The following is a 121,479-nucleotide window of genomic DNA, read 5'->3' on the forward strand; positions in this document are numbered from 1 at the left end:
GCCTGTTCGAACCATTTCATTAAGTCTATGAGTGACTCATTTTCCTACATCTTGATGTTCTATAGAGTGTTTATTTTTTTCTTATGATGAGTTGAATATAAGTAGTGGCCCATAAAGGCCTCTGATAAATCCCGAAAGTTGTTCACGAAATTATTTCGAAGACGGTGGAACCAAGAGAGAGTCTGGTCGTGTAGGCTGGCTGGAAAGACTTTGCACAACAATGCATCATTCCTTATGTCCAAATTCATGAGCTGCCTGAAGTGCATGATGTAATTGAACAGATCACTTATTCTGTTGTATGTCGTGAATTTTGGCACTATGAACCCCCTTAAGGGCTCATAGTTAATAATGTGAGGGTCGAATAGCATAGAGATCATGTCATCTAACTGCCGACTGCCGAAGTCAGGTGTGGCTCAATTTGCGGGGGGTCCTAATTATTACTACCTAGGTAGATGAGAAGGCCACTCTAACATAATTGTTGCTACTGAGGGACTTAGACTGGCCTCCAGGGTTTCTACCATGTCTGGTTTTCCCTCTATGCCTGGCTTCTGAGGTCCCAATCGGGCTCGCATTACATCTGATAAACGTGACTGTTTGTCGCACCTCTTCTTTACTGATACCTAGTTGAGTAGGTGTTTTCGTCCAACTACACCTGGCGAGCTAATGAAAACTCCTCCTCAAACCGTGTCATATGATGCCAAATGGGAACTCTACATTCCCGGGAAAAAATGTCTCATCAGTATGTCTTGAGGCTGTTCACTAGCTTTATAGTTTGTTGACTTTGAGAGGGGCCCGCTAATGACATTGGGACACGCAACTCTTCACTCTCTTCTTTGAGTCGCCTTGTTTGGTGAAGCAGAGACTGTATCTACTGATCACTCTCTCGTTGGCGTATTTCCATACTTTCACGCCAGGCAAAGTAGCTTTCGCTATCCATAGTTGATGATCGGCTTCTAGAGGGTGTTGACATCCTTAGTCGTTCCCAAAAACTGTGCCAATGTTGATGCTAAGCCAACTAGAGTTAGGTTCATCTAGCTTCGCTGAAGTTAGACAAACTTCTTCCTTACTTTGTGCCTCTTGAAGAATCTGTCTAGCTATACTGGAGCCAGACGGGTTTGCTTTCTACACAAAATGATGTCCAGATGGGTAGTCCAAGCACGCCCCTCCGAAGCTTAAGTTAGACAAGAGTAGCTCTAACTATTTTGTGGGAAAGAGTGAGCGTATGTACGCGTGTACCTTGTTCGTGCTTTTTGGAGGGTTTATATAGAGCTAATGACATTAACCTTATAGTGTTGACTAGACACTCTGACATTCTTCTGTAATGATGATTGTCCTGCGAGCGGCTGGGCAACCATCACAATTAAAGGTGGCTGGTGATTCATGCCCAGCTGGTGTACTCTTGATTCAGTCCTCAGATGGGAGTTATCAACAAAATTTATAAGCCTATTTCACCATATACTAGGGTAGCATAGCATAATGGTTCTAGGATCGTTCACTGGGATGAGTTTTCATTTCACACCTGATATTAGTTTAAAGAATTGGATTGGTGCTTTTTCTTTTCTAAGTTAGCTTTAAAAGAAAACATAATCTTTGGTTTGGAAAATGTTGGTTTTAAGCTAACCAAAAAAAATAGTAATTGATTTTAATTACAAAGAAAAGGGTCTTTTGGAGTTTCAGGTCACTAGATTCAGGCCCCTTATACAAAAGTGGAGATTCCGGATCTTTCCTCACATTGGGATTTAACCTATAGTTATCCTCCCAACCGGTGTGTTACAGTTGCTTTCCATTGATGGTTTCAACGCTAAATCCCTCTCACCTAGCATTTTCCATTCAAGGTGATCCTTAACCTTGGATTACCCTTCAAAAGCTCGCAAGAGATAATTAATAGATGTCTCCTTAGAGTCCAAAAGCTTACCAAGTGTTGGCTATTCTAGAAAATCCTACCTTTAAACCACCTACTAGAGGCTCACAAGAGATAAACTAGTGTAACTCAATGGACGGAGTCCACTTGTCTTACCAAGTGTTGGCCCAGGTGATTTTAAGGCATTTTAAGTTAACTAAAAATATAAAAACCATTAACGGGTCACAACTTCCTCTTCATTAAAAATTGAAACAAGGAAAACTCCCACTTTTGTAGTCGGGTCCCTTACCTAGCTCCCTTCCATCCAAGAGACAAAAAGTCTAGCCTCTCATCCTTTGAGAAAACATCTTCAGAGGTTGTTTGGCTAGAAAGAAAAATAAAATCAAAACAAGTAGGTAAGGCAGAGCAACGCTCTGTATATTTCTTACTAAAACATGTTAAGTGATTCCCCTCTCCAATGTCTTCCCCTCTTCAGAGAAACGAGAGATATCAAAGATATATGAGAGATATATTACAAGGAGATATCTTAGGATATATATAAAGAGATATTTTCAACCTCTTGATTAGATATCCTAAATATCTTAAAAGATCTTCAACTGATTACAAGGAGAGAATTGATAATTACACCAAATATCTTAAGGTAAAAATCTAACGGAGTCGGTGTAAAATATCTAAATATTACATTTTCGCATCGGAGAAAGGTGATGTGAAAATTTTTGAATTGGAGAAAGGCAGTGTGAAAATTTTCACATTAAAGAAAGTTAGTGCGAAAATTTTCGCATCGGGGAAAGTCAGTGCGAAAATTTTCGCATCAGGGAATGTCAGTGCGAAATTCCTTTTCAGCTTTGTGCAATTGCCTTCAAATGGCCATAACTTCTTCGTTTTAGCTCCGATTTGCACACCATTTGAAGCATTGGACTCCTGAATTCCCAAGCTTCAAAATGATATATAGTATGTAGACAATAAACTCCATAAAGTGCTCCAAATTTTCCTTGAAACTATTGCTCTTTTGAATTTTGCATAGCATGTGAAGATTTCGCATTACCATGTGAAATTGCTTCATGATGGATCTCTTTCTCTAATCTTCTTCCTTGCATCTCTTGATTTTCTTGGAAGCTCATTCCCAAGGGTTGCACAAAATTCTCTGTCATTCTTGGCTTGCTTCAATGATAAAAAAGCTACCAAAAACACCAAAACTAGCCAAAAATTGATTAAAAACATTTGCAAGGTTCCTTAACGTGCCAATTGATTTAAAAGGTATTAATTACTACTCAAACGTGTTTAAAATAGTTTATAACAAGCTATAAAAAATGCACTTTTTGAGTAGTAATCAGCTAGCAAGTGTCATCTACTGACGTGCCAAGATCTTGGATCGTGTAGTTGTATGTCCCCTCAACCAGTCGACGTTTGGGATTATGTGCAGCAATTAATTAACATGGACTTGTGGGCTAAATGGAGTCTCGTAGGCCACTCAAATGTCAGGCGTGAATGATCACGCATGCCATAGATCTTTAAGACTTGATGGGACAGTTCTTCCCTTTTGGGAGTCCGAACTCCCAATGTCGTTTGGCCCTGTGGGGGAAAAGAACCCTCTCACTTCTGGTGCCAGACGGAACTTGTCTTGGTCTGGATGGAACGATCCAGATGGATTACACACTTGTCCTAGACGGCCAGAGTGTCTAAGCTGGAAAGGGACACGTGAAGCAGGACCCCCCATAGGCATTTCTTCATCACAAAGGAGCTTCAGCATGTACCGTTTCATGGGAACACCCATAGGTGAGTTTTTATTTTTTATTTTTTAGGAAACTTTGGTATTTGGATCCATGAGGGTCATATATGTAGTGGAAGATTGACAATTGTTATTTTTTTTAATATAATATAGAGTCATGAATGTTTGGAAGCTAGTGCCTTGGCTTTTTTTAGAGAAAAAATAAAATAAAATAAGATTGATGTATATACACATGGCCATCCATGCGATGTTTCAAGTATGTTAGTAGTTTGTTTCATTGAATTAAAAATTAAAGTGAATGTGGTGGGTCATGTTGTTATTGGTTTACATTCTTATAAATTTAAAATGAAACAAATGAAAACTAATATCCATGTAGCTTTATAATATTCATAAAAATTTATTTATTTATTTATTTATTTATTCATTTTTATAAAGTTATTTGTTTCAAATTTTGAATATCCATGTTAGTTTATACTTTTCATAAAATCATTTTTTGTTAATTTTAAATATCTATGTTAATTTATATTGCTCCTTGAACTTTTAGTTTGTAATTTTGGTCAATCCATGTTAATTTGTGTTCTCCTTAAAATTATTAATCATTATTTTCATTGATCCATGTTAATTTTTTGTGGTCCTTTGAATTTTTAGTTTTTAATTTGATGGCCTATGTTAATTTTTATATACCACTGAGCTTTTAGTTGATGATTTTAATAACCTATGTTAGTATATATTGCTTCTTGAATTTTTAGTTTTTGGTTTTGGTTGATCCATGTTGATTTATATTGCTCTTTGAATTATTAATTAATATTTTGGTTGATCCATGTTGTTCAATAGTTTTCTTTAAATCTTAGGGTTTTAGTTTTTATTTACCTCTTATTAGTTTGTGATTTAAATATCCTTAGATGTTAGTTTTTATTATTTTCCAATTATTCATTCTTATTGAACCTAAATTAGTTCATGTTTTTATTATCTCTAGCATTAGTTTGGTTGTTCCTCATTAATTTAGGTTTTAATATCCCTAGTTGTTGACTTTTTTTTAATATTTCATGTTAGTATATATTCTTAATAATTTTAGGGTTGGTTTCCATTAATTTATTTTCTCATGTTTTGATATTCTAGTTGTCATTTTTCAATATTTCATGTTAGTACATGTTCTTAGTATTTTAAGGAGTAGTTTTCACTTATTTAATATCTCGTGTTTCAATATTTCCTACTTTCTAGTTTTTGATATTTGATTGTTAGTGCATGTTCTTAACATCTCTAGGCTTAGATGCCATTGATCTTGTTATTCCATTATTCTTAAAATTTATTGTTGGTAGTTTGATGTTAGTTTTATAAACTAGATGTTAGTATATATTTTTATTTTTTATTATGTTCAGTTTCCTTGACCCTTGATGCAATTAATTTATGTTAGTTTAAAATTGTTTTTATCATTGTTATTATTATTGTTGTTATTGTTGTTGTTGTTGTTGTTATTATTATTATTATTATTATTATTATTATTATTATTTGTATTTGTTAACCCATATTGATTTTTTTGTTGTCCTTTGATCTTTTAATCTTAGGTATTGATAATCCATGTCATTTGAGTATTATTAGATCATTTTCATGCTATGAGAGTTCTCATCTTTAAAATTTTGGTAGTTCTAAGGTGTTAAATCTTCTTAGTATTATTCATGATAATTTTATGTTAAATAATTTTTCTTAAATGGTAGTAAATTAGTTTCAGGATGATTTTTGGTTATTTGTTTGATATTAGTTAGATTCATGTTATTTAGATTATTTGCATGCCATTAAAAGTCTTATCCCTTATAGTTTATTAATTCTTAGGTTTTAATCTTCTTGTTTTAGTTTCATGTCATTCGATAATTTTCCATGATATTGAAAGTTTTCATCTTTAGAAATTTAGTAGTTTTTAGGTTTTAGATCCTCTTGTTATTATTCATGTATTTTGATTGTGTTATTGTATTAAAAGTTGTCTTTTTTTGCAACTCGGTAGTCTTAGGATTTCGATCCTCCAATTATTATTCATGCAATTTGTTTGTGTTATGAATAAAAAAATTTATCTTGGAAAGTTTAGAAGTTCTTAGGACTTAGCCTCATTCTTATTTTAGATTCATGTTATTTATTTATATTCATGCTATTTATAAATATAGTTGCTCATCTTTTAAAGCTCGTTTTTCTTTTAAGACGTAGTTTCTTGTTACCACTCATGGTGTTTAATTATTTATTTATTTTGCAAGCATATTGGCTTGTTTGGGACTCGAATCTCCTTATTAAAATTCTTGTTTGATCTTTTATATTTGAAAGCATGTTATTTGTTTGTGATTTAGTTAAAATTCATGATGTTAATTGTTTATCTTTCAAAGATTGATTTTTAGAAAAAGATTTTTAAAAATTGACATTTTGAATTAAGTCAAAATCACTTCTTTTCTTTCAAAAAATTAATTTTTCTCCATAAATGATGTGGCTCCTTGATCCCAAATGAAAGGTAGTCAATAAGTCAATGCATGTTGATAATTCTTTTGTTTTCAAATCCCTTTTAAATTAGAAATAAAATAAAGTAAAATAAAAACTCCATTTTTGTGTCCAGTGTTTTGGATTCATCAAATCACATGGTTTCTTTTGCTTTCCTAAAATCATTCTCAAAAGAATTTAAATCTTTTTTAAAAAAAAAAATCTATTCCGGGTTTTTAAGGCCAAGATCTCACTTTGTTTTAAACAAAAAAAAATATATGTAACTTAGTTTTATCCAGATTACATTCCTTTTTCTTAGTTTTCTAAAACTTTATTTTCTTAACATAGATTTGAACTTGTGCTCCCAAGCTAATAGGAATACACAGGTGAATCTTATGAATATTAATTGGGGATTCGATGGGACCCCAACATAAAAGAATCTTTTCAAAACTTATTTTTGTTGCCACTTTTTCTACTTGTTATAATCATAGCCGTCAATTTTTTAGGAATAATATGCAAGATGTATGTGAAAATTGATGACTTTGTATACTTTGATCATTTTTTTATGCTATTTAGATACCAAGCATCCTAGGATTTCTTTCTTTTATTATTTATTACTAGAATTTTGATCTAACCTTCCATGTCCTATGAAAGCGCATTATAAGTTATCTATGTTATTCAGGTACTCATCTTACATTCGCATTTTAATTCCATAAATTATGTATTGCTTTGTATATGATCATTACGTATTGCTTCGTATGTGATTGTCATGTTTAGCTTATCTTTTTTTATTGTTTGTTTGGTTTGTCATGTTTGATTAAGAGACTAGGGTAAAATGCATGATGTGTGTTTTATTTTCTAAACTGACCATTGATGTCTTGTGATAGTGCTTAAGTTGCGATTTAGGTATGCAATACAATCCTTTCTTTATGATTGTGTTTTGAATTCTTGTTTGGCTTGTAAGTGTTGATAGATTTTAAAAATCACCTTAATCCATCTAAGTATCCATAATCAATTGACTAATTGTCATATTTCCATCAACTTAGCTAGTAGAGACCTCTTTAGGGCTTAAAGGGATGCTACCTCTTTGGAGGTACCTTCCCAATAGGTAACCTAATCCCCAAACCCAGACTTGAGTTTTTCGTAGATAACTTTTTCAAAAGCTAGGAGTCATTTTAAGGGTTTTGTTCTTACTTGATTTCCCCTTTTAAAAATAAATAAATAAAAGTAAGTTGTGACTTTAGTTTTTTTTTTTTTTTTTAGTAAAATGCAATTTTTCCTTAAACAAAAGTGAGTCTCACCAATCGAGTGGGAATGTATTGTGAAAAATGTGGGTCCACAACAACCCTTCAAAGGATGTGTCTAGTATTTTAAAGACATTTCTTCTAAAGGTCACCTTCAAATCTATAAACAAACATCTCTTCTGAATGAATATTCATCCATTATCTCCAATCTTTCTCTTTTATTGTCATTCAAGTCCTCCTTAGCTTCAAGTCTAGTCATTTCTCTTTTTTTTACCAAATATTTGGTATACAAGTGAGTACAAATCACCAAGTGATTCACCATTTTTTTGTGATTTGAAGTGTTACTATCGCAAAAAAAGTGATCATTGTATCCTGGGAGACAATTGTCAATAAACCATAAGCACCTGAATGAGACAAATTTATCTTAAGGACATAGAGTCAAACTTTAGCCTCGATTAACCTTATTTGTGAGTTTCAATTTCCTACTTATTTTATTTATTTGTATATCTACTATACACACTTATTATCCATATATTTTCAGTGATTTGGACTACAAATTTTAATTGTAAATAGAGATTTCTTCTCCAAATAGGATTTTAGGAGAAGAAATTATGTTTATGGAAAAGTTTTTAGTATAGAAAATCAAATTTAATGTAGTAGATCTTGACTTGTCATGTTTGAAAGTCTATGATTATTGATAAAAAAAAAAATTAATGTTATTTTTCTTTTAATTACAAGTCTTTTATATATAAAAAAGTTAATATTTAAGTATAAAACCTTTTAGAAATGTAACTCAACTCTATTTATGGAATAATTTTAAATTTTCCTTTTAGCGAAAGTTGAAATAAACGTAAAATAACTACTTTTATTATAAGTTGATTTTATGTTTGGAATAGAATGCTTTTATTATAAATAAAGAATAATTAAGATATTTTAAAATTTTAGTTAAATAAAACTTGTTGAATACACAAATATTTTCTCTCTTTACACCCATCTTATTTTTAATTTTTTTTTTTTTTAGTAAAAATGTGAATGTCTTTTTTTTCATCATCCTTTTGACGCTCATGTCTCAAATCTTAATTAGCTTTCTTATTCACTTTTCTTCCCCTTTCCTTTATTTTATTTCAATTTTCTTTTAACTAAAATAGAAAAACAACTAAATAATAATAATAGTTGGCGTGCAACCATGACTATTGTCGGTATAGATAGAAAAGAATTGGTGGATTAAATAACCATTAAATTAATCATCAAAACTTTAACTTTTTAACTCAATAAAATTTAGACTTGACAAACAATGGGTCATACACATTGAACAAATGTTATGCAATTCAAAAAGTGATATATGGCAAAATTTGAAAGGCTACAAAATCAAATCTTGTAAAATAAAATGATTAAAGTAAAAAAGAGAATTAGAAAAAGATATTCTCTTGTTAGTAAATTTATGAAATGAAAGAAACAAATTGCTTAATTGAAGTCAAAAGAGAATTGTAAAGAAATATTCTCTCATTGATAAATGTTTTAAATGAGGGGACACAAATTGCTAAATCAATCAATCAAATTCCTTAAATTGAGTAATCAACTATTGGGGATTCCAAATTTAATATCTTAACTTCACCTATAAATAAATATCAACTCCTTCAATATAGGGGATTAAAATAATAAATAAATAAATAAATAAATTTTAAAAGAAGACAGAGAAAAAAGGATCTCAAGGAGAAAAATGTTTCACAATATGCCCCCTACAAGTCCAAAAAAAGCACATGAAAAACTACATACATACTTTTCACCATTCTCAAAGTTCAATAAAGTCATTTAGAAACAAACTATGTAAGACTCTCAATTGAACTTTAATTTCAAAGAAATACTTAAATCGTCATTCACTAGATTGTAATTAAAACAATCAAATCAAAGGAAAATTTTCTTTACAAAGAATATTATAATGGAGAATTATACCTCATAATTTTTCTAATTAGGAAAATTTAGGTAGGTATATTTAACAACTCATTCAAAAATAAATTTTATCCCTAAAAAATTAATATACATTTATTGGAGCACTAAGTGACAAAATTCGAAACTAATGGAGATTTAATGCAATTTTATGAAGATTAGACTGAACGAGGACTGGATTGGTCTAGTTCACCACATCAAGCCAAAAATGAGTTGAATCGACATTAAATCGGTCCAACCACTAGGTGAGTTAACTTAGCCAATTCAAGAACTACACTAGATAAGACCATTTGGAATTAGAGAATTAGTCGATGTTCAATTAATAATGCAGCAATGATGAAATTCAGTGGAATTAATTTAGATACTACTGAATGGATGTCTCACAAAGTGGACTAAATTTTATCAATTTGATTGATTCGAAAAATTCATATGTTTAATGGAATTAATATTTGTGACTAATTATATCAATTCGAGAAATTACATACTTCTTACAATCATTCAACATTTTGAGAATAATTCCTTTTTCTATTAAAAATTGTGTGCTCCACTTGGTTTGGTCTACTTCCAAAGTAGAAATGATTCCATAAATATTGAATTATATTGTTTATTAGGGAGGATTGAAGAGATCAAAGAATGCCCAGGAAAAAAAAAAACAATGAGACACGCCCACAGGCTAAGACTTCAACATTAACTAATTAAATTCTATATTCTATATTCTATGTCAGCCATGACATCACCTCCATTCTTCTTCTCCAAGCCAAAACCACACGGTGAAGATCTATATATATATCTGAATCATCCGGTGTTTAATTCCACTGAAAGTAAGAAAATTTCTTAGAATTCTCTCTGTTAGCCGTAGTATTAGCTAGTGATGATGAAGAAAATAGAGCTTATTTTTGTCTCTGTCTCAGCTATAGGACATATTGTATCAACTGTGGAGTTTGCTAAGCTTCTTGTTGGTAGAGATGACCGCTTCTCAGTCACTCTGCTCATCATGAAGCTACCTTTTAAGGACTCTGCGGCAACCAACTACATCCATTCAGTTTCTGCTTCCGTTTCCGGGTCCATTCGATTTGTCCACCTTCCTGAACTCGACTCAGATTCATCATCGTCATCCACTACTATCTTATTCTCTAATATCATTGAAAGGCAGAAGCCTCTGGTGAGGGATGCAATCCACCAGCTCACTCGGTCTGACTCGGGTCGACTCGCTGGGATTGTGGTCGATTTGCTTTGCACTTCCATGATGGATGTAGCTAATGAATTGGGTGCTCCTTCCTATGTGTACTTCGCCGGCAGTGCGGCCTGCCTTGCTCTCATGTTTCATCTTCAAACCCTCAAGGACCACCAGGGCTTGGATGTTACTGAGTTTGCTAACTCGGATGCTGAGTTGGTGGTCCCGGGTTTTGTCAACCCGGTTCCTGCTCGAGTCTTGCCTGCTGTGGCGGTGGACAAGGAGGGTGGCGGATCCATGGATTTCCTCGACCGGGCAAGGGGCTTTAGAGACGCCAAGGGTATTTTGGTAAATACGTTTGTGGAGCTAGAATCTCATGTGATTAACTCCTTTGTCGATGGTACAACTCCTCCCATTTACACAGTAGGGCCTTTATTGAACTTACAACATGCCAACAACCAAAAACAAGATAGTGACTTGGATGTCATCCGATGGCTTGATGATCAGCCCACATCATCTGTGGTGTTTTTATGTTTTGGCAGCGCTGGAGCATTCCACATGGATCAAATCAAGGAGATTGCAATTGGGCTTGAGAATAGTGGGCATCGTTTCTTGTGGACACTCCGAAGACCTCCACCAAAAGATGAGATGACACTATCTAGTGATTATGTGAATTTCAATGAAGTATTACCTGAAGGGTTCTTAGATCGCACATCTAAAATTGGAAAGATAATTGGATGGGCACCACAAGCGGCTGTTTTAGCTCACTCTGCAGTAGGAGGGTTTATATCTCATTGTGGGTGGAATTCTACATTAGAAAGCATATGGTACGGTGTCCCAGTAGCTACATGGCCTATGTATGCAGAACAACAGTTGAATGCGTTTCAAATAGTAAGAGAGTTAGAAATGGGGGTGGAGATTAGATTGGATTATAACATGGATACTAGTAATCTTGTAAGTGCTCAAGAAATTGAGAGTAGAATAAGAAGTTTAATGGATGATAGCAGCAACATTAGAATGAAAAGGGCAAAAATGAAAGAAAAGTGCATGAGGGCCTTGACAGAAGGTGGATCTTCGGACTCTAGCATACAACGTCTAATTGGAGACATGATAACTAATATCTCATGAAGCGAAAGTTATAGCGATGTATTATCAAAAAAAGGTTCTAAGTCCTTAAAAATGTTTGTTTCAATTGCTTTTAATAATGTGTTGGTTGAGTGTCATAGAAAAGTTGATTAAAAAATTAAGTTGAAAAAAATGTATTGTCTACTTATTTTAAATAAAAATAAAAGTAGCATATGTTACATCTTATGTGACATCTTTATTTTAATATTAGATGATGTATCAAATCCAAATTGTACGTGAATATAAATAGATTTTAGGCTTTCTCATCTTATATGTCTTGTTCTTGTAAACCCCCATATGAAATGATCACGTCCCATTGCCATTTTCATTCAATTTGGTGTTTAATTTTGTTATTATTAATCGTAAGAGGTTAGTTTTACCAATCTTCCTCACATTTAATTACAAATATTTGAATTTTCAATACCTAACCTTGTCCCATGTCATTTGGGAGTGGTTATTAAAGGATTAAAGTAACTTTGTCAAAGTAGTGGTTGTGAAATGACAAAATTTTGGTTTTAGTAATATAATTTTGTAGATTTAGAGGGTATTTGGTAAATTAACTTAATAACTTAAAGTAACTTGATAACTTAATTTAAGTTATTAAGTAAATTAAGTATGTTTGGTAACTTAATTTAATGATACGGTTTAAAGTAAAAAACAACTTTAAGTAATAAGTAAAATAATTAATTTATTTTAAGTTTATATCCCCATTTACCCTAATTATCTCCACAATCTCTTTTGTTACTTCACGATCTCCATTGTTCCTTGACCCATTTTTCCTAATTATAATTTATGAGAATTATTATGTTAATTTAATTATTTGAAATAAATTTTAAGTTAATTTTATTAAACAATCTTAATACTTAAAGTAATAATTAAGTAATAAATTTTTAAAGTCAACTTAAACTATTAAACAATAAATATTGATAAGTTTTACCAATTATAAATAGAATTGTGGACCCCGTATTTCTGCTCATGCGCTTCCACTCGATGGCAAACTCGTTTTTTATTTGAAAATGATTTATTGATTAAGAAAAAGACTTGAAGTCACCACTTATTTTTGTTTTATTTTTAAATGGCAAACAAAATAAGAAAGAAAACCTTAAATGTGACTCCTTATTTTGGAAAATGTGGTCTGCAAAAAAAAATCAGATCAGGACTCGAGAGTCATATTACTTATTGGGAAAGTACGGTAAAGACCGTAATACCCCTCTAAGTCCCTAAAGACAGGTATCTACTAATAAAATGAAGCAATCATGTCAATTGGTAAGGAAATCAATAGATACCCAGAACGATCATACACATGCAAAAATCAAAACACTCAATAAAGAATGACCAGAATGAAAGCGGGTGCATACCTTGGCAACGAGGTATAATGCGCTATCAAGAAATGGAGTTAGTGCACAATTAATGAATATAAAATATGGCTCACATATCACTAAATCAAATACGAAATCACCAATGACATACCTAACACTTCACTCAAGTTCATTTTTATTTTAAATAAAACTTCTTTGATATTGGGCCCCCACCAAAACCCATTTTATTTTGCATGAATCAATTCCAATAACTCTATTATTCGGAATTACAGGATCAAATTCACGCTTATTTTAAAACATTTTAAAAAATCATGGAAGATGTGAAAATGAGGCTTGCTGAGAAGAAAATGACAACAAATTTTATTGGGAAATAGGTTTTTGGAACCTAAACAAAAAAATAAATAAATAAAAAATAAATAAAATAAATAAATAATAATAAAAATAAAATATTCCAAGGATGAAAAAGTTGAAGAGTAGAAAAACTAAAATCTAGAAGAATGTTTGAAGAAAAGGATTTGGAAAATTATTTATAAAAAAAACTAGGATGATGGTTTGGAAGATTATTTTAAAATCAAAGCTGATGAAAATGAAAATGACACATGGCCCCAAAGATGCCATGCAAACCATGCAGAAGAGGGTCTGGGCCTTTTAGGGCAATTTCAAGAGGATGCACCGCAGCTAATCTCATAGGCGTTTGATCCATAAACTCTTTGGGATGAATAGTAGATTGACTCATCAAGGCGGCAAATGGAGGTTGTCTCACCATCAACAAGGACCTCACCACGTAGAACAGAAACTTCTCTTTAGGACCATTTTCATGCCTATTGCCACCCACCACCAATTGCATTTCCAGGAGCTTAAACCTTTAGCATCCGAAGCTTAATCGAGAAGGCAACTGTTGTTATCATCACCCATGTCGTCTCCACGTTCACCACCATGAAGGGGTGATTCTAAAGTGGTCACACCCACATCCTCCACCATAATCGCATTTTTTTCCGCTGCGTTAAAGAAGGGTGTGACAAATTTGCAGAGACGTGGTATTATGGGAAGCCACGCATATATATTTCACATATGGTCCCGAACTTGTGATCTACCTTTTTTCTTTCTTCAGTAATACACCATCCATAGGAGATCATCAGGGTTTGGAAACCAATTACAGCAACTTGAATCAATGGCTGGAGGTAAGTAGACTATGCCTAGTCTTTTATAGATTCAGTTCATCTTGCAAGTGTTAATTTTGAATTGAATGTATCATATGAATATCTAGCATTTGGTATCAGAGCTTGAAAATCTTGCCTCTGCCTTGGTATCTATTTTGCTAGAGAATTGTTTTTTTTTTTTAATGGTTTCTTTTCTCTGTAAGATACTATCTATAAGTTGATCATGCTTTAAAAAGAGCAAATAGCTTCAGCCTTGCCACCACATATCACAGGCCTTCATGGCGCTGATCATTGCCGCCATTTAGGCGCCATTTTAAGGCGTTTTGAAAGTGCATTTTCGGTGCTGTTTTGGGTTGTATTTTCAGCCACTACAGGCACCATATTTAAGCGCCATTAAAGCACTGCTGCTAGTGCTAGTTTCAAGGGTTGCAGGCACCATTTAGGTGCTATTTTTAGCCCATTTCAAGCGCAATTCAAGCACTATTTAAACGCCGTTGCTAGTGCTAGTTTCAACAACTGAAGGTGCCATATTCATGCGCTATTCACAGTGGTTGTCAGTGCTGGTTTCAAGCGCTTAAGGCGCCCATTCCGAGCACCATTCAACAACATTCAAAGCACCATTCAGCCCCCATTCCAAGCCTGTGAATGAAGGAATCGAGCTACACTCCGGTGGATGCAGCCCATCCCGTTGGCCGTGGCATGCATGGCATTGTTGGGGATGAAGTAGTCCACAGGTGGCTGAAAATTAGGAAGATGGGTTTTGTGTGGAAAAACTAGAGAGAGATTGGATTTCCAATGAAGCCCACTAACGAAATTGGGCTCATTAGTTAAATGAATGGGCAGTGGCCCATTTTTACAAAATCAAGGGCTTTGTGTATTGGGCCATGAATTAAATAAGAAATTTGGGCCTATTTAGGTTCTAATGGCCCGGTCATGAATTACTTTTTATTGGGTTTTGAATTGATTAAGTTTTATATGGATTTAGGCACCCTTTCATAATCTGAAATCCTTTAATATTAATTCTGAATTATATGTGATCCTTTATACATGCATATTAAATCATTAATTTTAATGTTTGTATGTATAAAATGTAGCTTAATCTTGTGTTACATATATTAAATGTTGTAGCTATTGATGCATGCAAATTTTATCTAAATTGTATAAGATATATTAAAATATATATATCATATAATCTTAATGTCTAGTGAACCATATAATTTTTTAATAATTAAGGAATAGCCACAGCAACCTTAATTATATAAAAATTATATATTAAGTAAATCTGGATCACAATATGGACATTAATTGTAATTAATTATATGAATATGATGATTTTACCCTATAGGGATTTCATTATATTTATATAATTAATTAGGATAAAATATTAATATTAATTTTCCTAATTTACCCACATGAGTTGGGAATAATTAATTTAATAGGTTTATCATAAAGCTTATAGATAGAAAAATATCAAACTATATTCATAATAAATTTCATAATTAAATAAAATAGTTTGATAAAGTCTATCATAAAGATAAAGAATTTTATTGAATTAAAGATTTAGCCCACAAGCAATTTTTAATAAAATTAGATTCAATTTTTTAGCATGTTCCACATTGGTAAAACATGAATTTAAATTAAAGCCTCAGTTTTTAATAAGTTTGTAATATTTTTTTATGTAGTTTTACCTAGCATATCTGATATTCGTTGTGAGGTTCCCGAACTTAGGGGAGATAACTTTAAGATATGGAAGGAGAGAATTCTTCTTCAATTAGGGTGCATGTTCATAGATTATGCTATAAGGAAAGATGAACCACATAAGATCACTGATACTAGCACACCTGAACAAATTTTATTGTATGAACGCTGGGAGAAATCTAATCGCCTTAGCGTGATGTACATTAAGACAAAAATCAGTGCTGGTATGCGTGGTTCAATCGAGCAACATGAGAATGTCTGTGAATTGCTAAAGGCTATTGACGAGCAATTCATCACTTCAGATAAAGCCTTGGCAAGCACCCTAATAATGAAGTTCACATCCCTGAAGCTCACCGATATAAGAGGTGTGCGTGAACATATCATGGAGATGAGGGACATTGTGGCTCAATTGAAGAAACTCGAGGTAGAAATGTCTGAATCTTTCTTGGTGCACTTTATCCTTAACACTCTTCCACCTCAGTATGGACCTTTCAAAATCTCTTACAACACACATAAGGATAAGTGGTCAATCAATGAATTGATGACCATGTGTGTTCAAGAGGAAGGAAGGTTAATGATGGAACAAGGAGAAAGTATCATGCTGGTGACGCAAAGGAAAGGAAAGAAAGGAAAATCTCAAGCCAGTCAGAAAGGGAAGCAGCAAATTTCTCCTAAATCTGATATTAAGAAAGACGAAAAGTGTTTTTTCTGTAAAAAGAAAGGACACGTGAAGAAGAAATGTCTGAAATTTCAGAATTGGCTTGAGAAGAAAGGTAACCCTACCTCATTTGTTTGCTATGAATCTAATATGGTTAATGTAAACACCAACACATGGTGGATTGATTCTGGATCTACAATCCACATTTCAAATTCCTTGTAGGGTATGCAAAACCTAAGGAAGCCAGTGAAAAATGAGCAATTCATCTTATCCGAAAACAAGATGGGCTCGCATGTGGAAGCAATAGGGACATGTTATTTAACTTTATATGGTGGTTTTATTTTGGAATTGCAAAGGACCTTTTATGTACCAAGTTTCTCACGAAACTTGATTTTAGTTTCTAGACTTGTACCGTTTGGATATTCCTTTCATTTTTCAGAAACATCTTTCAGTTTGATTTATAAATCTGATTGTGTTGGGAATGGTATCTTGTCTGATGGTCTTTATTGTATATTATTACAAAATGATACCGCTCATAATTCATTACATGTCCAAACTAGCATTAAGAGATGTGTTGTAAAAGAGGATTCCTCTACATTGTGGCACCGGAGATTAGGTCATATCTCCATAGATAGAATCAAAAGATTAGTGAATGATGGGGTACTTAGTACTCTAGATTTTACTGACTTTGAGACTTGTGTGGACTGCATTAAGGGTAAACAGACCAATAAGTCAAAGAGAGGTGCTACTAAGAGTTCCACCATACTAGAGATCATACATACCGATATATGTAGTCTTGACATGGACTCTCATGGTAAAAAATACTTCATCTCTTTCATAGATGATTTCTCACGATACATGTATCTCTACATACTTCATAATAAACATGAAGCTTTAGATGCCTTTAAAGTCTTCAAGGCAGAAGTAGAGAAACAATATCACTACTACAAAAATAGTTTATGGTGTCACTATTTATGGTGTCACTTTTAAAATAATGACATCGTAGGGTTTATAATTAATAAAGGTGATACATCGTATAAAAAATCTTCAATTGAGGTAGTTAGATGATATTAGTTTTATATTTATAGTGTCATTTTTTGGGAAGTGACATCATATAAAATAATTTTTTTTAAGTATTATAACTTAATGAGCCCACTTTTAGAAGTAATAATGATGAATAATATATAAAAATCCAATTGTTTCCATATTGCACCCACAATTAGAAGTAATAATGATGGATAATATATAAAAATCCCATTGTTTCCATATTTCACCCACAATCTAAAAAATATCAATATATAAACCCTATACATAAAATCATGACCTTCTTCAACCTTTTCTCTCACCCATAGTCAACACGTTCACAACCGACATTCTTTACTTTGTGGACTCCAAGGTAACCCAAAATCTCTTAGATGTATAATTTTTTTTCTTTTATTAATGTCATTATATTAATTGTTTTAACATCTTTGTATTATGGTTTTTGTGAATTGTGTTTTCTTGAGTTGTAGGGAAGAAAAACTTAGGTTTAATCTTCTAGCATATAAGAAAAAACTGTAGATTAATTGATTTTGTAATCTAAACCAAACACATGATCAAGTCATTAAAAAAAAAGTGAAAAACAGGAAAAAAAGGAATGATTTTTAATAAGTAATTGTGAGAATCATAGGTACAGAATGCCCCGTACAGAATAAGTAATTGAATGGATCTTGATTTCTTGATTTTGTGATTTCGTGATTTTGGGAAAACTTCTCTGGGATATGCTCTATCTTGATTTCGTGATTTTGTAATTTTGTGATTTCGCTCAGAAAGTGTTTTGTAGGACCCCGAATCCAAGTTTGTTTTGTTGGAATAGTATGATTTATGGTTATTCAAAATATGGCAGCGTTAAAAAGGCTATTGAGTTGTTTGCTAAAATGCCTGAGCGCAACACTGTTTCTTGAATTTCTGGGTCTTTGAGTCAAAAGGGAATGTTGTTATGGATGTCGCGTCAAAAAAAAGAAAAACCCACAAAAATGCAAAACGATCCCATTCTGTAGTTTTGGCACGGTAACGGAAAAACTAAAACGATGGCATTTCAACGGGGAAACTCTGATGACTCCATGTCATTGAACAGAGGAACGAGACCCACCCTGTTATTAAGAAGCATGAAAACAGAATGAATTTTCTTTGAATTTGAGATGAGTAGAGGGACCATGGGGTTATTTGATAAACTGATAAGGACGCATATAGATGTATCATCAATTTCCAACCAAAAGCTACTACTATTAGTATATATGGTCTTTTTCCTAAGAGTTGAAACAATTGATGGCTACTTTGTTTATGTGGTGTGTCTGAAACCTCAATCCCTGATCTGAGTCAATCCTAAGGATATAATGTCATCTATTTGAGTAGACAAGTTTGAAGAATCACTATAGCTGATCATCTTCCTTAGAGTAGTACGTAGCTCTCTGATAGAGAGACTTTGGACCATATGAAGCGTATTGGAAATTGTGTATGACCTTGAAGATAAGACAACAAGCTGGAAGTCTGCAGTTCACATGTTTAAAGAAAAAATGGTACCACTTGTGGTTGTGTATATGGCATAGGATGTTTAGGAAGAAAGGTAAGATAAAGAAAGGATCAAGTCAAAACAAAGTCTTCCAAAGTAAATTCCACCACCCACCCTTTCACTTGTCCAAATGGGCGCAGAATGCCCTACCCTAGGCTTCACTCTTATGGATGAACTAGACAGTTGAAGGACCTCAACAAGGACAAATCAATAATTTAAATATATGTATTTTATATTTATTGCCAACCGAAAGCAACTTGGAGTAATAAACTTCAACCAAAACAAAGGGGCTTTTATTTATTTTTTTTAAGTAGGTTTGTAAAGTATTGATTAATTACTATTTGTGATCATTTGAGCGCCCGTAAAGAAACAAAAGGGAAGGGAAGTGAGAACGAAAGTAGAAACTAATAGAATAAAGAGAGTAGGAATAGGGGCGTAGTGCTTTAATATGTTTATTTTAATAAATTAAGGAATGAAAAAATTAGGACCAGATTTCCTGAAGCTTACATGGTTCATCTCCTCCTCCCGGCCACATGGTTCATCTTGATCAAATACCAGACGAGCCCCACACTTTTTCACCACTTAGCCGGCACGATTGGATCCAGCAAAGGAAACCTTCAGGTGATCGATGCTCGGGCTGAAAACCTCTCCATAAAGGGGTCGATACCCAAACCAGATGTGGTCAGCTTTTGAAAAATGCATGGAAGCCGTGTTGTGGAGAGAGAAGCCTCCAGATTCGTTCATACTAAAATATGCAGAACGGCCGAACTTACCCATGCCGATGTTTGGGTGGAAAACAACACAAACAGCCAATCCCATCAACCTGGTATTACACCAATGTGGAGGCAGCTCTACAGTTACTGAACACCCCAGGCTCTGATCGGTGAACCACTCCGGAATGCTACTCCCAGGAACAACAGCGTCATAGACAATAGATAGAGTCCACTGAATCATGAAAAAGTTGGAGGCATGCATGTAGAGAAATAATATTCTAGGATTAGTATTCCAAGATTATTTGTGGGATTGTGTCAATTATTTAACACGACATTAAATTATGTTTTAAGAATTCTTAGCATACGCAAACAAATAATAACATACCCGAATATCACTTGGAGCCACAAAGTTCGGTATTGATTCAACAAGCCGAATTCCCCGTAAGATAGCTTCCACATTGTCACTCTGCTCATTCTCCACTAGTCGTAAGCAATTACAAAATTCAGAGTTTAAATGTCCGGAGTTCCACCATGCAGTGAAGAATATCTCTGCTTGCCGGATCCATGGCAATACAAAATTAGCAGAACTTGCAGTGAAGAATTTGCTTGAGTTGGATGCAGAAGGACCTGGAAGTTATTGTCTTCTAGCCAATATATATTCGGAGTCTGGAAAGATACAAGGTGTTACAAATGTGAGAAAACTGATGAGAGACAAAGGAGTCCGGAAGAATCCTGGTTGTAGCTAGATTGAGGTTGATAATAGGGTACATGTCTTTACTGTAGATGACACAAATCATCCACAAATCAAGGATGTCCATAGAATGTTAGAGGAGATTATAGAGAAGATAGAAGAAATTAAAAACTATGCCAATGTGATGAATTCTGGCAGATCTCATAATTACCATAGTGAGAAGCTTGCTGTGCCACTTCGATTGATTTGAGTTTTCCTGGAATCTACTGTACAGTAAGTTTAATCCAAAGTTGATGGTCAAATACTGTACTGTATCTTCTACCTTGCCTATGCTGTTGTAAGATCAAACCCCATCTTCAATTAATTTCTTTTCAACCCTTCTGATGAAATTCTTGGCCAAATAATTAACTTTGCTGTTGAATTATGAGTGTGTTGGTGTAGATGGTTAATAAACTGATTTGTTGGATGATACTGCTAAAATTACATTATAATGCTGACTGTTTATGCTTTAATTTTCAGGATAGTGTATCAGAAGCAGTGAAGATCCTGAAGAAAGAGATTACTTGTAAAAATCCTATAAACTCTTACCGCTTTTGGCCTTTTGATCTTCATTTCATATTAAGCTATTGACTATTTGTGAACCCCATGAATATTCATAAAACTTTCTGTTATAAATTATAAATAAGAATTGTATGAAATCTTATAAAACTTAGGTGAAAGAAAAATCAGTAAGAAATTGATGTAACTTCAGAGAAAATAGCTTGTCATCTATGTTTCTTATGCCTGCAATTGTTTTTATGTGTTTTGGCACTATAGTGAGGTGTTTTATTAGTTCATATGTTTAATACGAAAGAGACCAAGTGGAGTATATTCCATTAATATTTAAGTTATGGCATTAGTCTGCTTTCATTTTTTTGGGCATGCATATATGGGCATCCCACCCGTATCATATTGGCTTTGCAGTATGTAATCTATTGTTATGCTAACACAAATGAAATCCCAAAAATACCCATTAAAATAACATGGCAAGTAGAGGTCTTAGATGACCATGTTCATCAACCTTTTACTTTATCCTAACATGATTATGATGTCAACTAATTACATACTGTGGACCCCGCATTTCGGCTCAATGCGTTTCCCACTCGATGGCGAAACTCGATTTTTATTTTATTTGAAAATTGATTTTTTATTGATTAAGAAAATGACTTGGAGTCGCCACTTATTTTTGTTTTATTTTTAAAGGGTAAACAAAATAAGAAAGAAAAACTCTAAGTGTGACTCCTTATTTTGGAAAAGGTGGTCTGTGAAAAACTGGATCGGGTTCGGGGGTCAGGTTACTTATCGGGAAGGTACGGTAAAGACCGTAGCACCCCTCTAAGTCCCTAAAGTCGGGTCTCTACTAATAAAATGAAGCTGGCATGACAATCAATGTGAAAATCAATGAATACTCGAATCAATCATGCACATATGAGTATCAGAATATGCAATAGAGGATAATCGAAGTGGTAGTGGATGCGTACCTGATCAGCGAACGGCAACGCGCTATCACAAAATGGGGTTAGTGCATAGTAATGAACATAAAGTATATCACTCATATCACCTAACCAGATAAAGAAGCACCAATATCATGTATGGTATTATTTCAAATTTACTTTTATTTGATGAAAATTTATTTGATGTGGGGCCCCCACCAAAGCCCGTTTATTTTTGTGTGAATTAATTTCGTAAATTCTATCACCAAGAATTACGAAAAATAAATTCACACTTATTTTAAAACATTTTGAAAATCAAAGAAAATTCGAAAGTGGCTTACCAAAAAGAAAATGGCGACCAAATTTTATTTAAAAATGAGATTTTGGTACCTAAAACTCTAAAGATGAGAGATTTGATGATTTGAAGTCGTTTTAAAAATAAATAAATAAATAAAATAAAATAATGATAATAATAATAATAATAATAATAATAATAATAATAATAATAATAATAATGACATAAACTATATATAAAAAAAACATTTGAAAACGGAGTTAGGAAATTATTTTTGAAAACCAAGGGAAAGGATTTTGGGGGACACGTGGCTTAGAAAAATGGCCATGCTAAGGTGGCCATGCAAGCTAAAGTCATGAAAGTGGGTCCGGAATATAAGTGCTAAGGATGGGAATAGATTTATGCACTTCCCCTGCTTTAGATCCAAGTAGTCAGTACACAGCAGTCAAGGAAATTCAAACTCCACAACCTTGACCGAACATAAAGTTTGGTATGGCTGCGTCGCACATCAGGAGCTTTCTCAAAGTGTTTCACTGCTTCGCGAGAATTCTCAGGACCTCAGAGAATAATCGTGTTCTGCCCTAGTGGAGCCCTGTTATCTGACCTTCATCTGGTGATGCCGAGGTGTCCACATATTCTAAAATCCAAACTCAAATATAGCAAGACTGGATCCCATTTTCCTTTGAGCCTAAACATACAGTTCGACTCATGAGAGGAGAAAACGCTGCTTGGATGGGAGGAGAAGACGCTGCTTTCTCAGTGGAAACGCAGACTTGGAGTTGATTCTTCATTCGATTTACATCTCGGAGCATTATGCTTGAGAGTGGTGAAGTCGTTTAGGTACACTGCCACAGCCGCTATTTCCACCCATCATGGTATTCAGGACAAGAAACTGTGAAAATGACTGTGACGAGGAGTTTCAACACTGTCGAAGCGGTGAGTTGACGGCTTGCTTTGTCGGATGTACTATTTTCTGATGCAGCAGGGGCGTCTGACGAAGAGCCTTACGGCGACTCCACCAGTGAAGCTGGAGGGAAGGAGACGGGAGTAGGTGCCTCGGCAGCTAGTGAACGGCTTGGAGAGGCTGCCGGAGTCGGAGATGGGGATGACACTGGTTCCGGTGCAGGTCGCGTTGTCCGCACTTCCCCGGAATAAAACAGTCTTCGTCAATTTCCGGGCCCCTGCTTTAGATTGTTCTCAATGGTCCTGATCTGTTAAAGAATGGTAGCAACTCGGGCCCATAGTACCAACATAAACGTTTAACTCATGGCAAAACAGGGACTGCAGGTCCATTGATAGCAGAAATATTATTTTCATGAGGGGAACCAAGTTGTCTGCAATTGACTAAAGCTCCGGATACACTGACGCTTGCACCAGATGGAAGAGGAGGCTGCTGCATCACTTTCTTCTCATGTAAAGACTCGGCACCTTTGGCAATGCCATCGCACCAGAGCCACTATACAGACCTCTGAAAATGAATGGTGATCTAGCCATACACCATGAACGAGCTTCTCACCAAACTGCTACTTGTTGAAACTGTTCTTTGTCATGTTATGGCCATGTCTAGCACCTTCCATTCCATGCATGACCTGATTAAGTCCTTCAAGTAAGTATTCAGACCATAGCTTAGCAAAAAGAGAGTCCCCTGAAATCCCTTTAAGACTGGGTATGCTGAAGTGATTTGAGTTCCATGAAGGAGAGGTGAAGGACGGACATTACACAATTGGGATCGCAGTACCTTCTCAGCCATGGTAACACGAAGTCTACACATAGTTCATCAGTTGTAGCGTGCTCATGCACAAGACCTGGGCACCACAGATCCTGTATTATCAGCATTTTGGTGACTGCTAAGAACCTAAACTTTATATCATCATCTATGACTTCCATTTCTGGAGACTTTTAGGGTTAGGTTTCTTCATTGGCTACTCCAGAAAGGACCACCTAAAGCCTCTCTGGAAATGGTTTTAGTTCTCCATCTGAAAATTCACTCTGGTTTGTTAGCATCAAGGTAGGGACCTGTGCAAGGCTCCATATTCTTGTACCAAGCATCTCTGCTTCCCCAAGCTGGCAAAATGGAGCTCGAACATCATCTTGTTTGCCATTTCATGCATCGACGTTAATTCTCCCCTACCAAGTTGCGATTTCACTTTACTCATACTTCTTTCCCCAACAAAGATATCTCAGACCCTGCTAGGATCAAAGCTTGAAGCAGTGCCGTGAAATAGAGGTCTAGTTTGTCCACACCTTCTCTCGGCAATCTCAGTTTCCCTGGAAATCTGGTGTGTGCCTTCCAGCAACTGCATGAGCACCAGTGTACCGAACAAGCTTCAAAAACTGCTCCCTGACCAGCAGCAACAATCTCCGTCTTACTATCCACCATTGTCTTAGGAAAATTCTCCACATTTATGGCATCCTTCAAAAGTCAAAACTTTATTTGAAGCCTGAAGAAATACCCTTTGTGATCTGATTCTTAGTGCAGGCTCTGGGGGTTCTGGAGATATCTCCTCTGCAGGCAAATTAACTTCCCATGCAACCGCAACTTGATTTTGATCCTGCTAGTTCCATTCTCAGATTTTATCGGAAACACAGAGCCACGAACTGATCCTTTCCTACAAACACTTGTGAGAAAATTCTAGTGTAGAAATGACCCCATGCTCTTTCCATGGCACGAAGCCCAAAAATTGTAGATTCATCTATCAATCATGCAAAGAAACACAAACACCAGAGAAACATCTTCATAGTGTGAGCCCACAAACATCCAACCCAGAATGCCACAAACTGAGAACTCTCTTAAATGAAGACCACCTCTGCATCTGACTAACCATAAGCAGCCCCCATTGTACCCAATCTTCACAAAGTTTCCACCTCTCTCGAAAATATTCTTGTCATTATGATCTCCATAGCCAGGGCACCAAAGAAGGGAAGGAGAAGAAACATAGATGCAGAAGCATAGAAATGAAAACCAAGAAACACGGAGAAAAGGTAGACCATGGGTGAGTAATCAAACAAGCCACATGTCATTATTTGTCAATGGGCTTGGGCTGGTAGGAAGGACACTTTCATTGTGGGATACAATCTCAGACTGTAAATGCTCAGCAAATTGACCCAATGCAAACGATGCAACCCCTCTTACCATTCCAGATATTGGATAGAACCAATCTTTGAATTCTTGATGAGATGGAAAGATATGAGGCTTCAAAAAAATGCATTAGAGACCAGGGTTCCATGAGATCATTCTGGTTTGTTGCTGCTTCATTAAACCTCTGCTGATGGTAGCTCCTCAACTTGCTCTCATGGGTATGGCCCTCATGCTGAATGAGTGCACCTTCACTATTGAAGTCACTGAACTTCTCTTGCTCAGAAAGATAAACCCGTATGCCAAGAGGCTTGTCTTTTAGGAGAGATTGGAAATCTGAATAGCTGGGTCAGAAGGAGTGGGCATTATCTGTGAAATGGGTATGGAAATAGAGAACATGTGGTGTAGAGAGAGAGAGCGTGATGGCAAGCATACATGGGTATGAAGTGAAATAGACATGAGTGGTAATAGGTGTATGGGATTAGTGAGCATGAAGGGTGTACAAAAGTTGAAGGGATAGGTATGGGCTGGACAATGAGTATGCAGGAAAGGTGAATACATACAGATAGGGGTGTGGGTAAGTTAATGGAAAATGGGGATGACCATGCATGCATGAAGCTCTACGTACAGGAGGGGACTGGAGGCACACGGGTAATGAAAAAATGGCACAAATGGTAACGGGGGATAAGGAAAGTGGGTTGAGTGAAATGGATATGAAAGGGTAGAGAGGGAAAAGATGATAGGAAATGGGTGTACAGGAAAATGGGTACGGAGGTGTGGAGCCATGCATGACTGAACGGGTTGCCTATTCCCAGTTTTTCTTTTCCACAGATTCACATCATTTCTCTGAGTAAGTTTCCTCTGTAACATCTCATAACCTTTTCCCATTCATTATAAAGCATGCACGGGACCCATCGAGAGAAACGCCCATTCATCATTGTGGTTTCATTATGGTTCCTCACTGTATACAACTAGAACCTTCTGTAGCTATTATGGAATTATCATCACTATTACAAGAGGATGAAACCCAAGCAACGTCACCTGAGGAATGCTCCACACTTTCTGTAATCACTTCAATAAGGTTTCAGTCAACAGTCAACTTATTCAAGGTCCATATTCCTGTCTCGCGTCTCAGAAGATTCTTGAGAACAAACACTGGTGTCTGGATTTTCTCAAAGCACCCCAACCCAGATTGCCAATCCGAATGCAATATCCAACATCTCAAAAAAAAATACTAAAACAAGAAAGATGAGGAGAAAACATAACATGCATGTAGACTCTTAAGTCTGTCTCATTCCGTAAAATATCAAGGGGAAAGAGCTTAAGTGGGATCAGAAAGAGACATAGGTATAAAATCCAAAATCAAAGTCTGTGAGGAATATACTCTCAAAAATTTTCCAGAACCGAGGAAATGCACAAGTATGCTTCAGGCATCAAAAGTAACCCACAAACAACAAGAATAGCAAAGGATAGTTCACAATATCAAGTGTAAAATAGGTGGAAAACCAAACCAGAAGTCAAGCGTAATATGGAGGCAGATGAAACTCAGATTCCATAAGAATTCAGCCAAACCTCTAATGCTCACCTTTGAACACCCAGATGGAAACTCAATGATATTCAAAGACAAAATGGAGAAGATGATGATCAGAGTCTATACCTCAAAAGTTTCTTCACCAGCAAAAAGGAAAAAGAATGACCCCAGAAAATTCCTCCGTCTCTGAACTTGTCTCCTAGCCTGAGAGCTCTCTCCAGAATCTTTTCAGTAGACCTCCCAACGAATTCCTTCCCTTTTCTCCTTTTCTTTTCCTCCTTCCTCTCAAACCTCTCTAATGGCAGCCCCCTCTCTAAAAGCTCTCTCCGCCCAAAATAACCAAACCAAAACCTCCTTCTCTAGAAAGCTCCCTGTCGTCCCACAAAACCCAGGATACCTCCCCCCCCCCCCCCCCCCCCCGGAAAAACTCTCCTCTCTTGCAGCTTTTCTTTTCTTTCTTTTTCCTCTCTCCCGGATTTGCCCTCCTAACAGCCTCTGCAGAAAACCACCCAAAAAAAAACACCACTACCTTTAGCCTCTCTCTCCTCCGCTCCTGCTAACGGCATGCAGGAATCTTCTAGAATTTCATTGCCACGTGTCGACCTCTCATTGGTCCTCCAAACCACCAATCTGATTCCTCAACAACCAATCCGAGAGTGACACGTGGCTCGCTAGGGCTCTTCCACGTGGTAAAATCAGCTGCATGGAGAATGAGGCCCAAGTGGGGGTCTACACATACTTATTAATGAAAGGACAAGCTAGAAATATTTATTTCAAAGTGGGGTCGTTCCTCTCACCATGAGGTGCATAACCCAACTACCCAAATCCCATGTATGGTGGTTTTCACAGTAAAAAAATAACTCAAAAGCTGTCAATTCAATATATAGTTTGATATAATATTTTTATAAATATTTTAGACTAAACTATGAATTTATGGTCCCATGCGGCTTCAACTACGGATAGGTCTATTAATGCAAACAAAAAGACTAGTACTTTTGATAAATTTTAATATTTATCAAATTTATGGTCGTAACTAGCTGACATTTAGTATTTATAAATTAAAATTTTAGTACTTAAATTTAATATTTGTGAATTATATGAATGCCTTCCAGCATGTAATATATATAAATACACATGTTCATACTTGAAATATTGCATTTTTTTGAATTATTAGTTTTATTTAATGGAGATGAATATTTAGTTGAAAAGTTACAATATTTAGGCTTAAGTTATTGTACTTTGTTGCACATACTAAAGCAAAAGAAAAGTTTTTACTAATGAAAAGTTACACATGTGTATTTTTAACACACATGGCCAACAATTGTATACATTACATGGTATACATGCACTTTCATACCAGATGATGTGCACATCCAACAATAAATTAATTTAACAATACCAGATGAAGCATAATACTGATGTATATTATTTCACAAACTTTTGACAACTATTTTGTGTACTAATGCATATTAAGTTTTGTTCTTGCCTATTTAAGTTTATACATTTAGTTATTTAAATATATCCAATATTATGTTGAAAAAAGATGTACTTACTTAAATTTTTTTGTTCTTAATATTAACAAGTTTTGCAATTCTCTTGTATAGGATATATATTCCATTATTTTAATTGAAATGGAAAATCGAGATTGGATGTCAAAAGATAGAAGGTCAGTTGAGTATGATGAAGGAGTTGAAAACTTTACATGAGACAACAACTTGTTTTACAACCAGTTGTAGCAGAAAAACCAATGTTTAAAATGATAGAAGAGCCCCAACCACCAGAACCACCACTGAAACACAAGGTATGCATTTACTTACTAATAATACAAGATTAATATAAGTGATATAAAGCCTATGTAAATGATATTATTTGTTGTATTGAAGGTAATTAAATGCAAATTAGCAGTGGAAAGAAAAGGAAATGTTGTTTCAACTGGTACACTAATAGAAGAAAAAGGATCGAATAGGTTGGTTGTAATAAATGTTGCACACAAGCCAGATGCTAGATTCCCATTTCCAAATCCATATGAGATTATCAATGTTGGGGATGCTATTGGCTTTGAGCTTGACTGGCCAACAAGCCTTGTCATACTTGAAACTGAACATCCCCAGGTATGTCATTTTATGCCTATAGTAAATTTGATTGTAACTTGGTATTTTATTGTTTAGGAGTATATATATCTAACATTCCTTCCTTTTTCATAGGTGTTGGATAAAGGAAAGAAGAAGATAGTGAAGACACCAATTATTCGAAAATCTAAGCCTCAAAATCATTCGGTCATTAAAAATTTTCAGAAATTTGTGGATGGTTGCCTTGGTAATGACAAGACATACCCAATACAGCTCCCCATTTCACTATTTGGTGTCGAATTTCAAACATATATATCTAGAGAGGATTGTGAATACATTATTTCATCTTTGGAGGTGTCATCAAACTGCATCTCCTTCTATTTATGGTGTGTACCTTTTATTTTCATTTGTTTTTATTTTTTTAATGAGTTGCCCATGTTGAACGAGATTGGATATGACTAATGATAATTTTCTTTTGGTGTTTTGATACAATAATAGGCACATGCATGATCAACTACATATTGCCAAAAAGGAATCACAATTTGTATTTGTTAATCCTTTTACAATATCACGAGCAGGCCTTAGTACTCCTCAAACAAAGAAAAGAGCACAATTGTTGTCAAAACGCTTAATGGAGTGCCAAGATGCTAAATATGTTTTCATACCCTACAACCCCGAGTAAGTGACAAATATTATACTTTAATTTGAGGTTTTATGATTGATTTATATTTCTAATTATATGCTACTTTTGTTTTTAATGTTTTAGCTTTCATTGGGTCTTGGTAGTGATTGAGCCAAGGAAAATGATAGTCCACTATCTTGACCCTATGCATCACAAACCATGTGAGGACTTAAAGGATGTCGTAAACATGTAAGTTCTTCCTATTATTTTTCATAGTATTATTATTATTTTTTAAAAATACATTCATCTCAAACACATTTTTTTTTATTATTTATATATATGTTAAAACATATAACATTTACCTATTTTAAAAATGTACCCATGAACTTATTTACATAGGGCTCTTCGAATATCTGCAAAGAAAACATCTAAGAGGGAGCCATCTTGGTAACTAGTGCAGGTGACATCCAAAAAATTTTCTTTACACATTAGCTTATGCATTTGCACCATTTATATATATGAGTACTAATGTTATTTTATAATTGATTGATTAGTGTCCAAGACAAGAAGGAGGGTTCGAATGTGGCTACTTTGTTATGAGATTCATAAAAGAGATAATTTTTTATCCTACAATTATTGCTTCAAAGGTATTACAAATTTAATGAATTGTACATAGTTTTAGGCTTCCAAATGTTATGCATTTTAATGTTATTTTCTTATTTGATTTCAGTTTGGTGATAAAAAAACATATTCTCAAGTAGAATTCGATGAAATTAGAGGAGAATGGGCTACTTTTGTGCTACAACTAATCATGAATCATGTTGATGCATCATGATTACCGTGCATGGTGAGTCCTTTAGCTACTACATGAATTTTTATTCATTTATGATAACATCGATCCATGTTTATTTTCTTCAATACAAATCTATAAAACTCATTAAACTATGTAATGCAGGTATACACTTTTGGGATGGTGGAATGGAGAATAAAAAGAAAGAAGAAGGCAACAAGATTTTGGGTTTTTAAATGCAACTCTTATGTCATACGTTGTAGGACATAAATGTTACTTTAATTAGTATTGAGAAATTTAGATTTTTAGATGGGACTTTTATGTCATTTTATAGTTAGCCGGTTTTATGCTTATGAAATGGAGGTATACATGAATCTTGGGATCTTTAACATTTGTAAATCATGTTTTGGTATGTATTCACTCTTCTTTTTTTAGTTTTGATGGGTTTAATATGTTGGATGTACTATCTTTTTGTGAACATTTGATATACAAATATTATTAGATGATCAATGTATTATGAGTTATTCCATAAACATTACAGAAAAATGAGTTAAATATAATATGATTGTTATATTTATGAACAAAATATAAACAAGTTAATCTTACTTATTAATTCATAAGCATTACAAAAATCTATAACTAAAAACAATCATATCTTCCACAATAATTTACAATGATGTGACACCATTACTCAAAGGTGATGCATTTAATATGACATCATAACTCAAAGATGATGCATTTAATGCAACACCCTATCATCACTAGAAATATATGGTGTCACTTCCGAATGGGTCACCATTTATCTACTTTGGTGTCACTTCCAAATACGTCACCAATTGGTACCCTCTATGGTGTCAGTGGAGAAGGTGACGCTATGTTGTAGTGACACCCTATGTTTATGGTGACTCGTTATAAATGACATCATATATCTTTTTCCTTGTTGTGTATGGTAAACAAATTAAGATTGTGAGATCAGATAGAGGTGGAGAATATTATGGTAGATACTTGGAAGATGGACAATCACCTAGGCCATTTGCGAAGTTTCTTCAAGAGCATGGGATTGTTGCCCAATACACCATGCCTAGTTCTCCAGACCAAAATGGTGTAGCAGAAAGAAAAAACCGAACTTTATTGGACATGGTGAGGAGTATGCTTAGTAGCTCAAAACTTCCTAAATTCTTGTGGACTGAAGCACTTAAGACAATTGTGCATATATTAAACCGAGTTCCAACCAAGGCTATCCCAAAAATGCCATTTGAGTTATTGAAAGGTTGGAAACCAAGTTTGCAACATATGCGCGTTTGGGGATGCTTGTCTGAAGTGAGAATTTATAATCCACAAGAGAAGAAACTGGACCCAAGGACTATTAGTGGGTATTTCATTGGATATGCTGAAAAGTCCAAGGGGTACAAATTTTATTGTCCATCTCACAACATTAGGATTGTGGAATCAAGAAATGCTAAATTTCTTGAATATGACTTAGTCAGTGGGAGCGATCAATTTAGAAACATAGTTTCTGATATTGATCATATAGCATCTCAACCTTCCACTTCAAGCGATAGATTGTTTATTTTTCATAACACCCCTCAAGTACAAACGGGTGTTGAACGAACAATCGATGAAGTTCAACCAGTCATTGAAGTTCCACAAGTTGTTGACAACATTCCAATAGACCAAGTTGATTAGGAGTTTTCTAACACTTCTGAACAACAAGTTGAACCTCATACTTCCTCGGAAGATATTGGTGCAACCTTAAGAAGGTCTGCTCGAACTAAGAGGTCAGCCATTCCTAATGATTATGTAGTGTATCTACAGGAATGTGACTACAATATAGGAGCCGAAAATGATCCAGAATCATTTTCACAAGCCATGAGTTGTAAAGAATCAGAATTGTGGTACAATGCCATGAAGGATGAGATGAGTTCCATGAAGTGCAATGATGTTTGGGACCTTGTTGAGTTGCCTAATGGTGCAAAAATCATTGGTTGTAAATGGGTTTTTAAGACAAAGAAAGACTCATTAGGCAACATTGAGAGATACAAGGCCAGACTTGTTGCAAAGGGGTTCACTCAAAAAGAAGGAATCGATTACATGAAAACTTTTTCTCCTATATCTAAAAAAGATTCCTTGCGTATTATATTGGCATTAGTAGCCCACTTTGATTTAGAATTGCAACAAATGGATGTGAAAACAACATTTCTTAATGGAGAGCTAGAGGAGGAGGTTTACATGAAACAACCTGAAGGATTCTCCTCTAGTGGTGGTGAGCAATTGGTTTGTAAGCTTAAGAAATCCATATACGGTTTGAAACAACCATCCCGCCAATGGTATTTAAAATTCCATAACATAATTTCTTCATTTGGTTTTGTTGAAAATGTTATGGATCAATGCATATACCTTAAGGTTAGTGGGAGTAAAGTTTGTTTTCTTGTTTTATACATGGATGACATCTTACTTGCAACCAATGATAAGAGTTTACTTCATGAGGTGAAACAATTCCTCTCTAAAAATTTTGACATGAAGGATACGGGTGAGGCATCTTATATCATTGGCATTAAGATCCATAGAGACAGATTTAAAGGTATCTTAGGTTTGTCTCAAGAAACCTATATCAATAAAGTTTTAGAGAGATTTCGGATGAAGAATTGTTTACCTAGTGTTTCTCCTATAGTGAATGGTGATAGGTTCAATCTGGACCAATGCCCGAAAAATGATCTTGAGAGGGAACAGATGAAGAACATTCCATATGCTTCTGCAATCTGAAGTTTGATGTATGCTCAGGTCTGCACAAGGCTTGACATTGCATTTGCTGTTGGAATGTTAGGACGATATCAGAGTAACCTAAGTAAGGACCACTGGAAAGCTGCAAAGAAAGTGATGAGATATCTTCAAGGAACCAAATATTACAAGCTTATGTACAGACGAACAAGCAATTTAAAGGTAGTTGGCTACTCAGATTCAGACTTTGTTGGCTGTGTTGATTCACGTAAATCAACATCTGGATACATTTTTATATTGGCCAGTGGAGCTATATCTTGGAGGAGCGTTAAGCAGACCATGACTGCTACTTCTACTATGGAAGCTGAGTTCATATCTTGTTTTAAGGCTACTTCACATGGTGTATGGCTTAAGAGTTTTATTTCTGGACTTAAAGTTATGGATTCAATATCTAGGCCATTGAGTATATATTGCGACAATTCAACTGCAGTCTTTATGGCGAAGAACAATAAAAGTGGAAGTCGAAGCAAACACATCGACATTAAGTATCTAGCCATAAGAGAACGTGTTAAAGAAAATAAAGTGGTCATTCAGCACATTAGCACTGAATTGATGATTGTTGATCCTTTGACTAAGGGCATGCCACCGTTGAAATTCAAGGATCATGTAATGAACATGGGACTTAGTTCCCTTATATAGTTTTTTATTGTACAAACTCTTATTATGACGTTTTCTCATATTGATGTGCACCTTTTAATTTTGAGAAAATTCAACTTCATTGGACCAAGAATGAACATAGGGTTTATTCATTAAGTAATATTAATATTGCCACATAAAGTAAAATGTTAAGAAATGAATGCACTATAATACATGGAAGATAACACTCGTTATATAGAGGACTTATCGCCATGATTCATGTATTTGTTACTTAATATGGATAATTGATGGATTAAGATAGGACATTATGTTAAAGGTGTGGACCAAGTGGGAGAATGTTATCATCACCCATGTCGTCTCCACGTTCACCACCATGAAGGGGTGATTCTGAAGTGGTCACACCCACGTCCTCCACCATAATCGCATTTTTTCCGCTGCGTTAAAGGAGGATGTGGCAAATCTGCAGAGACGTGGTATGATGGGAAGCCACGCATATATATTTCACATATGGTCCCGAACTCGTGATCTACCGTTTTTCTTTCTTCAGTAATACACCATCCATAGGAGATCATCAGGGTTTGGAAACCGATTACAGCAACTTGAATCAATGGTTGGAGGTAAGTAGACTATGCTTAGTCTTTTACAGATTCAGTTCATCTTGCAAGTGTTAATTTTGAATTGAATGTATCATATGAATATCTAGCAATTGCAACCTAATCGGGCTGAGAGGAGGACCACTGCAGTTGCTTGATTTCTGCCCCCCGCAGTGTATACTAGAATCGGATCCAACTCCCCTTCCACAGGTTGGCACATGGATGATAATCTCATATTAGAGCCTGTGAATCACCGCCAACAGTGCAAATATGGCAAGAACTATGGGGCGCCTGTGCAATAGCATTGACACAGGCTTGATACCTCTGTAATTCCACCGTTGGGAAAGTAGAGAAGCAGATGTTGAGCATCATGACCTTGACACTGTCCATGATGATAGTAGCCATGTACCTAGAATCCTGTTTGTTCCAACCGAGCCGAATAAGAGGAGTGTCGGGCTCGGAGCTCTCATAGATAATTGTCGAAGGCTCTTTATTCATGCAAATCAAAGACCATAACCGAGCCATCAATAGAAACAGAGGTGAAAACTCCGACGCCGCCCCAAGCAATATCAAAAACCTTCTTATCATGAGCGACAAGCTGGGTATCCACCATTTCTACCAAGCCTACTGCCTAGACCTCCAGCTGCCCTATATGGAGCAACTCCAAACCCACTGTCGTAACTCTCGTACAGGCTGCCAAATCCACCAAAGCCATTACTAAAAGAATGAGCCCTAAAGTTGTTACCAAATGCAGAAACATGTGGTGGTTTTGAGGCTTTCATTGGTTCAGTTTTCTTGATCTCCACTTAAGTGTCGGCCATATCAATCATATTCCCCTCCGACAATATTTCATCTACTACCTCTTCACTTTCAAATATTATGAATCCAAAGCCTCGAGAACGATTAGTTTCATGGTCGCGTATAATCTGGTGTTCCTCCACTTTCCTATGCTTGGAGAAGAAATCCTTGAACTCATTTTCAGTGACTGTATATTGTAATCCGCCAACAAATATCTTCTCAACCTATTTTCCGTTAATAACATGTGCACCTTCAATGACACTATCAACAACTGAAGGATCAGCATAGGTGACAAACCCAAATCCCCTAGGTTGGCCAGTATACCGATATTTCATAATCACTGAGTTTATTATTTCTCTATATTTCTCAAAGTGCTTATTGAACGTACAAGCTTGCATGGGAAATCAGAAGCGATCAATAGCAAGTACCAAAGCTTTAATTGAAACTTTTCTATGAGGAAATAGACTTTTGGATAGCTTGCAACTTCATCCAGACAAAAGATGTTTTCTGCTTCACATAGATGTAACAAAAATTGATGAGGTGAGGAGAGTGGACCACTTCATCTTCATCAACGTCCCACTCAACATCAAGAGGAATTTCTTTACTTGTAAATGAGGAATCTAATCTCTTCAGAGAATTTAATGGCTCTGTCTAAGCCATCCTTCAATTGTACAATGCTCTAACTCCTTCAAATTGATCATGGCCTCCAATACTAGACTCCCCAGCCTTACGATGCGCCCTCTTTGAACTAGTAACGCAACCAATTTGATTAGATGGCACGAATATCCTAATAGTAACTTGCTATGCTTCTTCAGGCTCTTCATACTTACGCTTGTTGGCAACATCTATACCAGACAAGTGTTATGCTATTTCGGCCATGGATGATGTAAAGAGAGAGAGAGAGACTGTGTGAGTAGGGTTTTGAAAACCATGGAAGATGGAGAAAGAGATTTGGATATGAGGATTAGAAATGGGATGAAGCGGAGGTGGCCACCTGCATGGGCTTCATGCACATGGGAAATAGTGGAAACGAACTGAAAGTGGGTTAGATGGATGGGTATAAAGGGTAGGGAAGGATGAGACGATGGGTATGGTGAAATAAAGGATGGAGGGTAATGAGAATATGGGTATGGTGAGTTGGAAGGATGAAGGATGGGTTTAATGGGTATTGGAATATAGGTATGAAGGGCACGTGGTGTTAAAAAGAAAGGTGATATGCATGAGGGGCATGAAGGATGGGTATATGTGGAGATGGGTATGGGGAGGTTAGTGAGAAATGGGTTCAGTGGGTAATGAAAAATGAAGACAAGCATGGTGCAGGATGGGAAAGGGGTGGAATGAGTGGTGGAGTATGAAAGATGAAGGTGTCATTAATGAAATAGAAAGTGGGAGAAATGGATTGGTGGGTGCTGGAAGGTGGTGGTGAGATGGAATGGATTTGACAATAGAGATAAAGGCATGGTGAACCTCTGCACTGAGCCATTACTACCATATAATCCCGTAAATGATTCTCAAATGAAAACTGGAAGGCAATAATGGAGCCTAATGGTGTATTATAGCATGATGATGAATTCCTTATAGCTTGATTTCTTGTCGGGTCCACATCAAGGCTGAATGTGAAACCCAAAGTCCAATGACCAATCAATGCATCATGTATACCACCTGATTTTGAATCCTGTGGGATGATCTGATAGCCAAAGGGTAACAGTGGAGCATCATCTGAAAACATTTCATTAATTGGAGCAAAAACAAGTCTAAAACCGGCTCCCACTGCATACTTGTCAAAGGCATCAACTATAGATAGAACCTCATTACCCTTCCTCTGTTTAGTGAGCATAACCCATTGAAGAGAGACCCATTCTTCAGAATTAAAACACCCTTCACCAGCCGAGAGAACTTCACTCACCCTTAAATACCCAGGAGCTATGATTTTCTGTCAACAATATCCACTTCCCGAATAACCTAGAAACTGATCTAAGTGGGAATAAACCCAGCCATTTGATGTCAAACTCAACAACACCTCAAAACATCACAAAAGCCTCTCTAGAAAAAAAAATGTTCATCTCCCATTGTAAGCCAAAAACAGAGGAAAATAAAAGGGAGGAGGAAACAAAGACAGTACTAGAATAAATATAACTAAAAGAATTAGTCCAAGCCCTATCTCATGGGATATCAATGAACTTGGAAAAAAACTGAGTGGGATAGACACGAGATATTTCAAACATAAATGGGTATCACGACTACAAATATCAAGAAAGAACAGAGCCAAACCAACCCCAACAAAACCAAGTAAAAAAAATGAACACATTGGAGCACCATCAAAGCAACCTAGAGATCAGTAAGAACAAGCATGTGACCCCCTATACCCACTCCCAATCAACAGGTTAATGCTAAAAATTTAACAACAAACTGAGCAAAATAATAAAAAATGAGAAACAAGAAGATTACAGTGACCATACCTGAGCTCCTCAAGTGAAGATGGTTAAGCTTTTGCTCCTCTAGCTCTCAAAACTTTCTCCCTAAGCCCGCTTGCTCTCCTAGAAACCAAATATCTCCAGCAACCCTCAACAGAATACCCTCCCCCCCCCAGACAACAACTCTCTCATCTCACAAATGTCTCTACCACTCTTCCTATTATTTATTTATTTATTTATTTTTCAGCTTGCTCCCAAGCTAAAGAAAATCTCTCAAATATCTCACCTCCAGCCTCTCAAACTTGCTCTCCAAGAGACTCCTAAAAAAAATATCTCACCCTGCCAACCCAATACGCCCCCTGCATCTCTTGCTCCTTAGGCTACAAAAGACGCTCCTCCATAACAGCTAGAAGATTTCCATGCCACGCATCAGTCGCTGATTGCCTCCAAAAAAGATCCCTGCACATCCAACTTCTCATGCACGTATTGCCAAAAGCAAAAAAGGTGGTAAAGGATGCTCCCTAAAATGTCATTTACTTGTAGACCAAAACGAGGGTCAACAAGAATTTAAAACTAAATAACGCTTAATAGTGTTAAGAATTAAGTTATTTGTTTTTTTAATATTTTATTTATGTTAAATATTTAAAAATAAAGAAAAATCAATATATTATTTTTTCTATTTTAAAAAAATTAAATATTTTGATTATTTTTTACTCAACATTTATAATATGTCATAAAAAATAGAAAAATAACTCTCTTTATCTATATTAATTTCTTCTTTAACTTAAATGATTTTAATTTTTTTTTTTTTGTAGTTTTTTAGTGACTTTTTTAAAAAAGACACAAAATGGACCTTTTGTGCTTAAGTTTTTCAAATTAATAGATATTTTTATTATTTTGTATTTCATATTAATATAATTAAAAATAAAAAATTGTTAAAATATCCGTGTATAAAAGGAAATGAATCATGGGTAGGAACAAATGGAATTATGCTAAAATATAAATAAATAAGATATTTTTGTTATATTGTATTTTTTTTACTGATCACCATTTTTTTAAATGAGATCGGGAACTGCATTTTAGTGTCATAGAATGGCCCAAAAAAGATTATGACACATGGCATAATAAATAGACAAATGCATTACGTGTGAGGCGGCTCCCAAAGGTGATGGGGCTGGGGAGAATAGGACTTGCACGTGACACCCAAATACCATATTCCCAAAATCAGAAAATAAATTCACGAATCGAGGGAAACCCTAGGAGAGAGAGGAGAGAATGGGGAAGAAGAAGAAGAGAGCAGCGAAGGTGTTTTGCTACTACTGCGAGAGGGAGTTCGAGGACGAGAAGATTCTTGTTCAGCACCAGAAGGCCAAGCACTTCAAGTGCCATGTCTGCAACAAGAAGCTCTCCACCGCCTCTGGCATGGCCATCCACGTCCTCCAGGTCCACAAGGAGACCGTCTCCAAGTACTTTTGCTCTTCTCCCAATTCTTTCGTTTTCATTCTACTCTATTCATCCTTCCCTTTTCTTCAGCAATTTTGGAGGAATTCTTTATCAATCCCTAGCATCTTCAATTACCCGATTTTTATTGTTGTTTGATTGTTGAAAGTACCGGATTTAAAAAAAGAAAAAAAATTTGTTTTCCCGATTGACGCTACTGTTGGTTGGTTTTACTTGCACTGATTTTTCTTTCTCTTGTTCAATGTTCACAGAGTTCCTAATGCTAATCCCGGGAGAGAATCCACTGAAATTGAAATATTTGGAATGCAAGGAATCCCAGATGATATTCTAGCTGCCCATTACGGAGAGCAAGGTATTGTTCCTTCCCCGTGCTCTGTGTTGTTGTTTCTTCTTGGAGATTAGAAGTACTGATAGGTGCACACAATTTATTACCTGTTTGCTTAGTTTAAAAAGGAAAAGTCAAGTGGACAAGGCGCCTCTTCAACAAGGCACATGTCTTGGCATGCAAGGCCCTGCAACTTGGGAGTGGTTGTGGCTTGGGTCTAGGCGCGCTTTAAACGTGCCTTTTAAAACTATGCCTGTTTTGAGTGTGTCTTTTAAATTGCTTGTTTTATTTATAAAAATAATTTTTGTGGTTGGTTAAGGGATTTAGTCAAGTGGAAAGTACTTATTTCTTGGACAGATGAGGGCCGATTGTTTTTTTTGTTCTTATTAGAAACAAAAGATGCATTGATTAAAGATTATAAAGCATAAGAAGGATGAGAAATCCTCCCCATGAAATACAAACCTGATCAAAACACCCATGAAAAATGCCGTTTTACAATGAGATTTGTACAAAAAGAATAAAAAGACTACAAAAAAAAATACAACTCAAAAGCTCAACTTGACTCCTCACCAAGTAAGCTCAATCCTAAGGTGTACATACGGAGTGCCAACTAAACTGAATGAAACTCAAGGGGAAAGGTTTGAAAATATCAGTATAGAAGGCTCAAAAAGACACAAAGAAATGAATCAAGTCCCACATCATCTCAGACGTTTTGCGAGTATCCTAAAAAATCTTAGTATTCCTTTCTCTTTCCACACAATCCACATCAAAGTGAGAGAAACAATTTTCCAAAGAGTTTTGTCTCTAGTAGAGGTCCCAAAACACATAAGGGAAATAACCATCATATCACAAATACTCCTTGGGATGAACCCATAGCATCCTAACCTATGAGAGTAGCTTGTGCCATAACCCTAAAGTAACCAGACAACGTAGAAAGAGATGATCAATCGTCTCTCCACTCCCCTTACATAGGATGCATCAATTAGGACTAAGGGCTTTGAAAGACCTTCTCAATTGTAGCATGACATTGGTATTTACCTTCTTAAGTGTCATTAACCAAACAAAGGTCATGATATTAGAGGGAACTTTTGATTTCCACAAAAAATTAGTCGGATGAGAAGGAACTAAATAAGATAAATTGGTCTAGGTTCTAGATGAGGGCTGGTGAGATTTTTTGTATCCCCTCTTCTTTTTTATTCTTGCCTTTTAGCATCTCTTGTATACCCCCTGTATGCATTGGGTTGGCCTTTTGATGCCTTTTTCTCTCTTTACCTATCAAAAAATAAATAAATTGATCAAGGCTAAAAAGAAAGATCTTATTGATAATACTCTTGAAGAAGAGGGTACCCAAGCTTTCACATTTGGGACAGATGGAGACAAGGGTACACGGGAAAGAGAAGTCATTTGTCTTTCAAGATCATTAATCTCCAAATTAGGTAGATTACAATGGAAAAACAAATTCCAAGGATTATAACTACCCAATATAGTTGAAATGGAGATTTCTAGTTGTGACGACTCGTGAACACAAAGGTTGATTCCCTCACCGTAAATGTTCTCAAAAACAAATTTTTGTCCCATCACCCACTACAAAGCGAGTGTGTATAGAAAAAACCCGAAAAATAAGTGCAATGGCTTTCTAGGGACAATGATGTGACCAATGAACTAAATTATTGGAATCCCATCTATTAGGATGTGTCCCGTAGATACTCAAAATAACTTGATGCCAAAGGGCGAAACTGATGAAGGTTAATTGTTGAGAAAATTAACATTTTCCTCTAACCTTCTAATAAGTGATAACTTACCCTTCTTACTCATTTCCTCTTTTACTTCCTTTTGATTGTGATGAGAACAATGAAATCAAGGTTAATGGCATCTAGCTTTTCTATTGAGTGCTCTAAATGTTATAATTTTTGTATACTGGACATGAAGATATCTGTCTATCTTAGTTTATGGAGAGTTAGTCCAAAATCCAATTAATTGGGATCAAATTGTATGTTGAATCATATGCCATTTTATTTTCTCTCTTCTTCCTTGAACTGCTGTCCACACAATATTCTTATTTTTTTGGATTTTCTTGGAAGTAACCTGGTGTTCCTTGATAGATAGGAATGAGACTCATAAGTGGGCCAATGCTTCATTGGATTGAGTTGTTCATACTTTGTTGGGTATTTGGCATAGGCTTAATTATAGTTAATCATAGTTACCATGCAAAACCTTCTTCAACCATAGGCTCTAAACAGGGATACATGTTCTATTAAATTCTTGGATGTGAGGTTTTGTTTTCCATGTCCTCTACCCTTGTGAACTTGAATTCTAAAAATATTTGGGTTGCTCTTGGAAGTGATGCTTTATGGCTATAAGCCCTAAATAGTTAATATGGGATGTCAACTTTGGGCTATGTTACATGGATTTGGGTCTGGGTTCTGGTATGAGTATGCATATAGGTTTTTGATCCCTCGGATTCCCAAATTTTAGGATTCAGCAACTTGACTGGAAATGATCTTAATAGCTATGCTGGTAAGAGATTAAATTTGTATTACTAGATATCAGGTTAGCTTATTCATGGTTTGGTTGCATCCATAAATCATAATATCAATTTTTATTGATGCAAGTTGAACACTTGTTTGGTCAAAACAAAAGAAATGTGTGTGTGTGTGGGCGCACGCACGAACGTGAGTGTTAGCGGCCCCCACATGTATTTTATAAGATTCACAAATTTTGATGCACAATGTATACACATATATTGTATGCTTAGCTCTTTAACTAATTGAATTTTAGGAAGAATGACATCTACTCTTCTTTACTGGAATCGACAAAAGAGAGGGGGGTAAAGGGGTTAGGGGAAAAGAAGAAACCCTTGCCTTCTTCCCATTTTGAGAGGGAAATCCGAAGGTTAGAGCATTTGATTAACTACGATTGCTTTCCATCCATTGTAAGGGGAAAGGGGAGGGGTGTCGGAATTTAGGGAAGGGGTTGGGCTTGGGCTTAGGAAGCTTTAATGCCCAATAGGGATTTCTTTTTTGGGTTCCAGTAGGGGTTTCTTTTTTCTCTTGCATCTCAGTTACTTTTGTGGTTGTTTGTTGTTAGGGTGGTGGGGTTTTCTTCTCTTTTCTCCTACTTGCCGATTGGCCCTAATTGCATACTCCGTGTGTACTTTGTTGTGCCTTTTGGCAAGTGCTTTTAATGTATCTTGCTTATTTACCCATCAAAAAAGAATGACATCTACTCTTCTTGATTTATATTCACATATATTGTATGCTTAGCTCTTTAACTTGTTGAATTTTAGGAAGAATGACATCTACTCTTCTTGATTTTATGAATGATTACATTAACATAGTAACCCTCTCTGGCTTCTGATACTAACCAGGTATACTTTTTTTGAACTTGTTGGCTAAAGGAGTTAACATAAGTATTGAACATCATTTTGGCTCCTTTAGTCTGAAATTTCAAAAAACAGGAGAGAAAAAAGAAAGACTAAAAGAAAATGAGGCATCTCTCATCGTGCGACATGGAATTAGTGTAAGATGAAGGGGGAAGGGAAAGGGAGATGTAGCCGTAAGTTTCTCACCTATTTAATTGGGGAAAAATTGTGTGTGTATGTGTGCACATGCATGTATGCATGTGAAAAGACATGAAGATGAAAGAAGGGGTTAGAGTGAGATGAAGAAGAAATTAGGGACTAGGTTAAGATGAAGAAGATGAAGGGGAAGGGGAAGAGAGATGTGGCCGTCATTTACTTTCCTAAGGTGTTGTTTGGTTGCCTAAAATGTAAACTAAAAAAATGTGGAGATGAAATTAGTTATTGGAAGAGAATCACAGCTATGGGTCTCTCACCCATGGTCTGTCTCTAGCTGCCCAAAAAAAGGATAAAAGGAATGAGATCATGGATTAGATGAGATGAAGATGAAATTGTTATTTTTGTTTTGATCAGTTCTTGTAAGTTTTGGAAGGATTTGTTGCCCTTCTTTGTTAATGCTAATAAATTTTGAATAAAAAAACAAAAGGGTAAAAAGGTACGAGAGAGACCCATGTTGTGGGTTGAGTTTTCATGGTAGTGAGTTTAATGTTGTGTATTACGCTTTGAATTAGGATTAGTTAAGATTGAATTAAGCATTAATTTGAAATGGATTTGGGTTACTTATAAAAAAAGAAAAGAAATATATATACATATTTGAAGTGGATTTGGGTTGATTTGAAAGTAATTATTATTCATATTAGTTTTAAGTTAATTTAAATTTATTTTGGACTTAGCTAACCCAATATTCTAAAAAAATGGTTGATGTCACCAAAAGTGTTAACAAAGAGCCATTGCACCCTTGATCAAGGGGTTGTTCATGTTGGTTGACTTGTAGAATGCCAGTGTAATATTACAGACCAGAGTGGGTACCGCTTTAATTGTTAGAAGCCTTAGGAGGTATAGGTGTAGGTGTAGGTGTAAGGTTCCCTTTATTTTATTACTTATATTAGATTTAAATAGTTTAGCTTTATTTTTTGATCCATAATTTAAGCTATTCATGGATTTATTTCTTTAAAATTTATTATTTTATTAGAAAGAGGGCACTAGCATGGATTTCAAATTAAGTACATGTGACCACATAAGAATAGCAAATGGCTAGTGCCAATATTTCCCCATTTCTCAACAAAACTCAATTTTAGTTCCCCTGTTTTTCATTCACTTCCCCATAAAAATCCACTCTTTTCTTTCTCTGATCCCTAGGCATATCTACTTTCCAAAAGCTCCTTTACTTTGGTGGTTGCAATAAAAAAATTAATTTGAAATCAATCAATTGTTCAGAATAAGAGACAAATACTTGACAAGGGTTCTTCTCTCAATCCAAAGTCTAAAAAGTTCTTTTGTTTGCTGTCTTTGGTTGGAAGCAAAGGGGTGCATAGATGATGTTCCTCTTAACTCTTTTTAGTTTTCTAGATTAGTTGGGCCCTTGGTAAGGGTGGGTTGGCTTTGTTCCGTTTTATTTTGTAACTTTGGTTTATTGTGGTGTTGGTTGGTGGTAGCTGTATATGTTTTGTATACCATGGGTTGCTATTTTGGCGGCCTTTTTTAATTTATTTTTCTTTTTATCTATATCTATCAAAAAAATAAAATAAAAATGACAAGGGTCCCATGTATATGCCCATGTCATGTCCCCCTATTTCACTTGATGTACATGATACACATGCAAGTATGAGATCTTTGTTGGACACATCTCTTTTACTTTGGATCTAGTTAGTAGACATGACATTACACATGCAAGTATGAGATCCTTCTTGGACACATTTCTCTTAATTTGGATCCAGTTGGTTGATTTTTAATTGATTTTTTTTTTCTAGTTGCAACCACCAAAAGGAAGGACTTTGTCATGTAATTTTATGATGATATTTAGTCTCGTTAGAGATAAAAGGGAAAATAGAAAGCAAGTTTTTATAAGGAAGTGGATTGAGAAAAAGTAGTGGAGGAAATAAAAACTGAGTTTGCATGGGTGTTGGTTTGGTATTGGTATTTGACATATTATTTTTTTTATCAAAAAAATTTGTATTATTAAATTACAAAGTCTAATGAATTTTAGATCCATACTGGTTCAATTTTGTAATTTCAAAATAAATAAAATTTAAATCCATAAATCCCTATCCTAATTCCACTAGTTTAAGATTGGGATGATAAATTAAAATTAAACTGAAAAACTAAATAAAATAAATTGATCAAAGAGATAAATACACAACTTTATGCATATTTAACTATATCCGATTACACGCATATAAAAGTTGTGCTTCCTAATAATAGGTTTATGGTTATTCAAAATTTTAATTAGCAATAATTGTTATAGAAATTCATATAAAACAATATTCCATAGTAAAAATTGAAATTTCTAAAAATAAAAACATGACAGAAAAACGACAATTTTTTTAAAGGCCTCTATGCCTTAAAATGATATGGCTTGTATTCGTAGAAATTGATATTATGGCTGCAATGAAGAAAAAAGTATATATAGCTCTAAATAAGGTATGGTTCCTATTAAAAAATATTCCTAGCCCAATCATATTCAATTATCCATACCCATTGTTGAAATCATTTTCACCCAAGTTGTATTATAAAACTTCAGAATTTGAAGAATCAGATACCCACACTGAAACCATTGTAGCATAGGTGGTTGCTTTTGTTGCGCATGTGTGTAAATATTCTATGCTATTAATTGTTTGGCATGAATGGATGATATCAATAAGATGAATAAATCTATAGGCTCACGTGGGCAAGTTTGCATCTAATGAGAAAACACACTTTCTTTTAAATCTTTTTCCTATATCTATTTTCTTTTTCTTTTTCAATTAACAGCCTTTTTGTATGATTTTGATTTGTTTAGTATCTTTTGTTTGATGGTTACATACAAGCTGACTGTGATCATTCATTTTTTTTTCCTTTTCTGGGATGCTTTTGATTTGTTTAATCACTTTCATATGATATTTACATACAAGATTAAATGTGATCATTCCCTTGGTAGACATGATGCCTTCTGCATATTTTTTGACTTCATTACCGCTATTGCCATGCACATGTTTTCCCTCCTTTTCTTGTATCAATTCAACCTGAAGAATAATGCTGATCTTCTGGATGTAAGCCCTTGTGTTGTTGTGGGGTTTTTTTTCCTTTTTTATTCTTCATGTCTTTGGGTGAATATTTTATATAAGAATTATCGTCTCCATCTTTGTATTTATACAATTTCAAATTCTGTTGCAGATGAAGATAACCCTTCAAAGCTAGCCAAAGTCGAGGTCCCACCAACTAACGTTGTTGGTGTGATGCCTCCTGGATCAGTGGGCATGGGGTTTCCGCCGCAATCAACATTTGGTGCAATACCACCAATGTATGCTTTCTTTGCTCAGTTTCTTAAGCTCTTTCCACCTCACTAGCATTATTCTATACAACAAAAGATGTTGTCACATATGCCTATAAAAAAAACTGTTAAACCATACATGGTACAGTCAATGACTCTCAATCTCCAGTTAGACTGAAACTTCTGGTTCTTGAAATGACCTTGTTAGCAGTTATGTTGAAAATGAGCTAAGAAAAATGTGGTTTTGCCTTTTGAGGTCTTTTTAATGGGCATTCTCAAAAGTTCAAGAGAGTTGAAATGGTTTTGTACTACCTTATCTTCTCATGCATTTGCATGTGTAATGCTGTCTGTTCAAAATGCAAATGCACATATGAATATTGCTTATTGAATTTTATGTGTCTGTTGCAGTTACAATTCTGCAGTTGCAGTCCCTCCTGGTTGGCCGGTTCCTCGTCCACAGCCTTGGTTCCCACAGCATCCAGCAGTTCCTGTTCCTCCTGCTGCACCCTTAGGACTGGCACAAAGGCCTTTGTTTCCCATACAAAATGTGACACCTCCTCTGCCATCTGCTACACTTCAACCTTCATTTCAAACTACACCACCTGGACCTCTCTCATCTAGTCCTACTCCTGTATCTCAGCCCTTATTTCCTGTTGTTGGTACTGCAAGTATTCCTAGTCAAAATTCACAAGTTACTGCAGCTGCATTGTCGGCCCCCATTACATCAAGCACCCCTTCAGAACTCAATAACCCTTCATACTCCAGTATTAACACATCTATGGTAAATGGCTACCATGCTCCAAGTATTCAAGGTCTGCACTTCTCTCTTCTAACAGGTTTCAAAATTTTGCGAGCCCTTTGTATTCCACGTAGTGTAGTATGGCAATATATTGCTACTTAAAGAGCAGTTTTTTGTGCCTGCAAATGCTTGTTGACATTGAGATGGTAATTGTTTTCCCTGAATGCTATCCCATAAATACATTAATTTTTGGATGCCTATAATAGTGCCTCTCTTGTAGACTTCATAGTCTCCAGTAATTTCCAACATAGCAAATTGACCCTTAAGAAGCACTGAGGATATAGGTACAAGTTGACTGTCCAAACTTGGACACAAGGTCTACAAATCATGGATGGCACAAAAATAATAATAATAATAAAACAAATATGGAAATCTGATTGTTTTAACCTTGTTTATGTGTCCCACAAAAAGACTGAAGTAGGGGTGTCATAATTAGTGTGCTTGTTCAAAAGCAAGCAGCTTGTATTATTTCAGTTGTCAGATGGCATGAAACATTTGTGATCCTTTTGCATGATTGTCAGGCTTAACTGTGTGTGGTCATGTTATCTTCACAGAAATATAGCTATTACACCAACTACAGTTCATTTTTTTTCCTTTTTCTCTTTATTTTTTTCTTTTTTTGCGTGTGTAGCTATGAGATTTTTGTTCCCCAAATTTCAAAATTTTCAGTTCAACAATTTACTTATTCTGTCTAGAACCTCAGCATTTAGCATGAATCTGAATTTCTAGTTTACTTATTACAAGTGGTAGCATTTGTTTTCAAAGTTCATGCATTTGTTTCTATTTTTTTTTAAAATGAGACTTTCATTTATTTCTATTAGTTTTGTGCTTTCAAATTTGAGGAGATGTTTTGTATTTCATGAGTTGGTCTTATGCTGTACTGATTTTGGTGTGCATTATGAATAGTGAAGTAAAATGACAGACTTGAATTTCATGCATCTGTTCCAGTTTTTGATGTGTGAGAAATAATGAAGTAAAAGCACTCTGTATCAGTTTGTTAAATTGTCATGCTGGTGTAACCTCTCTCTCAACCTCTTCCTTAGCCCAAACCCCTCCCCTTCCTCTTGCTTTCTCTCTCTGGGATTTTGGAAGGAAAGATGAATTTAAAATTTGCTCTCCAAAGCAATAAAATTATTCTGTAAATTTGACCTGTCACTTTGTTTGTTTCCGTTCTTAAAATTATTGATGTGTTTGATCACTCTCAATTTAAACCCACTTTCTTGCGACAGCAGGGACATTAGTCAGTTCACATACTTATGCTTCCGGTTCAAACACCAGTGGCCCATCGATTGGACCCCCACCGATGATAGCAAACAAAGCTCCGGTAATCCAGCCAGCAAGTAATGAGGTCTACCTTGTATGGGATGATGAGGCGATGTCCATGGTTAGTTGTTAGTTACCTTTCTGGATGTATCATGCCAATCTTTTGGATGCTGTACTTTGGTTTAACACACTTTAAATTGTGTTTGAAATATCTACAGGAGGAAAGAAGGATGTCATTACTGAAGTATCAGGTGCATGATGAAACTAGCCAGGTAAGTTATGACTGCCTTGTAATCTTATTCATACAACTAGGTATCCGTTGTATTAAATTTTGATCTTCTAAAAACATGTGCAGAATTTTTGTTCTTTCATTTTTGGAGGTATTTTCTGAATGAATACCATCTTGAATTTTCTGTTAATCCAAGGGAGGACACACTTTTGTGGATATTTTTTTTGATAGGTAACACACTTTTGTGGATATATATGAACCCTGATTCAAATATGATAAACTAGTGCCAAACTTATTGCTTGATTGTGCTTAGTATGCTATTTCTAACTGTCAATGTCCAGTTTCCAACAAATTCTCCTGGTTTTGTGGGCATCAAAAGATTCAAGTAGGTATTCACATTTTCTTTTCTACTGGTTAGTATTTTTACAAATCTGACAAGCATGTGGCAATGGCAAGGTTTACTTCAATCTACCACTGGCCCGTCACAAAAACCATAGTGTATGTATTTTATTTGTTTCAAATTTGAATTTGTTTGCTGGTATTTCCTTCTCCCTATGCTTGATTAAGTGTGGGGTTTTGGATGGAAGGCGAGCATGGCCAACTGGCTTTTTCCATTTGTAGCATTTGTTGTAATCTTTTATGACCATGCAGTGCATTCAAACTTGACCCAGGTCAGCTTCTGTCTTAAATTCGGTTATCTATTGGATACCCACAATCTCGTCATCTGGTTTGATTCCAAACGTAATGATTTGCAGTTAAGAGTTCCATATTTGATACATTAAAAATTGTTTTGTTTCAGATGAACTCGGTTGATGCAGCCATTGACAGGAGGATATCTGAGAGCAGACTTGCTGGTCGAATGGCTTTCTAGCTTAACCGTAACATAGAGGGTTCAGCGTCGATGCTCCTTCATCATCCTTCTTAGATTAACACACACACAAGGGGATTTTACTCCCTGACCTTTCCTTCTTTATTGGTTCAGGTCACTGGTATCATCCATCCCTGTTGTATGACCCTTCTTGTTAGAAGGGAGATTAGATAATAGGGAGCCATTCTTCCCCCTCAAAGCAGTATTTTGAACAGAAATAGGAATTTTTGGATGTTCTTTTTTATCTTGGAAATTTATTCTAAAATTCGGTATACAAATTTGCTTATTTGTTGTTATTGATGCAAGTCCCCAATTCCATGTATTATTTTGAGATATGGTGTTTGTAGCAGAGCCCCTTTTTTGAACTATAAATGAAGCCAGGGTGGTTGTACTTGTGCATGGGTGGTCATCTCAAAGATAAGACTGTAAACCTAATAATGAATACAATGATCAGGTTATCGGGAAGGTGCAGAATAGAAATACATTGTTCCCGTTACTTATCAGGAAGGTACGTATCCGGAAACCTAAAGTCTCGAGAGTATAAGTGAAGGAACTTGGTATTTAATTAATTAACCAATGGATGCAGCTTCAAGGACTAATATACATCATGAATACAACAACATGCCGCAGTGGAATGACCAACAGACATGTGACTTGATCAAATAAAGGAATAAAATGACCAAGTGACATGTGACTTCTTGCGTGGGTGAGATTTTAGATGGCAACTTGAGTAAATCCATTTATTTCTGAGATTAGATTAGACTTGAATGTTGTTTGAATTTTGCGGAAAGATCGGAGAGAATGGTGGTCCTTTCTTATTAAAATTGTTTTTATTTACCCAATTATCGCATTTCATCACAAATCAACCCAAATTTTCAGCAAAATTCATAGTGAAATAGGCTTCGAATTCAATTGCTACATAAACAAGATTTGCAAGAGCACTTTTGAACAATGCCTCAAACTCATTAGCTCCTAGAACCACCTCATACCTTCATTCAAGATCAACCTTTTAATATATAATCAGTTCAGATTGAAGGGCGAAATCAACCCAGTCAAGTTTCATGGCTAAATACAATCCAGATCCTACTCATACACAAATCAGCCCATAGTTTGAACAAAATTCAATCCAGATTTCAAAGGGAAAATCAACCCAGATTTTTGAAGATAAGACAACACACATTTTGATCAAAATCCAATCCAGATTTCCAAGGAAAATCAACCCGAGTTTTTAAAGACAAGTCAGCCTACATTTGACCAAATTCAGCCCAGATTTTCAGAGACAGGTTAGCCCAAATTCTTACCAAAATATACTCCAGATTTCAAAGGAAAATTAGCTTACTTTTTGGAACCAAAATCAGTACAAATTTGGTTAGAATATCAAGTAAGAAGTGACAATAGGTAAATGATGATTTCATTGAAAAATAATCCTAACAATTAGTCAAGTAAATCAAAGAAAAAACGGATTCTCACGAATATTCTCAACAATGTTATTAGCTTAAATCTCATCCATAAAAATCGACATGCACATACCACATGTATCTAATTAGTCAAGATAAAGTACAAAAATAAAAAAGATAAGAGGAGACCATACCAAAAAAAAAAAAAAAAAATGGCATTCTCAGTGTCGTCATTTGTCTTCACTCGAATCCCCACCTTTCTTCCAAAAAAAAATTTTAGGCTGTAACTATTTTAAAAAGTAGTTCCAAAAAATAATTTTTAAAAATAGTTTTATAATGTTTTATAGAATAAAATTCTATTTAAAAACTTGAAATGTTTTTAACTTATTTTTAATATTTTTGAATATATTTTAAAAATAATTGTTCTATCTAATGCTTTATTTTTAATTATTCTACATCTTTATATAGTTATTTTTTAAAATAATTATATAAAAAAAAGTGAAAATAATTAAAAGATATTCTTCAAAAACACCCCATTTTTTTTTCTTAAGAAAACAGAAAATAATTTCTAAGTTCGAAACTTGTTTTCTTTTTCTTTTTTCCTAAAAAAATAAAAAAAAAAAAAAAAAAATGTCCTTGAAAACAGTTGCTAAACGTACCCTTAGCCTCTCCCTAGGATTCTTACCCAAAAATTCAGTCGTGCCCTTGTTGCTAAATAAAATTTTGGTTCCCTTTCTCGCTGCCACGGATCCCTCACCTCTTGTCGTCGTGCTCAAGCAACCATCTAATCCATTGAATGTAACAAAGCCCACATCATGAACTCAAGCCCAAACCCATAACGTCCACATAAAATTAAAGATAGAGACGCTTGAAGTTGCTAAGAAATTACTGAAAAAAAAATGCTTAAAAAAAAAAAAAAAAAAAAAACTGTGTGATGATATTTTACATAAATAAAAATTAAATCATTTTAAAATTTCATCTAGCATATTTTATATAAAATATTTTATTTTAAATTTATTTTCTAAAAATTCCATTAAAAATTTGTGGTGACAAGTTTTGGGTGTTAGTCAAAATACTTGCATTGATATTATTTTATTCTAATAACTAAAATTATTAAAAGTTAAATTAACATCTTATAAAATATTACAACTTCATTAGCTTTTTTTTATTCAAATAAAATATTAAAAATTAAATAAGACGAAAAGGATGAATATATAAAAAAAGGGAATCGATGGACATTCTTGTAATTTTTTTAAATAGGATTAATGTGATAAATATGGAAAATAATTTAAAGGTAAAGGCATAAATTAAATAGAAAGGTAATATAAATTTAAAATAAATATAAAAAAATCTATGATTTTCGCACCCAATCCACGCGTAATCGGTTTTGACATTATGTCGACAAGATTTCATCAAAATGTCCGGAAATTTTCATCGTCGCTTCAAATGGAAACACTTTCACTTTTCAAAATTTATCAAATACGAGAGATATTTTTAAATAAGGAAGAAAAGTAGTTGTCAAAGTGAGGAGTCGGGCTTCATTGGTATTTGCCAAGTGGAACAAGACAAGCTACAATGTGAAATTTGGAATTTCGTCCCCCCTTCCCTCTCCCCTCTCCCTCATGGTGTTGCCATCTTTGGTGGGTTTGCGATGACCTTTAGAAAGAAGATTCCATATTGAAAGCAGAGCATATGAATTTTCCACAGAGGAAAAGAGAAAGCATTATGCCTGGAAGCTGCCTGTGTTGCCCATATTCATTGAATGAAACAGACATGAGACAACCCCCATCCCCTACGGGCCTACACTAAACTTAAGGTATCCAGGTAATCTCAGTCAATTCACCCAAGTCCCACTCTGGGCCTGCTGTTCCAATCCGGGCCCATAATTGTTTGGGCGCATTTGGGTCAAGGTCGTCGCCGACAAGGATTGTTTTCGGTTGTCTTACTACACATCACACAATGGAATATATTAGAATTAATTGAGTAAAAGGAACAAAATAATTCGTATATTTGTGAATTTATCCTCTTTCTTGAGAACCATATGGTAATCTATTCCTTTACATGGATCATAAGTAATAAAAAAGTCAGACTCAACACGCTTGGATACCTGAAATAATACCAATAATTGTATGAATGCATATACGTCTCTCTCCCATCAATTGATACTAGTTAAAAGTAATGGAAATTCTCATATTTGTTTGATGATAAATTCAAGAAAAAAAAAAGATATAAAATATAAATAAGAATAAAGATCCCCCTTAGGAATGAAAATCTGCTCATTGTTACTCTTTTTACAAAAATGGATAGATAAATTAATGCATTTATTGGATCTGTTGGGATTGATGGGGCTCGAACGGTAGCTTCCACCTTTGAAGAGTAACTCATTTATGACATAAATACCCTTAATTATTTTGAGTATTTACAATATGTTTTATAAGAAAGAGACTATTTTTATAGCAATAATACTCAATTTAATGTTACATCTCAAATGTTGTGATATAGGTTATAATATTGAAATGAGATATGCATTAGTGAAGTATGAATGTTATAATCCCTGAGATGGGTATTTTCTTTTTATATAATCAAATAGGTTATATGCGGCTTAAGGTAATATACCTTGAAAAAAAAATTAAGTGTGATTGGGATGGGTATTTTTATTAAGTTTACTCAGCAATTTGGAGACAATTTTAATTGGCTTAGAGAGCATCTTCTCAAAATATTCCTCTTTTTGATTTATGATTACGTTTTATTCAATCTCTTACATGGGATTATAGAGAGGTGTGACAAATGAAAGATTTGACTTACTTCAAGTTTTTATATGTTTATATATTATATACCCTAAATTTTAATAGAGATGACTTAAAATTCAATGAGAAAAAATGACAATGATGATAATCATGTCCACATAACAAACACTTGGAAAAGGAACTTTATTTTTGTCCAAACAAGTGTGGGCCTAAATTGGGAAATCCCAACCCATAATGTCCACATAAAATTAAAGATAGAGACGCTTGAAGTTGCTAAGAAATTACTCAAGAAAAAAACTATGTGTAATCATATTTTACATGGTGATATCACAAGAAAATATTGCTCTACTCAAATTTTATATTTTACCATTCTAGAGGTGAGGTTTAAGCCCATTTGGCCATGAGGGACATGCAACCAGCCCCAACGAGAAGTGAAATATTGGCCCCAACTTGAAGCCTTCCATTACCCTGCATCCTTGGGTTCATGAAATCCGCTGCTAGAAGATCCACCAGCGCCATATATATCAAGATTCCGGCCGATGCAGCATTGAAAATCCCTTCAACTATGAGAGCTGTTGAACTGTTTTCGTCATAAACATTCGATATCCCGATCCCAATCGCTATCCCAACTGGGGTTGTAAGGGAGAAGAACAGCGCCATAATTGCAGCAGCCCGAACCTTAAACTTGGCCTATACATACAAAATCCACCATTGAACAAGTCAAACCTCAAGAGGTGGCATAAGGGTCTAGAAGGCCTCTTTTTTTCAAAATCATGACAACACAAAAACATGAAAGCAGAGACAACTTTGTTCAACAAAAAGGGCTTTTGATATGACTATGGCCAAAGCTAGAGAAGATTTTAGCATTCTGTTTGCAAAAAATCCGAAAAAGAAAAATACCGAAATTAGGATATATATATATATTGAGTTTGAAGCTATATACCTGAGCAATGCAACCTCCAAGGCCCATGCCTTCAAAAAATTGGTGGAAGGTGAGAGCAGCCACCAGAGGCTTTATTGTTTTTGGACTCTCAGATGCTCCTAATGATATTCCAATTATTACAGAATGCACCACAATTCCCAATTCCAAAACCTGAATCATTCCAAAAACACCAAATCAAGCAAATTAATTAGCGTGTTTTTGACCAAATAAATCAAATCCCATTTGGGATTTTCATCAAGTACCTGAGAAATCACACGATGTCTGATGAGTTCTGCAGAACCCATTTCCTCAGCAGAAGATGCAGATCCGTGAGCATGGCCATGAGTGGCATGTGTGTGAACATGAACATGACCTTCATGCTCTCCAACCTTCTCTTCATCTCCCACAGATTGCTGAGCCTTCTTGAAGTGAGACCTACTATAGTAAGAGGTTGCACAAGCATCCACCATCAGTGTCCCAATGGCCGATACCATCGCCACAAAGCCAGTAAATGGAAACTTCCCCCAAGGGTTCTCATTGAGACAGGGCGAGGTTAAGTTCTCAAAAGCATCAGGAAGTACGTGAATGAACCCCGTCGCCAGAATCACTCCGGCTGCAAACGCCTTTATAATAAAGAATACATTCTTTTCAGGGTGAAGAGCCGGTATCATCTTCCCTAGAATTGGTATACACACCCCAATTGCACCACCAACCAGTATGGCAACTATAGCTGCTATCTTATATCTAAGAGCTTTATTTTTGTCTCGATCTCCATCGTCTTTGTCACATGTACAGTCTCCTAAAACCAGTGTTGGAAGAGTTATGAGAAAGAGGATGAACAGTAACCTCAGAAGCTTGTCCATGGCAATGAAACAGAGCAGAAAACTACTGATTATGAGGACGAGAAGAGAAAATGGGGTGAAAGATGGAGTGCGGTATCGGCGGAAATATATAGAGTGGGGCTTTGGTTGATGACATTATATCAAGAAGAGTAAGGTCCTCGGTGATGACACTTTTTCAAGAAGATGGTTAAAATTACTAAATGGGTGTTTTCCGATTTTCTTTGTCTACCTAATAATGGAATCCCCATGAGGGCAAATTAGACATTTTTTTTAATGCTACAGTACCGTGGGCCGTAGGGGGTGGATTACTCATTTTATAATATTTTGACTAATGAGATGAGGAAATAATGAACTCATTTGAGATGGGTCGTTTCATTTTTTAATGCCTTATGGTCTAGGCTTCCCTGATATTTATATTAGTAATCTAGGCTACATCTTTGGCTTGGTCTGATCTCTATTGTGGTGCGGAGTTGAATTAAACTTTGTTTCAGTCTAGATTGGGGAATCAAGAGGCTTTCTGGTAAATTTTGTTAACAGTGAGTTTAATATTCGTATCCTAAATACTGTAGATACTTTAAGCCTGTTCAAAAGTGATTATGGAAGTGTTAGTGTAACGACCCGCACCCAACTATGTAGATATTGTCCGCTTTGGGCCCAAGGGGGCCCTCACGGCTTTAAAACGCGTCTACTTGGTTAAGAGGAGCCTCTACATATATAGCGTCAGGAACATTCTCCCTTATCCGATGTGGGACATCACAAACACCCCCCCATGCAGACACAACGTCCTCGTTGTGTCCCATGAGATTGCGGGGCCAAATAAACAAACACCCCTTACGGAGCCAAACAAACCCCCACACTGGGGTCGGGGATCGGCTCTGATACCATTTGTAACGACCCGCACCCAACCATGTAAATATTGTCCGCTTTGGGCCCAAGGGGGCCCTCACGGCTTTAAAACGCGTCTACAGGGTTAAGACGAGCCTCTACATATATAGCGCCAGGAACATTCTCCCCTATCCGATGTGGGACATCACAAACACCCCCCCATGCAGACACAACGTCCTCATTGTGTCCTATGAGATTGCGGGGCCAAACAGACAAACACCCCTTACGGGGCCAAACAAACCCCCATACCGAGGTCGGGGATCGGCTCTGATACCATTTGTAACGACCCGCACCCAACTATGTAGATATTGTCCGCTTTGGGCCCAAGGGGGTCCTCACGGCTTTAAAACGCGTCTACTTGGTTAAGAGGAGCCTCTACATATATAGCGCTAGGAACATTCTCCCCTATCCGATGTGGGACATCACAGTTAGGACTAAAAGCACTCTGACCATGATCATTCCCAAATGGGCCCTCATCCATGCGGCTGTAGTGATTCAAAAATTTCCAAGGCTTGAGAGTCGTGCACAATCATATTGCTTTGCTTTACAGGAAAAATCTCAAAGACTCGACTGGTCATTTCTGGCCTAAAACTGGGGGACCAGTGGACCACAAAACATTGAAATAAATGCACAAAAAAACAATGCTGACTTTTGTGAAATACTTGTTCCATTCACTTGACCTACCAATCCTCATAACTGGGTAAAACTGAAACAGAACAGCCATAAAACCCTAACTCTACCATTCAAGATATTCCTATCCAACCCTCTTATTGTAATAAATATCTAGCCTCTGCTCTTCCAAAACTCTCCAGAAATTCTCAGAATATTTTTGCAAACTACTACAAAAAAGCAGAAGGAAAAAAGGAGAAACTAGTTATAAAGAACTAAAAGAGCTTAAAGTTGACTATCTTCTTTCCAAGATTTGAAATCAGCTGCCTTGTTCAGCCATAGGAACTACACTTCATTTTTGCTGCTTTTTGTTATTTAAGCCTATGTGAAACCCTCTTTTTTAATCCCCAAAGATGGAGGCAGGACAAGACTTTCAAGAGGTTTGTGAATGTAGAGTATTCCCATCCACTATGAAGACGATATTAAAAAGTGTCCCAGTCCACTCATATTACTTGAAAACCTAGACCTGTCCTTTTCACAACCTTTCTCAAAATTACCTCCAAGCCCTTTCTGAATGTAATATTATAAATGTTTTTTATCTGTACTTTTGGAACTAGTTGACATGCAAGTTTTTAATATTGTATATTAATGGTCAAGAATATAAAGAATATCTTCCATTCTCATGCCATGACAACCCGGAGTGACTTTCTACAACAAAGATGTGGCCAAACAACAGAGGTTTTTCTACTGATGTCAAATATGACAAGACCATAAGGATGGATGAATTAGTATGAGAGAAGCCCTCCTAACCAACATAGTTCCTTTGGGATGGAAATGGCCACCAAGCACTGAACCAAATTGATCATATGCCAGCCCAAGGAGTTCGAGGGGGACTATCTTTTGTTTCAGGTAGTGAAAGGTACTGAAGTAGCCTTAAACTTCCTAGGTAAGAAGAGTGTGGGACTATCTTAACTAAATTTCTGCTGAGAAAGTCAATTAAATGCTGCTTCAAAATTGATTACATGGATGTTACAGGAAAGGATCAAAATCAGGACCTGTGAAAATAAAAAATAAAAAAAATGAAGTTTGGTTCATACCAGTTTGCCTTCAGAGTATCCAATGTTGTTCTGATGCGTATTCCCAGAGCAATGCCATCTCCTACCTCAACTTGATGATATCTCAATTGGAGCTAATAGACACAGAATAGTAGAAGCAGTTGTCTAATAGGCAGAAGGAGACTAAAAATAAACATGCATCCGTTACTAAAAAGGATGAGTGAGGGAAACACCTGGTTCAATTGCTTCACTTTGTTTGTTTCCGTTCTTAAAATTATTGATGTGTTTGATCACTCTCAATTTAAACCCACTTTCTTGCGACAGCAGGGACATTAGTCAGTTCACATACATATGCTTCCGGTCCAAACACCAGTGGCCCATCGATTGGACCCCCACCGATGATAGCAAACAAAGCTCCGGTAATCCAGCCAGCAAGTAATGAGGTCTACCTTGTATGGGATGATGAGGCGATGTCCATGGTTAGTTGTTAGTTACCTTTCTGGATGTATCATGCCAATCTTTTGGATGCTGTACTTTGGTTTAACACACTTTAAATTGTGTTTGAAATATCTACAGGAGGAAAGAAGGATGTCATTACTGAAGTATCAGGTGCATGATGAAACTAGCCAGGTAAGTTATGACTGCCTTGTAATCTTATTCATACAACTAGGTATCCGTTGTATTAAATTTTGATCTTCTAAAAACATGTGCAGAATTTTTGTTCTTTCATTTTTGGAGGTATTTTCTGAATGAATACCATCTTGAATTTTCTGTTAATCCAAGGGAGGACACACTTTTGTGGATATTTTTTTTGATAGGTAACACACTTTTGTGGATATATGAACCCTGATTCAAATATGATAAACTAGTGCCAAACTTATTGCTTGATTGTGCTTAGTATGCTATTTCTAACTGTCAATGTCCAGTTTCCAACAAATTCTCCTGGTTTTGTGGGCATCAAAAGATTCAAGTAGGTATTCACATTTTCTTTTCTACTGGTTAGTATTTTTACAAATCTGACAAGCATGTGGCAATGGCAAGGTTTACTTCAATCTACCACTGGCCCGTCACAAAAACCATAGTGTATGTATTTTATTTGTTTCAAATTTGAATTTGTTTGCTGGTATTTCCTTCTCCCTATGCTTGATTAAGTGTGGGGTTTTGGATGGAAGGCGAGCATGGCCAACTGGCTTTTTCCATTTGTAGCATTTGTTGTAATCTTTTATGACCATGCAGTGCATTCAAACTTGACCCAGGTCAGCTTCTGTCTTAAATTCGGTTATCTATTGGATACCCACAATCTCGTCATCTGGTTTGATTCCAAACGTAATGATTTGCAGTTAAGAGTTCCATATTTGATACATTAAAAATTGTTTTGTTTCAGATGAACTCGGTTGATGCAGCCATTGACAGGAGGATATCTGAGAGCAGACTTGCTGGTCGAATGGCTTTCTAGCTTAACCGTAACATAGAGGGTTCAGCGTCGATGCTCCTTCATCATCCTTCTTAGATTAACACACACACAAGGGGATTTTACTCCCTGACCTTTCCTTCTTTATTGGTTCAGGTCACTGGTATCATCCATCCCTGTTGTATGACCCTTCTTGTTAGAAGGGAGATTAGATAATAGGGAGCCATTCTTCCCCCTCAAAGCAGTATTTTGAACAGAAATAGGAATTTTTGGATGTTCTTTTTTATCTTGGAAATTTATTCTAAAATTCGGTATACAAATTTGCTTATTTGTTGTTATAGATGCAAGTCCCCAATTCCATGTATTATTTTGAGATATGGTGTTTGTAGCAGAGCCCCTTTTTTGAACTATAAATGAAGCCAGGGTGGTTGTACTTGTGCATGGGTGGTCATCTCAAAGATAAGACTGTAAACCTAATAATGAATACAATGATCAGGTTATCAGGAAGGTGCACAATAGGAATACAAGGCTCCGTTGTTACTTATCAGAAAGGTACGTATTCAGAAACCTAAAGTCCGTTACTTATCAGAAAGGTACATATCCAGAAACCTAAAGTCTCTAGAGTATAAGTAAAGGAACTTGGTATTTAATTAATTAACCAATGGATGCAGCTTCAAGGACTAATATACATCATGAATACAACAACATGCCGCAATGGAATGACCAACAGACATGTGACTTGATCAAATAAAGGAATAAAATGACCAAGTGACATGTGACTTCTTGCGTGGGTGAGATTTTAGATGGCAACTTGAGTAAATCCATTTATTTCTGAGATTAGATTAGACTTGAATGTTGTTTGAATTTTGCGGAAAGATCGGAGAGAATGGTGGTCCTTTCTTATTAAAATTGTTTTTATTTACCCAATTATCGCATTTCATCACAAATCAACCCAAATTTTCAGCAAAATTCATAGTGAAATAGGCTTCGAATTCAATTGCTACATAAACAAGATTTGCAAGAGCACTTTTGAACAATGCCTCAAACTCATTAGCTCCTAGAACCACCTCATACCTTCATTCAAGATCAACCTTTTAATATATAATCAGTTCAGATTGAAGGGCGAAATCAACCCAGTCAAGTTTCATGGCTAAATACAATCCAGATCCTACTCATACACAAATCAGCCCATAGTTTGAACAAAATTCAATCCAGATTTCAAAGGGAAAATCAACCCAGATTTTTGAAGAAAAGGCAACACACATTTTGATCAAAATTCAATCCAGATTTCCAAGGAAAATCAACCCGAGTTTTTAAAGACAAGTCAGCCTACATTTGACCAAATTCAGCCCAGATTTTCAGAGACAGGTTAGCCCAAATTCTTACCAAAATATACTCCAGATTTCAAAGGAAAATTAGCTTACTTTTTTGAACCAAAATCAGTACAAATTTGGTTAGAATATCGAGTAAGAAGTGAGAATAGGTAAATGATGATTTCATTGAAAAATAATCCTAACAATTAGTCAAGTAAATCAAAGAAAAAACGGATTCCCACGAATATTCTCAACAATGTTATTAGCTTAAATCTCATCCATAAAAATCGACATGCACATACCACATGTATCTAATTAGTCAAGATAAAGTACAAAAATAAAAAAGGATAAGAGGAGACCATACCAAAAAAAAAAAAAAATGGCATTCTCAGTGTCGTCATTTGTCTTCACTCGAATCCCCACCTTTCTTCCAAAAAAAATTTTAGGCTGTAACTATTTTAAAAAGTAGTTCCAAAAAATAATTTTTAAAAATAGTTTTATAATGTTTTATAGAATAAAATTCTATTTAAAAACTTGAAATGTTTTTAACTTATTTTTAATATTTTTGAATATATTTTAAAAACAATTGTTCTATCTAATGCTTTATTTTTAATTATTCTACATCTTTATATAGTTATTTTTTAAAATAATTATATAAAAAAAAGTGAAAATAATTAAAAGATATTCTTCAAAAACACCCCATTTTTTTTTTCTTAAGAAAACAGAAAATAATTTCTAAGTTCGAAACTTGTTTTCTTTTTCTTTTTTCCTAAAAAAAAAAAAAAAAAAAAAAATAGTCCTTGAAAACAGTTGCTAAACGTACCCTTAGCCTCTCCCTAGGATTCTTACCCAAAAATTCAGTCGTGCCCTTGTTGCTAAATAAAATTTTGGTTCCCTTTCTCGCTGCCACGGATCCCTCACCTCTTGTCGTCGTGCTCAAGCAACCATCTAATCCATTGAATGTAACAAAGCCCACATCATGAACTCAAGCCCAAACCCATAACGTCCACATAAAATTAAAGATAGAGACGCTTGAAGTTGCTAAGAAATTACTGAAAAAAAATGCTTAAAAAAAAAAAAAAAAACTGTGTGATGATATTTTACATAAATAAAAATTAAATCATTTTAAAATTTCATCTAGCATATTTTATATAAAATATTTTATTTTAAATTTATTTTCTAAAAATTCCATTAAAAATTTGTGGTGACAAGTTTTGGGTGTTAGTCAAAATACTTGTATTGACATTATTTTATTCTAATAACTAAAATTATTAAAAGTTAAATTAACATCTTATAAAATATTACAACTTCATTAGCTTTTTTTTTATTCAAATAAAATATTAAAAATTAAATAAGACGAAAAGGATGAATATATAAAAAAGGGGAATCGATGGACATTCTTGTAATTTTTTTAAATAGGATTAATGTGATAAATATGGAAAATAATTTAAAGGTAAAGGCATAAATTAAATAGAAAGGTAATATAAATTTAAAATAAATATAAAAAAAATCTATGATTTTCGCACCCAATCCACGCGTAATCGGCTTTGGCATCGGTTTTGACATGGTGTCGACAAGATTTCATCAAAATGTCCGGAAATTTTCATCGTAGCTTCAAATGGAAACACTTTCACTTTTCAAAATTTATCAAATACGAGAAATATTTTTAAATAAGGAAGTAAAGTAGTTGCCAAAGTGAGGAGTCGGGCTTCACAGGTATTTGCCAAGTGGAACAAGATAAGCTACAATGTGAAATTTGGAATTTCGTGCCCCCTTCCCTCTCCCTCATGGTGTTGCCATCTTTGGTGGGTTTGCGATGACCTTTAGAAAGAAGATTCCATATTGAAAGCAGAGCATATGAATTTTCCACAGAAAGCAACGGATGTTATCTCCCAATAGACGGATGAAAAGAGAAAGCATTATGCCTGGAAGCTGCCTGGGTTGCCCATATTCATTGAATGAAACAGACATGAGACAACCCCCATCCCCTACAGTAAACTTAAGGTAGCCAGGTAAAGTCCCACGCTGGGCCTGCTGTTCCAATCCGGGCCCATAATTGTTTGGGCGCATTTGGGTCAAGGTCGTCGCCGAAAAGGATTGTTTTCGGTTGTCTTACTACACATCACACAAGGGAATATATTAGAATTAATTGAGTAAAAGGCACAAAATAATTCGTATATTTGTGAATTTATCCTCTTTCTTGAGAACCATATAGTAATCTATTCCTTTACATGGATCATAAGTAATAAAAAAGTCAGACTCAACATGCTTGGATACCTGAAGTACTACCAATAATTGTATGAATGCATATACGTCTCTCTCCCATCAATTGATACTAGTTAAAGTAATGGAAATTCTCATATTTGTTTGATGATAAATTCAAGAAAAAAAAAAAAGATATAAAATCTAAATAAGAATAAAGATCCCCCTTAGGAGTGAAAATCTGCTCATTGTTACTCTTTTTACAAAAATGGATAGATAAATTAATGTATTTATTGGATCCGTTGGGATTGATGGGGCTCGAACGGTAACTTCTACCTTTGAAGAGTAACTCATTTATGACATAAATACCCTTAATTATTTTGAGTATTTATAATATGTTTTATAAGAAAGAGACTATTTTCATAGCAATAATACTCAATTTAATGTTACATCTCAAATGTTTTGATATAGGTCATAATATTGAAATGAGATATGCATTAGTGAAGTATGAATGTTATAATCCCTGAGATGGGTATTTTCTTTTTATATAATCAAATAGGTTATATGCATAAAAAAAAAATTAAGTGTGATTGGGATGGGTATTTTTATTAAGTTTACTCAGCAATTTGAAGACAATTTTAATTGGCTTAGAGAGCATCTTCTCAAAATATTCCTCTTTGTGATTTATGATTACGTCTTATTCAATCTCTTACATGGGATTATAGATTGGGAGTCTATAGGTGTGACAAATGAAAGATTTGGCTTGCTTCAAGTTTTTATATGTTTATATATATATGCTAAATTTTAATAGAGGTGACTTAAAATTCAATGAGAAATAAAAAAATGACAATGATGATAATCATGTCCACATAACAAACACTTCGAAAAGGAACTTTATTATTGTCAAAACAAGTGTGGGCCTAAATTGGGAAATCCCAACCCATAATGTCCACATAAAATTAAAGATAGAGACGCTTGAAGTTGCTAAGAAATTACTCAAAAAAAACAAAAAAAATCATATTTTACATGGTGATATATCACAAGAAAATATTGCTCTACTCAAATTTTATATTTTACCATTGTAGAGGTGAGGTTTAAGCCCATTTGGCCAGGAGGGACATGCAACCAGCCCCAACGAGAAGTGAAATATTGGCCCCAACTTGAAGCCTTCCATTACCCTGCATCCTTGGGTTCATGAAATCCGCTGCTAGAAGATCCACCAGCGCCATATATATCAAGATTCCGGCCGATGCAGCATTGAAAATCCCTTCAACTATGAGTGCTGTTGAACTGTTTTCGTCATAAACATTCGATATCCCGATCCCAATCGCTATCCCAACTGGGGTTGTAAGGGAGAAGAACAGCGCCATAATTGCAGCAGCCCGAACCTTAAACTTGGCCTATACATACAAAATCCCCCATTGAACGAGTCAAACCTCAAGAGGTGGCATAAGGGTCTAGAAGGCCTAAAGAACAAAAAGACACTCTTTTTTTCAAAATCATGACAACACAAAAACATGAAAGCAGAGAGAACTTTGTTCAACAAAAAGGGCTTTTGATATGACTATGGCCAAAGCTGGAGAAGATTTTAGCATTCTGTTTGCAAAAAATCCGAAAAAGAAAATACCGAAATTAGGATATATATATATTGAGTTTGAAGCTATATACCTGAACAATGCAACCTCCAAGGCCCATGCCTTCAAAAAATTGGTGGAAGGTGAGAGCAGCCACCAGAGGCTTTATTGTTTTTGGACTCTCAGACGCTCCTAATGATATTCCAATGATTACAGAATGCACCACAATTCCCAATTCCAAAACCTGAATCATTCCAAAAACACCAAATCAAGCAAATTAATTGGCGTGTTTTTGACCAAATAAATCAAATCCCATTTGGGATTTTCATCATCAAATACCTGAGAAATCACACGATGTCTGATGAGTTCTGCAGAACCCATTTCCTCAGCAGAAGATACAGATCCGTGAGCATGGCCATGAGTGGCATGTGTGTGAACATGAACATGACCTTCATGCTCTCCAACCTTCTCTTCATCTCCCACAGCTTGCTGAGAATTCTTGAAGTGAGACCTACTATAGTAAGAGGTTGCACAAGCATCCACCATCAGTGTCCCAATGGCCGATACCATCGCCACAAAGCCAGTAAATGGAAAATTCCCCCAAGGGTTCTCATTGAGACAGGGCGAGGTTAAGTTCTCAAAAGCATCAGGAAGTACGTGAATGAACCCCGTCGCCAGAATCACTCCGGCTGCAAACGCCTTTATAATAAAGAATACATTCTTTTCAGGGTGAAGAGCCGGTATCGTCTTCCCTAGAATCGGTATACACACCCCAATTGCACCACCAGCCAGTATGGCAACTATAGCTGCTATCTTATATCTAAGAGCTTTATTTTTGTCTCGATCTCCATCGTCTTTGTCACATGTACAGTCTCCTAAAACCAGTGTTGGAAGAGTTATGAGAAAGAGGATGAACAGTAACCTCAGAAGCTTGTCCATGGCAATGAAACAGAGCAGAAAACTACTGATTATGAGGAGGAGAAGAGAAAATGGGGTGAAAGATGGAGTGCGGTATCGGCGGAAATATATAGAGCGGGGCTTTGATTGATGAGATTATAACAAGAAGAGTAAGGTCTTCGGTGATGACACTTTTTCAAGAAGATGGTTAAAATTACTAAATGGGTGTTCTCCGATTTTCTTTGTCTACCTAAATAATGGAATCCCCATGAGGGCAAATTAGTCATTTTTTTTAATGCTACCGTGGGCTTTAGGGGGTGGATTACTCATTTGATAATATTTTGACTAATGAGATGAGGAAATAATGTGCTCATTTGAGATGGGTCGTTTCTTCCTTTCATTTCTTTCTATAAACGTGGAGAGTGGTGATGGTCAGGTTGGGGTAAAATGGTCATTTTCTAATATTGATATTAATGAGGCGAGGGAATGATGAGGTCAATAGACTTAAATTAATTAATGTTTAAGGAAAAAATAAAGTGGCATGTCGACACAAAGAAATTTAAATTTCTTTGTTTTTTTTTATCTTGATTTGGTAAAATCTATCCATATCGTTGACATGTATAATTTTTAAGATTTTTTTTTTTTTTTTTTTGCTTGTTTTGTTATTTGTGTATATATTTGATAAAAATTTAAACAAATCTAACAAATGTAATTAATAATGAGTGCCCATCAAATCATTTTTGTTATTTGATGTGCTATAACCTTTGTGTTTGTGGGTGTCATTGTCTTCATAATTCTCTTGTTTTAAATTGGTTAAGGGGCAAGATATTTAGAGACGAGGGAGGAACAAATTGGTTAATGGTACACAATGGGATAAATTAGGGAGGCCCGAATGAGAAATTCTCCTACACAGATTGAAAGGATTGGCCCTTGACCCGTCCCGAGCCCACCACCCGTTGTGATTCCTACGGGAGAAACATGGGGCAAAGATGAACGAGATAAGGTTTGAATTGAAGTGGGGTTGCATGTGAAAAGTTTTCTGAAACATGGACCCATGGGGACAGGGCCAGAGATTCCACAGAGCACGACAATGTTGAATTCTAAAAGGAGGGGGAGGGAGGAAGGGATAGATATGGTCCGTGTGGTTAAGGTGAGTGGGTTTTGACTTGACCCGATTCTTCATATTTTGTCTCATCTATTTACCACCAGAGCTTTTTAATTCGTGCCCGCTGCCAACTCTTGAAGGCTTTTGTGGTTGTGTGATCACAATTCAGGGTGCGCCCTCCTTTTCATTCCAAATCAAAAGGTATATTTTCCAAAAAGAGGTGGAGCAAGGATCACTACTCTCTTCCCCTTCATTCCATCCACTTCATCATTTTCTATTCTAAAATTTTATTACTTTATATTTTATATGTAATCTCAATAAAAATATAAGTATAATACAACTCTTTATGTCAACTTCATAAGATTCTATTTGATAATTATTTTTGAAAATAATTTTTAAGAATGATTTTTTGGAATAATTTTTAAAAATTAGTTTATAATATTTTATAAAATAAAAATCTATTTAAAAACTTTAAATGTATTTAACATATTTTAAAAATAATTTTTATATCTAATATTTTATTTTTAATCATTCTACCTATTTATATAATTATGTTTTAAAAAATAATCCAAAAAAATAACTAAAAATATATTTTTAAAAACACTTTATTTTATGTTTTTAAGAAGATAAAGCAGAACATGATTTTTTTTGCCAAACATATTTTTTCAATTTTTTTAAAAAATAGAAAATTACTTTTAAAAATAATTGTCAAATAGGATCTAAAGTTTGCCAACAAAATCAAAAGATTTTTAAGTTAATTCTTTGTAAAGGTATTATTTGCTTATTTACAACACAAGAGTTTTTAAATTATTCTTCATATATTTTTTTTTAATATTTCAAAATTTTTCTAGAAAAAATTGCTTTTTACATACGGTTCTCAAAAACTATGTTTAATTAAAATATTTTTACATATAAAATGTATGAGTTTATATATAATAATAGAGAGCTCAATTCATTTTGGAAATTCATTAAGTCCTTAATTTTTTATTTTTTTTATTTAAGCAAATCAAAATAATATTTTTTTTAATGCACAAATTAAAGCATGACTAAATATAAAATGATTTTTTAAATATAAATTAAAATAAAATTATAAGAAAAAAATTATTATTATATTAACCCTTTTTTTATAAGCTCTTTGCTACCATATTGAAAAGGTACTCTCAATATTTTATATCCAATGTTTTATGATTTTATATTTGTATATGTAATCCTAATTTTAGTTATTTATATCCTGATTCAGTCACTTAAGTCGGATTTAAAATCCAATACGATATTAAGATCTATTGTTGTAAACTCTTTGTATAAAGTATTAAGTTAGATACGTTGGTGTGGGACTTGGGAAAAGACTGAAGGGCAATTGTGTTTTTATTAATGATAGTTATAAGAATATTTGGTGAGTGGTTGAAGCCTACCATCAGAATAAATTTAATTTATATTCAAATTTCAAACATCGAAATAGGTAGTTGGGAGAGTGACTGACCATCTGACTGATTCGGGTTCAGATTTTGTTCGCCGGTAGGGGCATCCATTGGCTCTTCATCTTATGCTTTGCTTTTTATACCCATGGTTTCATGTTATGCTTAACAGTTTAATCAACATTTTTATTTATTTTTATTTTTTAAAGATTTGTCCTTCTTTTTGGAATCCAATATTACACCGCTTACCCTTGTTATGCTTTGTTTAGAATGTGGAAAGTATAAAATACCAATCGTTTTTTTTTTTAAATTTCGAACATCCTTAAGGTCCCTTGAAACTATACTTTTTTTAGCAATTGAAACATTGGTTCGCAATACTCATCGTTTTTTTTTTTTTTCCAAATTTTTCCGCTTTTAAAATATTTTTAAATTATTCTTAATTATTTTTTAACTATCTATAAGCTTTGATAACATTTTGATATTTTTATTAACCTTTTGATTATTATCTATTCTTGTCACATAAGATGATAAAATGGTATATTGCATGTGGTGTTTTATTTTTAAGAGGAAGTATATAAATTAGATAATAACACTATATTAAAAGTGTTTTAAAGTAATTTTAAAAAGTATTTATAATATTTTTAATATTTATAAATTTGTTATTTTTTAAATATTAAAAAAATTATAAACACTTATTGGAATTACTCTCAAACCAAGAAACTTGAAAATTCCAAGGTATCCGTCCATATTTGCTGCTGCAAGTTTTGACTTTTCTAAGGTTTAATGGGAAGGCACCATAATGAAGTCAACCCTCATTCACATCACATGGACACAGGGCACACAGAGTAAGAAAAATAAACCCTTCTTTCTTCTCTTTTCCTTCTATGCATGATTGTCAATGTGCCATGCTCACATCTCACAACCACTAATCATGATGAATTCATCCTTAAACCAACAACTTTTCCCTTCTTAAATCATATTAAGAGGTGGTTTGGGAGTGATTGTGAAGGTGCTGGAAATGATTTTTATGACAAGTGTCCAACAAGTTTTTAATCTTAGAAGTTATTTAAAGTGATTTCTGAATAATTTTTTGGTAAGTAATTCTTAATGTCATAAAAATAGAGAATACGATGATGAGAATCTGTTTAAGTATGTGGGAATAGAAATAAGAATTAACATTATGATGAAAATTTGAATACTAAAAATACCGTTCAAACGCCGCAAGAATAAAGAATGGAACAAAAGAAGATGAAGAAGAAAAAAAAAGAATTTATCACGATATACATGATTCTTGAAAATTAGTATAAGGGAAATGAATGTAAAGAAAAATTGTTTTTTGGAATCAAATGTACCCTAACGTGTTTCACATAGCCTCAATCATAAAATTGTTGACCAAGAACAAACTTCTTGAGCTAAAAAGGAAAATAACACAGGAAAAGCAATCCCTAGTGTTGCTTTGCACCCCTTATAATTAGTCAATCTTAAAAATTGAATAATCAAAAATATCTTTCCTGAGAGAGTGGGAAGACAAATGCACCGTCTGCTAAAACCTATCCAACCATCCTACTGTCTTTTAGAAATTCTTCCAAGCACCAAATTAAAGAGTCAACCCATGTGTGTTAATCAAAGTGGTGGGACATAGATTCAGACTTCAGAGACAAAAATAAAAAAGAACAGTTGGTTACATTATAAGCAGCAAGGCATGGCAGCAAACCAAATATACAATAAGATAGAGTCGCATGCTAAACCTGCACCTTTGATTCTTTTTAATTCAGAGGAGATTTTTTTTTATGCATATCAGCACTGCCAAATCATTCAATAAAATAAGCCCAAATGTCAAATAAAAAGGAAAACAAAGTCTAAATGGCTGTTGGATATGCCTAATGGTCCTCTGAGCTTTTGATTATGTATTGAAATAGAAGTCAAGTAACTATTACAATTAATAATCTCAATGACAAGTACCACCAGTCCCCTAAGGTCCGTTGAAATCATAGGGCTCCTGCAACTATTTGGGCGTCTTCAACTTTGATAGTGGTCTCTCCTACAAAATGCATCTGAGAGTCCATTTGATAGTACTTTTTAAAAACATTTTGACAAATTAAAAAATCATTTATAATGTTTTCTAAAGAAATCCTTAATATATGATTCTTCTAAAAACTTTTTCAAAGGAAACATTTCAACTAAAAGTACTCTCAGAAGCGCTACTGGTGGTTTTTAGTCGGCAGAGGAGTAAATCCTGGCAGAAAAGAGTAAATTAGGGTCCATGAGGCTGATGCTTTAGTTGAGGAAGAGCAAAAGCTTGCAAAGAGCACGTGCCTTATGGTCTAGGCTTCCCTGATATTTATATTACTAATCTAGGCTACATCTTTGGCTTGGTCTTATCTCTATTGTGGTGCGGAGTTGAATTAAACTTTGTTTCAGTCTAGATTGGGTCACATATTTCTCCTAACATATATGGGGAATCAAGAGGCTTTCTGGTAAATTTTGTTAACAGTGAGTTTAATATTCGTATCCTAAATACTGCAGATGCTTTAAGCCTATTCAAAAGTGATAATGGAAGTGTTAGGACTAAAAGCACTCTGACCATGATCATTCCCAAATGGGCCCTTATCAATGTATGTAAGGAATCCATGCGGCTGTAGTGATTCAAAAATTTCCAAGGCTTGAGAGTCCTGCACAATCATATTGCTTTGCTTTACGGGAAAAATCTCAAAGACTTGACTGGTCATTTCTGACCTAAAACTGGGCAACCAGTGGACCACAAAACATTGAAATAAATGCACAAAAAAAACAATGCACAAAGTCATGAACAGGCCAAACATTGTATGCAGAACATGCTGACTTTTCTGAAATACTTGTTTCATTCACTTGGCCTACCAACCCTCATAACTGGGTAATTCAAGCTACAAAACAACATGCCTTGTTTCCCATGCTTTCAAAACTGAAACAGAACAGCCATAAAAGCCTAACTCTACCATTGAAAATATTCCTATCCAACCCTCTTATAGTAATAAATCTCTAGCCTCTGCTCTTCCAAAACTCTCCAGAAATTCTCAGGATATTTTTGCAAACTACTACAAAAAAGCAGAAGGAAAAAAAAGAGAAACTAGTTATAAAGAACTAAAAGAGCTTAAAGTTGACTATCTTCTTTCCAAGATTTGAAATCAGCTGCCTTGTTCAGCCATAGGAACTACATTTCATTTTTGCTACTTTTTGTTATTTAAGCCTATGTGAAACCCTCTTTTTTAATCCCCAAAGATGGAGGCAGGACAAGACTTTCAAGAGGTTTGTGAATGTAGAGTATTCCCATCCACTATGAAGAGGATATTAAAAAGTCTCCCAGTCCACTCATATTACTTGAAAACCTAGACCTGTCCTTTTCACAACCTATTCTCAAAATCACCTCCAAGCCCTTTCTGAAGGTAATATTATAAGTGTTTTTTTATCTGTACTTTAGGAACTAGTTGACATGCAAGTTTTAATATTGTATATCAATGGTCAAGAATATAAAGAATATCTTCCATTCTCATGCCATGACAACCCAGAGTGACTTTCTCCAACAAAGATGTGGCCAAATAACAGAGGTTTTTCTACTGATGTCAAATATGACAAGACCATAAGGATGATGAATTAGTATGAGACAAGCCCTCCTAACCAACATAGTTCCTTTGGGATGGGAATGACCACCAAGCACTGAACCAAATTGATCATATGTCAGCCCAAGGAGTTCAAGGGGGAAGCCCAAGTTTGCCTTCTCTTCTGAATTTATTTTGGTTGCAGTTTACCACTTTGCATGGCACCACTGCTCTATTGAAACAGAGATGTCTGTCACTGGTTAAGCTTACATTATACTGCAGCTATAATGCTATCTATGAGACAGTTCATTATGTTTGTGATGGTTTGGATTTCGGATGCATAACATAAAATACTGTGAAGAGGGTAGACAAATATGCAGTATCAACTTATCTGCGTGATGTGTGATGGAAAACAGATTGGGCAGTTAGGTGTGAAGATGTAAACTAGGTAGAGATGCTGCTTGATTTATGTTATTTCAGGTACTGAAGTAGCATTAAAATTCCTAGGTATGAAGAGTGTGGGACTATCTTAACTAAATTTCTGCTGAGAAAGTCGATTAAATGCTGCTTCAAAATTGATTACATGGATGTTACAGGAAAGGATCAAAATCAGGACCTGTGAAAAAAAAAATAAAAAAAATGAAGTTTGGTTCATACCAGTTTGCCTTCAAAGTATCAAATGTTGTTCTGATGCAATGCCATCTCCTACCTCCTATTCACAAAGGAAACGAAGGCCCTAAATCCATTACCTCAACTTGATGATATCTCAATTGGAGCTAATAGATACAGAATAGTAGAAGCAGTTGTCTAATAGGCAGAAGGAGACTAAAAATAAACATGCATCCGTTACTAAAAAGGATGAGTGAGGGAAACACCTGGTTCAATTGCTTCACATATTCTTTCAAGATTTGATTGTAAGGGATGATTCAGACTACTGTTATCGAGCACATGTATTCATTTAACGATCAATCTAGTGAAGACACTGATAATGCTCCCAGTGCCAGTAGCCTTGCTTCTTCCATGTGAAGGTCTAGTAGTGGAACCAGGACACTAAAAGAAAAAACATGGTTTCTCCTGTGTTCTGTGATTCCCATATAACATTTATTCCTGTTGAACTAGAGCTGAAATTCTCCTTTAGGAGAATGCATAATCAGTTCTAAAATTTAGGCTGAACTTATTTTTACATCCTTATACCTTAACTCTTATTTCTTCAATTCGAAGAACATGATAAGGTCTATTTAACATATCTTAAAATGTCTTTAAGTTAAAAGGTAAACCCGTAGAGAAAAATAAGTAAATAAATAAATAAATAAAGCAATTCAATGAATTTCAGATTGTAGATCACATAGAAAATGATCTTGGCTTTTAATTTGTGATATTTAATAGAAACCTTCTTCCCCCTTGAATCAGTCCAAATTAACTAAACTTCATTTTCAAAGCATTTGGCCCTAATTTTCTGCATTCCATAAAGCTTTCCAGCATGAATATCAAATAGTTCTGAAAAAGGATGTTGGTATCTAAATCCTTTTGAAATGAAAATTTCCAAAGTTACTTTGAAAATAAAATACTAGAAATATTAAAATATCTGAATTTGTTTGAAAACAAAGGGCTCAAATTTTAGGGGATGACAAGCTGAACTATTTCCACAAATTCATCTTCAATATTGTAGCAACCATACTTGATCCACATTTTTACAGCAAACATGATCAATCTTCATATTTGAACATATGCTGGGGAATTTGTATCACTATGAAATCAACAGAAAACAAACAGAATTTGCATCATAACAGTTTTGATTTTTTTTTATTTTATATAGGTCAAAAAATAAAAAATAAAAATTTAGAACTGTTATGATTATGAATTTTGCTCACTTTCACTTCAAAAATAAATAAATAAATAAAAATTTAATAGAAGAAATTCAACCATGCACTTGAATGCTAAGTACAGATTATATTATGTGTAATGTATTAGTACTATCATTTAAGTACTGATGTTCCAACTTCTTTCTAAAGAAAATTATCCACATTCTTCTAAATGCTTTTTAAAAAGAAAAAAAAGAAAAAAAAGACATTCAATTAGGGTTCTCTAATACAGCGGATATAACTAAATGCAAGGAAAACCCCATTGCTTAAACTGGGGTAATCCAAGTGGGATTGTAAGTCCTGTTACAGAACTATGACCTTAAAGCAGATTGGGAGAACAGTGTGAAGGAAAAAGGGATTATGTAGCTAACTGAATGATTAAGGTAAGTGCCCATTTTATTTGAGTCCACTATCCAATCTATCAAGCTCAGTGCCCATTTCCTGAGTCCACTTGAAGGCCAAAATTCGCATTAATGAAGTGCCTTAATTGCATAACAGACGATGGGCATGGTTTGTGCAGCATCCAGTGACAATCTGCTTCATATAAGCTGCTGATGTGTTATAGATATATATTGCAAACCAGCAGAGTTCTGAGGTTTGATATCTTGATGGACAAAGAATCTACACTCGAACCAATCATGATATTTGTATCAATATAGAACACAAAACCAAGTACTTGAAACCCATGAACTAGTCCATATCCCTATGGCCAATAGTCTCCAGTTTGCTGACTATTGAAGTAATTGGTCTGCCATATGTCATCTGGATGTTGCTGTTAAAATCTATAGACACATGTTACTGTTCACTCCTCAGATGCAGAGATCCCCCCTGTTTGTAAATTGAGACAAGGCTTATAACCTGCATCTTTCATCTCCATAGCCAATTTTTCTAACATTTGATATATCTCAGCACACTGAGGGTGCTTATGATCCCTAGACATAAAGCAGTTCACATGCCCTGCAACCTCAACCCAACTGCAGCCAGCCTCCTTCATCAAACCTTTTTGCCGCATCTCTTTTCTCACCCGATCAACATTGTCCCAGTTTCCTTCTGCTGCATATATATTTGACAACAAAACATGATAGCCAGTCAAACTGCTTCCTTTCTCCATTTCAAGCAATTTGTTGGCAACAACTTTACCCAATTCAAATTCTCCATGAATTCGGCAGGCCCCAAGAAGTGATCCCCAAATTCGGAATGTATTACCCTCTTCCTCCAGTCCTTTAACAAATTCGTAGGCTTCCACCACCCGCCCAACCCTCCCTAACATGTCTGCAACACAACAGTAATGCTCAGAAGAAGGCTGAATTTTATATTCTCTTTCCATTGACTGAAATATTCTAAGACCTTCATCTACCAACCCAGCATAACTACAAGCAGACAAGATTGCAACAAAGGTAACAGAATCAGGTTTAATACCAGATCCCAGCATTGCGTGAAAGAGAGAGAGAGCTCTCTCACCCATTCCATGTTGACCATAACTCAATATCATGGTGGTGTATGTGACTGAATTTTTTTCAAGGGTTTCAGCAAACACGTTTTCTGCATAGGTGATTGCACCTGATTTTGAGTACATGTCTAGTAGAGCAGTTCCCACAAAGACATTTTGGTTGAGGAAGCAGCGAATGGCAAAGCCATGGATTTGCTTACCCAAACCAATAGTTCCCATTGGATTGCAGGCTGGGAGAATTGATGCTAAGGTCACAGCATTGGGTCTTACATTTTGCTCTATCATCTTCCTGAATACAGCAAAACCCTCTTCACTCAGCCCATTTTGAGTGTAACCAGCAATCATGGCATTCCATGTGGCTTCGTCTCTATCATAATCACTGTTTTTCTCAAAAAGTTGCTGGGCGGTAGTAATTAAACCTGATTTTGCATACATGTCTATAAGGTAACCGTCCATTCCCTCGAATTGAATTCCATGTCGAATGAGGTAAGCATGGGCTTGCTTGCCTATTTCCTGGCTTCTAAGGTTTGACGCTAATGAAAGCAAAGCAGTTAATGTTACAGAATCAACCATAAATCCTTGCTTCTGCATCTCAAACACAAGCATTAACCCTTCATCATCCAGCCCATTCTGCACAAAAGCAGAAACCATGGTATTCCATGTAACAACATCTCTTTCCAACATGTTACTGAAAACCTTGAACGATGTCCCGATAGCACCGCACCTTGAGTACATGACAATGATTGCATTCAGTATAACAACTTGTAATATTGTTGAACTCTTGAGTATATATGCATGTAGCTGTCGGCCCAAATCCAACCACTGCAATTGTGAAATTGCAGTTAAAGCAGAGAGAAAAGTTACATCATCAAGAACAAACTGCTCTGACTCCATAACTTGAACAAAAAGATCAATTGCTTCAATGGGGCAATTATTCTGCACATACCCGCCAATCATAGTGTTCCAAACCTCTGTATTCCTCTCTAAACAACAGTCAAAAATCTCCCTAGCAAAATCAACACAACCAAGCTCGGCATACATGAAAATAGCTGAACTCACAACAAAAAAATCATCCACAAAATCACTACCCAGTTTAACGACCAAACCGTATAGAACATTAGCATTATCATAATCATTCATCCTCCAAACAGCAGGGAAAACATTAACAAAGCTAACTGGGGTCGGCCTAATTCCCATTCTCATCATTGTCCTAAACATCTTGAATGCCTCTATGAGTCTTTCTGTTTTAACATACCAAGAAATCATAGTGTTCCAAGCAACCACATTCCTCTTACGCATTGTGTCAAACACTCTGCGCACTAAATCACAATTGTTAAAATCATAAGCAGTACCCAGATAAGGCACTTCAGTCAAACAAGTAGAGTACATATTGAGGAGAGAATTATAAACAATTCTACTAGAACCGAAGTGGGAACGGAGAACGTGGCAGTGGAGGGCTTTACCGAGCTTGAGAGAGCGAGCTTGGGCGCAAGCCTTGAGGGTGGAAGAGAAGGTGTAGGAGTCGAATTTGGGAGATGGGGAGGCTCTCATTCGGGCGTAGAACAAGAGAGCATCAATGGGCATGTTGTTGCAGATGAAGCCGATGATGATGGTGTTCCAAAGGACGGTGGTTGGGCGTGGAATCGAGTCGAAAAGGTGGAGAGCTTGGTGGGGGTGGCCTTGGCGGCATAGGTGACTGAGCCTTGAGCGGATTGTGGGGGGTTTAGGAGGAGTTTTGGGGGGCAGACTGGTGGGTTCATGGGCTGGGGTGCCAGTGGTGGCGTGAGGAAAGGGTGGTGAGACCGGATGAGGCAAAGCAGCGGAGGCCATCGCTCTCTTCTGCCACTGGCTTCTATCCACATCCTCTTCTACTTATTTTACATCCATTTCTTTAAATAATTATATACTCCTCCATCTAATACAATATACAAATATTTTAAATTTCGTAATTATTTATATATAAAAGATTAAAATGTTTTATTTTATTTTTCTTAAAGATAGAAGCAATTGGGCAACAACATAATAATAAATTATACAAAAACATGATGATGCCACATGATGCGTATTGAAGTGGGTTTGAGACCAAAACTCATTGTTTTTTCTTTCCTTTTGACATCCCCACATTGCTTTCATTTTGATATCAATTTGGTCAATTTTTCTTCCAAATACTGGTCAAACCGATCTCATTTACACCCCCTATTTACCATTAGGCTACATGTATCTTGCCCCTCAACCTTAATTTTAACTCTTGCTACACCACTCATGTTCTTCAAAGCTAAAAATGATCATTTTTCCTTTTGAGTCATAGAAAACGATCACTTTTCGGGTCCTACCTACTCATGCTCAACAACCTTGGTAGAAAAAGGTCCCTAGTGACAGAGAATGGAGTATGAAACCTAATTCATCATAGAAAATAGTCAATAATAGTAAATGTGAGTAGTTGAGTCTGATTTGCATCATTTATTCTCATGTTTAGTAATTTTCTCTTTTAGGTATATTTTTGGTAACTTTTCCTTTTTGGTATATTTTTACTTATCGTCGATATATTTACGATATGATTTTGTAACTGATCTGTCATTTACTTTTTATTGAATCAAAGGCATGAATTGAATATAGGTCATTAGAACAAAACAAAATTCTACGTATATTATTTATATTTTTATTATCTATATAAAAGTGTGTTTGATCAATGATTTTAGGAAATGTTTATAGTAAATCAAAGAAAAATACGTGGTTTATAATGGATGAGAGATGGGTCTTTGCATTTCTATATATTTTTCTTTATTGAGGAGATTGATTTTGATGCATGGCTCTATTGTCTATAATGATAGGTTTGGAAAGGTTCAATTCATCATTCGGAAATTTATTTTTGCCTAATTAAAAAAGTCAAATAGGTAAAAATCCTAACATGGTATGTACCTTTAAAAGAAAATTTATGTTTTGCATTATCTATTTAGCAAAGTCAAATAGAGTTTAAATAAGCTAACAACATCTCCTCCAAATATTCGATCAACCTCATTTGCTTAATTAACTTGAAGTAATTATTTCATCCAAGTGGGGTTAGAACAAATTATTTATTCTTTTGGGAAGAGTGAGCATTTTTTATTAATCATGGAAGATTAATACAGTATAAATTGCTAAGTATCATAGGAGTGATAATGTAATATTAATTTCTCATTGTTTAAACAGAAGCCGATCAAAACATATGAGATATATATCGAGGAAGAATTTTCCTATGAAAAGATTATAGAAAAAAATTGACCCTCTTTTTAAAGGTATGTTTGTTTTTTTTACTTAATTCTAAGTAGAACTTTTAACACTATTAAACTGTTTTGTTTTTGTAATATTTTATTTTTATTAAACATTAAAATGTAAAAAAAATCAGCATGTTACTTTTTCTATTTAAAAAAAATCAAATATTTTAACTTTTTCTATTCAGTAAAAAATTTATAATAAATCATAAAAAAGTAGAAAAACAAAGACATAAAGTAAGCTAAAAAAACAAACACCTCGAGTCAAAAACTATCCCAAATAATGAAATAAATGGAGTCTACTTTTGAATAAGCAAACTTATGCCCATTTGGCAATAAGGGACATGCAACCAGCACCAAGAAGAAGTGAAATATTAGCCATAACTTGAAGCATTTTATTGGTCTGCATCTTGGGGTTCATGAAATCTGCGGCTAGAAGATCCACCAGTGCCATATATATCAAGATTCCGGCCGATGCAGCATTGAAAATCCCCTCAGTGATGAGGGCTGTTGAACTGTTTTCATCATAAACTTGTGATATTCCGATCCCAATACCTATCCCTATTGGGGTTGTAAGGGAGAAGAACAGCCCCATAATCGTAGCAGCCCGAGACTTGAACTTGGCCTATACAAAATCCAATCCATAATTGAAGTGTACAGGAGAATGTTAGATATAAACTGATAGACAAGATTTTAGCATTTTGGTTGCAAAAAGAAAATGCTAAAAATTAGGATATTGGATTCAAAATAATATACCTGAACAATGCAACTTCCAAGCCCCATGCCTTCGAAAAATTGGTGGAAAGTGAGAGCAGCCACCAGAGGCCTTATTGTTTGGGGACTCTCTGATGCTCCTAACGATATTCCAATAATCACAGAATGCGCTACGATTCCCAATTCCAAAACCTGCGTCATTAAAAAAAAACCAAATCAATTGGGATGCCGTGTTTTTGAAAAAATAAATCAAACACCATTTGGGATTCTCATCAAGTACCTGAGAAATCACACGATGCCTGATGAGGTCTGAACCCACTTCGTCAGCAGAAGTATGGCCATGAGTGGCATGTGTGTGAGCATAAACTTGACCTTCATGCTCTCCAACTTTTTCTTCATCTCCAAGAACAGGCAGAGCATTCTTCAAATGAGACCTCGTATAGTAGGAGGTTGATAAACTATCCACCATCAGCGTCCCGATAGCCGATAGCATGGCCACAAAGCCGGTAAATGGAAAATTGGCCCAGGGGTTCTCACTGAGACATGGCGAAGTTAAGCTCTCAAAAGCATCAGGAAGTACGTGAATGAAGCCGGTTGCCAGAATCACTCCCGCTGCAAACGCCTTTATAACGAAGAATACATTCTTTCCGGGTTGAAGAGCCGGTATCTTCTTCCCTATAATCGGTATGCACACCCCAATTGTGCCACCAACCAGTATGGAAGCTATGGCGGCTATCTTATATCTAAGAGCTTTATCTCTGTCTCGATCTTCATCCTCTTCATCACAGGTACACTCCCCTAAAACCAGTGTTGGGAGCCTTATGATAAAGAGAATGAACAGTAACCTTAGACGCTTGTCCATGGCAGTATAAAGAGAGCAGAAACCTACAGATTATGAGGATAAGATGAATGGTGTTAAAGAGGGACTGTGGCCTTGGAGGAGCGTATAGAGAGTAAAACTTTGAATTGATGAGATAAAAACAAGAGAAGAGGTTGGGTCTTGGTGATAGTGATGACACATTTTCGAGAAGATGGTTCCAAATTACTAAATGGGTGTTCCCAATTTTCTTTGTTTGTATAAAAATATTGGAGAATATTGATATGGTAATGAGGGTAAATGAGTCATTTTCTAATATTGATATTAATGAGATGAAGAAATAATGAGGTCATAAGGCTTAAATTAATTAATGTTGTCTAATTTGGTATACTCGAGAAAAAACAAATTGGTAACATACATGTCGAAATAATAAACCTTGAAAAGGAAATTTAAATTTTCTTTAATCCTGATTTGGTAAAATCTACCCTATAATGTTGTTATGTGCAATTTTGAAGATTTTTTTTTTCTGTTTTGTCATTTCTATGTATGGATTTGATAAAAAAAAATAAAAAATCTTTTAATCTTTCTCTTTTAGACTATAAATTGGGTGTTTTCTTAAAAATTTGTATGAATGATACAATTCATGAAATCTAACGTCTTTGTTATCCCATGTGGTATGAAGTAACCATTTTTTCCATGTAATTTAATATTTTATGTTTTTCATTATTTGGGACAGATACGCGTTAGGGATAGTTAAAGTAGATAATGGACCAAGGTCACACATAGTTGATATAATTGATACTAAGAACATGAAATTTGAAAGATAAAAATGCCCTTGAAAAAATCGGGAAGAGTAAATGTACTTGATCATTTATATTTCTATTCTTTGACTTGTATATATTCCTTCCCTCTTTCTCTGCTCTTACCCCTTACTCTCCTATTTTGATCTTCAAGTACCCATTTTTTCCGCTCAAAACGACAACTCCTTTCAAATTCTTGGTCAGTTGGAAAATTATGTAAGAGTTTCCATCACAAAGTCAGTTACATCTGAAGAGAGTTTCTTGTACATATTTGTAGCAGTCGACAAAGCCACTCATTGGATCTCCATGAAGAAGAAATCTAGATATGAAAGCACTACCATGAGTGCCCCAGCTCACAAGGAGGCAGTTAGGTGTTCCTGAGATATCTTCTTAAGAGCTTGGAAAGACTGTTCAACCAAGTCCATATACTCAGTTGTGAGCAACCTAGCATAGAAGCATGAGACTGCACCAAAATGCACTACTGCTACACATGAAGAAAGCAGTACATCACATCAAAGGGTCAATGCCTGGGCGTAAGAAGCATAATATCGGGATTGCTCTCATGATTGAGTAAACCCACATGCACTGGCACGAAGGAATCCAATGAAAATGTATTGGGTGACTCCTAAGTATCAATGGAAAGCATCTCACAAAACCGTGTCAAGGCCTCTACCTGCCTTCTCTCTTCACTGTTTACCTCCAGAGTATATTTAAATTCAGCAACCGATCCAAACCAGGCAAACTATCCAGGCTCAATAATGCTCATGACCTCCTTCCTTGTGGCTCATGTATTTGAATAAAAACCAGAAACAGAGAAAAACCATAGCAAAGAAATGTCTCCAGAAAGAGAACATAACAAAACAAATAGCATAGGACATCAATCGAAGCTCCACCGCATGAATTATCAGTGAGTTGGTTGATTAAGTAGGGGAGATAAGATCAAACATGAACACAATATGATTTTCGAGCACTTAGTAGTAAAGACAAAACAGAGTGAAATCATCCTTTAGCAAAATCAAAAGGAATAGCAAATATAAAACAATAACAAGCAGCCTACAATCATCTCAAAGATCAACAAGTAGATCAAAACTATAGCCTTAAGCCCACACTCAGTCCAAACAATGCAAAGAAACCAATTAAGAGCAAGGTAAAGTAATGAAGAAAACAGAGACGTAGAGCTCACACTTACCTTTTGATCCTCCTTTCAAGCAAGTATTTGTTTGGCTTTGAGCTAGATGTGTCTACTCCCAAAAGCGAGTAAGGAAAACTTAGGAACTCCACCTGCTCTGGTTCACGCCCTTTCTCTCACAAACATTTACTCTTCATCCTCTACAAATCTAATTCCTTTTTTTTTTTAAAAAAAAAAAAAGGCTCTCTCCTCTGCTCACAACTATCTTTCCTCTCTCATGAACACTCAGCCCAGAATCCCATTTTCTCTGTTCCTTTCTCTTCGTTTCTTGCCCCTCAAGAATATCGGTAGACTCACAACTCTCCTTTTTTCTCCCTCAAGTTCCCTAATGGATCCTCTCTAACAGCTCCTCATTGGAAAATGCTCCCCCCAGACTAAAATCTGAATCCTCTCTTCCCTTAACGTCTCTTATCTGACCTCTCTTCCATCACCTCACTCGCTCGAAATCACTCCCCTATAACCCCCCAGCTCCCCTTTCCTATGCTATATTTTTTTTTCCAGCCTCCGGCTACTCCTCTGTTACCTGCAGTCCTTCCTGTTTTCACCCTCTCTCCCAGTTACTCTACTGTTCCCCGTTTAGCAAAAAAGTCTTCATTCCTAACTACCACCATGGCAAGGTGGTAGTATCTTTGCCACACGTCCCATGCAGCTTTGCTTCCTCCACTGAGGTCGTCCCCCACTCCAACATGCTGACATTTGCTAACATCTCCTCTAAAAGACCAAGCTCTCCCAAGGTGGTAAGAAATATCCTTTTGTCCACAAGAGGGGTCTACACATCTTCCAATTTTTTTTTGTTATATAATATATTATTAAAACATTTCTTTTAGTTTATATCCGAATACTTAGGATTTTGTTTGCATATAATTTTTATTTTTTAACTTTTAAAAATAATTATCTATTCACGGTTCATCTGGTTGATATCATAAATATATAATTTATATATTATTAAAATTAAAAATAATAATTTATATATTATTTAAGAATCAAAAAATTATTTGAAAATCAGAAAATTAGTTTCCGCTTTTTAAAATATTAGGTTTTTTTTTTTGGCCCTTTGGCTCAATCACGTGCTCAACAGTCGGTAGGATGCATCGGGGTGATTTGGCGTGCTCCTTTAAGGGGTCATGACAATTGATCCAATCAACCGCGGAGAAAATAGGCCTGGACTCTTTATAATGGGTGGAATAGTCTACATTGACATCCATCCTTAGGGATTTATCTGTATAGACAAACCTCTTGAAAGTCTTGTCCTGCATCCATCTTAGGGATTTATATTAGGTGGTCTTGTCCTCCATCCGTCCTTAAGGATTTATAACGGCTGAAAAAAACGGAGGCATGATACCTCCGAGGCACTCTAGAATTTTCCCTTTTTTAATCCCAAGGATGGATGCAGGACAAGACTTTCAAGAGGTTTGTCAATGTAGACTATTCCACCCAGGAAAATTCTAGAGTGCCTCCGGAGGTATCATGCCTCCGTTTTTTCGGCCGTTTATGAAACTGATTAATTCTCAGCCATGACTCCGTGCTTTTCGGTACCGTAGCATAACCCTTAAAAAAGAGGGTTTCACACATATACATAGGCTTAAATAACAAAAAGTAGCAAAAAGTGTAGTTCCTATGAAGAAGGTGATTTGTGGGGCACGGTTGATATGCACTATAAAGAAGGCTAGTGAGTAGCATGGATTTTCATCCACAGAGACTTGCTGGGTTTTGCGTCATGGGGAAGCTTGGTCTGGCTACCTGTTTGGTCATCCTTCTCAACTTGGCTACACTCCTCACTTCTCTTGCTCGTCCCTACCCCCCATACCCAGCTCCTCCTAAACCAGCCAATAAAACGCACCCCCTTCTGCCTCTTCCAGATAAACATCCTCCATACGTCAAGCCAGCGCATACACCTAAGCCACCCAAGCCTCCGGTGGTCAAACCACCCTACGTGCCTAAGCCTCCGGTTGTCAAGTCACCAGTGATTCCAAAGCCACCCCCAGTTGAGACGCCATGCCCTCCTCCCCCACCGCCACCAGCACCGTACCCACCTCCGGCCCAGGTGACGCCCCCGCCACAAAAGACATGCCCCATTGACACTCTGAAGCTGGGTGCATGTGTGGATTTGTTGGGAGGGCTTGTGCACGTTGGGATAGGAAGTAGTGCTAAGGACACATGCTGTCCGGTGCTGCAAGGGCTTGTGGACTCGGACTCTGCCCTGTGTCTTTGCACCACCATCAAGGCCAAGCTTCTTAATGTCAATATCATCATACCCATTGCTCTTCAAGTCCTTGTTGACTGTGGCAAGACTCCACCTCCAGGATTCCAATGCCCTGCCTAAGGTAATCCATCCTTCAATTTTGTCATTAATTTCACATGATTCGCCCATGTCTTCCCATATACAAAGAAGTTGACTAGTACTTTTCCTCGTTAATGATTGCAGTGGAAGACATTAGTTTGGAAATTGGTGAGGAGCGAGGTTGAAGAAAGCCAGTATCGTAGAAAATGTGTGTTTATGTGTTTTGGTAATCTCTCTGTTGTACGTATGTCAAATGGATATAGTATTGTGAGGAGCTTTTGTTGTATCATGTATGCATAAATGCATCATCTCATGCATGTTTTTCCGTTGTGGTGTTATCAGTTAAACATATTTTATACGTTTGAAGTGGATGGTTCTTTGTTTTCCACTTTAATCAATCAACAAGTCATCTGAATTTTCAATTGGGCCACAGCTTCAATCATCAGCTCAGCCTAGCTAATCCCATTTACCCAACTTATACTCTACTAGTTTTCTAAAATAAAAAATATATAGTGCTAAATTATTAGCACATAAACTCATGATCATGCGTATCATTCTCATGAAATCTACATCATCCATGATTTTATATCCTAAATCTAAACGAGGAATGGATCAATTAAAGATAAATTTAGGTGTTCTTTAAATTATATCCTAATAAAACTATTTAGAAAAATCATATTTTAGAATTGTTTTTAAAAATATTTTTCAAATACAGCATAAATTTTCAAAAAATTACTTTTATCCAAATTTTAGGTAATTAAAAAAATGTTTTTATTCTGTAGAGATAAATATTCATTTAAGGTCAAAAGCTAATGAAGTGATGATAAATGTAAGGGAGAACTTTCCTTGTAATATTCTGATACAGACTACTTATTCTGCGTTTGATAAGGGAGTGACTGATGTAGCCGTATCCACTAAAGCTCCGTCATCTTTTGTACACTTCCCCATCTACCAAGCAAAGCATACGTTTGACTGATATAGTGCTCCTCTGAGTACTTTTTGGTTGAAACGATTCCTTTGAAAAAGTAGGATTTTTTTAGAAAGCATTATAAGTGAAGTTTCAACTTATCAAAGTGCTTTATAAATTTTAAAATGTTTTTAAAAAGTACTCTCAAATAGACTCTCAAATGCATTTTGCAGGAGAGATCACTATCAAAGTTGAAGGGCCCCAAATAGTTGCAGGAGCCTTATGATTCCAACAGACCTTAAGGGACTGGTGGTGCTTGTCATTGAGATTATTAAAAGTAAAAGTTATTGGACTTTTATTTCAATACATAATCAAAAGCTCAGAGGACCATTAGGCATATTCAACAGCCATTTAGGCTTTGTTTTCTTTTTTATTTGACATTTTGGCTTATTTTATTGAATGATTTGGCAGTGCTTATATGCATAAAAAAAATATCTCCACTGAATTAAAAAGAAACAAAGGTGCAGGTTTAGCATATGACTCTATATTATCATATATTTGGTTTCCTGCCATGCCTTGCTGCTTATAATGTAACCAACTGTTTTTTTTTTTTTTTTTTTTCTGTCTCTGAAGTCTGAATCTGTGTCCCACCACTTTGATTAATACAAATGGGTTGACTCTTTAATTTTGTGCTTGGAAGAATTTCTAAAAGATTGTAGGATGGTTGGATAGGTTTTAGCAGACAGTGCATTTGTCTTCCCACTTTCTCAGGAAAGATACTTTTGATTAGTCAATTTTAAAGATTGACTAATTATATGGGGTGCAAAGCAACACTTGGGGTTGCTTTTCCTGTGTTATTTTCCTTTTTAGCTCAAGAAGTTTGTTCTTGGTCAACAATTTTATGATTGAGGTTATGTGAAACAAGTTAGGGTACATTTGATTCCAAAAACAATTTGAAGGAAAAAAAAAATACAAGAAAAAAGATATAAAAAAAAATTATAAAAGTTTTCTTTTGTCTGATAATCTATGAAAAGAGTTGAAAGAAAGAAATATAAATTATTGAAATATACATTTTTTTCAAGCTTTCATTATATTTATTTAAAACCAAACAAGGGAAAAATCTTTTACCATTTTCCTTTATCTTTTTTTAGCGTTTTCATCGTAAGAAAATAATTTTTCTTTACATTCTTTTTCCTTATTAATTTTCAAGAATCATGTATATCATGATAATTTTATTTTATTTTTCTTCTTTTGTTCCATTCCTTATCCTCAGGTTGTTTGAACAGTTTTTTAGTAATCAAATTTTCATCATCATGTCAATTTTTATTCTTATTTCTATTCCCGTATACTTAATCACATTCTCATCATCGTATTCTCTATTTTTCTTACATATTAAGAATTACTTACCAAAAAATTATTCAGAAATCAATTTAAATAACTTCTAAAATAATTTTTAGAAACTTGTTGGACACTTCATAAAAATCATTTCCAACTCCTTCACAATCACTCCCAAACCGCCTCTTAATATGATTTAAGAAGCACTTTAAGAAGGGAAAGTTGTCGGTTTAAGGATCAATTACATCATGACTAGCGGTTGTAAGTTGTGAGGATGGCATATTGACAATCATACATAGAAGGAAAAGAGAAGAAAGAAGGGTTTATTTTTCTTACTTGAGTGCCCTGTGTCTGTGATGTGAATGAGTGTTGACTTCATTATAGTGCGTTCCATTAAACCTTAGAAAATTCAAAGCTTTTCGGCTAACTAAGCCCACTTGCAGTAGCACATATGGACGCACACCTTGGAATTTCCGACTTCCTTCTTAGTGTAGTGCCATTATCTAATTTGTATACTTTCTCCCAAAAATAAAACATCACATGCAGTACACCATTTTATCATCTTATGTGACAAGAATTGATAATAATCAAAAGGTTAATAAAAATACAAAAATGTTATCAAAGCTTATAGATAATTAAAAAATAATTAAGAATAATTTTAAAATGTTTTAAAAGCGAAAAAACTTTGAAAAAAAAAAACGATGGTTATTACGAACGAATGTTTCAGTTGCTCAAAAAATATAGTTTCAAGGGACCTTAAGGATGTTTGAAAGTATAATCCTCGAATATATTAATTTAAAGATATTTTAGTTATTTTATTAATGATCATTTTGTCTTAATTTTTTTTTATTTGGGTGAATGTATTAAGATATTTAGCATATGTAAATACAAACAATTTTTTTTCAAAATGATTTTAAAAATTTTAATAAATGCCTAATCATTTTAAGGAAATAATAATAAAATCTTTCAACCATTCTCCACACTTTTTTATTATATTTTTAATATCTTTAATTACGTTTATACTTTTCACATTCTAAGCAAAGCACAACAAGGGTAAGTGGTATAATATTGGATTCCAAAAAGAAGCACAAATCTTTCAAAAAAAAAAAAAAAATGTCGATTAAACTATTAAGCATAACATGAAACCATGGGTATAATTAGGAAGAGTCAAGGGAAGTTGTGTTTTGGTGGACCAATTTGTTAAATATATGGTTTTTGGAACCTAAGTTTATGAAATATGAAAAACATCTTTTAATGTGGAAACTTATATGAGTTTCATGCACTCTGACCCACTTGTCTTTTTTCTACCAAGATTGTCCCTCCCGGTATCCAGGTTAACAGCATCTGCAGGGCACGTCAGCACAGGCTGAAACTCCAAAATCAAATATTCTTCTTCCCATAAAAACACCCTAGCCGACGGTTCTTTGTTCCCTCTCTCTCATTTGATACCCATTCCTCTCATCTGTCTTCACTCTATAACCGAGGCGATTTGAGCTTCCCACAAAAACAGTGTTGCCGACGGTTCAACACCCTAGCCAATGATTTTTTCTTCCCTTTCTCTCATTTGATACCCATTCATATCATTTGTCTTCACTTTGTTACCGAGACGATTTGAGTTTCCCACAAAAACAGTGTAGCCGACAGTTCTTTCTTCCCTCTTTCTCATTTGATACTCATTCCTCTTATCTTTCTTCATTCCGTCATCGAGGCGAAGCAGAGAACCGTGTAGAGTTTTAAAAAAGTTTTGTCATTTCAGTTGAGAAGGCCTTAATCCCATTTGTCTCATCTCATATTTTCTCTCTCGAGGTAACCCATTCCTTCCTTGTTTTGCATTCACATTCAAATTCACGAAAATCTGTTGTTTGTGTGGGTTTTTTCTGAACTAGGTGTGACTCAAATGTTGGCATTTAGGAGTTGGTACTGAATTTTTAAATCTATTTGTAATGAATCATCATCGTATTTTTCAATTCCATGCATGTTTCTGAGTTTCTACTGTTTTTTTTTTTATTGGCAAATTCTTGAAACTATGTTGTTTTGATATAAAATGAAGGCAAGAATATGGGTTGGGAATTGTTTTGCTGAAAAACCCATTTGTTTTTGTTGTGGTTTAGAAGTGGGAAAAACATATTTGAATTGATTTGCCAAAAAAGGAATTTTTTTTTTGCCTTGTCCTTTTTGGGTATTGGGAAACAATGCATTTTTAGTGAAACTCATTTATTGGATTGTGTTTTTGGATTGGGCTATGCAGTGGATTACCAAAAGGGAACACTTTTTGGGGATGATGTATTTTCTTTTGAGAGCGAAATAAGTGCTCCTGAAATGGTGATTTTTAGATTCCAAATTACTCAAGTTTTTTGGTTTTTGTGAATTATGGTTAATGGGTGCTAAAGTTTTCGCTGTTTTTTTGTTTTTTTGTTTTTGTTTTATATGTATAATTTAAATTCACGTCCCATTTCTTCAAATATTTTTTGTTAGTATATGTTACTCTTCTTGTTGATTAGTAATTGATATTGATTTAGAGATCCTTTTTAGAATATGGAAATAGGAAAGGGTATATAGGAACTTTTGGTATCCATGTAGTGGTTTAATTTTCTTCATAACTCTTTTGGAACTAGGGAATGCAAGTAGGGATGAAATGCATTTTGATCTATATATTGTTTTTTTTTTTTTTTTTTTTTTTGTCTGTGACTGCTCCCATTTAGCACAAAATGACGTAGATTTAATAATTTTATCAGTTTGATTTTCATATATTTATATAAAATTACTTCAACTATTAGGCAGTTGCTATAAATGCTTAGAAAAAAGGATATGGGTTTTCAGCAATTAAAATTATCTAGTCAAATTTATATTTTATATATACAAGTAATAATTGTAACCCTTAAATGAAGTAACTAAATTTTAAATGATGTAAATTAAGAAATTAAAATTTTATGACACTTTAATCTTCAGATAAATGGTTCTTTATGAATAAATAGTGTGAGGAGGAGCCAGATCTCCATGGCTGACCATAAAGCTGTTCCGATTCTGTTGGTTTTTGTATTTACCGTAACAATACAAACTTCCAATGCTGATGAAGAGCCCATAAAAAAATAAGTTAAGCTAACAAAACCTTGCTTATCATTATGACTAACCAAATTCGTAGTTGTGGTGTGCTAGTTAGAAAATGTTCACTTCTCATATTAGCCTTAGTAACTTCATTCCTTAACATTAGGTAATTCCTTTATCAATACGTAGGTCGTTTCGCAAGGATATAACCAATCAATCGCATTGCATAGGCTACGTGCATAAAACATACTCAATTGCGCATCGTGTTTTATTTTGGTGATCAGTTGGTTAACCTCATTCTACTGCTAAGTTAACCTTATGTACTAGCTCATTATTCCTGAAAGTACTACCTTAATCGACTATAGGTACTGCCTAGTCAACATCAAGTACTACCTGAGCCCACCTTGGGTACTACCTGTGTGACGATTGGAAATTGCATTTTATTCAATTGTAGATAATTCATATGTGAATAAAAGTTATCTTTATTTTTAACCTAATGGGGTCAATTTGTCAAACATAGGACCCACAGACTATTTTCAAGCCATGCATAAATTAAATTTTATTCACTTCCACATACAACTTATCATGACATTATGTGTTTGATTACTCTGCTCATTTGGTTCCTCTTACCCTTGCTACAAACTGTACCATAAGTACTATCTTAATTAACCTTAGGTCTAACCTTAGTAATCTTTAGGTACTACCGTAGTTGGACTTGCACACTACTTGTGTGCATCATCCAATTATCATGTTTGAACCTTAATTGCGTAGTTCCTTGTTAGAATCTTCGAAAGTGCATATGTGACGCTTATATATTTCCTACATCAAAGTATATGGAATCAACATACGTAATTCCTCAATCTTTCGTTGTTGTATTGTTTGTAACAAATCTTTATGTCATTAAGGAAATGGAAGAGGAGATGTTTTGTTATATTCATGAAGGTGGTGAGCTTCTTAAGACTGTTGTTGGGTCCGTCGAATATAAAGGTGGTTGGACCAATTGCATTGTTGTTAGTAAGAATATCTCACATTCTGAATTCGTTTCAGAAGTATGTGGTGAACTTAACTTGGAACCTAATTCAATAAAATTGGATTTCACAGTGAAGTTTGACCCATCATTTCTACTCCTATTGCATAATGATGTTGACATAGTCAAGATGTTCAAATTCAACAACATGTTTTGTCGTGCCTATGTCTTCCAATGCACTGAAGGTGGTAATGGCTTCATTTGCCCTACTATGTATCTAATGTCTTTCCACAATAATGTTCCCTTTTGTATAATCGCTTTTCACACCTAGGTGGATGGACGAGCAATTTATTTCCCTGTGTCTTTTGCAGTGCCCCAACACTTATTGTTGCTTCAAACTCGGCTCATGTTTCATTTATTGGCGAGCCTCCATTGTACATGTCTAATGAGTCACCCATAATTGAGTCATTTGGGTTTTCCCAAAGATGTGCTGAAACAAATATCGTTCAACTTCAACCAAGCCGGTTTGAACATTCAATTGTAGGTAGTGGACATACCTTTCCAAATGCCTCGGGGTTTCGAGATGCAATCTATTTGATGTCTTTGGCTAGAAAATTCCGATATTCTTACAAAAGGAATAGTCTAAAACACATGATCGTAGTATGCACAATTGAAGATTGTCCTTGGAAAATCACTGCCCGTGCAATAGGGGATTCGAACATTGTTCAAGTACACACATTCTGAAATTTGCATAACCGTTGCTTGGAAGATGTTGCCTTGTGTCAACTTTTAGTGAGATCCACTCATGCGTCCTTGGTCATTGATGATGTCATTCGATCTACTCCTAAATACCAACCACAACAAATTTGTAAGGACTTTGTAAGGCAACATGACACTAGTTGACTTACCTGCAAGCATGGAAATTGAAGGAGAAGACTAAGGAGCGTATTTATGGACAACCCAAGAATTATTACAAATTATTGCCATGGATGTGTGAAAGAATGTTTGCAACAAATCTGGGATCGAGTGTTGAGTTGAGTTATTCCGATGATGGCCATTTTGAGTAGCTTTTTGTTGCTCATTCAATATCTATCGAAGGGTTTGTAAGGGGGTGTCGACCAATCATTGCAATTGATTCAGCCCATATGAGTGGGCCTTATTACGGTGCTCTATTTTTAGCCACCGCCTACGATGCTAATGACTCTATGTTCCCCTTAGATTTTGGAGTTGCGAAAACAAAAAACATAAATAGGTCAAATGTAAGTATCCAGAAATGTACAAAATCTCAAACAAATATTCAAACCTAAATTCAAACTTCAAATTAGTCTAATAAATTTCGTCAATTAAAAATGAGTCTAAATTAGCAAATATAACCCAACATAAATATCCCCATGCCAATAGCTATAGTGCAAAATTTCCCAATTAATAAAATACAAGCACAATTAGTCAAGCCCGAATACAATAAATCAAAATAAATATAATTATACCTAATTTTAATATATCATAATTCAAACCTAATTTAATAGACAAACTCAAATGCACAACCAAAATTAAGCCCAATCTATGCTAACCCAATTCACAATCAAAACCAGATTCAATTTAATAAATAAATAACTAAATAAATTAAGCTTAAAATCACAAACCATCATTGCATAAATAAATAAATAATAATGGAAAATGTGTGTGACGGGAAAGTGAAGGAATGAGAGAATGAGAGAAAAGAGGAAGGGGTCATCGGTCAATAGTGGCTCGCCGATGGCGACTGGCCGGTGTTCCTGCCAATGATGGGAGGAATTTATGGGTTCTTGGGAAATAAAAAAAAAAAATAGAAAATGAAAAAGAAAAAAAAGAAACAGAAGGAATGAAATGAAGGGGGACATGTGACAGTGTGTGGAAGGAAGAGGAAGTGGAGAGAGTGAAAAATGGAAGAAAAAAAATATATAAATATGGGGTCAGCTAGTGTGTGTTGGAAGTGGCCGTAGAGTGTGGGTGTTGGGGGAGGAAGAAGAGAAAGAAGAATGAGAAAGGAAAAAATGGGGTTAGCTACCAAAAAAAATGGAAGAAAAAAAAACTATAAGAAAAAAAGAAATGAGAAGAAAGAGAACAAGGAAGAGAGATGATGGATGGATCTTTGTACGTGGGGGTATGGGTGAGAGAGAGAGAGAGTGGTTGGGGTTTTTGGGGAAGGTATGGGAAAGAGATGATAGATTAAAGAAAAAAAAATTGAAGGAAAAAAAGAAAAAATATATATAATATAATTATGGACCCCGCATCTTGCTTGATGCGTTCCCACTCGATGGCGTGACTCGTTTTTTATTTATTTGTGAAAATTTATGATTTTTAGAAAAGACTTGAAATTGCCACTTATTTTTGTTTTATTTTTAAGGGAAAACAAAATAAGAAAGAAAATCCTAAGTATGACTCCTTATTTGGAAAAAACAATTTGTAGAAAACCAAAATTGGGTCCAGATGTCAAGTTACTTATTGGAAAGGTACGGTAAAGACCATAACACCCCTCTAAGTATCTAAAAACGGGTTTCTACTAAATAAGGTGAAACAAGTGTGACAATTGATAAGGAAATCAATGAATACCAATGAAATAATCAAATAATAAAACGAATCATGTATGAGAATAAGCAAAGTGGCAGTGAGATCGTACTTTAGCAATAAGCAATAATGCACTATCATGGAAACAAGATTAGCTCAAGTATAAAATTATCACATGCATATCAAATAGCAAGACAAAGATCAGACAATTTTCATTAAGCATATCAATTGAAAATCAGAAGAAAAAATTCATATGTAGGGCCTCCACCAAAGCCCAATTTATTTTGTATGAATTAATCCCATAAATTCCATTATTTTGGAACTATGAAAATTGCCTTCATGCCTATTAAAAATTGAGAAAAACGAAAAATTATTTTAAAATCAAATAAAATTTGTGAAAGTGCTTACCTGATAGGAACTGCAGATCCTAATAAAGGATGAAAAGTTGTAGAATTAAAAATATTTGAAAATTAGAGTTGAATTAAAACTATTTGAAAGAAAATTAGAGTTTTGAAATTTATTTGAAAATTGAAATCTTGAAAATTAAATTTAAAAAATTGAAATTTTTGAAAAATTATTTGAAAATGGAAGTTCTGAAAATTAAATTTGAAAATTGGATTTTTGAAAAATTATTTGAAATTGAGAGTTTTGAAAATTGGAATTTTAAAAAATTATTTGAAAATTAAAATTTTGGAAAATTATTTAAAAATGGAAGTTTTGAAAATTGGAATTTTGAAGAATTGTTTGAGAATTGGATTTCTTAAAAATTAAATTTGAAAATTGGAATTTTGGAAAATTGTTTGAGAATGAAAGTTTTGAAAATTGGAATTTTGAAGAATTGTTTGAGAATTAAATTTCTTAAAAATTAAATTTGAAAATTGGAATTTGGAAAAATTATTTGAGAATTGAAGTTTTGAAAATTGAAATTTCGAAGAATTGTTAGAGAATTGGAGTTTCGAAAATTATTTAAAAATTAGAGTTTTGAAAATTAAATCTAAGAATTGGAATTTTGAAAATTAAATTTAAAAATTGAAGTTTTGAAAATTGGAGTTTCAAAAATTACATTTAAAAGAAATTGAAAATTTGAAAATTATTTGAGAATTGGAGTTTTGAAAATTAAATTTAAGAATTGGAGTTTTGAAAATTAATTGAGAATTGGAGTTTTGAAAATTAATTTTAATAATTGGAGTTTTAAAAATTAATTTTGAAAGAAATTAGAGTTTTGAAAATTATTTGTGAAATGGAGTTTTGAAAATTAAATTTAAGGATTGGAGTTTTGGAAATTAAATTTGAAAGAAATTGAAAATTTGAAAATTATTAGAGAATTAAAGTTTGAAAAATTAAATTTAAGAGTTGGAGTTTTGGAAATTAAATTTGAAAGAAATTGGAATTTTGAAAATTATTAGAGAATTAAAATTTGAAAAATTAAATTTAAGAATTGGAGTTTTGGAAATTAAATTTGAAAAAAATTGGAATTTTGAAAATTATTAGAGAATTAAAGTTTGAAAAATTAAATTTAAGAATTAGAATTTTAGAAATTAAATTTAAAAGAAATTGAAGTTTTTAAAATTAATTGAGAATTGGAGTTTTGAAAATTAATTTTGAAAGAAATTGAAGTTTTGAAAATTATTTATGAAATGGAGTTTTGAAAATTCAATTTAAGAATTAGAGTTTTGGAAATTAAATTTGAAATAAATTGGAATTTTGAAAATTATTTGAGAATTAAAGTTTTGAAAATTAAATTTAAGAATTGGAGTTTTGGAAATTAAATTTAAAAGAAATTGGAGTTTTGAAAATTATTTGAAAATTGGAGTTTTTGAAAATTAATGTTTGGAAAATTAAATTTGAAAATTGGAGTTATGAAAATTATAGTTTTGAAGATTATTTAGAAATTATTGGAAAGATATAGTTTTGAAAATAATTTTGGAAATTAGAATTTTGAAGGATTAAGAAGATCACACTCGACCTTTGGGTGGTGCACGGGAGGTGGCCATGCATGGCCATGAAAAAGTGGGGCCCAGGATGAGAGGTAACTGTTTTGCTAGTGGTGAGTTGACCCGACACTATTCATACTAAAGAACCCAAAGTTCTCCTTAACTTCTAATTTCCACAACTCTTTCAACCCCTATTTTCTTTCTCTCTCATATTGGCCAGGTAGTACAAACCTAGTGCATTATCCATTGGGTTCCATTTCATCAAGCTATCAACCTCACTATCCAACCTCTCGAAGGATAGATCCACCTGGACAACAGGAACTTTAACCTTGGTACTAGAAGACTGATATTTCCTTTGCTCTGTAATCCAGGCACACAAACCTTTCAAAGCCCTCATCAAGGGTCTCACCTCCTTCACACGGGAGCACTCTTGGTACCCATCTTCATAGAAGGAAGACAGTCTTTTGCTCCTTACCAAGCCATGAAGTTCAACAACATTTGGAAACATGTATTCAACAGGGACAACATTGTGTTTCTCAACCGTGTCAAAGAATTTACATGTTTTCGGGTTCAACCTTTTCGTGTCTAAGCTAAATACCCTAAACGGACGACCAGTTAAGCGTGCAGAACTAAGAGAAGCATGGAAATGAAGATTTGGTGGGTTGTCGGGTGTGGTGTACAGTATGGCAACTATGCAGGTTGTGATAGGGTGATGGATGCTGATAGTGGCATGCAGAATTGTGAGGCACAAGAAAATAATGAGGTATGGCACATGGTGGTAGGCATGAAGCTATTGGAGAGAAACCATAGCCATGGTGAAATGGGTAAGGGCATGATGGGTGACTGTGTAGGTTATCCCGACCATGACAGATTGGGAAGGATGGTGGGGGTGGGTGTGGCGCATGGTGATGGGTTTGGAGGAGGTGGGTATGATGGGTTAGATAAGGGGTATGGTGTCGGCTTGGGAGTGAGCAGAAATGAATTTCCAATGGAAATCTTGAAAGCATTTCATATAGGATCTCAAAATAGGGCCAAGGAAATAGATTAGAAATCAAACATAAAAATGCATGCAAACAAACTCAAGTCCAACAAGAATATGCAAAAGTTATCCATGCTCATATTCAAGCACCCAAAATAGAATCCTAGTATGCACAAAAAAATAATGGAACCCTATGAAAAAGAAAGAACATGCAGGTTATAGAAAACATACATGTGCTACTCCCTTCCTGTAGCTCTCTCTTACAATCCTGTTCCTTCCTTCTCCACTTCCCTTTTCTTTGTTTTTCTCTCCATTCCCCCAACAGCTCACCACTTTTTTCCTCCTCTTTGCCACTCTGTTTTTTTTTTTTTTTTTTTCTCTTTTTCTTACAATCCCCTCACCTGCCCCTAAAACCTCTATCTCACCCCTTTGTTTTCTTCTAAGCTTTCTCCTCATGTCTCAATCTGGCTCTCCGTTTTTGCTCAAATTTTTTTTTTTCTCAACCCTGGCCAACCTCTCCTTTTCCTTCTCCCATAAGCTGCTACTAGCTCCATTGTTCTTCATTCAACAAATACATCACCATCCTCAACCACCACCATGGCAAGATGGTCACATCCCACACCACATGTCCCATGCAACCTGCCTATGGAAGTCGTCCCCCACTTCCAAATGAAATGTTGTCCAGCTCATCTCGGGTAGCTAATGAGGGGTCTACAACAACAACAACAACAACAACAACAACAACAATAATAATAATAATAATAATAAAATATACAAAATAATAAAAATTAATAATTAAATGGTGAATGAGCCAAAAATATCATATGTAATCAGAATTTAATTTTAAGAGTAAAATTGGGCTAAAAATTAATGTAAAAATAAAATTAAGACAAATTTTGGAGTTTACACTAACATATTTGTTATTCCATGTGGTATGAAGTAATTATTTTTTCCATATAATTTTATATTTTATGTTTTTTATTATTTGGGATAGCTACATATTAGGGATAATTAAAGTAGATAATGAACGTAAGGTCACACATAGTTGACATAATTGATACTAAGAACATGTAATCTGAAAGGTAAAAATACCCTTGAAAAGATCAGGAAGAGTAAATGTACTTGTTAGTCTATATTTCTATACCCTTGTAACATTATTGAAAATAATTAACCAAACTTTCATTAGATTTAATATCAATAATAACATTTTTAAAATGTAATTTTCATATGTTTGATAGGAAGCACTAATAATTTTTTTTAGAATTTTTGTAGATATCTTATAATTTTCATCTGATATATATCATTATTATATAAAACAAAAAAATCATGTTGAAATCATTTAAAAAATAATTTTAATATTTTCATTTTATATGGTATTTTAAAAAATAATTTAAAGTAATTTATTGAAATAAAATTTTCAAATCAAAATTTTACATTGCATGTGGATTTAATTTATTCATTTTTATTATCTTTTAAAATAAATCACTAGGGAATTAAAAATATAAAGAAAAAAAAAACATTTAGAGTGCACCAAATATGATACAATATAGTCAGACAATATAAATTCATTTTATATTGATTCCATACCTTTTGGGTATTTTTGACATTATGGGGGTGTTTGGTACACAGGAATAGGGAGTGAGAATAAACATCTCATTTTTTTTCTTTTTTATTCCTATGTTTAGATAAATGTTAAGAAGACAGAAATGGAATAAAAAATTATTCAGACAGAAATCAAATCCAACTTATAAGTCGTATTTGAATTCATAAAAAATAGGTGATATTCTGATTCATTAAAACCATTTGATAATATAAAATAACCTAAATTTACTATTTTACTCTCTTATCTCATTCCTCAAGCTTGATGTTTATCTTCTTTGCAAAGCTAGAAACCCATTCATCATCCATTTCTATACAACAAGTGATTCTGAATCAATCAAATCTTGCATGACATTTAGAAAAAAAATTTTAATTTCTAATTTAAATATTATAATTTTGAATATGATACTTGTTGAAAATTAGAATGAAACTTGAATTCTTTTATTTCCTCTTTTGAAATAGGAAAAACATTTGCTAGCTTTGAGAATTTAAATATTATAATATATATATATATATATTTGGTAAAATATAATTTTATAACTACTTGAGTATGAAAAATTATTCAAATTTTTAATAAAAATAATAATTGAATATTTGTACATTAGGGTTATATGATTTTTTTATGGTTAATTTTTTTATTGAGTATATATATTTTTTTTAGTCTTATTATTTAATAACAAAAAAACTCTCAAATTTTATTTTTTTTTAAATAAAAAAAATTATTTTAAATTATATGGAAGGATATTATTGTAAATTTATTTCTTTTTCATTTCAATTTCTATTATTATCAAACATTGGAATGTAAACAAATAATCATTTCAATCTTGCATTCCTAAGTTCATCCAAATGCTAGAAATGGAATCATCAAATTCATTTCTATCCACTAAGAAATAGGAATTGAAACAAAATATTCATTTCCATTCCCTATTCTAACATCCCAAACACCCCCTATAAGAAAATCATATCATTTATCTCAATTATAAAGGTTTATTAATCTTTAGATTAAATTTCACATCTTTTGTGAACTTTGAGCCTATTATTTGCTTTGACTATCCCTAAAACATATATTTTTCTTTTTCATAAAATAAGAGTAAAATCAATCAATTACTTTACATCAAACAATCATATTGAGATAAAAATCTTAGATTATAAAGTAAATGGTATTACCTACTTTAATTATCATTTACCACATAATCAAATGATAAAAATACTCAATACTAATAATAATTTTCTTATTATGATTTATTTTTACTAATATTTTCTCTTAATTTATTTGTTTCTCTAAAATCATTTGAAACAAAAATAAAAATCCGAGACATTTTTCAACCGATATGTTTTTAAAAGGCTTAATGTGTTTTTTTTTTTTTTGTATTTTATTAGAAAAATACAATTTAGGATTTGCTTTTACATATCCCTTATAACTCGATTACAACCTAATGATACGAGGTCCTAAGATGTATAGAAACAACATCTATAAGTCTTCAACTTCATAAGACATAATATAATTGTTGAAATTAACCTTCCAAGTAGCCAAAGTGAATCCATTTTTTAGATCCCATAGAAATACCGTTCAGGAGGTCCAACCTTTTTTCCTCACAACCGCAACTTGCATTAAAAATCATATTACACTAGAGCCATTAATTCATATAGTAAATGGGATAACATATAAATTAATAAGTAATTGAGCTTTGAATGATATCTAAACATTAGCAAACTCATAATTGCTATTCAAATTTTGCAATTTAAATCATCTGGCAGGTATTTAAGTTGGTAATTTTTTTGTGAGCATTTTGTCTATTGGTATTTGGTAAATTTTTAAAAATCACTCCCAAAAATATAGGCATTCTTCTAAATAATTTTTTATTGCATATTCAGAAGATAAACAAAAAAAGAAAAAGAAAAAAGAAGAACGTACTATCATACTATTTTTGCAAGTAAATCTCTTTATTTTTAAAAATAATTTAAAATTTTTATCAAATACATTTTTTTCTTTTTTGCAAGAAAAAAAAAAAAAAAACTTTCAAACATTAAAAACCACCTTTGAACTCATCTGTTCGGAAACGTATAAGATGATAAAATAATACTAGGCATGTGATGATGGTCTCCATCTTAGAAAATCTCCGCATCTTGATGTTGTTGACTTTTTCAATGAAGATTGGGCCTTGGATCTTGATGATAGAGGTCGAACTTCCAGCTGCTGTGTGTATCTAGGCATGGATCTTATTTCTAGGCAGTCATAGGAGCAGCATTGTGGACCCGACCCGCATCATTTTATAATATATAAAGATAAATAATTTTGATTTAACATAAAAAAGATTTTTATTAATCATTTAAAAATATTTATTAATAAATTTTTTTTTCATTTTTCATAAAAAAAATAATCCAATTCTATTTTTTTCAGTAAAAAGATGAGTTTTTATAGTTTCATATAATAATAAATAAAAAACCCATGTCAATTTAGTAAAAAAAATATTTACAAAGAGTATCAATCTTTTTATTGGGGAAACAATCTTTATTAGAAGAAAAAAAAACAGATTTTTATAATTTTTACTTTAAAAAGAAAAGAAAAAAAAAAGAATTCTTATAGATTCATTCACAAGAATATTTCAATTCTTTTCTTATATTTTTTTAAAAATGCTTTTTTATTAGAAAAGATTTATTGAAAAATTGATTTTATCTTCATTCAGTTTAAGAAAAAAAAAAATCCTCCAGTTTTGTTACAAAGACTTTGCAATTTATTTTTAAAAAAGTAATTTCTGTTTCATATATGTATAAAAAAAAGACTTCAAATTTATTATTTTTTAGAAAATGGTTTTGAACATTTAAAAAAAAAAAATCAAGTTTAGTCAAAAGATGATATCATACTCTTATTAAGAGCAAAATGATTTTTAACTTCATTATTAATTTATTTTTTTAAAAAAAGGGATTTTATAGTTTTATTTTTAAAAATGTATTTCAAACTTATGATAAGAGAAACAGGACTCGAATATATTTTTTGAAAAAGAAAAAAAAGTTTGGGATTTATTTTTGAGAGAAAAAAAAAAGGTTTCAGATTTTAATAATAATTTATATATAAGAATAGTATTACACTTATTAATATGCATAAAAAATTCATTTTCAATTCATTAAAAAAAAAAAAACACTAGTTCCGATTTCATCTTATTTACATTGTATTTATATTCAAATTGAACAAAATAAAATAGATAGACCATGGAAGAAAATATAATTGTTCCCGATATATCGGATGGTCAATGAAGGTCAAACCCGCTACAACTATAGTGCTCCTCAAAAATTATCCGAATCCCAAACAAAAAGTTTAGAGTTCAAGCCACCTTACCACTAGGGCAAGTTTGCCCTTTGCTAAATTTAAGACACTAAATATATATATTCAAAGTCTCATATAAAGAAAATATTAAAAGAATATTTTAGAGAGCAAATTAATAATAATTATTTTATAATTAAATGTAAATTTTTTTAATTGATTATCAAAAATATAAAAATTATCATAATAATTTTCTTCATAGTGTTTTTAATATCATTAATAGATTAATAAAATATTAAAAAATTATACATATATCACAATTTATTTTATATCATTTAATACAATTGAATTAAATGGATTATAATTTTAATATTAATATATATTTTAAAATTAGACATATTATAATCAAATATCATAATATTTGATGTAATTTAATAATAAATGTATACTTATAAAATTCATATTTTTATCGATACATATGATATTATTATCAAATATGATAAATCATATTATACATATATCAAATTCTTTAATAAAACAACTTTAAAATATCTATTATACTTTTAATTACATTTTTATGAAGTTTTTCTTATATTTTTATATATTTTGATCAATTTTAGGCTTATTGATTTTTTTTTTCCAAAATATCCGTCGATATGTCTCCAATATATGCGTAAAATCGAATTACTAATATATCTATGATTATTGATATTTTTATCCTTGAAATAGACAAATGAAATACATATAATATAAAATACCTCAAGCAAAAGCAAACCAATATTCATAAGCCAAAACTTGCAAATCAATATTCACAAATCCAACAACAAATTAATATTTATAAGCCAAAACTTATAAACCAATATTCACAAATCAATACTTACATAATGAGGACAATGAAACTAAACATCAAAATAAATGAGGGGGAAAATATACTTACGTATGTTGAGCCATAACTTTCCAAAATGGAGCTAAAAAAGATCCCATAGAACACACTCTCTTACTCTCATAATATCAACAAGAAGAAAAAAGGAACAATGAAAGAGCTCCCCATTCCCTCTTTAACCCTATGCATCTTCCCCAAAATAAATAGCAAAATAAAACCATATCAAAAAAGCATCATGAAAACACTGCAGTGTCTTTTTTCGATTCCCATCGAGCCGCCCTCATGTCAATCTTGCTGTCTCGGTCAATCAACTCGTGCAAAAACAAAAAAAACAAAGCAATAGTACATATGAAAAACCCAAATGCATGCTTAATGTCACGGACTTAGTCGTTTACTAAGCTCGTGCGACACTTAGACAAGCCAAGACGCTTGATCTTGCTAAGTCAGCCTACCTCCAATGCTTAGCTTGCTAGGCTAAGATGCTCGCGACTTGGAAGCTTTAAAAGCTTAGTAGGCAACCCCTTAAAGAATGGAAGTTTTTTATTACTCAAAGAAGCCTTTACAAGTGCTTGGAAGCTCACTTGCTTGGTTAGGAAGTGATTTGGGTGGTGCCTTGGCCAAATGAGGCCCTCACCTATTTATAGGCACCAATGGAACTCTTTGGAACCTTGGAGAGTTCCTTACAAATCAGGAATATTCTAGAACTCCCTACACTAATATATATACAACCTTATGTACAAGAATATGCAAGAGATCTTTAGAATCTTCTAGAAAGCCTTGGACTCCTCTTATGCCTTCCACCATAGTGTAGAGATGTGTGGACATCTCTAGGCATTTCTAGAACCTTCCACACTCTTCCCACCAATGGCTTAGTGTAGATGGATCCAGGAGTCTCCAGAAGCTTCCCTCCTCCTATATAAGCCCATGGGGAGGGTCATTTGAAGCATCCTGTGACATTAAGCCCGATAAAAAGAAACGACCCAAATTCAAATCCAAACTCAAAATCTAACAAGCAAAGCCTAGATGAAACGAATAAATAAATTCAAGCCCAAATTAACCCAATCTCACAAACAATTACTATTCAAATTAAAGAAAATTTACCTTACCAATTTTCAAACCCTTAGAATTAGAATGCTATAACAACGGAGGTGCGTGGATGGAAGTGAAAATGGCATGACTGTGGTGGTAGCGGGTATGGGGAAATGGAGATAGAGAAAGAGAGAGATGAGAGAAAGGTGGGTGCACACGGAGAGAGAGGGTTGTGAGAATGAATGCACAATGTATATCATGCTTTTTAACACCCTCTCATACTTGTACGTGAAAAGATGGATAAGTTGCACTCTATTAAACTATTAATTTTCCCAATTTTCCTAAAATCTTAAGTTTGTGGGATTTGGATTTACAATGTATATCATTCTCTTTACTTCATCTATTAATTGAATTTTTATTTTGTGTAAGCATCAGAGATTAAGACAATATAAATCGATAATTATCAAAATAATAATAATATATTACTTCATCTATTAAACAAAAGACGAACATGTTTTGTAAACAATAGAAAACATAAAAAAAATACACAAGAAAAATAACTATATTTTCTAAGTTAGAAATTGTCACTTTTGAATCATACAAACTTCCTTTTAATTAATCATGAACCTTCATCTTTAACTCTATTAATCCAACAAAGGTGGTATAACTGACATAAACCAAATTCATGCCCATTTGGCCAATAGGGACATGCATCCAACACTAAGAAGAAGAGACTATAACAAGGGAAAGTCCAAAAGGGATGAGACCAAGTCTTGATGAAGTCTTCAAGCATAGTGGCGCATTCTATGATCATTGGAATATCACTGGGAGCATTTGATAGTCCAAAAACAATAAGACTGGCTACCCTCACATTCCACTAATTTTTTGAAGGCATGGGCCTCGTAGGATGCATTATTAAGGTATATTCCTTCAAATTTAATATTCTAACATTTTTTTGTCCCTTACTACCCCAATTAGGATAGCAATAATATCGAAAGTCTACAATGAAAATAGTTTCATGGTCGTGGTAGCTAAAGGGATCTTCGATGCTTCATTGGCTCGAATCTTAATATATATGACATTGGTGGATCTTCTAGATGCAGATTTCATGAACCCTAGTGATACTGCCAAAAGTAAACATCACAAAAATGTATGTCATTCAAAATACATCCGACTATAATCAAGCACCTAAAACATGTTTACCCAAAAAACACCTATGATTAAGATCCTCTACAAGAGCTAACCTTCAATCAGCACCAACCCGCTTTCCTACTTATCATTAAAAACAAATTTGCAACCACTTTTTTGGCAACTAGTGGTCAAGGTTAGTAATGACTATAAAGGTTGACTAAATACTAAAAAGGTAGTTAAACATATGGAAAAAAAAAAAAAAAAAACCCTTCAAAAGCTTCATGCGAGAGGAGCATATAAGTAGCTCATCTCCAACCAAAGATAAATTTCAATTATTAATATTATCATAAATTATATTTATTTTTCTAAAGATGTTCATAATATATATTTTTTTTAATAATATTTTGAACCTTTTAACTATCTTATTTTAACTATTACTCAATCCACAATAAACTTTATGTAAGGCTTGGGTTCAAGCCTTAGCTACCACTGGACTAAGATGGTCATTGATAATATATGTTCGATTTAAATTTGTTAATGTTCATCATTAAAAAAAATAATTCTAATTATTTTTATTTTTATTTAATTGATTAAAAAAAATAAAAATCAATATTATAATTTTTTAATAAGTCTTTTTATATTATTTATATGATAATTAAATATTAAAAAATCATATATGTATCATCATTTATTTCACACTATTAAATTCATTTTAATTAAATAAATTATAATTTTAATATTAAATGTATCATCATTTATCTCATTAATCTTATTCTAAAAAATTACTATCACTTCACTTTTAAATTTTTTATATTTATCATTTTAATTTTGAATGTTTTTATTTTAAAATATTAAAAATATAAATTTATTTTAAAAAACTTAAAATATAAATAATAATGATAATAATAAAGTTCTAATATTTTATAAATTAAAATTAATTTGATAAGATAAATTATAAATTATATATTAATACCGATATATCCTTACATATAGATATTTTTCTTCATAATAATATCTATGTCAATTACATTTACAAAATAACTTAAAAATGTGTATTTTTATTTATTTTATAATTTTCTAGAGTTTTTTTTTCAAATATTTTCATAAATTTTAAATAATTTTTACTTCACCAACATTTTTGTCAAAATATCCATTGATATTTTTTATATAGTCGTAAAATCCAAGTATCAATATATCTCTATTTATCGATAATTCAAACATTATTGTGCGCTTCTCGTGCACATACTATGCACGACTCATCCAAATATTGCAGCCCTTCATCTAATTTGATGTCACAAACCTTTTGTCATATTCTGACATGATGTTAAACTCTCAAATGCACATGCAACCAAGTGAATGAACCCAATAGTAATGATTTAGAGCTTATTTGATAGTGATTTTAGGAGGAATTTTTATTTTTTTTAATATTTAAATCAAAAAATTACTTTTAAATATTAAAAAGATTAAAAATGCTTTCTAAAATCACTATCATACAAATTTTTACACTTAAAACTAAAAGTTGATGTGATTGCCACACACCGATGTTGAAGATGGGAAAGAATGATTTGTTAAGGGAAAAATAAAAGGAAAGTAAGAGTAGATAGTGGTTTCCTTTTTTCTCATTATATACTCCTATAACACATGTTGACATCCCTATTGCACGTGAATTCTAGCTTAAACCCTAAATTTATAATTCATATACAATCGTTTTTCTAATTTCTTCCCTAGCCGAATGCGAAAGATTGCCTTTTGATTTACCAGAAGCAGAAGAAGAATTAGTAGCAGGTTGTCAAACCGAATATTCGGGTATCAAATTTGGTTTATTTTACATTGCTTCTTATCTAAATCTACTAGTTTCTTCATTATTTGTAACAGTTCTTTACTTGAGAGGTTGGGATCTCTCTATTCCGTACATATTTGTTCCTGAGTTTTTTGAAATAAATAAAGCGGGTGACCACTACACGGACTCTAAGTTTTTTTCGATTGCGAAGCCAAGCCGCCGCCTATAGGCGAAGGGACGAAAGCCCGACGAAGGCCTATGCTACAGTAAGAAAGAAAGTACGAAAAAAAGTACGTTAAGGTTACGAAGTCACTTAGCCGTTTACAAAGGGAAAGGCATCGGTACGGAGTCAAGTCAGCTGTGGATATAGACTAGGCTATAAGGAACGGAGTCTTAAACTATGGACCGAGACTACACTTATTATAATTAAATTAAATTACATAAAATATAAAATTAATGCTTAAATTAAATTGTATATCAAAATAAAATTTAACTAAATTTAAATGGGATAACATTTTAATTGAACTAAAAGTTGAAGTTATTCTCTTTATGTATCAAACTAAAAAGAATTGATTTATTAAAAAAATTGAAAGGGTGTGGACCTCACATTTTGCACGATGCGTTCCCACTCAATGGCGTAACTCATTTTTTTATTTATTTGTGAAATTTTGATTTTTAGAAAAATACTTGGACTCGCTACTTATTTTAATTTTTTTTAAGGGAAAATAAAATAAGAAAGAAAACTCTATGTGACTCTTTATTTGGAAAATACATGTCTACAAAAACATAATCTGAATTCAGAGGTCAAGTTACCTATTGAGAAGGTACAATGGTGAGCCGTAACACCCCTCTAAGCTCATATACGTACGACCTCTACTAAACGAATTAAAAGAATTATGACAATTAATTAATTAATTAATTATGGATACCAAGAAAAAAATCATGCAAATGAGAATGTATTATTGAACTAAAAAAATTATTTAAAAAAATAATTTGTTTTCAAGAAATTTCAAAGGATTTTATTAAAAACAATTTTGAATGAGTGATTTCAATTTATTTATTTACAAAATATTTTTTTAAGTGATATGATTCAGTTTTATTTGTATTTAATTTTCAAAAAAATTTATTTACACGTATTGTATCAAATGAATTTATTACAAAATTTCAATTTGGTAACAAATTTTTTTTTACTTACTCTTACAAAAAAAAAAAAAATGAATGAATTTTTATAATTTTATTTACAAAAATATTTCAATTTGTTTTCATTTAAGAAAAATGATTTATACAAATTATTTAAAAACACGTAACTTTATTTGCAAAAGAATTTTTAATTAAAAAGAAAAAAAATTTAAATCCTCTATTTTTAAAAAATACTTTTAATCCCATTTTAATTAAGGAAAAAAAAAATTCATTTTTAAAAAAAAAATATTTTTTGGACAATTTTATTAAAATTTAATTTTTGGGACAACTTTATTTACAAAACAATTTTTGGACAATTATTATTAAAAACAATTTTTCAAATTATATTAAAAACATTTTTTTTGAATTTTTATTAATAAAAAAACTTTCTTTTATTAAGAAGAATATTTTAACATTGTTATTTTATTAAAACATATTTATTGAATTATTTCTCTTATTTAGAAAAAAATTCTGGTTCGTTCGATATCCAATTCTATACACACTCAATAAATATATATATATATATATATATATATTAAAGTTCTCTTAATCGTGAGAAATAAGATTCTGTTAGTTTGTTAAACAATTGTAAGAGGATGAGCTGGAATTAGTTACAGATTAGCTACAGATTAGTTTCAGATTAGTTATAGCATTATTTGTTTCCAACCTCCTATATCTAGAACTTTCCTACACATATTTTAGATGATGAATGAGAACGATACAAAGCATTCTGTTGTTTCTTTTCTTTCCTTTTCTACTATGTTTCTCTTTTTCTTATACTCTGTTTTTTTTTCATAATATGGTATCAAAACATTTGCTCTTGCTCGCCATACTCTGTTTTGTCTTCTTTCATCTCTGATGACTCGAGGAAGCACAATCACTCGAGCTTCCACCAGTGTCCCTAACTCATTGTCATCTATGGAAGATTCAACCAGTCCTTATTTCCTCCACAATTCAGATCATCCTGGTATTGTTCTCGTTTCCCATCATCTCACTGGTGCTAACTATAATACTTGGAACAGAGCCATGGTTATGGCACTCACTGCCAAGAATAAAATCAGTTTTATTGATGGGAGTATTCCTTGCCCTAAATCTGATGATCTTCTTTTTGGTACGTGGATTCGTTGCAACAACATGGTAATTTCTTGGATTCTCAATTATGTTCATAAGGACATAGCCGATAGCCTTTTGTATTTTGATACCGCTGTGGGAATTTGGAATGATCTTCGGGATAGATTTCGTCAAAGTAATGGTCCAAGAATTTTTCAAATCAAAAAACATCTTATAGCTTTAAGTCAAGGATCCTTGGATGTAAGTACTTACTATACCCGACTGAAAATTCTTTGGGATGAGCTTAAGGGTTTCTAACCCCTTCCAGAATGTGTTTGTGGTACTATGAAGACTTGGATGGAATTTCAGCAGCAGGAATATGTGATGCAATTTCTTATGGGCCTCAATGAATCTTTTGTTCAAACACGTTCTCAGATCTTAATGATGGAACCTCTTCCTCCAATTGCTAAAGTTTTCTCACTAGTTGCACAAGATGAACGACAACACTCCATTAATTATGGGCTCTATACTCCGCCTGATTCAGTAGCTGCAAATGATTCCAATTCCACTGTTGCAATTTCAGCTGCCAGATTGAATTCCAAGCCTAAGAAGGATCGACCCACTTGCTCTCATTGTGGAATTTTAGGTCACACAGTTGATAACTGTTATAAACTCTATGGATATCCACCTGGATATAAATTCAAATCCAAGAATCCTCATACTAAAGCTCAAGCAAATCAAACTAGTTCTAGAACCACTGAAGCCTCTACTACAACTGATTCACCACTTGCTTCACTATCTCCAGCTCAATGTCAATAGCTCATTACTCTTTTAAGCTTTCAGCTCCATGACAATACTCCTACTACTCCTGAATTGCAGCAGCCTGGACCATTAGTCTCCAGTTTCAACGGTATATTCTCCATTTCTTCAGTTTCTTTTCCTAATTACCTTGATTCATCGGCTTGGGTGTTGGACACAGGCGCTACTCATCATGTCTGTTGCTCTTTACCTTCCTTTGTTTCATCAATCCCAGCATCAAATTCCTCTGTTACTCTTCCTAATGGTCACTTGGTGTCAATTAGTAGAATAGGATCTGTGCAATTGTCACCTCATATCACCTTGACTGATGTTCTTTTTGTGCCTCAATTTCAATTTAGTCTTTTGTCCGCCAGTGCTCTTACACAAAGCCATAAATATTCTATTAATTTTCTCTCTCATTCTTGTCTTATCCAGGACCATTCATAGGCCAAAATGATTGGGATGGGTAAACGACACGGGAACCTCTGTCTTGGATTTTTCCAGTTTAGTGTCTCAATCATTTGACATTTCAACAACTTGTAATAATTTTTCTTCTTCCCCAACTGAACATTGGCATTATCGTTTGGGACACCCATCATATGCAAAAATTCATACTCTAAAGGATGATTTGAATATTTCTCATATTTTTGAGACTCCATCTCATTGTTCAATATGTCATTTGGCAAAGCAACGTCATTTGCCATTTATGTCTTCAAACAATTTATCAAATTCTCCTTTTCAATTGATTCACATTGATGTTTGGGGTCCTTTTCATACAATCACCACTGAGGGATATCGTTATTTTTTTACCATTGTTGATTATTGTACACGATTTACTTGGGTATATTTTCTACGTGCAAAATATGAGGTTTCTACTGTTTTTCCAAATTTTTTTACTCTTATTCAGACTCAATTTAATGTGAAAATAAAGTCTGTCCGCTCGAATAATGCACATGAATTAGACTTTTCTAATTTCTTTCGTGCCTAAGGAATTTTGTCCTTTCATTCTTGTATTGAAACTCCACAACAAAACTTTGTTGTGGAACAGAAACATCACCACATTTTGAATGTTGCTTGAGCTTTGCACTTTCAATCAAACTTACCTTTGCCTTATTGGAGTAATTGCATTCTCACAGCTGTCTATTTTATTAATCGCACTCTTTCACCATTATTGATCAACAAAACCCCATTTGAGTTGCTGTTTAAAAAGAAACCTTCATATTCTCATCTTAAGGCCTTTGGTTGTTTGTGCTATGCTTCCACTTTGAACCATTCTCGTACAAAATTTTCACCTTATGCTATTAAAGTTGTATTCCTTGGTTATCCCCCTGGTTATAAGGCCTATAAACTACTTCACTTGTCCACCAATACCACTTTCATCTCCTGTGATGTCATTTTTCATGAGTTGATATTTCCTTTCCAAAATGATGACTCACAACCCTGTCATTTTGATTTTTTTCTCTGATCTTGTTCTTCCACTTCCTATTTCCATTTCTTCCAATGATTCAACAAATCCTTCTTTTAGTCCAATTTCATTCTCTCTTGATCGTCCCACCCAGTGTAGGAGAGCATCTTCTTACCTTCAACATTATCATTGTTCCTCAACTTCTTTTGCTTCGCAATCCACTTGCCACCCTTTATCTCAAGTACTTGATTACCATAAATTATCCACCACTCACACATCTCTTGTTAATGCCATTTCTTCAAATTTTGAGCCTACTACTTATGCTGAGGTTGCAGTTATTCCAGAGTGGCAAGCAGCAATGTCTGAGGAATTGAGAGCTCTTAAGGAAAATAGCACTTGGTCATTGACCATACTACTTCCTGGTAAACACACTGTTGGATGCAAGTGGGTTTACTAAATCAAGTATCGAGCTTATGGAACCATTGAACGATATAAAGCTCGTTTGGTAGCCAAAGGCTACACTCAACAAGAAGATGTTGATTACCTTGACACTTTATCTCCCGTTGCAAAATTGGTAACTATTGAGGTTCTTCTTGCTCTAGCTGCTATTCATGGCTGGAGTCTCATTCTTGCATGGTGATCTTCATGAGGAAGTCTACATGTCTTTACCACCTGGTCTTTACCATGAGGGGGAGTCCTTACCTATCAACACTGTTTGCAAATTTCACAAGTTCCTTTATGGGCTAAAACAAGCATCTCGCCAATGGTTCTCTAAGTTCTCTAGTGTTCTTGTCAACATAGGTTTTAAACAATCAACTTCTGACAATTCCCTATTTGTTAAGATCAATGGTAATTCTTTCATTGCATTACTAGTTTATGTTGATGACATCGTCATAGCAAGTAATGATCAAGAAAATGTGATGAGTTGAAGAAGTTTCTTATTGGTTGTTTTAAACTTAAAGATCTAGGAAATCTGAAATATTTCCTTGGTCTTGAAGTTGGTAGATCCTCCTAAAGGAATTTTTGTTAGTCAAAGACATTATGCTTTGCAACTCTTGTCTGACACGGGATATCTTGGCTACAAAACTAGAAAGACTCCTATGGATCCAAATGTTAAACTCTCACAAGATGAAGGAGATTTACTTGATGATCCTTCTATGTATAGAAGAATGATTGGTAAATTACTTCACCTTACAATAACAAGACCAGATTTATCATTTTCTGTTAATCGGTTGAGTCAGTTTCTTGCCAAGCCTCGGATTTCTCATCTACAAGCAGCATATCATGTTTTACAGTATGTTAAAGCTACAGTTGGTCAAGGTCTCTTTTATTCCTCTTCATCTGCTATAGAATTGAAAGCTTTTGCAAATTCTGATTGGGCTGCTTGTCCAGATACCAGGAGATCAATTAGTGGATTTTGTGTTTTCATTGGTGATTCCTTAGTCTCTTGGAAGTCAAAGAGACAACACACTATGTCTAGATCATTTGCTGAAGTCGAATACCGTTCCATGGCAAATGCTACATGTGAATTAATGTGGATGTTTTCCTTATTCAAAGATTTGCACATAAATCATCCACAACCAGCATTGTTGTTTTGTGATAATCAAGCTACCTTGCACATAGCAGCAAATCCTATTTTCCATGAAAGAACAAAACATATTGAAATTGATTGTCACTTAGTAAGGGAGAAGGTCCAGGATGTAAGATTGAAAACACTTCATGTTTCTTCTTAACATCAAGTAGCAGACTTAACAAAGGCCCTCCATCCAACACAGTTCACACTTCTACTTGGCAAGATGGGAACTCATAATATTCATTCTCCATCTTGAAGGGGCGTATTAAAGTTCTCTTAACTGTGAGAAATAAGATTCTGTTAGTTTGTTAAACAATTGTAAGAGGATGAGCTAGAATTAGTTACAGGTTAGCTACAGATTAGTTTCAGATTAGTTATAGCATTCTTTGTTTCCAGCCTCCTATATCTAGAGCTTTCCTACACATATTTCAGATGATGAATGAGAACGATACAGAGCATTCTGTTGCTTCTTTTCTTTCCTTCTCTACTCTGTTTCTCTTTTTCTTATATTCTGTTTCTTTTTCATAATAATATACAAACAAATATTTACGAAAACCAAATAAAAATAAAATCAATTAGTAGTGGGAAATAAAATGTGCATCCAAACAAACTTTACAACAAGTTCAATGTCTTCCTACGACTTTTTAAGTCTCACTTTCTTCCATGAAATTTCATAGTCCACGTATCATAAATCCATACTCAACCAACATAATTGTAAAATGGACCCATGCAAAAACAAAAATAACTCAAATATAAATATCCAAAAATATGTAGAGTTCAAAATAATTATTCAAGTCCAAATTCAAACTTCAAATTGGTCCAATAAATTTTTATTAATAAAAATGGACTCAAATTAATAAATATAACCAAATGAAAGAAAATAATAATGACGGTGAGGGTGGCGGATGGAGAAATGAGAGTAGAAAATAATAATAATAATAATAATAATAAAAAGAAATGAAAGAAAAGAAAATAAGAAGAAAACAAAAGAAGATTGTTTGGATGGAGAGAAATGGAAGGAAAATGAGGGAAAGAAAGAAGTCGAAAAAAAAGTTTAGGCTTGAGTGTTTTTTTTTTTTCTCCGGTCACATATGAGTGAGCGGAGTCCCCAAAAGAGCTACCAATGAGAAAAAGAAAAAGAGGAGAGGGGTATGGGTCTCTCGTGAGGGTATGGGCATGAGAGAGAAAGAACGGGTGGGGTGGTTGGGGAATGTAGAAAGAGAGAGGAGAGAGGAGAGATAAAAGAAAGAAAAAAAAAAGAAAAAAAAAATTAAAAATTAAAATAAAAAGAAAATACTAATAATAATAATAATAGTAATAATACACAAAATAATAAAAACTAATAATTAGATGGTGAGTGGGGCAAAAATATCATATAACCGGGAGTTAAAATCTAATAATAAAATCGAGCTCAAAATTAATGTAAAAATAAAATTGGGACAAATTTTAAAGTTTACAAACGGTCTTTATGAGATAATCATTTTTAGGATTTTTTTTTTTTTAAAATATGTGGTTTATTAATTGTTTTTTTCAAAATTTCAAACATCTCTTTTTGTATATTTCTTCACAAGGATAAAAAAAAATATCATTTTTTTTTTAAGAGAGGAGGGATCTATAATATATCTTGAATTGAAATATTTATATATAATTTTTTAAAAATCAATCTCTAAATTAAGATGAAAATTGAAACCTAAAGTTTAAATCCATAAAATACTTTTCTCCCAGATTAATTTTTAAAATCATTTTTAAAATACTTGCAATTTTATTTTAAATTAAAATATTATTTCAATAGATTATTCTAGAAAAATTCACAAATATTTTTCTTCAAAAGATTGATATTTCTTTAAAAAAAATTAAAAAAAAATCTTTTAATAAAAAAAGGGATTATTTTCCAAATTGAAAATGAGATTGTAGATTTAAATAAATAATATTGGATAAAAATGGAATGAGCGTTTTTTTTTTCTTTAGAAGTAGTAGTGTTGGGATATTAGGAACCGCCATATCTTCAACTGAATTAGTCCGTTAATCTTTTGGGCCCAGCCCAGGAAACAACTATATGCCAACCGAAAAATCTGAACCAACGGCTAGTTTTGTAATTTCAAATAGGATCTTTCCCAGAAAAGAAGTAAGATTTCTTATGGAATATACGAAAATTTGAGGGTGATAAAGAAACAATAATGACATCCATCCACATCAATTAATGACAATGATCATTTTCTTTTTCTTTTTTAACTTGACCATCCGATGGATATAAAAATACAAAAATGAATTTTCAAATAGAATAAGCATTTAACAAAAAAAAAATAAAAAAAATTACATGAATGAACAAGTGACTTAAGAGTCTGATTGTCTCGAATACTTGGAGAGTTTTACATGAAGGGTTGGATCTTTCTTCTTCTTCTTCTTGAAATGTTTTGAGGCCGCTTTCAGCACCTTGCTCCATCCCTGTTACATTAATTTCACTATAATTTAATAAAATCCAAAAAAGGAAAAAAATAAAAATTGTTGATGACATTATAGATTCCCCTTTAGAGGTGGCTTCTTTTCCCCAAATTTTCCCATAAATTCCAAGTTTTTTCCATGTGAGACAGAGAATGAGGAAAGGGCCCTCTTTCAACATTTTCTTTCCCCCTTTTCTCCTTATCCAAACAGATCCAACACGGAGGCCAATTTTCCCTATTGGTTTCCCAGTTTCCTCAAATGGGTATATCCATTTGAGCTTCAACAACCCAAAAATGGCTGGAAAATTTTTCAAAAAAATAAAAACAAAAATGGAAAATAAAAGAGTGGTTACCTTTGTGGAAGGAGGAGTGGGAGAGAAGTGATCAGGGGGCTTGATGAAACTCCTCCTCCTCTTCTTCTGCTTCTTCTTAAACATAGTGAAGATGTTGTTCTTAAGATTAGCGGCGACCTTCTTGAGAGTGGTTTTATCCAAACCCAACCTGTAAGACAACTTCGGAGGTGGCGTTCCCAAATCCCAGTCCCAAGCAAGAGATTTTTGAGGGCGAGGCACCAATGGAGACCAGATTGAGCTCTGTGAGTAGTCAAAATCAAAGGCAGAGGTGTCTGGGAATTTGCAGAGAAGCTCTTCGCACATGGATGATTCCACATACTCCACCACTTTTATCAGCCTCCCTTCTTCTTCTTCCTCTTCTTCTTCTGGTACTGCTACTGCTACTGCTAATGCTAATGCTAATGCTGAAGACATTGAGGAATCGTTTTCTGTGAATGAAGAAGCTCAATCACTTTGCCGTTTTTTTCTTTTCAGTTGCTTCGATTTCTGTAAGGAAAAGTGGAGAAGATGATTGTATAAGATGAATGTGGGAAAAAGTTACCGTTGCAAAAGTCTATTGCTTCCAAAAGGCCTTGTCTTTTCCTCTTCCCGTTTTACCCTTCACTTGTTTTCGTTACTCTGTCTTGGTGGTCAGATAGGGCCCAAGGGCTTCAAAGGTAATTTCAAGGTAACGGTCCGGTTCTGTCCTACTCTTAACGTGACATCCGTTGCCGTGGATGTTGAAATTTATTATTGTTTTTCCAATTACAATTGCTCAATTAATGATCGTTTGATTAGAATTTTAGAAGAAAGATAACAATTTTTAGGGTACCCAACAAAGAACAAAATTCATGGATACTTTTGTAATACCAAACGATAATATATAGGTACCGTATCCAAAAATCACCACCACTCAGATTCTAGCTTTTTCTTTATATACATATTCGATAATTAAGATAAGAAATTAGATGGGTTGATACTTAGGGCCTTAACATTCCCGACTTTTATACTTTGTTTTAGTTAGAAAAATATTGAGGAAAGGAAAAGTATTGTTAAGAAAAATAATGTTTTTATATATGATATATTATGAAAATTTGTATAAAATGAAAAATAAATCAAATAAGTTTGAAAAAATATATAAAAAAATAATTTATTAATTTGTTTGATTCCAACAAAAGAGATAAATTATTAAGAAAAATAATTTTCTTATTTCAAAGAAATATAAAAAAATATTTTATTAACTTTATATTATTTAATCTTTATATCAAATAAAATGAATAAATAAAATGAGTTTAAAGAAGTACATAAGAATAATTTACCAACTTTAAATCTCTTTTTTTTTTCCTTTCATTTTCTTTTCTTTTCCATTTCTATTTTGTTTCTTTAGCATTTTTCTACAAATGTTCCAACAACTAAGTATAATTTTTTTTTTAAAAGAAATTATTATATTTCTTTTTTTCTTAAAAAAAAATGTTTTCTCATATTTTTTTTTCTCTAATTTTCAAAATCCATGTATTGGGTTAATTCTTCTTTCCAAACATAAATGTGAGATTATTTAATATCTTGTACTTAGGTTCAAAAATATGTACTTAACTTTAATTAAGAATTATGTAAGAAAATAATTATGCTTCAAATATTTTTGCATTTTGATTTGTTACATGGCATGTCAACCATTTAAAAATAAATAAAAAAGATAGAAAGATTCAATCATCTCCCAAAAAAAGATGAGTCAAAGCAAATGGTTAATTAGTTTTAGGCTTTCAACTAACTCTATAATTAGTTAGCAAAGCTAACTACTTTTCTCTCGTAGAAAGCTCTCTATGCTTTCAAAATTCTCTAGTCACATCCATGTCTATGTATAAAACTCAAGAAGACTAGAACTTAACTGAGTTGTTGTTACTAATACAGAGAAAGCTCTTTGTTATTATTTTTCTTAGTTTATCAATCAAACAGGTATTAGAGCCAGAACGACTTACGTCTATGGCTTAAGTTGCTGCAATGAATACCGGTCTCTCTTCATCAAGCATCTCCTACACAAGTGGAGCAACATTGATGGTGGCTCCCTCACTGATGTTCTCATCTACCCTTCCTCAACTATCTTTGAAACTTACAAGAACAACTATGGATTCTAGCATTCACAAATTCTTCCATCTATTCGAGCTCTTGATCTTTAAAGATATTTGCTTGGAACAACAATGTGTCTCCTTCGTTTCATTTCAAATGGAGATGACAATTCTTCAATAATCAACTCAAAATTTTTAATCTGGAACAAAACAGACTAGTTCATCATGACTTGGATTTTTTATTCTCTTTTAGAGTTGATGTTTGACCATATTGTTTGATGAAAAATTGTTACTGAAGAGTGGAATACTTTCAATCGATTTTTTTTCATCAACTCCAAGTTTCAGGTGCAACATCTTCAAAAATAAATTGCAAGAAGTTTCAAAAGGCTCCCTGAGTATTACTGATTATTTTTTGCAAATGAAAGAAATTGCAGATACTTTATCTGCAATTGGTGAGCCTATCATCGATGATGAATTGGTGATGCACATTTTTGGTGGTTTAAGTCATGAATTTGATGTTATAATTGTCAATCTTTAGTCAAGGAAAGATTATGTTTCTCTTGAAGAAGCTTAATCCCTCCTTCAAAACTATGAGATGAGACTTCAAAAACTTAACTCTGTTTCAAATATCCATATTGGTCCATTTGCAAATTTTTCTGCCAAACAAGGCCACAAAATAAACAATTATCAATTCTCTAAGGCTCCTAACAATAGTCATTTTCATGGTGGTTGATTACTACTCAAAAAGTGCTCTTTTATAGCTTGTTATAAACTCTTTTAAACACTTTTGAGTAGTATTTATTACCTTTTAACTCAATTGGCACATTAAAGAACCTTGCAAATGTTTCTTATAAGTTTTTGGCAAGTTTTGGTGTTTTTGATAGCTTTTTTATCATTAAAACGAGCTAAGAATGAGGGAGAATTTTGTATAGTCCATGGCAAAGCAAGTTGAAGCTCAAACACATGAAGAATCCAAGTGTTGGAGAGCTTCATAGCCTTTTCCAAATCAATCAAGTATGCAAAGAAGAGAATCAGAGAAGAAATCTAGCATCCAGCAATTTCGCATAGCATGCGAAATGCCAAAAGGAGTACAAGCTGCAGGACAGAGAGCAAGACTGTGAAAAATGGATTTCTCACCCTGTGCGAAATTTCGCAAGCCTTGCGAAAATCCTCCTATGTAATTTTCAGATATTTTTGCACCAACTCCGTTAGATTTTTATCTCAAGATATTTTGTGTAATTATCTATTTTCTCCTTGTAATTAGCTAAAGATATTTTTAGATATTTAGGATATCTAAATGAGGGGTTAAAAATATCTCTCTATATTTATCTTAAAATATCTCTTTTGTAATATCTCAGAAGAAATTCCAGAGAACACTTGTAAATTCTTTTAGTAAGAAATACACAGAGCTTTGCTCTGCTTTACCTTCTCATTTTGTTTTTATTTTCTTTTTAGCCAAACAACCTCTAAAGATGTTTTCTCAGAGGATGAGTGGCTAGGTTTTTCATTTTTTGGACTGAAGGAAGCTAGGTAAGGGACCCGGATACAAAGGTGGGAGTTTTCCTTGCTTTAAATGAGGAGAGTTGTTACCCGTTAATGGTTTTTATTTTAAGGTTTAACTTAAAATCCCTTAAAATCACCTGGGTCAATACTTGGTAAGCTTTTCGGACTCCCTAGAGATCCATTAGATATCTCTTACGAGCCTCTATAAAGTGGTTTAAAGGTAGGATTACCTAGAATGGCCTATACTAGGTAAGCTTTTCGGACTCCCTAGAGATCCATTAGTTATCTCTTACGAGCCTTTGAAGAGTAATCCAAGGTTAGGATCACCTTGAATGGCCAATACTTGGTAAGCTTTTCGGACTCCATGGATGTCTATTAGTTATCATGTACGAGTCATTGAAAGATGATTCACAGTGAGAGGTCTTTAGTGTTTGAAACCATTATTGGGAAGCAACTGCAGTTTTTCATGGACCAGTGGGATCAAATCTTGGTTGCTAAATACACACCGGTTTGGGAGGTAACCATTCTTTATGTTATTATCCCCAACGAGAGGAAAAGATCTGGAATCTCCCTCTTTTATCTAAGGAACCTGAACCTAGTGACTTAAAACTCCAAGAAACCTTTTCTTTGTAATTAATCTCAGTTACTATTTTTGGCTAACTTAAAACCAACCCCTTTTTAATCAAAATTATGTTTTCTTTTAAAGCTAACTCATAAAAGAAAAAACACCATTTCAGTATTTTAACTAATATCACTTATAATATGAAAACTCATCCCTGTGGACAATCCTAGAACCACTATACTATGCTAGCTATGCTACCCTAGTGTATGGTGAATTAGGTTTATAAATTTTGTTGATAACTCTCGTTTGAGGACTGAATCAAATAGTTCACCAATTAGGGATGAATCAGTGGTCGTGGTGGTCTAGGAAGAGGAAGCCAAAATAAGCCTATCTGTCAGTTATGTGACAAAGTTGGTCATATTGCACTGAAATGTTATCATCATTTCAACATTAGCTTCATAAGACCACAAGAATAACCTTAATATGAAAATTATGCTTCGCCATAAGGCACTCATTTAAAGACAATGCTCAATATTACTTTGCCATGTTAGCCATTGTTAATGACCATAACTGGTACATGGATATAGGAACCACAAATCACATTACTACTGATCTCAATAAATTGACTGTCAAGACAGGTTACAAAAATAAGGAAAAACTTGTTGGAAATGGTAATTCTCTAAAGATTTGTCATATTGGTTCTTCAACTATATCATCTAATTTTTCATCACAACCATTATATCTTAATGATATCTTAATGTGCCCACAATTACAAAAAAATTATTAAGCATATCTAAATTCACCAAGGACAACAATGTTGTTGAATTTTATGATGATTGTTGACTTGCTAAGGACAAGAACACGAGGAAGATTTTGATGCATGGCAACCTTAAAAGAGGGCTTTATCAACTTGATGTTCTAGTGCTCTCAGGAAGTTTAAAATTTGTCTCAAATTTTGGTTCCAGTTTTCCTTCAATTTCTCTAGCACAAGTCAAATCTAATGAGGCTTGTATTCAAATTGTGAACACTTAGCATAGCATGCTTAGTCATCCTCATGCTCAAGTGTCTTTAAGAACTGAGTACCTTTAATTCTATGATGTTTGTCAATATGGAAAAACTTGTTAGTATAGGGACCTTTACCTATTTTGTCTATAGAAGGTTATCAATATTACATTCACTTTATGGATGATTTTACTCGCTATGCATGGATATTTCCATTAATGAAGTTAAAAATATAAAACCAAAGGCATTTTTCTGCAATTTCAAAGCTTGGTAGAAAAACAATTCAATAGAAAATTAAAATGTCTTCAAACTGATTAAGGAGATGAATATAGGCCTTTTTGCCTATTCTAGCTCAACAAGGTGTAGTTTTCAAACATCCATGTCCTCATACTCATTAGCAAAATGGAAGAGCAAAATGAAAACATAGACATAGTTTAGCCTGGATGAACACTCTTGGCACAAGCACACATGCGTCTATATTTTTGGTAGGATGCTTTTGTGATTGTAGTGTTTTTTATCAATAGATTACCTACCCAAGTTCTTAATCATACTTCTCATTTTCAATCTCTTTATCACAGAAAACCAAATTATAAGCTTCTAAGGGTTTTTGGTTGTGCTTGCTTTCCTTATCTAAGGCCCTATAATAAACACAAGTTTGCCTTTCATACGACCAAGTGTGTCTTCCTTTGTTATAACTTGGTGCATAAAGGGTTTTGTTGTCTGAGTTCTTTAGGTCAGATTTACACAACCACGAGTGTCTTATTTGATGAAGAATGGTTCCCTTTTGCTATTGGGTTTCAAGTTAAAAGGTGTGGCATGTTCCCTCACCAAATGATTTTCTTAACTTCTACTACATCTATTTTACCTTAAACAATAGTTTCATCATCATCTTTGGCTAGTGCACTTATTGAAAATAGAGCATTACAACCTGTTGAAACTAATACTGATGAGGATCCCAATATATTACAATCTGAGAATCAAGTTAATAATGAGAATCAAACTATTAAGTCTAATTCTTCATCTATTTAGAATACTCATCCTATGCAAACTAGATCCAAGTTTAGAATTTTCAAACCAAAGGCCTTCTTTACCAAACAAAAAATAAATACTCTACTTACTGGACCTACAATTGTGGAATAAGCTCTATTGGATCCAAATTGGAAAAAGACAATGGACAATGAGTATAATGCCCTTTTATCAAATAACAAATGGAGCTTAATACCTTATACAAATGACATAAAACTTGTGGACAACAAATGGATTTTTCAAGTAAAATATAATCCTAATGGTTCTATAAAAAGATATAAGGCCCAACTTATTGCTAAGGGTTTTCAACAAATAGCAAGGCTTGATTACTTTGATACTTTTAGTCTTGTTATCAAGTCATCAACCATTCGTGTAGTGCTTACTATTGTTGTTACAAAAGGTTGGGATATTCAACAAATTGATATTAGAAATGCATTTTTAAATGGAGACCTATAAGAAATTGTATACATGACTCAACCAATTGGTTTTATTGATCAACATGCTTCATACCATGTTTGCAAGCTAGACAAGGGCTTATATGGTCTAAAACAAGTGCCAAAGGCTTAATTTAACAAGCTTAAAACTGTTATATTGCATTGGGGTTTTGAAAATCAAAATCCGATACCAATCTTTTCATATTTATCTGCAAGCAAAATACTACTCTTGTTGGTCTAACCAATGATGATATTGATTTGATTTAGCAAGTAATGAAGGATTTAAATGAGAAGTTTGCATTTAAGACTTTAAGTTCCAAGAATTATTTTCTTAACTTTGAGACATATAGAAATCAATCGGTTTTTACTTAACCCAAACAAAGAATACTTTGGATATTTTGGAGAAAGCTAAAATGGCAAGAGTTAATCCAAATTCAACACCTTTTTTCAATTGGGGTTAATGATCACTTGGTTTTTTTTCGTTTATTGGATCAAAACAAAATTTATAACCTAATTTACTATTCTAGAGTAGCTTGTACCCAATCAAAAAGTGGTTTTCGTACAAACTACTGTAGTATAATGGTTTTTAGGTGTCGTCCACTAGGATGGATTATTCTAAGTAACTAAGGCTTAAATGAGAGGATAAGAAATGATTGTGATAAAATGAAATTGATTTAAAAATTCATAGTGAAAAATTAATGTAACAATGGTCTCAAATTAAAAAGAAAAATGAAATGCAAAATAGAAGAAAATTAATAGGAAATGAAATTCTCGGAGTTAGGATTTTCTAGAAAACAATTTCCATGGTGAATAGATGTTGAGATATAATTTTCATCAAGTTAGATTGAAAACCTAAATTTTCATCTAAACCGATTTTTGATTTAGCTTTAAGTCTAAATCTAATTTCTCTTCAAATTAGGTCATTTAATCCAATATATCAATTCAAATCTATTAGCCCAAGGGTTCTCCTAATCGGGTTTTGATGATAACAAACCATGGGTAAGTGACTAATTGATTTGAATGGTAAAGAATCTCAGGTATAAATTCGGAAATTCATCAAAGAACCAAATGGATAGAAGATAGAGACTTTGAGAAGACTTTTGATCATAGGAAACAAATGTAAGATGAATGCATAGGTGCACTTAGGATTTTCATACCGTTTCATGCATCTTAGAAAACTCGATTTATCCTTTAAAACTTTGATTTCATTAAAACCCAAGTTTTATCAAATGTACCTTAGGCAAAAAGTTTTAAAATTGACATATT

General features: G+C 33.9%; 9 protein-coding genes and 2 pseudogenes across 12 annotated transcripts; 4 read left to right on the top strand and 7 right to left on the bottom strand.

Moving 5' to 3' along the window:
• Positions 1-10,048: 10,048 nt before the first annotated feature.
• On the top strand, positions 10,049-11,742 carry LOC117911486 (anthocyanidin 3-O-glucosyltransferase 2-like). The gene has a single exon (XM_034825885.1). The coding sequence runs from the start codon at positions 10,110-10,112 to the stop codon at positions 11,538-11,540; it is 1,431 nt and encodes a 476-aa protein (XP_034681776.1). The 5' UTR covers positions 10,049-10,109; the 3' UTR covers positions 11,541-11,742.
• A 2,285-nt stretch (positions 11,743-14,027) lies between these two features.
• Positions 14,028-16,389, top strand: LOC117911041. The gene is made up of 3 exons (XM_034825203.1): positions 14,028-14,037; positions 15,699-16,194; positions 16,275-16,389. The coding sequence occupies exons 1-3, from the start codon at positions 14,028-14,030 to the stop codon at positions 16,387-16,389; spliced, it is 621 nt and encodes a 206-aa protein (XP_034681094.1).
• A 17,821-nt stretch (positions 16,390-34,210) lies between these two features.
• LOC117911042 lies at positions 34,211-34,763 on the bottom strand (annotated as a pseudogene).
• A 4-nt stretch (positions 34,764-34,767) lies between these two features.
• Positions 34,768-35,346, bottom strand: LOC117911043 (annotated as a pseudogene).
• A 3,230-nt stretch (positions 35,347-38,576) lies between these two features.
• On the top strand, positions 38,577-59,377 carry LOC117911298 (protein SUPPRESSOR OF FRI 4-like). 4 transcript variants are annotated; one of them, XM_034825613.1, is made up of 7 exons: positions 38,577-38,828; positions 39,075-39,175; positions 45,879-46,005; positions 46,384-46,787; positions 57,916-58,070; positions 58,168-58,221; positions 58,976-59,377. In XM_034825613.1, exons 1-7 carry the CDS (start codon positions 38,638-38,640, stop codon positions 59,045-59,047), a joined length of 1,104 nt encoding a protein of 367 aa, XP_034681504.1. In that variant the 5' UTR covers positions 38,577-38,637; the 3' UTR covers positions 59,048-59,377. The 4 variants fall into 4 exon arrangements, with proteins under 4 accessions (XP_034681504.1, XP_034681506.1, XP_034681503.1 ...); XM_034825615.1 differs by having other exon boundaries at positions 38,578-38,828; positions 57,919-58,070; XM_034825612.1 differs by lacking the exons at positions 57,916-58,070; positions 58,168-58,221; positions 58,976-59,377 and adding exons at positions 48,004-48,158; positions 48,256-48,309; positions 49,066-49,469 and having other exon boundaries at positions 38,578-38,828.
• Positions 53,430-55,133, bottom strand: LOC117911301 (zinc transporter 8-like). Its single transcript, XM_034825617.1, has 3 exons — positions 54,464-55,133; positions 54,222-54,371; positions 53,430-53,968 (listed from the first exon to the last, which is right to left on the bottom strand). Exons 1-3 carry the CDS (start codon positions 55,061-55,063, stop codon positions 53,663-53,665), a joined length of 1,056 nt encoding a protein of 351 aa, XP_034681508.1. The 5' UTR covers positions 55,064-55,133; the 3' UTR covers positions 53,430-53,662.
• Positions 59,378-63,381: 4,004 nt separating the features above from the next.
• Positions 63,382-65,114, bottom strand: LOC117911299 (zinc transporter 8-like). Its single transcript, XM_034825616.1, has 3 exons — positions 64,431-65,114; positions 64,186-64,335; positions 63,382-63,917 (listed from the first exon to the last, which is right to left on the bottom strand). The coding sequence occupies exons 1-3, from the start codon at positions 65,028-65,030 to the stop codon at positions 63,612-63,614; spliced, it is 1,056 nt and encodes a 351-aa protein (XP_034681507.1). The 5' UTR covers positions 65,031-65,114; the 3' UTR covers positions 63,382-63,611.
• An 8,026-nt stretch (positions 65,115-73,140) lies between these two features.
• LOC117910239 (pentatricopeptide repeat-containing protein At3g22150, chloroplastic) lies at positions 73,141-76,241 on the bottom strand. Its single transcript, XM_034824324.1, has one exon. The coding sequence runs from the start codon at positions 76,223-76,225 to the stop codon at positions 73,748-73,750; it is 2,478 nt and encodes an 825-aa protein (XP_034680215.1). The 5' UTR covers positions 76,226-76,241; the 3' UTR covers positions 73,141-73,747.
• Positions 76,242-77,909: 1,668 nt separating this feature from the next.
• LOC117911536 (zinc transporter 8-like) lies at positions 77,910-79,245 on the bottom strand. Its single transcript, XM_034825944.1, has 3 exons — positions 78,641-79,245; positions 78,403-78,552; positions 77,910-78,271 (listed from the first exon to the last, which is right to left on the bottom strand). Exons 1-3 carry the CDS (start codon positions 79,220-79,222, stop codon positions 77,966-77,968), a joined length of 1,038 nt encoding a protein of 345 aa, XP_034681835.1. The 5' UTR covers positions 79,223-79,245; the 3' UTR covers positions 77,910-77,965.
• A 3,638-nt stretch (positions 79,246-82,883) lies between these two features.
• LOC117911802 (36.4 kDa proline-rich protein-like) lies at positions 82,884-83,650 on the top strand. The gene is made up of 2 exons (XM_034826219.1): positions 82,884-83,490; positions 83,592-83,650. Exon 1 carries the CDS (start codon positions 82,884-82,886, stop codon positions 83,487-83,489), a length of 606 nt encoding a protein of 201 aa, XP_034682110.1. The 3' UTR covers position 83,490; positions 83,592-83,650.
• Positions 83,651-112,960: 29,310 nt separating this feature from the next.
• Positions 112,961-114,139, bottom strand: LOC117911496. The gene is made up of 2 exons (XM_034825896.1): positions 113,645-114,139; positions 112,961-113,295 (listed from the first exon to the last, which is right to left on the bottom strand). Exons 1-2 carry the CDS (start codon positions 114,056-114,058, stop codon positions 113,185-113,187), a joined length of 525 nt encoding a protein of 174 aa, XP_034681787.1. The 5' UTR covers positions 114,059-114,139; the 3' UTR covers positions 112,961-113,184.
• Positions 114,140-121,479: the final 7,340 nt, after the last annotated feature.

Source organism: Vitis riparia, chromosome 3 (genome assembly GCF_004353265.1).
Source record: "Vitis riparia cultivar Riparia Gloire de Montpellier isolate 1030 chromosome 3, EGFV_Vit.rip_1.0, whole genome shotgun sequence".
Lineage (NCBI taxonomy): Eukaryota > Viridiplantae > Streptophyta > Magnoliopsida > Vitales > Vitaceae > Vitis > Vitis riparia.

What these genes read in the sequence shown, in the direction of transcription:
- LOC117910239 (XM_034824324.1), bottom strand. Translation starts at nt 76,225, where the DNA reads ATGGCCTCCGCTGCTTTGCCTCATCCGGTCTCACCACCCTTTCCTCAC.
- LOC117911299 (XM_034825616.1), bottom strand. Translation starts at nt 65,030, where the DNA reads ATGGACAAGCTTCTGAGGTTACTGTTCATCCTCTTTCTCATAACTCTT. An exon ending in GACATCGTGTGATTTCTCAG is followed by an intron (nt 64,336 to 64,430) that starts GTATTTGATGAT and finishes GGAATGATTCAG; the next exon opens with GTTTTGGAATTGGGAATTGT. An exon ending in TTGGAGGTTGCATTGTTCAG is followed by an intron (nt 63,918 to 64,185) that starts GTATATAGCTTC and finishes TTGTATGTATAG; the next exon opens with GCCAAGTTTAAGGTTCGGGC.
- LOC117911496 (XM_034825896.1), bottom strand. Translation starts at nt 114,058, where the DNA reads ATGTCTTCAGCATTAGCATTAGCATTAGCAGTAGCAGTAGCAGTACCA. An exon ending in CCACTCCTCCTTCCACAAAG is followed by an intron (nt 113,296 to 113,644) that starts GTAACCACTCTT and finishes TTAATGTAACAG; the next exon opens with GGATGGAGCAAGGTGCTGAA.
- LOC117911802 (XM_034826219.1), top strand. Translation starts at nt 82,884, where the DNA reads ATGGGGAAGCTTGGTCTGGCTACCTGTTTGGTCATCCTTCTCAACTTG.
- LOC117911041 (XM_034825203.1), top strand. An exon ending in CTTAACACTCTTCCACCTCA is followed by an intron (nt 16,195 to 16,274) that starts GTATGGACCTTT and finishes TGTGTGTTCAAG; the next exon opens with AGGAAGGAAGGTTAATGATG.
- LOC117911486 (XM_034825885.1), top strand. Translation starts at nt 10,110, where the DNA reads ATGATGAAGAAAATAGAGCTTATTTTTGTCTCTGTCTCAGCTATAGGA.
- LOC117911301 (XM_034825617.1), bottom strand. Translation starts at nt 55,063, where the DNA reads ATGGACAAGCTTCTGAGGTTACTGTTCATCCTCTTTCTCATAACTCTT. An exon ending in GACATCGTGTGATTTCTCAG is followed by an intron (nt 54,372 to 54,463) that starts GTACTTGATGAA and finishes GGAATGATTCAG; the next exon opens with GTTTTGGAATTGGGAATTGT. An exon ending in TTGGAGGTTGCATTGCTCAG is followed by an intron (nt 53,969 to 54,221) that starts GTATATAGCTTC and finishes TTGTATGTATAG; the next exon opens with GCCAAGTTTAAGGTTCGGGC.
- LOC117911298 (XM_034825613.1), top strand. Translation starts at nt 38,638, where the DNA reads ATGGGGAAGAAGAAGAAGAGAGCAGCGAAGGTGTTTTGCTACTACTGC. An exon ending in CACAAGGAGACCGTCTCCAA is followed by an intron (nt 38,829 to 39,074) that starts GTACTTTTGCTC and finishes CAATGTTCACAG; the next exon opens with AGTTCCTAATGCTAATCCCG. An exon ending in TTTGGTGCAATACCACCAAT is followed by an intron (nt 46,006 to 46,383) that starts GTATGCTTTCTT and finishes TGTCTGTTGCAG; the next exon opens with TTACAATTCTGCAGTTGCAG.
- LOC117911536 (XM_034825944.1), bottom strand. Translation starts at nt 79,222, where the DNA reads ATGGACAAGCGTCTAAGGTTACTGTTCATTCTCTTTATCATAAGGCTC. An exon ending in GGCATCGTGTGATTTCTCAG is followed by an intron (nt 78,553 to 78,640) that starts GTACTTGATGAG and finishes TTAATGACGCAG; the next exon opens with GTTTTGGAATTGGGAATCGT. An exon ending in TTGGAAGTTGCATTGTTCAG is followed by an intron (nt 78,272 to 78,402) that starts GTATATTATTTT and finishes GATTTTGTATAG; the next exon opens with GCCAAGTTCAAGTCTCGGGC.